Source organism: Notolabrus celidotus, chromosome 3, assembly GCF_009762535.1.
Source record: "Notolabrus celidotus isolate fNotCel1 chromosome 3, fNotCel1.pri, whole genome shotgun sequence".
Lineage (NCBI taxonomy): Eukaryota > Metazoa > Chordata > Actinopteri > Labriformes > Labridae > Notolabrus > Notolabrus celidotus.
In genome coordinates this window covers 29,458,792-29,581,184 of record NC_048274.1, presented here as the reverse complement: position 1 = coordinate 29,581,184, position 122,393 = coordinate 29,458,792, and the positions used below count along the sequence as shown (strand labels likewise).

Below are 122,393 nucleotides of genomic sequence, written 5' to 3'. Positions count from 1 at the left end.
TCATTCAGAAGCACATGTTGTTGAGTTATCTCAACAGTTATTCAGTGTGCTGTCATTAACACAACCTGCAATGGCCCGATATCATTCAAGTTTATGGGGGAATTATCAGTGGATTCAGTGGTGTGAAGGCGGTTAAGATGTTCTAATTCACAACTGTCTGTTGTTTGGTCAACACAAGATTTTGACCATATTTGAGGTATTTTACGTTGTTATTGTTCTACTTAGAGCATAACATCAAAGCCGTAATGAATCAGTTTGAGATGTAAATTTCAGCCTGAAAGAAATGACATTTGCCTGCCTTCTGGTGAACTGGTTTAATCCACTGGAATGTGTAATTTCATTACATGAAACACAGATATAGGCTTAAAACTGAAACATGGCTTTGAAGGTGGATGGAAGAGCTTGAAATGTGGTAAGAAAGCCAATACAGGCTGCGTAATCCTGAGTATGGTTTAAGTTAATATTCTTATGGTGTTTCTTCCCCCCGGGGAGTTCAATCAAGCTTGAGGGCTTTTCCAAATTGAGTTCCCACTAACACCTTCTTTTTAATCATACTTGGGGAACCATTTGATCTGTACAGTACTTATGTAAGCTAAGTTGTGACTAGAAGCTGATGGTTGACGTATACTTTGCACTTATTCGTGTTGTTTCAGTTAACCCCTGTGTATGTGTCCACGGAATCAAGTCCCCCCCTTCTGCAGTCTCAGATTACTCTTCAATAACGTTTAACATAAATACTGAGAGGAGGGTGTAATGGGATGGGTTTCATTACTAAGCACTTATCCTTTTCATTAGAGCACAAGTACCTTGTCAAAAGAGGTCAAAGTTGGGCATTGATCTTGATGAAAACTGTGTGTTTGTTGACTCCATCACCCCCAACAAATACCCAAAGTTGACTTTTGTGCACTTTACACAGCATCACCTGATGACTACACCAAACCAAAACTCTGATTTGGAAGTCGACCTCAAGAGATTATGCAGAAGAGTCACAAAGTACTCTATTTATGTGCTGGGCCACGAATCGAGCTGCTGTTTAGGGTGATTTGGGGGTGAGAACAAGCTGACATTCACAGCACAGCTATTGGGGTTTTTGTCAAGATTTGGCCTGTGATCCCCTCATAGACTTGATCCAATTACTATGGTTGCTTGGAAATAAATGATCTCAATGGAAACACAGGAGTCAGTCACTTTCCGTAAGACCCTTGTACTGTTATCGTCACAATGGCTTCTTTATTAGTCATTTTGCCCTGGGGTTGCCCTCTGTGAGTTCCCGCCAATCCTCCGCTCTCTAAATATATCCCCTGAATGTATCAGCCCCTCTCCCCAGTCATTTGCTTGATCGTCTAAAGTACTACCCAGTTTTAGCTTTCCAGCCTTCATCCTTCTATCTTTCCTGCCCCCTTGCTTGCTCAGTTCGCCCTCACTGACTGATTGCCTGTTGCCAAACTCTGCTTTGAACTCTCACCAAGTAAATGATTGATTGCTTTCAACTGCTCTGCCTCTGAGTCCTGCTTGTGAGTCCACATCTCTGTGCTCAGAACTGCAACACTCTCCAGTTTCTGCCTGTAGCTATCTCATACAAACAATTGCTGCTGTAGCCTTCTCCCTGTCTTCTCCCTTTAAATAACACCCGGTTCATTTTTTGTTCCATTTTACACTATTCATTATACATCACGGTTCCATTCCTTTGTTGTCATCCTGCTCCTCTTCTCTCTGACTCTCACTTTTCTTCCCTGCAGTCGCTCATCTCCCATTCCAGACAGGGCAGTGTCGGGTGATGTCAGGATAGGAAGGGACTGCTTCTGCTCCATAGCACAAGACGAGACAAAAAAAACCACACAATGCACATCTCAGAGTGCTGAGCATGTTGACTGGGCTTACACAGAGCTGAGGCACAGAGTCTTACAAATATTCCTGCCAAGCGGTTGAGGCATTGTTTCCCTCATTTTCAGCTTTGCAAACAGCCCAGCGAAATCAAATCTGTGTCGAACTGAGAGTGGACAAGATGTCTGCAAACATATTCTGGGGGAAATATCTCACTTCTCATGGATTACTTGGATCTCTTACATCTCATTGAATATTGATTTGATATCCTTGTTGACCTCAGCAATCTGGGGAAGCAAATCCAATGTGACATAAGTGGGAGCAGAGAGTATCATTGCCAGAAAATTAAAAAGAAACTGTGAGCCAATATAACGATATCCTAATTTCTCCAACCGTGGAGAAGTGCTGGAAACCCAGGCAGTATTGTTTCCAGAAAAATCTCATCATAGGATTGCCCCTCTCACTTAACTCAGCAGACTGAGCTCCACTCAACAGATATGAGTAATTTGTTGTATCTTTGGGATTTCGCAGACCAACTGTTTTTTCTTCTGCCTCTCTGACCAAGCAAACATGCGTGTTAATGCAAAATGAAAACGGATATTTGATATTATGACATAATTTCCAGGCCGATGCAACTCATTCCCAACTCCCTTTGATTAAAGAGTGACTTAATGTGATCTGAAAAGCTTGTCTTTTCTGATCTCAAGTGGCTTAGCTATACTGTGGCATTGCTGCTGGTTGATGTTACAGGCTCATCACACTGTTTTTTTACTGTTTCACAAAATTAATGCCTTTTGGATTTATAGTTCAAACATTCATAATGTTTTTTGAATATATATATAATGCTAAGACTGCAGGGATGGCAGTGTGAGCTATCCATCTGTCCATCATCAGTCCAAAATCCACAGTGATACATCTCAAAAATTAACATCACAGACTCGGTACAAAAAATGTGCATAAATAATTTAGCTGATTCCTCTTCTATTCTTTAAGCGCCACTCATCCAACTCCATGTCCCATAAAACCTGGATTAACAGATTTTATTTTGGCAAGTTGGGGGCCAAAGAAAACACTGACATATTACTGACATATACAGTTGTTGAGTTGAGTGTGGTATCAAACACTTTGCTACTTGATAACCAGCAGACAAGGGGTTAAATTATCTTTTATAATCTTTCCTTTAGAGGCTTGTTTTCAGCCGCCTGATAAATTGAGTTCAATGTTTACTCACTATATGTACATGAGATACTTTAACAGCTAGTTAAGTTAATCTGTTAATTACTTTGGGATTGAAAACTCCCTCTAACTCGATGGATCCTGTGCCCCTCTCTTAAAAATGACCAGGCATACTTTTTCATAATATCTGTATGTTTATACAAATATAGTATGTTCTTACCTCAATTGGTAAAAAAAATGAGATCCCAGATTCAGTCATATACATCCAGATGGTTGAGCATCTTCATCTTACTTTTTATAAACCAAGCATGGTCAGTTCATTGTGAGATACCATGGTGCACAAATATGGAACGCTAAAACACGTTAGGTTCTCGTTATTTTTTAGAGATTTTAAAAAGGACAGGACACTATATCTAATTTGTGAATATTAATTTATTTGTATGTTTTTCTTCTTTCTTTTCTTTCTCCTTTAAGTTTTTCCTTTTGTTAACTTGTTCTTGGATTTTTACAGTTTCAATACATCCTAAGTAATTTGATTGATTATTTGAGTTATTTGTGTGTTTTTGTCACTGTTCTGTGTTTTGATTGTATTTTCCTTCATAAGAAAGATGGGGTCCCCTTGAATAAGTCTATTGGCTTCTTTATCTCTCCTGACACTCCTTTTATAGTTTTTATAATCACATTGCCTTCAGTCTTTTAAATTAATGAATTAATGAATTAAAATGTTATAAAGGCTTTTTGATCTAGTTATTATGAAAATAAATGTTTTTCAGCCCAAGGACACCTTAAAACCATCACCAAATTGTAGTGTCATTGGAGAATCAGCCATACTCTAACTTAGAGTTCCCACAACAACCCAAATGCAGTCAAAAAGCCAAAACGCATGTATCCATCTCTATTACAGCTTATTAGACTCTCTTTTCACAGACAGGTGCAAGTTCTTTGTCCATCGTCACTCTGTTTTCTTTTGTCAAAAGCACTGCTGCCCACAGGAAGCTTTTGATCAAACTCACAGCCCAAAAAACACCCCAGCACTTACTGAGAAAAAGTACCAAAGATGGTTTGGGTAGCAGTCATGTGCATAACAATGTGTGACTTGAGAACACGCAATTCTGACACGCTGAATCAGTATGATGTGGTATAATGGCCACTGCACAGTCCATAAATTGTTTTATTTCAGTAACAACTCTATCAAATCGGCTAACTGGGCAAAGCCAGAGAACCCTTAATGTGACCATTTTACTTTTTAGACAGCGACATGCAAACCTTCACATTCTGCCCCTTTCAAGCCTGATTAATGCACTTGCTCACATTTAAGCCTTGACCAACAAACTGATAGTTCAATCCACTATCAGACCGTTCTATGGCTCACAAAGCTGACAATAATAACATTAGCTGTGTCCTTAAAAGACACTGACTGATGTTTTTATGTTATTTTAATCACGTTAATCTGAACTGCTCCCCAGAAAGTAGGTAATGCAACACTGATAATATTACTGATAATAACTGCTTGTTAGGTTCAGATTTAATTTAATATTTGACTGATCGCTGTTAATGCTTGAACCGATGGGCTTCTGCTTCTTCCATACAGCTTTCTTTTTCATCAGCTTCTAGACTTGACTGATCTGAGCTTGTGCAGCGCCTTATTTCCCCAGACAGAACTCTGTAATTGGCTATGACTCATTGCATAACACAACGTTGATCATGTTGTTGCATTGTAAGTGTTGCAATACTGTTTAGATTGTTATCTTGATGAAAACACACATAATTTTAAGCATTTCATAATACAGTGCACCAAAACTGAGATAAGTACGTGGACTGGTGGAGAGGAAGAGGAGGATGAAATCCAGCAGTAGAATGGACCATTTTGTTCTCTTAAATTGGGTAAAATACAAACGTGATGTCCTATTCTGTCAACGGCTATAGTTAAGTGCTGCCATGCAACCCTTTATATTCCTTCCTCCATGTCTTCCACAACATTTATTCAACATTCATATTGCACAAAACTGTATCTCAGAACACAAGGCCTAAGCTAAATATAGAGCTTGTTTGAGAAAAAGGAGAATGACAGTATTCTGTACTGCAGCTGTGAGCTATCATCATTACTGCAGGGAACCCGTTTTACAGTAGAGCCGATCAATGACAACAGAGGAGAAATTCTGCAGCTCTGTGAACACTCGCCTCTCCTGAGCTTTAAGGGTAGTCATATATGATATAATCCATTGTAATTCTTGAACCAAATTCTCCAATGAAATCTGGCGATTGATCTTTTCTTCTACAAACTATAAACGTATAAAGGAATCTTTGGGATTTTGTAGTCTAGAAGGAAGTACTACTGAGAAAATTCAGGGTTAGCCGAGGGGAAATCTGAAGTTTTAGAGACTGTCAAACAGAATAAGTAAATGGTAGAAATACTGCATGACTACAAAGCTCCTGAAGTTCCAAAAAAGTATGTTTTTTTATACGGCACAAGATATTAACTTACGTGCACAAGATAATAACTTGTGTGCACAATACAATTATCATGTGGGAACAAGTTAGAGTCTTGTGCATTAAAAGGAAAGTTTTATTGTCTTATGGAAAACACATGCACTTTCTAATCTGACGCCAGCAACATATTTAAAAAAAGGTTGGGACAAATTGAACATATTCACTCTGTAAACAGAAAGGGAACCAAGGAGACCAGCGTCTGGAGTTCTGAAAATGAAATGTCGTCCCATTCTTGCCTGATTCAAGATTTCAACTGCACAACAGTACAGGGTCTTCGTTGTAGTACTTTTCATTTCATGATATGCCAAATGTTTTCAGTTGATGGAAAGTCAGGACTAAAGCAGGCCAGTTTAACACCTCAACTCTTCCACTGTGGAGCTATACTGCTGTAATACGGGCAGAATGTGGTTTGGCGTTGACTTGCTGAACATGCAACATCCTTCTTAATTGATATATTATGGTTTACTCTGCCTTCAAAGTCCACAATTTGGAAAATGTCTTCGACTTTTAGACTAGCACGTTCTTGAACAGTCAAATATACACCCTGAACATTCAAAAGTAGTATACAGTATATTTTTGCATTTAAAACGTCTAAAACAATTTCCTAAAGCTTCTGGGCAGTAATGTGTTTGCAGTATATATGCATAAGGTTAGGGCTCTTGCTGAGGACTATTTTCATCTGTGGATGAATACATCATTTGTGCTCTAATGAGTTTTAACAACAGCATTATGGTACATCTAGAATTGAGTACAAATAAACTACTGGACTAATGCTTCATCCGAAAAGTGACATAACAACCAGTTCCAAAGTTTTGCAAAGTGTTGTAATTGAGATCTTTAGCAAGTAAGCAAAGTCTATTAAATGTTGTTTTTGGTCTTATCATGAGATTCGTTGATGATAAGGAAAATATTGAATCCTCACCATTTAAACTGAACTAAACTGTCACTGCCTCGGGATGTGTGTCAAAGTTCAGTCCCTTCCAATTGTTCATATCTGCCTCTCACTCGTACAGTACATGCCGTATTACACATAATAGAATCAGCTCAAACTATATGCCTCCACAGTTTACCGCCTCTCATGACACAAACTGAGGGTATCACAAGACCTAGCTGCCCTTGTTACTTCTCTGCAGGCTGCGCAGTCCAGGCCAGCATGAGGAGCACCAGCACCCTGAGGACACTACAACAGCAATTACACTTAACTTTTGGCATTTGAGTGACAAGGAAACTGATTCAAAAATAACCTGTAGCACAGAGTAGTGTTAAGTGCTAAAATCTTTGCCTGAGGGGGCTATCAGGGAGCAGGGTCAACACAACAAGCAAGTTGAGTTACTGTTTCAAAGAGCTACTCTCTTTTGTGCATTTTAGAGTGCTGGATGAGAAATATGGTAATCTGCTCTCTGAGACAAAGCATGCTAACTAGATGAGACAACATATCTGCATGGGCTTTGGTCTAAACATCACTAAGTCTCCAGCTGAAGAATAGATACAGGCTGCTTATAGGGTTTGATTTCAAGGGCAGAATGTTAAAATCTTCCTTTTTAAAATTTCACACGTTACAGCTTAGTCAGGTACAAGGTTGGGCATGTGGTGTTCAAAGCCTCTTGGATTCAGTAGATGTTTTTAATCAATACATCCCACTGCTTAAACATATTCAGTCCCTGTAAGGCTACATCCACAGGTATACAGATTTTTATAAGAACAAATTGTTTCACAATTTGGGTCAAAGGGGATTTGTGACACAGGCAGCACATCATGGTATTTGCTGTGCATAATTTTTTTCCTAATGCTTTTGATTTGGCAGATATGCAGTTTGAATTACTGTAAAGCTGGAATATAAGTCGTACTTTCTGAATTTGGGGGGGCCTAAGGCTCTTCCTGTGTGAAGACTTCCCTGCATTAAGCAATGTGCAGTGTCTAAACAGTTGTGTAGCTCTTTCTAGCATCTGTTATTCCCACCTTGTCAGCTATGCCCGTATAGTAATTGAGCAAAGCCTACCGAAGCACTGATAGATGTGAGGTACAGATAAACCCACTGCCCATGACCAATTCACTGAGACTGGTGCTGTACCCCTCTGCTGGTCACTTGTCCTAAACTGAAGAGTCAAACAAATCAGAACTCAACAAGATTTATTTTCTTAATGATACTCCATAATTTTCTTTAAATGCATGATTATAATGTAATGAGGGAGCAAGCATTAAATAATTATGCAGCTTAAGCCATACATTGAAGCAGTCACTTTCTTCTTGGAGCGCCTTCTTCTGGGTGAAAACCGTAACAGTATAGATTTCTGCATTTGTTTTTTGCTGGTACATTGGTGGCACAGGTGTGCAGGATGTGTACAGGATGTTCTAGATGACAAAAAAAGGTTTTAAAAGTAGTAGTAGTAGTAGTAGTAGTAGTAGTAGTAGTAGTAGTAGTAGTAGTAGTAGTAGTAGTAATGTGTTTTATTCAGTCACCATACATAACAATCATTTTTACAGTACAGACACTTTCAATAAAGCACCAGTAGTGCATCAAGTGATGACTGAAAAGGCCTAGGCAGAAGCATAATGCTTATTTAAGCCTAGCCTACATTTTCTCAAATAAAGCTATCAGCTTCCCAAAAGTAAAGAAACAAAACAAAACAAAACAGGTAAATCATGAACAGTTATAGCCTTCAAAAAGTGCCTCCTATACACCAATTGTACGGTTGTTACCAAAAAGCATGCATTCAAACTTTGTGAGAACTATCATTATAACAAATGATCTTTAAAAGGCTTTTCTCTACCTGTACTCTGTAGAGTCCAAACCCATTTGTGACATTCTGACTGTACAAGTAACATCTACATCAGTAAATTCATTTAAAGAGCTGCACTCAAAGAGCTCGTGAAGGCATACATAGAAAGTACTGCATTTGCCATAACAGAGATTGAAACAGATTAAAATGAGTTAAAGTTGAAATAATTTATTGAGGTTAATCATTCACTTTATAGTGTTACTGCAATGTTAAGCTCACTGTAAGCTCTAAACCTTGGCATAAAGAAAACAAATGTTTAAAACTGCCCACAATACATGCAGGCATGCCAAATGTCTTTATGCACACAAACTGCCTGAGGTAACACTAATCTCTTTAGTTCCCACAATTCAGTTACAAGTTTTATGTTGGTCACAGCTGTTCCTGTGTCGCTCACATCCCCTGCCTCTCTTTGTGTTTGTGTTTACGTCTCTTTTTCAGATGCTGACATTTCCCACCTGTCCACCAGTCAGACTCACTGTGTTTCCCCTGAGCCTGACTCCACACACAGCTGGTACTCCCCTACTGTGCTCTGTCTAAATAACACATTACATACTAATTCAAAATACAGAGGTTCTCACTGGATGAGGAAAAATAGATGTCTGCTGTGAAGTGACATTACAGGTAGAGATGATGAAGGGCTGTGAAACCAGGTTTGGATGTTTTGAGTCATTAAAGAAGAACAAAACATAAACGTGTTGTTGCTTTTTTTAACCTCTGGATATGATGTTCAGGTCAGAGTACAGGTGCGAAAAAGTCAAGCAATAATCCAAAGCTGAGTGATCAAAGAGACAACTTTAGGCTGTGTTTGATGATCTGAAACAATAACGTACATTGGAATTTTGATTATATCGGTGGGGCAATTTATGGTTACAAACTAAACAAAAAAGCTTCACATTGTTGCTAACTAGGAATCTCCCCTTGTGGCCACAGTTCACCTTTTTCTAAATGAATACATCTGTGATGAAAATGCAACTTGACAGTACCTTATACTTACTCCAGTGACCTCAACAGTTGCTGGATTAGAACCCAGCAGAAAACCTAAGGCATGAGTCACAACGGACAGGAGGATCTGCCGGACAGAGCAACATTTATTTATTTTAATATTTTAAATATTCACAGATCTTTGCCAAATCTGGAACTTGAAGTATCTTCCAAACCCCTGAGGGTGATAAATCACAATTATTGTCATCAGTGAGAAGACTATAGAAACATAAATCAGTTTCTGTTTGAATCTTATCTTAAACCTCACATAGAGCCTATTTCTCATTTGAAGAAAGTCATGCTTTTTATCCCAAACCAAACCAAGTGTGTCATATGTCACACTTCCTGCCATATTTGTGGCTATCTATTCATTGCTCATTGTTTCTCCTCAACATGTTTTTCCTCAACAAGTGAGATTTCATGGACTGCTAGGTTTGTGACAGTGCTAGCAAACAAGCTCATTATTTACAACAGTAACATCTGGCAGTCTCTGGTCATCCAAAATACCATACAGCAGTAAATAAAGTGCATCTGCTGTGTGTCTGGAAAAGTAGGTAGAATGCCATTCCACCAGAATAATACAAATGACTGTGACTCAGTGCCCCCAAAAACATTTTCATTAAGACTACAAACATGTAGCCGTGACAAAGTGAGTCACGTCAGGCATCAGACTCAGCTACGTCAAATTTTTTAACCGGAATTTATACCAGGTGCTCCAAGCCACACATAAAATGGGCTTAGCTGCACCCAGTCCTTTTCATGCGCTTTCATGTAAACATTCGCAGAGCGGCGAGTGTTGTCATTTCCACCTACTCTCATCTCCAATCAAAAATATCTGCAGGAAATACAGACAACACACAGCCTAGAAGACAAACAAAGTTTTTTAAAAATTAGATAGTGAAAAATTAAAACTTATAAAAGTTGTATGAAGAATAAAGAAATGTTTTCACTGCAAAAATAACAACACCATGCAACAAGACAGAAGCTTTGAACAGGGAAATTGGGGAGGTCTGTTACCCAAACTGTCATTATAAAACAGCTTAGTCACTGACATGAGCAAAAGAAAGAGAATTCTCCCTCTTTCAGAGGACTGGATGTTATTGACAGCTCACAGCAGACAGGCTCATTTACATAAAACCTGAGAGCATCAGCAGCTGCAGGGTGGGGACAGCTCTGCGTTTCTGTCCGACTCATGCCGTAGGTTGAAGGGAAAGCTTTTTGATTAATTCAAACAGGACTTAACGGACCAAACGAAACCTTAAAATCAGCTCTCTGTCTGAGTAATGTCCAATTACAGCTCAGTCTCTCTCATCTGAATACACATATCATCAATCATCATGTAAACAAGACACATTGGTAGCACCTTTTTATTTCTATGACTGCTACTTTTCCTGTATATGTTGCCTCTCCTTCTTCTTAGGCAAAAAAATTGCACTAAGTAACACAACCAAGGCTCACATCTAACTGGTGCACAGGTTTAACTTTAGGCCGGTCGTATCTTTAAGCTCTGAATCAGGCGTACGGTTACACCCAAGGGTATGTCCAACTGGTGGACTAGACCTCATTAACTCCACTGTCATTTTGTTAAAATGTACCCTAGCTTGTATAACCATACAGAACTTTCCCTGGTAGTGTATCAGCATTGTGTTACAGCTGTGAGTTTGTTTCAATCATTTTAATTAAGGCGATGCAAGTTTTAAAATAACACTTTAATTCTTTATTTCTTTACATACTTGCTTGTTTGTTCCTTCGTTCCTTTGCTGATCCCATCTGCTGCCAAGAAAAGCCAGCCCGGTATTTCCTGTGTTTTAAGGTGTTGGTGATGTAATCGATGACATCACTGGGTCATACCAAGTGAAGGGTTTTTTTTCTCTTAAGTATTTACTTTCTTGCTCAAACTTTCATCCTTTAGTATTTAATAGAAATGACTCACCTGATTTATGATTATTCAGGGCAGTACATGAGCTGGTGTCAAAATAAGAAGGAGTTATGATGCCTTTGTCTTCAGGTGGATTTATAAGTTCACCTTCTTGGTTTTGATACAGGAAGTTGCGATCTCTGTGGTAATTGAATGTCTTATAAAAGCGTCCTGTTTCAAAGGCTAATGTCCCATGTCTTTTGAGCTAAGTTAAGATTTTTTCCTTATAATCTATTTTAATTTTACTGAAGTTATTTCAAACACATAATAGATGCCGTTGTAAATAAATACCTGTGGAAAACCTTAGAGTCTATTGGGTTTGCCGACACATAATTCTTTGCCACTTGAGCTGGACTACTCCACAGTTATGGTATGTGAACTCTGACAACCTGGTTATAGTGTTTCCATGTTCAGCCATAACCCATGGGATGTTACTGATCTGTTTGTGCTTGTTTGGCTTTGTTTCATCTTTGATGAACTTTTTGTTGTGAGAGTATTATGGGCAGCATGTAGGGGCGTTCCAGGGATGTTGAAGTTAACTGTTAAGCCTCAAAGTGTTGTGGGCCTGACTCGACCACACACTGAAGAGAGGTGCCCACTCGAAAACTCTGATGATGTTGTGGCTCTTGCTGCCCATCTATTCCCTTCTGTCTTCATGTTTGGGTTTCAGAGCATATTAGGGGCCATATGGTAGGTTATGTAACTTGTCAGTGGAGCATGAATAATGGGGTGAGGGGGTAATGGACTGGGTTTCTTTACTGAGGGCATGTCCTTTTCCTTAGAACACAAGTACCGTGTGTTGCAAAGCACTTTTTATTACATATTGTTATTATTATCTATTTTTTTATTATCATTTTATCCATCATTCATTTAACAAACTAACTCCTGAAAAACTGTTTAGCCTCAGGCGTGGATTATTAGGGTTAGGGTGAGTGAGCCAGCCTCAGTGCTTGACAATAAGTAACATCAGCCTTGCACGCCTCTCCTCTCTGCAGACACTGAGTTTGGTGCAGATTTCAGGCATGTTCGCCTTGTGCAGATGGAAGTCTAAAAATCCCCGAGCTTCTCCAGTCTTTATCATTATACAACCAAACTAACCATTTCCCCTCACCCGCGGTTGTTTAGCAATAAGCTGTGTGTGATTCAGGAGGTTTCAACCTGGAAGTTATTGTCAACAATCATCAAGATTTGCTTCTTTAATGCTGTCCTCTGGTTAGGTTGCTGACAGGATTGTGTTTGGTTCATCCCTCACTGGTTGTTTTGTAAGTTGGTGATTTTTCAGTCTCTCATCAGCTTGTCAAGTTCAATAATCAAGCTACATGGGTATAGCACGTTGTTGGAATGCAAAGCAGTAAAATGGGTGACAGTTTTATTCAGCTTGTTGCAGTTCCAGCGACTGCTAATTACTCAGAGTTTACTGCTTTTATGTGCTTATTCCCTTACCTCTAATTTGTCTTGTTTATTGTGTGTTTCTTTTGTGGACGACATTAGTACTGGGGATTACTCTCTCACACACAGGCGGTACCCCTGCATTGTTGCAGACGGATACAATTGGAAGACTGTGAAGACTCATCGCTATGTATGTGATGTCTTAAATCATTTAGTAAAGGTTATATAAATCAAAGAGTAGTTACCTTTTTCAGACCAGACACCTCATATCAGTGAAAAACATCCGAGCTGGATAAATCACAGGTACCGCATAATTAGAGAGAACTACATTTGGTGTTCTCACATTCAAACAGCCTCATAAAGACCACCACACCATGGGCATTTTAGCCCAAATTTAAAGGTAAAGTGCGTAGAATTTAGCAGAACAGACTTGGTACAAATGGAATATAACCTGGATATAAAAGCCTTTAATGTTTAAATTAAAGCTGGAGTACGACATGTTATTTTTATACATGTTTGTCAATAAATGTTAAAAAGCGATTTATACATCAATAGGGAGTAATACACAAAGTGATCTAACACTGAGATGAGAAATCTCAGTTGTCTGTGTCAGCAGCTAGTCTGCATTATGTCAGCCCAATAATTCCACACACACCAAGTGCAGTCACCTGCCGGATGACCTGTGACCTGCCGAAAGTAAACCTACTGTTTACCGGAGTGCGTTTGACCTGAGATCGTCACACAGCCACAGCGGGCTGTTCACTAACAGAGAGAAAGAAATCGACGTTATTAGCCCCACTTCTGTCCTCAAGTTCTGCCGCTACGCAGAACAAGACTGTGATGGAAAAACCAACAAGTTAAAAACGCTGGATAAAGAGACAAACACAAGTCAATATTCGGGCTGCATTTCCGCGACAGCTGAAGGATTTGAAGGGTCTCAAAAGCGATGCCATGGTTGCTGATTTTGTACTGGACAGGTAATCATGTCATTTAATTTGTCTGTAAATTGTTTAGTTCATCTATGAGACAGCTAGCGATAACTTTGGCTAATGCTAGCGGCCGGTTAACGGCTTGTAACTATGTTTACACAGATCTGTATACAGTCTGTTAGCTGCTAGCTCTTTATCAGACCTGTATACAGTCTGTTAGCTGCTAGCTCTTTTGTTGCTCTGTATCAGCATGAATGAATGTTGTACAAAGTCTACATGCCGTCTTTTCTGTGTTTTCATAGCTACGAGAAAGAAACATCGACGTCCACAGAGTTAAAACGCGGGAAGCAGAGGCCTCCAGCCCCCGCTGCATCATGTGTTCGAGGTCCCCCTCTGACCGGTGGGTCCCCCTCTGACCGGTGGGTCCCCCTCTGACCGGTGAGTCCCCCTCTGACCGGTGAGTTTCAGGCTCAATAAGAACTCCATGAACATGAACGTTGCTTTGACCACTGCTTGCATGGAGGTGCAAATACTGCTCTGCTTTTTATTATGAGCTATTTTTGATTTACGTGCGCAGAGGGTCTTTTTTCAGTGTCCACACTGCCAGCTCCATACAAAATAAAATCTACTTGTTTTTAAAACCATTCTCTTTCACTTCACTTTCATCTGCATGCTAATTCACAATCTGAGACAACAGCAGGACAGGTACATACCATACAGACTAAAGAGATGAGAGACAAAAAGTTTGGCTGATTAAAAAAATCCTGTGAATGTTAGCTGCTTTTCTAAAAGCTTGATTTGGTGAAGGAAAGTATAAATAAAAGTGATCAACGAGGAATCAAATACACAGAATAATTGTAATAATAATTTGTGGGCACAGTCTCCAAAGAGGGAGAGAGCACATTTTGACATCACTTACTCAGAAAATATTAGATAATATTCAAGATAACAATAAGAAATATATGTACCATATGTTAGCCCTGTGATAGATTGGCGACCTGTCCAGGGTGTACCCTGCCTTCCGCCCGAAGCCAGCTGGGATAGGCTCCAGCCCCCCGTGACCCCTAACGGGATAAGCGGTCAAGATAATGGATGGATGGATGTACCACATGTGCACAATACACACTGCAGTGGGTACTAAGCACACACTAGTGATAGTGGCATTAACTCCTTGCATGGCTAGAATAAATAACTGTTTACATATGGGGCTGACGGAAGGGTTATTATGATTGAAAAACAAATGCACAGTGCTGTAAGATAATGAGAACCCTTGACTAAACTTCTGATCTTTTCTTCTATGTCAGGTATCGCAAAATATTTAACAAAAAGTCAAAAAAGTGGAGCCTGTACACAATGAAGGACAGTGGATAAGGACTACTAAGTACATCACAGACCTCCAGAGTGCAATCCTGCACAGAAGGCTGACAGCAACTGTGGGGATGCCAAAGAAGAGAACCAGGAGGCCGGATGATCCACGCCAACATGTTTACCTTCAACAGCCATTATTTTTATTTCTGTAATAAATACATTTTCTAATAAAAGTAAATGTAAAACAACACTCTTTGATATTGCAATTATTTGTGTTTAATGTTTTATGTTACTTGATATGGATTTAATTATTTTGCAATTTGAAGAGAGAAGGCCAGTGTAAATTTAAAGATTTATTTAACAAATGTAAACACAGCACACTCAAGTATTTCTTTACATGAAGATAAATATAATATATATTCAAAGGAACTAAAGGGTCACCATAAAAGTACTAAATGTGATCATGTCATAGTTTAATTCACTCCCAACTGAAACCTTTATACTGTCCATGTGGATCTGGGTAAGGGTCACGGATTTTCCAGATACAGCAACAAGGTATTACTACTCTATGACCTGCACCAAGTGCTCCATGCTGCCAGACAACAACCTGTCTGTGCAGCATGGCGGAACTTTCTGTTGCTGTCCCCAGGATCTGGAGCTCGTCCCCGGTTGTTGCTCTCCATCTTGCACGTCTGGCTCTGCCTTGCACTCGACCCTGGCATTGTCCTCTCCGACCTGATGAGGTGCTTGGCTCAGGATCGTAATCAGCAGTCATCATGAGAGCTCTAACAAGCACAACAAACAGTCAATATGTTGTCGTTCTAACACGAAAATGAAGACTGTCAACAATGGTGAACGGTAATAAATATATAGGCACTTTAGCTGTCAAGTAACTAAACATCATGAAATGCGATGCTAAATCAAAATAAACATTCAGAACCGACTTTAGTTGTAATGCTGACAATTCTGTTTCCACCTTTCTGGCTAGCCAGGAGTTATTAGCCCGGCAGCAACAGCTTACTCAAGCTGTATTCAGATGAGAAAAACAAATACAAGTAAAGCTAACATGCAGGCTATGCTGTGCATTCTCACAAAGGACTTTACTTTGGATGCTTGTCCCTCCCCCCCTCCCTACAGGCTGCCCTGAAGGGAGGGGGAGAGCTCTTTTCGGCTGTGTCCTTTCAAAACAAGCTTATTGCTGCGGCTTTCTCAGGATGTCCTACTCCAGCTTTAACTTAGATTGAGCTTTGTATATTGTGTCCACAAAGGAGCAGGGCCCCTTCCACGGAGGCCGCACTGCCATGTTTCCATGGTGACACAGAACAGACAACTAGTAACAATTGTGTTTTTCTATTTAGTGAGTGGTTGTGTATTGCACCAGTTGGAACAGTTGGAAGAAGAAGAAGAGAGTGGTGGTTGTGTGCATAGGAATTTGCAATGATAGAAGTTTGAGGACAAGAGCTTCTTGTCCTCGAAAGCCAAACAATCTGTGCCAGGATGTGATTGACTAGTTGATTGCAAACTAACACAATAGAATAAAAAAATGCCACATTTTTATTTTCCAGCCAACCCCGAGAAACAGAGAGGCAAAGTTGTGCAGACATAGCTGTTTTTTCTATTTCAGCCTCAGGTTTCAGAATGAGGCTCACGCAGATACACCAATTGCGTCGTTCAAGTTCAGGCATAAGTGGGACCCATTTCTCGGGCTGAATTCAAATGGGCCTTTGGAAGGGGACAGCCTTGTCATATTTGGTCTGGAAGCGCTGACTTCAAACGATGCAACCACAGCTGAATTGGGCCACTGTGAATACAACATCCTCAGCTCAGTGAAGCACATGCTGAAGACATTTCATCATTATTAATTGGGTTATACCCCAAAATAAGGAATGCTCATCCATCTTTGCGCGTTCCATGCCTTGGCTTGATCAGCCATGTCTTCACATGAATAGGCTCAGTCACTGATAATTTGTTTATATGACCATCGAGGGATAGCTTTTCCGGTCCCTTTATGTGTTTATGTTTCTCATAAATATGGAGGACAATCGAGCTGAGATGCCGTGACTAATTTTAACTGACTGGCCTGAACGCTTGGACAGAGCCTGTTTGGAGAGGCTGTCTTGGAGGTACCATGCAGAAACATTTCAACCTTATGTAACAGAATATGAGCTCAAAGCATGTATGACAGGAGCGATGAATCTTTTGGAGACTGTTGGTGCTCCAGCTGTGATTTTTAGGATGCTATGCTTGCATCTTCTCTGTCTGTCTTTTCCTCTCTGGTTTTCATTTCATCAGTTAATTACTATGAAATGTTGTTGTTTGTTCCCGCCTGCAAACTAAATCATGCCTTGTTGCTGGGGTGTCAGCTGCAGTTGGGAAAAGAATAGCTTAATCTCATCTGCATCAACCTGGGTAAATAACAGTTAATCATTGTATGCCCTTATAAGGGGGAGATGAGCTTCTACATTTCTTCAGCCTTACTGCAATGAATGACACCAGACTCCAAAAGCTCTCTGAATGCCCTCTGGCATCAGCACCAATAGGAGGGTTTTTTTTCCTGGTAGGGGAAAGTGAGCCTTCCAAATTACTTGTTGGACATGGGTTGAAATGCATAATATTATTTTCTCACAGGAGAATGAGTAACGATGATGCAACATACATGTTTCAGGTGATGTGTCGAGAGAGGTGTAAAATAGTCAAAGCAACATTAAACCTGTCCTCAATGATAAAAACATACAGCACATCATAATCAACATCCGTCTCTGGAGGCGTTTACTGCTAAGACCGAATGTGGATTCTAATTTGCATCCATGTTTTTGCCATTAATCTACGAATCAGTTAAGTATCTACAATGGTTGCTAATGTTTAAACTACTCAAACATACCCTGAAAAATCCTACATTTCATTTCCCTCAAACAATCAAATATGGCAGGATGGGTGACCTTCAAAATAAGTGCCCTCTCTGTGTTAATATCCAAACTTCAGCATGTTGAAGTGAACAGGAAGAAGCAGTGAGTGTTGTTTAATATCTACCTGGCAACAGATCCTGTCAACGGGAGGATGCCTCTCGATGCTTATTAAAGCCTGCTGCAGTGAACTTGTTTTCCTCCTCCTTGGACTCACTGAGCCAAGGTCAGAGCAGAAACAATCCACAGGGTAACCTTGTCAAAACTAAGCTGCATGTGTCCACACAGTTTCCTTGGATTACGCTAACACCTGAGCTGACGCCTTTACTCTCAAACTATAATAAATCACACATGAGTCATAGCACAGGCACAGTTTTCAGGGCATGTGGCATGCTGTATTACTGCAGCTGAAGCATGTAACAACAGAACTATGATCTATATTTATTTATTATTTCAAAAGAAGGGACATGAAAGTGTTCAGATAAAAATCGTCAAGACAAAAAAAGATCCACGTTGCCATAAGGAAGAGCTTTTCTCAGACAAATTAGCTCAATAAAGTACCTTTTATGATCTCAGAAGTGGTAGGTTTGGGAGCTGCATGTAGATGAGTTCTAAAGCGTCAAAACATTCCAGAGATTTCACACTGTGACCTCTAACCTCTTTCTACTGACTATTTAATGACAGGAAATGCCTCTCTGCTGTTCGAGACAACGAAGGCCATTCTATACACATCTGCAGAACACTTTCTTTCTTAGATCTTTATGCCTGAGGGTCACTGAGGCATCTACACATTCACATCAAACACTCTACAAAAAATGTAAATAAGAAATGTGATACTAGTGCATTGGTAATTTTGCTGGGCTCTTGTAAAAACTCAGATTAATGATGATACATAACAGATTTCAACATGACATGGGATTTGTGTGCAGTGCATTCAAGTACAACAATACATACAATACAGTGGACTACAAAACAAGTTTTATACTGCAAACAGGAGTGTCTCTCTATTACAACATGCTGAGATTTCAACCTTTAATTCCTGGTAAGGAACGTCTGCAAACACATTATTCACCAAATTAAAGGGAAAAAAAGAACACATCTTCAGATTTCACACTAAAAGCCCTATTGTCCTTATTTGACCATATACATAAAAAGGTGTAAACAGTTTTAAAGTGAACACATTATGTTCTCCTCTTAAAATAATGCTGCGATTTTCTGATTTGTATTAAGTCAACAAACCATTAGTCCTAGAAGAGCAATTGCATGAATTACTCATATGACACTAATATTAAATTGAGCATCGGGTACATAAATATAAGATCTGACAGCCGGTCCCATAATCTTTTTTTTCTTTCAGATTTAGGTTTGAGCTTTGCTGAAGTTACAACAAAGAAACGATATAAATCTTTCACAGTATTTCCTCACATTTCACTGTTGATATGGATACATGAAGTCTCCATGGACAGAATATATTATCAATCTTTCACCCAAAATATTTTCGATAATCTGTTAAAATGTCTATTGCACAGCTTTATCGTGTACAGGTTTGTAAACAGACTTTGTGATTGCATTTACTTTGAAACCTATATCAGTCGGAAAGTCAAAGGCTCTGTGTTTCTCAGCACATATTTGGGGATGGAGTTCATCAGTTCCAGATTGCCTCCATGCAGTTTTGCCAAACAGTTAAATGTCTGGGCAGCTGGCGACTCACTGCGCACCGCCTGGCGCCCACAGCTCTCCAGGCAGATAAGTGCTCTGACAGAGGTGGGGGATATTCATTCAGGGCTGAGACTTGCCATATTCTCAACAACCCAGAGAGCTGTTAAGTTGTATTAAAGAAGCATCATCCTAGTGATTCAGAGCAGCAGTAACTCAGTTTATGTTACACTTTGATGCGCCCCGGTGCGGTCAGGCGCACAACAGAAGGTGACCGCACATGGGCGAACATTTGTCCGTTTCAGTGAGTTATCGGGAAAAATAAGTGTGAAAAAGTTAAGAAAGCAGCAGAAGAGTAAGAGGAGGGAGCAATGTCTAATTACGGCTTCCACCAGGAGTACACACGGAGGTCCTCTGGCGGGGCACGTGGAAAGAGACCAACGGACTTGGAGCTGTCGGAAACCACGTTTGGCGCGTCTGATCCAGGAACACCTGCGGGTAACGATGCGTTTTCTCAAAGAGACAAAATGTCTGAGGAAGGTAGCACTCCCACGGAGGTGCCCCATATTCACCTCCACCCATACGTCTCTCATCCCCGAATGTCCATGCGGATGTCGGTGTACAGCACCGGGGCGCGTCCAGCTTTAACCCGCGCCTACATCCAAGGACGCGTGTATAACTTTCTGGAAAGGCCGTCTGGCTGGAAATGCTTCGTGTATCACTTCACAGTGTGAGTGTTTTTTATTTTCCTAATCATCCGCATCCATTGGGTATTCAAGGATATAATTGCAACTCTAAGATGCTAATTAAACAGGGAGTTAATTGCGCATGTAGAGCCTTGGAAGCCCTCACTACAAAGAACTGTTAATCCTGTGAATTTGAGAAAGATGCTGCACAGATATCATAGCACAACCCGAGGTCCCTGCAGGAATATTATAAAGATATTTAAGTGTAGCCACAGCAGATTAAAAACACCACATAATTCATCACAGAAAGAAAAGAATCAGAGTCAAAATACATCCTCCTGGGACTACTAAAGGAATATTATACATATCTTTCATTTGGGAGATTGTTTTCCTCAGCTCTATTGAACATTTAATTTGCCTGAACAGTCTGAGAGCAACAACACTGAAGTGTTTCTGCTCTGCATACAGAGAGACTAAGACAACAAAACTTTAAAAACAAGCAGACAGAAGGTGTTTAAATTTGACAGGCGTATAACAATAACTGGTTTTATGAAGTGAAATAGATATTAAAGACAGCAATGAACACAAATATACAGTGTAGGGTAAATATATCTGCTAAATCCTCTTAAATCATGAAGATGTCGCATTAAGATCACTAGCCAAATCTGATGTGACAGCTCTGTCAGTTAGCTTCAATCTCATTTTATTTGACAAATAGAATGTAACTGATGATAAATATCCGTTTTAACACCACTGATGTTAGGCCAAAAGATGCATTTCATTGTTTTCTTCTCTCAGTATAACCTTTGTCAGTCCAGTAGATCCAGGCTGAGAGTTCCTGCAGAGCTTTAGGAATGTAGGACATGATCCTCCATGCCTGCTGCCTGTCCCCACTTGCTGGCACTGATAGCAGGCAGCTAAACTTGGCAGCATGTGTGAGCTGTGCAGGAGGCAGCGGCCCTGTCTGGCACTGCCACCCTGTGACCCTGCGGTGTCAGAGGGGACGCAGGGGAATGCAGCCTGTCGGAGCAGGTTAGAGTCTCTGTGACTCAAAGGGAGCATGAGCCAACACAGTGCAACCCAAATAGGTTAAAGCATTACCAAGGATAACAGCACGATACACGCAAACAGGGATGCTGGTGGCTACTATGAGAGCTGCGGAATCTTTGAAGTATTATATCATCTTTGTGCACGTCCGGTATAAACCAGTAAGATAAGAAGCCTCCTTCTAAAAGCCACACTACATGCTGATTCTAAGAAAAAAAATCACACTGCAGGAAACAAGATGAAGCTCCTAAAGACTTGAATCAACAAGTGTCGGCTGTAGATTTCACTTCCTCAGTCATTAGCACATGAGATGATAAGTGAGTGTTGTTTCATCAGTATTTTAAGCATGAATCTTGATTGATTTTGCACTGACTGACAAGTTTCTCTATCATGCCCACTCTGCCAAGTTGGGACTTGTTTGCCACCATGTGAACTTTTTTAGTTAAGTAGAGGTTACTGTTGAACAAAATGCTCAAATAAGTTGGTTGCTGTTTGTAATATTAAGTGATCACAACTCATAAACAGTCTGTGAGGTCGATGCTGCAGTTTTGCTGTGATGTCTGCTTTGTTTATGTGTGATAATAGATCTGACTCATCATTTACAGCATAACCCCATACGACCTATACGTTGGGACGGGCAAACAATTTATCCACTAGTGTGCACCCCCAATAAACTGGCCATACGTGGACCTCCATTTCTCCCTCCCTGCCATCCAACAGGCGTTCAGTCCCCGTTTGATCCCTGCCGCAGATGTTCTGTGGTACTTTTCTGTGTTCCGTCAAGGCAACACCATATATTCATAAGTTCTCATCAATTCACACAATCTTTCCTCAAAAAGTTCCACACTTTTCCAAAGTATTCTTTGTTGTGCTTTGCTGGTCTCGCTTGAACTATTGGCTACACTGATTCCTGTGGCATTGTAATATTTGATTCACAAAAAGTGCAGATATTTGGATGATATGAACAGAGTACAGGCAGAAGGCTCCGTCTGTATCCTCACTGAGAGTGAGCGAGGCTTTAGACTGCAAACTTATCAAAACGTAAGATGCTACGTTCCAGATTCCTGACTTCCACATTTCTTTCAGTGTTTCTTTTGAGTGACTTTCACTCTAACATTTCCAAAGTTTAACAAAGGTGGTCTTAAAATCTTGAGCTTGAAGGTTGCACCAAATAGTAAAATGTAATCCCGACTTTGAAGTGAATGAGAGACAGACCTTGTGTTCGCATTTAAGTAGTTTAATTTAAGCCTTCCACTACTGATAAAGAACTGCCAAATAAAACATTTGATAACGAACCTTAAGAAACCAGCAGCCAATTTATTTAAAGGAAAATCGTCTCTGCTTAGTATAAACATTTTACTGAGGTTTCTTGTGTTGCTACACTGAACTAAGGGGACCTGTATTCTGAAGTTCTCTGGTCCTTCATTTCTCCAGAACTTTGACACAAGGAGAAGGAGGATTATACCCATTCTACAGCTTATGATTATAGGATATAGTCTGATTTGATTTATAAAACCTGCTCCTGAGAAAACCCAATACATATATCACAAAGATTGTAGATCATGCAAATGCGGCACATGATTTTAAGGCTTCACAAAATGAGAGAGTAAAAAAAAATCACTGCGTGTTTACAGTGCTGACTCTGCAGGTCGAATTCTGACACGGTGTCGGGTATGACACATTTCCACACAAAAGGGAAGCATGGCCTCTGATTTGTTAGGGATGCTTACATAGTGTGGCTGTACGCTTATATTTTCAAATGCAAAATTGCAAGGTCAGATAAAAGAGCTTCAGTGATCCATTTTAAGAATATTATGTGTGTATTTTAAAGCAGTTCAGGATTTGTGATTTTCAGGGTCAGTGTTTTCTGTTTACTGCAATAGATTTTGTTTCCTATCAGGTATAGTCCATATTTTGATAAATACAAACTTGTTATAACCTTGCATAGTGCTGTTTTGTTTGCAAGTGTTTTATTGGGTTTAATTTGATAGTATAGCACAATGTACTTCAGACCAAACCCTATCATTTCTAGAAAACAACCTGGTATTTGTTGTTAGAGCAGGATGTCAGGATGTGTAACTGTCCTGCAGGTCTTCTGAGGTCAGTTCAGTACCTTGTTTTTAAATGGCTGAGGTGGAGAAAAACAGTTGGGAACAAGCTCGGCTTTATCACTGACCCAGAACTTGATCGCCAGAGTGACCTCAGGCCTTATCAGATGAACCCTTTTGTGTGTGTGTTTGCACGTGCAAATGTTTGTCAGCTTGGATGTATGTGTGTAGTGATACAAGATGCTTACAGTGACAGGGGCTAAAAGGAAGCAACTGTTTACCCCTCTGGAAAAGAGCATGCTTTTCAATCAGCCTAATGCACAAGTAAAGTATACCTCTGCTCTCCCTGGGTGTCTATGCTACAGTCTAAGAGTAAATGGGGTGTTTTGGTGCGGAGCTGCATGGATCCATCCCACATGCTGGTTATAAATGAGTCGATCAGGAGAGTTTAGAGAAAACTCAAATCAGACTCGGCTCCATTAAACTGAACTAGATGTTCTGTCAAACAGTATCAATGTGGAGGAAGTCAATTCAGATACCATATTTCACAATATAACAAACATATTTGAGAGCTCATGCACTTTTATTCTTTTCAATTTGAGCAAGAACTTTTGACTGGAGCTGTTTGTATTCTACTTTATATTTCATCAACTGGGGTTAAGGCATCAGTTCGGTTGTTTTTCCCTCTCTGTGTAAAACGCAGGAGATAGGATTGGTAATAGAGTACTGAGATGAGGTCACTCATTGTTGACCACATTATACCGCTGAGCTTTTAACTCCATAGTAGCCAAAGTGTAGGCCTTAAGCTTTCTGAAATGCAGCCCGTGTGCTCAGCTCTAAAATATAAATCACAACATATTCGAGTTGTATCTTCCACTCGTATTTCAGTGAGCCTTGGCTGAATGCAGGAAAAAAGTCCATGTTGAGAGCAAAATAGGTGTAACTTAGAGGACATGACACATTTCTGGATCCCATCAGTCATTGGTCATCTATTTACAGTCTGGTTTGAATTAATCTATGTTAACAAATGTCTCCATGCAAGGTCCTGCTTCTCAAATTACTACCGGGAATGTAAACAATGACAACAGACAGGAAGAGAAAGAGGCCAGATGACCTTTATCCCTTTCTGCTGGCTCCCCTGGGACCCACAAAGAGTTGGACATAGCTCCCAGAGTCTGTTCCTTCAACGGATGATCGGTGATTGGTTCTGAGTTTAGTCAAAGTCAACACATTTGGACTCAAATACAGCAGCTTAGTCAGTGGCCCTGAGACTTTCAAGGAACCATTAAAGTGTCTGTTAAATGCAGGCCTCACGGTCAGGTTGGCTACAAATGCAATGTTCATTCTTACTGATTCTTGCTTCTTTATTTGGTTACCAGTTAGCTTTAGATTTCCTTTTAAGATTTTTAAATGCTTGTTTATAAAGCCTGACATGATCAGACACCACCTTATATTTAAGTCAAAATATGTTTTTTGTTTCACACAAGAATATAACACAGGTCTCCTCAATGAAAGTACGTTGTTGATTTGGCCTGTCTATCAACCCTGACCACTAGGGGTGCAACAGTTCATTGATCTGGATCAAATAGTTGAGCAATGATCCAATCAAATCGATGGAAAGTCTAAATATCGATCTGCATTGTCATCTGAAGGATACACTTATTTAGAAATTCTTAACACTTTCCTGTTTCACAGTTTGCACGTCATCCTAAACTTTTAAGCAATGCTAGCAGCTAGTAAAACATGGCAAGCAGCCGAGATGAAGAAGATGAGGAAGATATTGGGCAGTGGCTCTGGGCACCTAAAAATAAAGAAACATGGTTCATTTTTCAAGTGTTCAGATGCCACTGCCTGCTCAACACCTCTCACTTACTTTTTTCCACTAAAGCTGAACCACATCTCCAAACAAGGGATGAGAGTTACATGTATAGTTCTGTCTTTAAGTTAAAGATAATCAGGGGTCCTTGAAGTTTAATTATCAACATTAATTTTATGGAGATGTCAAGACAAAAAAAATATAAAAATCGGTTTGTTTTTTACCTGCAGGTGAAATGTAACTGATTGTGTTAAATGGGTAAATAATATTGTCTGGAATCAATCGTGGGCCCCTGATTTTAATGGAATCAGATTTGTATTGAGGCAGACTGTGTCATAGCAGCAAATCATTGTTGTCCAAAGAATCAATATAATATTGTATCCTGATGAAACTGGTGGTTTACACACCTCTTGACTAACAACCTAAGCAGACTTCTACAAAGCCACCTGACTACACAGCATGAAAACATGCTGTAGGACAACATATCAAATCATGTGAGAGGAACCTACTTCATCTTATTGTGATGTGATGAGCTGCTGACCAAGCAGTTGTATTTGAAGACTTTAGAGTGAGAACCAGCCGTCACACATTATTCAACCACACCTCTGTTTTGCTCTGTATTATCACTTTCAGGTTCAGTCACTGTGTTTGCTATTCCAAACAGGATATTTGATGGTAAGAGGCAATGACACGGTCAGCAAAGTCACTTTTAACTCTAACTCTGTCCCCTGTTTTGTCTCTACATGCAGCGCACACACCACAAAACAGACTACAAGAGAATGTGTCCATCAATAATAGATAGGAGCAACGCTTTGTTCAGAGTTCAGTGGTGCCTCTGTAGATGAGCCAGTGTGTTATTTTATGTGTTGCTCCACAGAGCCCACAGGAGGTAAAGGCAGTGAAATATGATGGTGCAGTTAGTATGGAGGGACAGACGAGTCAGATCGTCTCAGATGGATTAAAAGTGAAGCTGCAGTATACGCACAGCATACTGAGTGTGTGTATGTTTACTGGCATTTCAAACGCTCTGTAGTCATCTGAGCACAGCTTCTCTGACAAATTACAACCATTAGCATACCAGAGTGTTTGGTTTGGAAAGTTTGATGTTCATTTTTGTTTCTTTGATCCTCCTTTTAATTCCCTGTTTCATATTTGAACACAAGATTTTATATATTAGACTACATACTGACTTGTAAACATGTTTTGGTTGTGCCCTGCTTTTCTTTGAAGACAATTTTCTTCCTTTTATACTCTATGGAAGTCATTTTGACGAGGACTCAGACACTGCACTGAGACATTTTCTTCTGCTGTATTGTTTGCTTGTTCAGTTCTCTCAGACAGGAACTGTTGCTTTGCTAGCCGTGTTACAAACAAGTCCATTTTCCCTTAGAAGGTCTCTCTCTCTCCGCCTTTTATCTGTGTTGACGTGTGGCGTGCACGTTTAAGCCTGTGTGTGTATGAGTTAGTTTGGAGGGGGGTGTTTGAATTCCTGGCCGGTGTTCAATAAACTGAGGCTGTAGCATGTGGTGATAAGGGCCTCCATGGTGCAAACACTGACTGGAAACTAGAACTCCCTCCACACAGAGTTTCCATCAAGTGTGTTCATATAGAGAAGATGAGACAAGACAAGACAAGACAGTGATTTATGCAAGCTGTTTTTGAACAAAACTTTAAAAACACTATAAACCAGAGATCTGTGGAGCAAATATTTCCACCAGCACTGCCCAGTATTGTCAAACTATGACACTTTGACATATTCTGTGGTATCCTGATTAGGGAAGCAGCTAATTTTCTTAAAGTTATATTCTTGGGGCAATTTTGCATTTTATGTATAGGACAGCTGAAGAGAGACAGAAAATGTGGGGAGTAGAGAGTAGGGAAGGATATGCAGTAAATGGTCAAGGCTGGAATCGAACCTGCGTCGAGGGCTATGGCCTCTGTATATGGGGCGCACGCTTAGACCGATCGGCCAGCAGCGCCCCGGGAAGCAACTCATTTCATTGCCGATTAGAATGCAAGTTTTAATTCTGACTAACTTGCTAATCTAAAGGTAAGATGACACTCAGAGAAGAGTCAAAATAAAGCACAATTAACTGACTGGTTTGCAAAGTGTGGCTAACATTAGCAGAGCAAGCACCAACAGCCTTTAGCACTCCCTGCAGGTTTATATTCAAATGCCTGCACTGGTTATGCATTACTCTGGTTGAGTGGTTCTGTGCCAGTTTAACCCCACAAAGCCTACATACAGCTCTCTCTCCATTTTCTAGATCAAAATTAATCTCAGCTACAGCCCTGACAGGTGGAAGGTGGCTGTGTAACAGCAACACAACACATATCCATCATTAGGCAGGATAGTCGGTGCTTTGAATCTTTTAACCTGCTTTTTTCTACTGAAGCCCAGATGAGCCCTACCTGCAAAAAGATGTGCTAGTAATTTAATATTAAAAGTAAATTATTCAGATATCTTCAATAAATCAGCTATATCAAGTTAATTAAAGAAACAAAAGATTGCTCCTTCAATTCTATTTTATTTAAGTTTTTAGCAAAAGATCAGGAATAGCATGCTAGCTTATATTGCTAGCTTTCTTTGGCTGCTGTAATACAAGATCATGTGCTCAAATGTCATGACTGTAGAAAACAAAACACACATATATCCTTTGAATCATGGTTGAATGCACTTTTATACCACTTTTCTGTGGTGACATGAATGCTGAAGAGTCCCTGGATGGATGCGTCACCAGAATGTTGCATGTTGTTCTGAACATCAACCAGCACACTAATGTCACCATCAAAGAGCTGTACAGGGGGTTACCAAGGATGAGAGAGAAAAGAGCCTCCAGGAGGATTAGGCTAACCGGTTATTGCCAGAGACACTGGTGGCTCCCAGCCTGTAAACTGGTGCTGTGGGAGCCAACACATGGGCATCGACCAGAAGGACGTCCTGCGTTATCATTCGTGGATGTTCTCAAGAGAGATGCTGGCACAGAAAGCACCGGCGAGCTAGCCAGAGGCATGGAGGATCAGGATGACTGGAAACTTCACTGGGGGACTTGTCTGGAAATGACTGACTGAATCTGTTGTCCCTATACCACACAAAGAACTTTCGACAATATGTCACACTCACTCATTCTCACGCTGATGGCAGAGGATGCTTTACAAAGAGACCATCAGTATTAACTAATCCCATTTACACACCACAGCTTACACTCAAGAGTCATCCTGGGTTCAGCATCTTGCCCAAGGACACTTTGACTGCAGGAGCTGGGATCAAACCAGAATCAGAATCAGAATCAGAATCAGAATCAGAATCAGCTTTATTCGCCAAGTATGCTTGAACACACAAGGAATTTGACTTTGGTAAACTGTGCTCTCTTTGTACAAGGCATAAGAATAAGAATAAGAATAAGAACTACAATAAAAAATAAAATGAAAATATAATAACAATAACCTTAGCTATAAATACAAAGAAACAACAAATAGCTTGACTAATATGTACAGGCTAAAATAATATGATAAAGTGCAGTGGTGAGTTGCAGAGGTAGTTTTACATTATAAAATAGAAGTTAAATAATACAAAAAATAGAAATATGGAATTCTGCTTGAGAATTGTTGCATTGTATATCTACATGTATATTTACAGAGAGTATTTATCTGACAGGTATGACACTGTTATGGTTTAGTGTTCATCAGAGTGACAGCCTGGGGGAAGAAACTGTTCTTATGGCGGGTTGTTTTGGCGCACAGTGATCTGTAGCGCCTGCCGGAGGGGAGGAGTTTGAAGAATTTGTGTCCAGGGTGTGAGGGGTCAGCGGTAATGCTCCCTGCCCGTTTCCTGGCCCGGGACCGGTACAAGTCCTGGATGGGGGGCAGGTCGACACCGATGATTTTCTCTGCAGTCCTTATAGTCCGCTGCAGTCTGTGTTTGTCTAGTTTGGTTGCAGAGCCAAACCAGACAGTGATGGAGGTACACAGAACAGACTGGATGATGGAGGTGTAGAACATGATCAGCAGCTCCTGGGGCAGGTTGAACTTCCTGAGCTGACGCAGGAAGTACATCCTCTGCTGGGCCTTTTTTCTGATTGTGTCTATGTGGGAGGTCCACCTCAGGTCCCGGGAAATAGTGGATCCCAGGAACCTGAAAGAGTCCACAGTAGACACAGTGCTGTTCAGGATGGTGAGGGGGGGGAGTGGGGGGGGGCTTCTCCTGAAGTCCACTGTCATCTCTACCGTCTTGAGCGGGTTCAGCTCCAGATGGTTCTGACTACACCAGAGAGCCAGCTGTTCCACCTCCTGTCTGTAAGCAGACTCGTCTCCGTCCTGGATGAGACCGATGACGGTGGTGTCATCTGCAAACTTCAGGAGTTTCACCGAGGGGTCTCCTGAGGTGCAGTCATTGGTGTAGAGGGAGAAGAGCAGTGGGGAGAGAACACATCCCTGGGGGGCGCCAGTGCTGATGGTCCGGGTGCTGGATTTGATGCTCCCCAGCCTCACCTGCTGTCTCCTGTCCGTCAGGAAGTTGGTGATCCACTGACAGATGGAGGCCGGCACTGTGAGCTGGGTGAGTTTCTGGTGCAGGATGTCTGGTATGATGGTATTGAACGCAGAGCTGAAGTCCACAAACAGGATCCTAGCGTAGGTCCTGGGGGAGTCCAGGTGATGCAGGATGTAGTTCAGACCCATATTGACTGCATCCTCCACCGACCTGTTTGCCCGATAGGCAAACTGCAGGGGGTCCAGCAGGGGGCCTGTGATGTCTTTCAGGTGGCTCAACACTAGTCTCTCGAAGGACTTCATGACCACAGACGTCAGGGCGACGGGCCTGTAGTCATTGAGTCCTGTGATGGTGGGTTTCTTTGGGACTGGGATGATGGTGGAGCTTTTGAAGCATGAGGGCACTTCACACAGCTCCAGCGATGTGTTGAAGATCTTTGTGAAGATGGGGGCCAGCTGCTCAGCACAGACTCTCAGGCAGGAGGGGGACACGCCGTCTGGTCCTGGAGCCTTCTTGGTCTTTTGTCTCTGGAAGAGCTGGATTACCTCATCTTCACAGATCGTCAGCGCAGGTGGGGGGTCAGAGGGGGGTGGGGAGGGGCTTGTGGGGGGGCCAGGTAAATCAGAGTGTTCGGGTGTGGGGTGTGAAAACCTGCAGTAGAAGCTGTTCAGGTCGTCAGCTAGTCTTTTGTTACCTTCAGGGTGGGGGGAGGGTCTCCTGTAGCTTGTAACTTCACGCAGGCCTCTCCAAACTTCTGAGGGGTCGTTGGCAGAGAAGCTCTGTTTTAACTTCTCAGTGTAGCTCCTCTTAGCTACCTTGATCCCTCTCGTCAGTTTGTTTCTGGCCTGCTTGAACAGGTCCCGGTCCCCACTCCTGTAGGCCTCTTCTTTGGCCTGACGCAGCTTCCTCAGTTGAGGTGTGAACCAGGGCTTGTTGTTGTTGTATGTGCGGAAGGTCCTGGTCTGCACACACATGTCCTCACAGAAGTTGATGTATGAAGTCACAGTGTCAGTGAGTTCATTGAGGTTTCCTGATGCAGCTTCAAAAACACTCCAATCAGTGCAATCAAAGCAGGCTTGTAACTCCTGCTTTGACTCCTCCGTCCACTTCTTCACAGTCCTAACTACAGGCTTAGCCGTTTTTAACTTCTGCCTGTAGGTCGGGATGAGATGAATCAGACAGTGATCAGATAGTCCTAAAGCTGCACGGGGGACAGAGCGATATGAGTCCTTTATTACTGTGTAGCAGTGGTCCAGAGTGTTAGACTCCCTGGTGGGACACTTAATATGCTGTCTGTATTTAGGTAGTTCGTGGGTTAAATTTGCTCTGTTAAAATCCCCGAGAATGATGAGCAGAGAGTCAGGATGTTTTTTCTCCACGTCTGTAATCTGGTCAGCCAGGTGCTGTAACGCCTCCGTTACACAGGCCTGAGGTGGGATGTAGACGCCGACCAGAATAAAGGAGGAGAACTCCCGCGGCGAATAGAAGGGTTTGCAGTTTATGAAAAGAGTCTCCAGATTTGGACTGCATGACTTCTTCAACACTGTGGTATCTGTACACCAACCTTCGTTTATGTAGAAACAGATTCCGCCTCCTCTCGCCTTCCCAGAGAGTTCCTTTACGCGGTCCGCTCTGTGGAGCTGAAAGTCCGGTAAGTGCAGCGAGCTGTCTGGGATGTGTTCACTGAGCCAGGTTTCAGTGAAACACAGGGCGGCGGATCTGCAAAAGTCCGTGTTTCTTGAGTTGAGGAGCAGCAGTTCATCCATCTTGTTTGCCAGGGAGCGGACATTCGCCAGGTGAATGGACGGGAGCGCACTGCGTAACCCCCGCTGTCTCAGTCTGACGAGCACGCCTGCTCGCTTGCCCCGGCGCCGGCGTCTCCGGCAAAGACCATAGAGAGCTGCGGCTCCACCAGCAAGAATCTCTGTGTAACTTAAAGGTTCAATGAAAACCGGTGTAAAAAGTTCGGCAGAGGACTGTCCAATGTTAACAAGTTCTTCTCTGGTAAAAGAAACCAGAGAAGCGGAGCATAAAGATACAAGAAAAGAGAAAAACGCAACAAGTACGAGAGAGCGCAGTACCAGGGCGACCGTCCGTGGCGCCATCTTATCAACTCCACTGAGCCACAGCTGCTGTTCAGCTCAGATTTATCACTAACAGACATGACAGTGATCAGGAAATTTGTAATCAGATTTATTTGAAGGAACTAGACACTATTTTTCAAGTCTGGATAGTTTTCCTCTGATGTCTGAAAATAGGCTTTTTTGTCTCATTCTATTCTTTTTTTTATCTTCTCTGAAAAAAAAAAGAAGTATTTTTGTTCATGAGATGATAAAGAAAGGGTTTGTTATCTTAAGATTAAAGGAATGATTCATGATCATGAGATCAGAGAATCAACAAATATGATCTGAAGTTAGCTTATTCTTTCTCCTGTACATGTGAACCAGGTGTCAAGGTGTTAGAACATTTCCCACTACATATAACTCAAACTTGCATCATAGCATACCATGGTAATGAAATATACTCAACCAGCTCTTATGTAGATCAGTAAGGCATAAGAGCTGCTCCTCTGCTGTTATACCTAGATGTCAATATTTGTCAGCACTGTTCAATCTAAACAGAATCAAGCTTTCAGGGCCTCCATGTTTCCTTTTGATTGGGTCAGCCGTGGCAGTTTGTCCTTCTCTCAGAGTTTGCTCGGTAAATGAACTCAGACGTTCTTAACGTGATTTCATTCAGAAGTTGTGCCCTTCACCGCTACGTCTCTCGCCAGTGGAAATGAAAAGTTAATGAGTTTGTCCTTTCCACAATGCCAAGCTTTCTACAAGTCTAATGCACATCCATTCTTAATTTACTCAGATGTTCTGCTAACAGACAAACATAATGAAATGGGGTGAAACATTACTCCGACTAAATACTGATAGGAGTGATTCTACAATAACAAACATGAACAGAGGACGTTTCGTTGTCAGAATTAAGATTGCATAATGTTATGACTTTGAGAATGGATCATCATGTATATTGCAGCCATTTCTGCACACACATCTTCCTCCTCACCAATCAAATCAGACGGGATTTCGGCCTCTGAGTTTTATGGGCAGCTGTTAGAACTGATCATTAAAATTTATTTGGTGTCTTCACACACTACATGCAGTAAATACAAGCTTCTTGTTTTTAAGATAGCTAAACAAAGCCATAAAACAAGATCTCTCAAATCACTCTGGTCTTTTCATGTAAGATTTATGATCAAGAGTTTGTCTTTTGCCAAAATCTCAAGGCTACATCAGAGCTAAAAACAAAAAATCTGTCCTTTTGATTTGGTAGAAAAGTTACAGATGTCTCATTGTTTCTGCACTTTGAGTATTTGTGACCTTAGGTGGAAGTCAAGGAGCATTTATATTATCTTGATACCTTGTGTGGTCTGTGCGTGTGCGCGTGTGAGTCTATTTGTGCAAACTTGCATGCTCATTATTTGGCAAGTTAGTCATGCACTTTGCATTCACATGGTGGAGAGTAAAAGGTTCACAGAATTTCCTCCAGAGAGCTGTCCTTGAATGTTTGCTCAAATTCACTCAGATGCCTTTCATGACAGAAATATAAAGTAATGTTATGCTGTTTTGAATTTATTTTTTTCAAACTCGTTCAGAAACCCAGACTCTAACCAGATTTCAAAGTTGTCTGAGGTTTTGGTGTTTAAATCAAAGTCTGAGATGTTGACATAAATATGAGGTGAAACGTGTCTGCACGACTCCACTGATTATGAGTTGTGCTTGTCCAGCTTTGATTTTTGAGCAAAATGAGCTAGAGCTGGTCGGAAATCCTTATCAAACTGGATAGTATCAAAATGTGTTAGACAGGAATAAGAATGACAGCAACATAATGTAGACAATGATCACATTTTGATAATTCCTGATCTGCTTGTTTTCCTACAGGTTCCTCATAGTCCTCTCCTGTCTGATCCTCAGCGTTTTGTCTACTATCCATGAGCACGAGGCCCTGGCTTACACAACGCTCTTCTGGGTGGTGAGTGTTGCATTTGATGAAATTGAAAAGAGATTAACCATAAAAGCATTGTTTTGCCCCTAATTTGTATCATTGTCCAATTGGATCTGAGACTATGAGAGGATTTAGATTAAAACCCAAACATCCCACTGGGTGATTTCAATCCCTGTTGGACAGTCCTAACCCACAACTGAGCAGGGCTTAGGGTCAGATTCGTGGAGGTTACGCTGCAGAGGATGTGTGGAAAAACTGGAGACTTTAGAGTGCTGAAGCCTGCAGGACAGAGCAGGATTTAGTTTAGTGAGGTACCCCCTGGGTTTTTCAGTTAAAAGAAGGTGGTTCACTTCTGACCATGGTAACTTTCTCTTCACAACTTACCTTGCGGGGAAGGCAAGGTTAACACAAAGATAAGAAACCAGCTTGTACACAACATCGCCCACTAGCAAGTCAACTTTATGGAGCCAAGTAGGTCGCTGTGAGCTGAGAGAGGGAGGAGGGGAGTTCAGAGACCAGACGGTTTATAGTATTCATTCATTGTGAGCATCATACTTTACAGATACCATCCTACAGAAGAGTCCGATCAAAGTACTACTGCAATATACTTATACTAAAGATACATAAAAAGTAAGCAGATTTAATGCTTCATGTGATTTGAATATCAGTTTTACACTGTCAGGGCGGCAGCAGGAAGAATAATACATCTTAAATACATGCGTTACTTACTACACCGCGTTACCCCCAACACTGCATGTGAGCGATGAATTAAATCAGGGCTATTGTAGAGTCATCAAAGTAAGACCTATGTGAACTTATGATGGGGAACTAATACTATAAGCTTCATTTTGCACATTTTTGCAAGTTGTTCTTCCAGCATATGGTATCTGTCTCGATTTGAGTCTGAAATAAATGCTTCCTCATTTTTCTAATATGATAGTTTTCTTTGAGTGGAAAGTCGTTCCTGTCACTCCTGTCTGTGGCCATCAAACCTTTCAATACCTCTCAACGAGGGTCAGGCACCTTCATTGATCCAGCTGTGAAACTGCTTGTGCAATAACTTAATGCAATACTCTGCAGTAACACTACCTTTAAAGAGTTCATTCAACAGTGCTCTGTTTCACAAAGGTTCTTAATTAATCATATTTATACAATCCTGGCATTTATATCTAAAGTACCAGATCCCATTTCTCAACATTCAATCTTTGTTGGATGCACTTATCTGTGCTTAACTCATATTTTGCACTTATCTGTGCATCAGTTATTTTCACAAATAAGTTGTACCAGTTTTTATAAGGATTAGTTAATGTATGTGATTGGTCATACAATAGGAAAAATACCACTTTTATGTTATCACACTCATAGAAACCCTCAGTGGATTTATCGAGACAACCAGCTTCGCAGGACAGCTAAGCATGCTCTCTTTTGTTTGCGTTGGTAAATCATGAGAAGCAAAAGCCAGGTACAGGCCTGAGGGCAGGCAAGACATGATATCTGTGTTTGCTCATAAAGTCGCTGGCTCGGAAAAGTTGATACTGTGATGATTCAGGTTGGGGTTTGCAAGTTTGGTCAAAAACATGGTCAAAAGTTTGACCTAGCTCATCTAATCATTTAGTTCAATGTATTTGTATTGACCTCTCAACAGTCTGCATCTCCATGCACACGGAGGTTGCACGCTGTCTCTTTATAGAAACAGTTTTGACTCCAGCAGGAAAAAAGGTTATGAAAAGTTATATGGGGTAAAACAATAACAAAATAGCTTTCTACTATTTTAACTCCTGGGTGTATTTTTTCTGAAAGGTCAGAGCTACCATGCTATGGTTCTACAGGTTTGCTGAATGAATTTTCAAATCAGAGTTCAAAAGTTTTCCTCCATCAAATATCCATGTGGGTTTGTCTGCCTCAGAGAGTCAGTCCAGACGGGCATCTCTGAATTTATTTTTCAATTTTATTCAGTGGCTGTGCCCTTGTTTCAGAAAACAGTGTCTGCCCAAACACACAGAAACACAGACAAAGACTTTTCAATTTATAACCGGGTCAGCAGCTTTTCAGAAGTGTCCCAAACTGCACATTAGTGTGGAGGCGAAGCATAAATGTAGTTAAGAGTTCAAGACCTCTATGTGATATTTTCCATTTTGTTGAATTTGTTATGCCCAATCTTATATAGCGTGAAAAATAAAAGACAGAAAAGACTGAATTCAGAAATTGATCCTGGCAACAATAGCAAAGATTTTATTACAAGAGACAAACTGCTTGAGAACCAAATCCAAGATGTTTTGGATTAATTGTGCACAATTGAGCAGACAATACAACTTGTTTTCTTACATGTCAAGTTGCTTTTTGTTGCCTTACATGCCAAACATGCTCATATCCATCAAAGTGATAACAGCATCTGAATCCTGAACTTTCTTACATTAACACACACAGTATCAGTATATTGCACAAGTGTGAGAAAAGATAAGGAACACAGCAATGTCAGAGTAAATAATGTAGCTTTTAACCGTGAAATGATCACAGTGTTTGTTTACAATAAGACACCACAGTGTATCTTCAATGATCCTGATCAGAGGTCCATGAATCGCATGTGTCTGAAAGATAGGAGTCCAGTTATTGAGATTTGAAAGAAAGTGAATCTCAAGAGCAGGATACACCTTGTTTTTTTAATAACAGCTCTGTTTATGTTTGTTGATACAGCCTGCAGCCTTTTCTCCTGATCTGATCTTTTCTTTTGACTCTCACCATCTGCTCAGCCGCTCTGTTTTTCTCTGTTTTTGTTGGCTTACATCTGCACACAGGCCTAATTCTGATATATGAAGTAGTCAAAGGAGGAGTTTTGTTCCCATCCCTTGTCGGACAACTCATTTAAATAAATGATGATGCTCATAAAACAATGCAGCTAATAGACATTGAGTCATTGTGCTGTTCTTTCGGATGACACCTACTGTTTACTGTGGTAAGCTTGTTTAATAAAGCACTGAATGCATTTTAAAGTAAACAAAGATGTTAATCTCATTTCTATATGTTTTTTGATGGATTACATTCTTCAACAGTCATCGCCATGATTTGGAACATTCTGCTAAAACAACAAATATCACATTTCACTTTCTGTTACTTGAAAAGCAATTTCATGGGTTTATTGACCTACCTGCTGCCTCACAAAAAACAATTTAGGGACTCTTTAGCCGAAGAACAAAGCCTTTTTTTCTGCAAACTATTTCAGGGTGTCCTGCTGGCCTTAGAGGTCGAAGGCTCCTCCGCTGAAATCAATAGTAAATGGGATAAACTTAACCCCGAGACATCAGCTGCTGAGTGGAGGAACTGTTTGGGTGCTGGGTGAGTCACTCAAGCTCAAACAAAAGTAAAACCACCAAGAAAGGATAAAAAGGACTTGAGGAGTTTCTTTAGGGGGAGGACTAGATCGTGCCACGTGACATGTTCACCTTGGTCAAGGATAATAGGATGACACGGTCACGGTGTGTCATCAGCTGGCAGAGCAGAATGACAAATCCTACAGGTCTATTGTTGGATTAATAGAGATTTAAGGCTGCAAATTCACCCATATACAAGTCAGACCTGTGATTAAAAAATGAATAAAGTCGATAAATACCCAAATATTTGAAATATATGTTTTGTACTCTAGCTTTAAGTTCGCCCCCCATGGATATTTAATCTTCTTATTCTTCTCCTCAACCCAGATAATGAATAATTAATATTTGCTATGCTTCTAAACCCTCAAAAATCTCCAATATTCATCTTTTGCAGCCTTCATTCCCAAAGGGCCTGTTGTGTACTTTGTGCTCGCTGCTTTAGAGATTTGCTCTGACCCTGCAACTCTCTCATTCCCTCCTCCCCGTCACAGAAGCAGCTTCTTTGTTGTCTTTCTTTCTTCCTGCACACTCAAGGTTAACACAGACCACTCGCTTTTTGTGCTTGGAGATGCAGCACTGGCTGACAGGGTTTGTAGTAGTGGTGTGCTTGGCCAGATGTTGGCTGTTTGCCCAAAGGATCCTCGTTCCTCTCAAGAGTTTGTGCGCTTTTTTGGATCCAAGTTGGCCGTGAACTCTTAACAAGTATTGTATCATTTTCTGTCATTTTGCCAAATTCAGTATAAGGCGGTATAACGTGCTTTACCTTGTTCTTACCAAGCCCCTTTAACACATGAGCACACAGGTTGTGACATTTTCTTGACTTGCCCTTTACATGTGCACTTTAAAGAGGGAGAGATTGTTAGCGTGGGAAGTGCAATTACCACTCTTAACTTGGTGAGGAGGAGAGGCCTGGGAAAGTCTGTCATAATGGGGTCTTTCCAATGTAGAAGGACACTTCAGCAATACAAACACAACTGTAGAACACAAATGAACCATCTGGCTGCCCCCACCTAGACAGCCAAAGAGACATGTTACTTACTGGATGCCTACACACCTCTGTTTGTGATCGCTTTGAGGTCACTCATCTCATTTGACAGTCACTGACATTTGTGTTAAGTATGCTAAATATATCCTGTTACTTTACGGTACTTTATGGCCCCCAAATACAGCTCGCATGCAATTCTTGTCCATAGCCTGATGTCAGCACCACTACTTTTGCCATCCACTATGGTGAGTGACGTCATAGTGGACATGTGACTGCAAGTGGTGCATACTCAACTCAACTCAACTTTATTTATATAGCACCTTTCATACATACAAGCATGCAGCCCAAAGTGCTTCACAAAAGAACAGAGACAGAAAACAACATAAATGGTAAAATAATGAAAGACACAATCTTAAATAAAATTCTTAAAGATAGAATAAAACAAATTCATTAAAATTAATCAAATAAGTGAGAGTAGAAAGCAAAATTAAAAACCTGTTAAAGTTCAAAAAGATCAGATAAATACAATAAAGAAATAGATACATAAATTGATAAATAAGATGAATAACTGTTGTTAAAACAAGGATTATAATGATAGAAAAAATACAGCATCTGAAGTGAGCAGTGAAGAGTCTAAATCAGAAAAACTCTGCTTTATGTGAACAACATCATTACCTTACCTGCTGGCTTGTTATGACTGATTTAGACTTTCTGCATTCACACATCGACCTACTTTGCCTTAACAAAACCTTTCTTACTTAGGGGCCGACAGTACGGGGTCAGTTTAAATTGGACTTGAACACACTCACATGTATTAACACATGCAGCTGCTCAGACAGTGCTAGAGCTGTTCATGAGTGCAATGTATGTTTGAAAGGGTCGAGAGGGATGAAATGAGGGTTTAGAGCGAGGTTGATAAAGTGAGGGTCAAATGAGGATCGATAGCTTGAAGTGCAGAAAAATGTTGTGTAGAGAAGCACAGGGAGTGAGACTCAGTGTGGGGGTGATGACAAGATGAGGTATCCAGGTTTTAGTGTCCCCCTTGTGGTTCATGTAATGAGTAAGATGGAGGTGAGGAAGCACAGAGGAGAGGATTAGATGGCTGAGGGATGTGAGAAGGAAGGAATGTATCAGAGAAAGTGGTTAGGCCCTCGTTGAGTAAGACTGAGGCTTGGTCTTTTTTCTTTTCCTTGGATGACTCAATAATATAACCAGGTGTTTGAATGGCTAAGCTGTAACTGCCTCATTACAGTTGTCGTCAAACGTTATAAACATTGTACCGAATCCAGAGTGGACCCAAAAAAAACATACCAAAACGTGGTATTTATTCATAAAACAGATCAACAACACAAATAGGTCCAGGGATAATGACACTGGATCTAGATTTTCCTGACCACAGATGTGAATTAGCATTAACTGTAGCTCAGCAGTTGTGTTGTCCTTGTTCCCTGTCAATTAAACAATAAACTAAACTAGTTTATTTTATTTTAAGCTCAAATGCAAACAATCAGAGATAAATTAAATATTGTAGACAAATAAAAGTACCTCTGTGTCCACATTGACAATAAACTGAAGGACAGAATATGCACATTGTCCAACATAAAGGTAAGAAGTACTTGGAAGTCCTCATCTCATACAATTCAAGGCTTTTACTACCACTAAGTGTCTATACTTTTTCTGCTTGTCTTGTTTCAGATACATAACTCATTATACTTCTTGCTCTTCTATTATTAGCACTGTTTCTCTGCATTTAACCCTCAGACACTAAACAAGAATAGTGTCATTACATGTACACTCTGTACTGTAATATTGGAGCAATGTGGAACTAGAATTTGTTTTAAGACCAATTCAGTCCCTTTATATTGTATCACATGGTATTATATTTTACTTTATTGTGTTGTATTGTATCTTATTGTATTTTTTGGGATCATATTTTATTGCATATCATGTAAAATTTTTCATATTGCATTGTATCTTTTTATTTTGTATGGCATGATATGGTATTCTTTTGTATCATATCGTATAGAATCTTATCGTTTAGGGTGACTTGTCATGTCGTGGTGTATCATATCACATACACACCCTTAACTTGTAACCAGCTGAATATCTGTGTAATGGATCAGATTCCCCGAAATTCTTCTCCATTCAGAAATCTGACCACAGCTCTATCTGGAAGATCACAGATCCCTCTGTGATCAGAGCTGATACTATTATACCAATATGAGCCAGCAGCTAAATAGAACCCTACTTGATTAGATTAGATGATTATAATCTGGATGTGGTTCTTCTCTGGTCCTTGGCCTCATTTCTTTTGAACCCAGTTTGAACCCTCAAGCCTGTCACAAGATCTTCTCAGTGAACTGAATTTGTTCACATCATTCTGCTATTCCTCACACTTTCTGTTATTCTGAAGACTTCTTGGATTTCTCTTCAGCGCTGGTTCAAAAGTTAAGCTTGACAGATGATTCATGATTGTGGAAACAGTAGTTGACAACACAATTCTAAACTCAATCTTCATTCTTTGGATTGCTCTGGAGTATCTGAACCCATTCACACCATCCTCTGCTTAAGTTCCCTTCAGTCAGAAGCTCTGGACTGAGTAAGTAACTGGACAGTAGAGTCAACTCTGTGTCTGAGGTCATAATAATCTTTTTGAGCACAACCAAAAACACCAGTTGTGATTCTTCCCCACGCCCGTTCTTGGATCCCTCTTGTTTGTCAATGGATTGCGTTTTTGGATTGGTCGTTTGTTTTTCATCCTTGAAGAACAAATCCGCACTGAATAAATTAATGAAACACAACGCTTTGCATATTACCTTCCAAGAAAACAGTTTGATATTTTATTAATCCAATTTTTGTTTAAAACAACGTGCTGTTTCGCATTCACTGACGTTTTAATCCGTGGCGCTGATCAAGATAAACACCTCTGTCAAATCCAAGCTGAAAATGTCTCCTGCTGTACAACATGCAACACATTTTCTGCCTGAATCCCCCCGCTGTGTTCCTACCATCGTTTACAGCAAAAGGATGGTGTCACAATTAAAAATCCATGAAAGGCTATTGATTCATTCTCCGACAGCTTCATTTCCAAATGCTTGTCAATGATTAAGAGACGTGTGGAGGTAATTGCGTTCTCATTCACACCAGTTCATTTATTTCCACATGTTGGTGTAATTGTGTGCTGTAATTGATTTTTTGAATCTATCAGTCCTCGAGGAGTACTGGAGGGAACTTGTGTGGAATTGAAATGGTGAAGCTTTAATTGAGAAGCTTTGATTGTATGAGACTTGTGTTTAGTGTTGGCCACATGCTGTTTTGGTTCATGTCAGGTATTGTTTCATGAACTTGAATAAGAACAAAATACAAGGAGAAGAAACATGGGGACGACGTAATGTGATGAATATGAAGTGACTGCCAGCAGTAAAGATAGATTCATTACAAACACTGGGAACAATGAGTGTTAGCATAGCTCTCCCTCAACATGACAACAGGCCGCCAGCATCTCCAACACTCACAGATTATGACATCCTACAAAGACTTGATTGTTTAAAATATACTTAGTGGCTTCTTTTTATGATAACATCCTGGAGTCTTGATGTGACAGTAAGGACCTGTGTCCACTGACAAAGTATTTTACCCACAGCCTCGATTTCAGGGCACTTCTTGTCAGCGCTTAGTGCTGGGTTACAAAAGTTGTTTCCCTGCACTTCTACTTGCCCGACTCTTATATCTAACTTCAATTGTTCCGTTTGCTTGATATTTGTTTCCATTCAAGGAGGTTTTTCAAAGAAATTGTAGTTAAAATGGATCATGTCTTGGTGTTAGCAGCAGCTCTAGACCTGGAAATTGTTCTTTTGAAATTACAAGACTAGTTTCATTCTCTGCCAAAACAGCTGACACTGAAGGTCTTTTTGTACCTGAGCGCTGAAATAGCAGAGTAAAATGGTTTAGTACAGAAAATAGGCGCTGCCAGTGCAAAACAAATGCTGTTAGTTGACACAGGCTATAATTGCTGCCATGAAATCAACAAGGGCTCCAGGAAGTTCCTGTGCTGATTCAAGTTAAATCAACAAGGCAAAAATACCTTCAAAAAACACAAAATGCCATTTTTGTGTTGCTTTAACAAGCGAGATGACATGTATTGATTTGATTGATTTGAGTGTACTTTGGACATAACAAGGTGAGCTTCATCCTTGTTTAGTCCTCCTGCTAAGCTAAGCTCATTATCTGCTGCACAAGAGTGTCTGTGTTAACACTTTAAGAAGGAAAATAAGTGCATTTCTTTAAAATCCAGATTATTCCTTTAGATAAACTCAATAGAAGTTTCAGCTGCCCTGTGACGTTTGATTATTGAAGTGGAGAAGACCTCAAGTTGTGTTTTGATATATGAGTAAAATTGTAAGATACATTTATATTGTCCAAATGAAATTCATGTGACACTCACTGAGTAGATGACTCAAAATATTGTATTCTCTTGTGGCCCTGTGAAATGAAATTTATAGTTCTTAATCAAATGTTTTTCAGGTCAAGCAAATGTTGCAGCAGAAAGAAATAATGAATCAATGATACAGTACAAATTAAACAATGACAAATGGAGTACATGTTGAGTACTAATCAATAATCCTTAATGAACTGCTGTGACAGGTCTAACACTTAGGAAAATGTGACAGTATTTGCAGCTATAATTCAACAATGCCAGTTTAAAAACAGACCTTGCACAAGTCTGAGCAGATGTTTGGGTGTTGTTGCTATGAAAAATCTGCATGAACATCTGAGCTTTGATTTTTTCCCCCCTCCACCTGTTCTCCTTTCTCATTTGTCTGTTCCTCTTTTCTCTGACAGGAGATCTTCCTTGTGGTGTTTTTTGGCATGGAGTACTTAGTCCGCCTCTGGTCAGCAGGCTGCCGCAGTAAATATGTCGGGTTCTTGGGCCGGCTACGCTTTGCCAGAAAGCCAATATCTATAATAGGTAGGAATGCCTAACCCCCCCCCCACACACACACACACATCTGTATGCATGCAGACGAACAGACCTACTCCCCACCCACACACATTATTTGAACAATACCTGTAACATATCCTGAGCTTGATCCTGGAATTAAATATCTCAGACAAATTCAGTATGAAATTAAACCATCCCTGCGATATATTTTGTTCTACCTTCAGCTGTTTATTGTTAAAACTGGAACCTATATGTGATTTTTGTTATTCCACTAAATATGCAGGAATTAATGTTGGCATTCAATATTACTTGGAACCCCTCTCACCTCAATAGAATTAGAGATGAAAACCAACATTCAAATCCAGATAAGGCCCCAGCAATCCACTTTTTAATATCTGCACTGTTTGCTTTCACTTTTTCATAGCTCATAACGAGAACGGTACTTGCTCTTGTTCTGCCGCATATCCATATTGTGAACATCTGCATGATATGCAATATTTCAATCTCTGTTTCTACAGATCTGCTTGTGGTTGTTGGCTCAATTGTCGTGCTGTTAGTGGGCTCCAAAGGCCAGGTCTTCGCCACCTCTGCTGTAAGGTAAGAAACAGTGAGTGTGAAGGTGGCAACACTATCACAAAAAGTATGTGGGTGTGTTTCTGGGCCTGCTTTTTCATGGTTTGGGTAGGCAGCATAATATTATTTTGGAAAACAGTGCTCTCTTTTTTGGCAACTTTTTAAACCCTCAACTATTTCAAAGTAAGAGGCCTCCTCTGCACAAAGCTGGGTCCATGAAAACATGTTTTTCCCTCTTGCTGAAGAACTCGCCTGACATATACAGAGCCCTGACCTTAAACCTGTTTAACACCTTTCAGATGGATCGGCAAACTGTGATCCAGATCTTAACAAAGGGAGCACACCTCATTTACACTGTGAAGGTTGAATGAGAGCTGCAAGCAAGGCTACTTTTCTTTTTATGAAAGCCTGAAACTGAAAATGAGCAGACTGTAGCGGCAGCAGATGAATACCCTTGAGTTTGGAATGGACAGTGGTAATTTCTGAGTCCACTTAAGTTTGCTAAACTTCACATATTCTTTACTCAAGATGAGGTATAGATACTTTGTAGAGGTATATTTTTGGGTTAGACAATTTGAGCATCCTTTGTGAAGTTAAAGTAATAACGAACTGGCTCTGAAATGAACTCACAGAATACATAGAAAATCACTCTATGACAGACATTTCTATTGACTCTCTGTAAGGGTAACTGAACTCGAATGTTACATTTAGGAGTCTAGCTAACGTGATGTAGATAGACAGCAACATAAACATTGGCATATGTGCAGATGTTGGTGTTATGGTTTAACATTTTACCCAAGCGGCAACCTCCGGTCTCAAACTATGAAGCGGAAGTGTTATAAACTGCAATTTATCGAGAATCCGCTTGAGGCTGGCTGCAGAAACACCAGAAACCACATACAAACCAATTCAAAAAGACTATCTTTGCAACAGAAATAAACATGTTTACAGCCTTTTCAAAAAACGGCTTTCGCTCTACGTAGCTAATTTCTATAACGGCACACACTGTACGGGGGGTTAATTTTTTTCTAGAAGATATTAAGATTACAAGTTTTTGCCCAAATAAGGACATGACTGACATGACTGACTTGACTCCCAGACGGGAACACATAGCTGTTGGCTAGGAGGCTCAAACTCCGCCTCTTAACGTCACACTATGCCTGGTTGAGTTCTGCATTTCCAATATGACTTCCGCTGTCAATTGGCTTCAAAACAGCGCTCAGGAACAGATGGGTGACGTCACAGATACTACGTTAATTTTTTTTACAGTATGATTTTACCCTGTTAACTGTCAATTTTCAGCCTGATATAACAAGAACTACCTAAGTATTTAACTGAAAGTTGCAAGTAAGCAGGGTCACTACTTAAACCATAAGACTTGTGGTATAACCTTCATCATCAGGGATATAAGCCTCAATCTAGTAGTAGGATGAGAAATCTTACTTGTGTACGAGTAATTTATTTTGAACAAATAAACAGTTAATTTGATGAAAGAATACAGCAACTGGGTAGGGGAAAATATCCCAGATGTTGAAAGTAAGACCCCTGTACAGTAATAAAACATTGTGTCATTGGCTAACTAACGTGAAGTAGAAACAGACACAAACATAAACATTAGTGCTTCCAAAGAAGTCCTCTATAAAATCTCTATTTTGCTTGTGCAAATATTTCTCCTTTTCTTTTGTATTTCTGATTTTTAAACTTAACTGTTAACTAGGAAGTGACTGAATGCTAAGATTAGCCGTATTCTGATGTTAGCAAATGGGCTTTCAAGTATGTTTTTTTAACATACAAAACAGTACAAGTAGAAAGTTGCCAGAAAAACACTCCAGGAGAGTTAAGTTTGTTGCAAACCTTATCTGTGCTTCATTAGTGGTGCCCTTTTCTTTTTGCCTTTCCAGTGTATATGTTTTCTTAATACCTGCATGCATTTGCTCTGTATTTGCTGTCAGCCAAACCCTTTTGTTATTTTCCAGAGGGATTCGCTTCCTGCAGATCCTGAGAATGCTCCATGTGGATCGGCAGGGAGGAACCTGGCGTCTCCTGGGCTCTGTTGTCTTCAACCATCGGCAGGTATACATTCACTGCTTTTTAAAAACACATCACATATCAGGCCCAAAGCCTCTGATAATTATTATGAACAAGCTGCAGGCTTTCTGTCAGGGGACTTGTAGAGTCTCATTGTCATATAGTGTTTTTCATAACTACATGGTGCTGCCCCCACATGGGAATGTGCTTTACAGTTAGAAGAATACACTGCGGAGCCGGAAGAAAAGAGCCACTGAGCAGTTTTGTTAGGGTCATACACTGCTCTGCTAGAGATGACTGCAACCCCTCCAGAGTATCATTCAGCAGAGACACAGGGGTGGTTGAGATTATCCCCACTGGCCACTGTAATTCTCTTCCATGTCTGTGTAAAAACACAGAGTGATGAAGGTGAACAGAGCGTCTGGGCTGTTGCTCAGCCAGTACTGCCCGCTGTGCTTCCTTGTATCGGCCTTGGCTGATGATCATATTGCTCTTGGCTGAAGCTGGTCATCAGCAGCCATTGACCTCAGCAGTAAAGAGAGTGACTGTCAGTGCAGGGTGATAATGGAGCCTTTTCCACACCGATTCCATCCAGCCAGCTACGGGGTGTCACTCTGCATGAAGTCAGATTTGTGACTAAAGAGGGCAACTTCAGAATGAGGATGGAAAAAACAGGAAAAGTCTGTCACCATGGATACTGATAGGTCATGTTGCCTGTTATACTGTTGTTATGCTAAGTCTCCTTGCAAGTTCAACCTTCTACAAACATCTCCATGGGCGCTATAATGTTTGATTCATCAACTGTTAATGCATAGAGAGAAATGTGTTCATGGATGTGAGGCAGAACATGTTCATTTAGATGAGACAAGTTCATGGTTGTTTTTCAGTTTTGTAAAGTGAACTTTCTGTTGAATCATCCATGAAGAAGTATGTTGGTTAAGTTCTCCACCATTATTTTTCCTATGACCTCTTCAAGCAAAGCAATGCCTACTTGCTGCATGGATTATCGCCTGTGGTCAGTTGTTTGAGTATGTTTTGAGGAGTTTCTCTCTTAACATTTTAACCCAGGAGTTATAAGAGATAGATGGGTGGCCAGGATGGGCCCCACTGAAATCTGACTGGCCTAAAATCACAAACTATGATTGGCTATTTTGTATCACTTTTTAAAGTTATAGAATTATACCCAGAGACATAACTACTTTTAGATACTTGATATGATCAGTGAAGAAACATAAGGTAAATAAGTGCTTTTTGTATCAATGCCCCCATTGGGCCACCCCAATTCAAAGAAAGCTTCAATCCATCCCTGCATTAACCATCTCAGATTGCTATATGTATTGCTTTTAAGTGGCCCAAATGAATTCTATTATTTTATATTATAGGGCGAAACACAAATCAATAAGAAGACGAGTCACAATCACTAGTTATACCACTAATTATGAGATTCACGTAGGGGCATGGAGCTGATCCCAGTTGACACTGGATAAGACATGGGATACTGCCTGTGGTTGCCAGTCAGTCCCAGGGTTGATACCAGCAGACAACCATTTACTCTACATATTGGAACCAACATGCAATTTAGATCTGCCATTTAACCTGGCCTGCATGTCTTTAAACTGTGATACGGGCCCCCAGGAACTAGAGGAAACACTTTGGACACAAGAATAACATGTACAGAGAAAGGCCAAAAGGGGATGGATAGATCCAAGAACCTCTTTGCTTTGAGGTGACAGAGTGAACCACAACACCACTTTGCCCACCATCACAGAATCATGTATTCTTATCAGTCATCTTGTGAACCTCTTAGACAAACTATCCACAGGTTTGGAACTTTATGTTTAGGCTAAAATCAAAATAAGGTTTTATAAAGTGGTGTTAGAAAATGAAACATCTGCATTGTTGTAGACTCTTTGGAGATGAAATAGACAGCCCGACCAAACACCAGTCAGTTTAAGATGGAACTTTATGGCACAGCTTCACACAAATGCTGAAATTAAAGGTGAGATTCTGAGTGCGTGATGTGCGACAGAGTAAGATTGACATTGGCAGGGGCAGGGTTATACTTAGTTCTAATTGGGCTTTAAAGGCTTCACAGACTTAGACGTGTCAGGTAGAGATAGCTTTTCTGTGAGAGCTTGGTTCTTTTTGCCCTTTTTTTGTCCTTTTTGCACTTTAGACTGCTTTATGGGCTTTGAAGCATTGATATGCTAAACCCCCAACACTCCTGCACAGGGAGAATATAGTCTGCTATCACACATAAGGCATTACCGTAGAGGTCAAATAGCCATCAACCAGCTGGATGCCAGTGTGCACTACTTAAAATATTTGTTCCTTGGTGATTTTCTAGTGTTTTGCTTTAGTCAACACAGGGCTTGATTGTTCATGCAGCCGTTCTCCCACATAAACACACAGAGCTGCAGCTTTGCTGTGTTAGCAGCTGGAGTTTTTAAAGGCAGTGGAGTTTCATTTACTCCAATCAGTAGCCAGTCTTCGTGTTGCAACTGCATCTAAATACACACTGAGCAGCAGTCTAGTGCTTGTGGCCTGTAAACACAATTTGCACAGTTGCTCCTCTCTGGCGGATTGGAAGCATACGTCTCCTGAATGTATTTGCCTGGTCACAGCAGCATCTATATCTACTAAACCTCTGGTAGTGACTTTAGGAAGATGCACTTGAATGCATTTAAAGCCGCTATATCCAAGAAATTTGCACTTATAAGCTGCAAGCAAGGTGTTAGTTGTAGGTGCTGCATGATCTCGTGTTCACTGTCGGAGTTCGATGCTCAAACTTTTAAAAACTGTGTTATGATCTGAAGAATTACAGACAGAATCTGAGCATCAACGCAGGATGTAATGGTGTAAGGTAATGCAAGGATAGGTTTGTGATATTTTAAGAGAGATGAACTTTCCCCAGATCGTTTTTTTTTTTTTTTTTGCATTAATCTTGTGCTTCTGCTCTGAAAAATTTGGGAGTGACAGTTTTGGGCCAAGACACAAATGAGAATTTCACTCATCAGGAATTCAGTCCACACTAGTGCAGTGGGTGCTCTGACACTCTGAGTGGCTAAACTCAGTTTAAATCATAAAATGAGGTAAGAGCAGAGAGAACTTCACTTAGAGAGAGCCTCCACAAAGAAGTAGTCCAACCACACTGCGACAGGATTACAGCCGAGCCCAATTAGACCTCCTGAGCAAAGCAAATCACAGACAGTTCCTCATTCAATCTGCAATAAGATGCTCCATAAATATTTGATGTACATCGAGAGAGATCAGCTGTCTAGCTTTCAAACGGATTTATAATGATTTAGCATTCATCTGAATTCAATCCATGTCCCTCCAGTGATCAGAGCTCATTTCTGAGAATATTTTAAGCTTAAACTTAGATACACTTATGTTCCTTTGTAGCTGCATAAAGCACCAAGATACTTTTTATGTCATTCACATCAGCAAAGGAATAAATGTTTAAATAATTAAATTCAAGTTCTGTTAATAAAAGAAAACAATACACTTATCCATCTGATTTTAATTAATGGAAGCGTTTGGCGTTTTCAACACTGAATCATCAGAGGAGACGCTGTAAACATTTCCGTCTAATTTTAGCCAAGGACAAAAAGACTCACATTGTCTCCGAATTTGACTTAATGTGATTTATTTAAGGCTAAAAGAAGTCATACTGAGAGTGGCAGTGTGTATGATTAATGATGCAACTTTGCAGAGTGGGTGTTTGTTCTGATGTTGTTTACTAAAGCAACACATCCCAACATGAATAATGTTCTTGTTTGTTTTCAACACAGTTCAACAAAGGAGGCTCCCCTATGAATTCGGCATATGGTCTTTAAAAACAATTATAACAACGGTTAAAACAACGAGAACAAAACAGTCCATCAAGGAGAAGTTCATTCAATTCTACAATTTTTGAAGAGCTGAGTAGGTGTTTTTTAACACTGTGCTATGTGGTGTTGTATTAATAGTGTGGATAATAGTATAGGCACTGTGAAATACTTATGATCATGGGTGGTGGAGCCGGAGTACTTTTATTGTATGTTTTTTTGTGTTTTGATAGTTTGTCAATTCTGACTGGTTTGTGTGGTTTCATGTTGTTTTCTAACTGGATGTCATCTTGCTGCAAGACAAATCTACCTACGGTTATGAATAAAGTAGCCTAACCTAACCTAACCTAACCTAACCTAACCTACATTGGAGATTTCAAACATACTTTCATGCAACATGACACGTCACCACTGCTGGAGCATTGACCTAACATTGCATGTTAATTTGGTGCCCTCAGCGGACAAAGGTTCCTCATTTTCATTGTTTATTTAATCCTGTACATGTGTAAATCTAGTTTTTTCCTGCATATTAGATTAGGAGATGGCCACCTCCACCAAATTTTGTAACACCTCCGGCACCTCATCAGAGTCTGATGGGAACACTGTTAAGGGCTAAGGAGGGGCGCTACCAAAATTTTCAAATTCGATAGGATACAGATATTTTTTTATGCACTTTTACCAAAACTCACACCTGAACCGATACCAACATTTCATACGGTGAATAAAATATTTAAATCTATCACCCTTTTAAAAAAGTATATAAGTAAAGCAAATTGCATGACTCAAACAGGACATTAATAAATGTATTAAGAAAGTTAGTTTAATGAAATTGAATTTTTTGTGCAAATATAGAATAGTAGTCCAATCTGAAGCTGAAATACCTTATTTTTTTCTTTAAAAAAAGAAGAAAAAAAAGGTCATTACAACACACTGAACTTAAAAATAACTATCAAGTTAAAATGTTAACTCAGTAAGAGAGATGCATTATAATTAGGCATATTGAAGTTTGACAAATCCTCTTTGTGACTCTTACAAATGTATTTGTTTCGAAGCAGAATTTTACTATGTTTTCACAGTTGACACAATCCCAGCTCTTTTTTTAAAGAAACTCGTAACCAAAGCTTTCATATTAAACCATATTTTTCTCTGAACTATGATGGGCTTAGGTGTAGAAAGTGATATTGTAAGAAAAGTCTCTAGGAAATTATCTAAAGTATGCTGCTTGTAAAAAGTGTTTGGTTAAGCCAGCATGCTTGAGAATGTGTTACCTCTCAGTCTGATTTCAGCCAGGAATAAACCTGAAAGTTATTTCACTTGCAGAAGAACTCATTCTGTCTTGATTTTTTCCATGAAAAATGTAATAAAAAGGCTCTTTTTGAAGGAAATTGTAATTTGTCTTGTCTGACACCCAGCCCATTTCAAGTGTTTCAGGCATTAACATTAAGAAAATGTAAACAATCAGTCTTGTCCCTGACCCCTCTCACCAAAACCAAGCACCAAACCTGGGGGGACAGGGGACAGGGCCTTCTCTGTCGCTGCCCCCACCCTCTGGAACTCTCTCCCCCAACACCTCAGATTCTCTCCTTCACTCACCAAATTCAAATCCGGACTCAAAACACACCTATTTACAAAGGCTTTTAAACTATAATTGATTGATTTTTTTTTCTTGTTTTGTTTTATTTTGCTGCCTTGCTTTTCTTTTCTTTTTTTTTTTTTTGCACTGTTTTCCTTTGCTTTTCTATTGTATAATTTTATTTTCCTGTAAAGCGCTTGGAGAATCTTTTAAAGCGCTTTTATAAATAAAATGTATTATTATTATTATTATTATTATGGTCCCCTTAGTTTATGTAGGTCACAAACAGACATCAGTAGTAATTTAACTCTGTGTAAAACTCCTCAAAGAGTGCAGGATTTTTTTTGCAGGCTATAACATGGGGAGAGCGTGTTTGATCCTCATAATCAGAAAAAACAATTCAGCCATCCAGGCCTCGTGCTTATAAGTTTAACCAAGCCCCCATTTGCAGGATTGGTGCCATTGTTTTGAGATGCAAATATGCTGTCTTTTATTACTGCTTATCTTGATATAAAATCAAAAGCAGCTTAATACAACTTATGTCACTTCCCTGTACCAGTATGGGCACAGAACAAACCTTTTTTCATTTCTTGAATCAGGACATACAACAATAAATTAATGATAAATCATAAGACAAATTTCAGGCAGATTTTAAACCAGAGTGATAAAAATACAGGGACAATTCCACAGCAGAGATGCTCAACAAAATGCAGAGGAGAATCTGGCTGTGGAGAAGTGGAATGAATACTGCTGAAATAATCTGAGGGAATGGAAAAGCAGTGAGTGAGGTCTGCAACCATGTGAGAGTGAGAGCACGGTACATATTTGCAGATACAGGGGGTAAACCGTTACCCGCTGAGGCCAAATTTGTAACTTGTTTTGCTGAATGTGAACAGTGCCAAGTGAGGTCAACCACACAAACACTCTTTGGTGAAAGACGTGACTCTACTTTTAATCGTGAAAAACAAGTTGAGCTTGGTGCAAAGTGGAGATGTGACTAAGCAAATGTTTTATCTACTGACCATGCAATACTAAGGCAGAGTTAATGTTTGTAAGGATAAATTAAAGGAGGAAGAATCTGTGAAAGCATTTTTGTAGGAGTCTTATTTTTTTAGATATGTACATTTACATTTATGAAGTGTGAGCACAGGCCAGGGAGCCAGGGAGGAAGTCAGAAAGTATGAAGACCTAGACTAAAATATGATCGCTTTGGTCTTCACGGGAAGTTTTTTGACCCTTGAGAAAATGGAATAATTTGAAACCATATCCTTTAATATGATAATGGTTTCCAAAGTGATAAGTAGCTACTGGGCTCAAAGTGAGTGTGAATCCAGTTTTAGTTCATATTCAAGCAGAGACAGCAAAACACTAAGAGGAAAATTCAACCATCACATTCACAGCACAGTTGCATGAATATTCACATCCATATGTCATAGTGCTGAAAACACAGCCACACTCTTAAGGCAGTTCACTTATCATGGGACTATGAATAAGGATTGCACTATTCCAGAATAGAATACAGAGATAGATAGATTCACAGATATTCTATTATTTCCACTCTTTATAGTCATGATCTATGTATTGAATTTATCCCCTTGATGTTATTGCTTTAGAAATATATCTTGTGCTTCTTTGTGTGTATTTCAGGAGCTCATCACAACCTTGTACATTGGATTTCTGAGTCTGATCTTTGCCTCGTACTTTGTATATCTGGTAGAGCGAGACGCAGAAAACACCGGGTTTGGAAACTATGCTGATGCTCTGTGGTGGGGAGTGGTAAGTGATCATCTGAATGTTTTTACTTGTGCGTGTGGAAATATAGTATTTAGGATTGTGTATTTATGTCATCACTTTTAAACGAAGTCCTCATATTGATAGTTAAATTTAAATCTGGTTAACTCAGTAATCACGAGGACTGTGATTGTGTTATGTTGTCTGTAGTTATATTTCAAAATGTAAAATTGGTTAACCTGTTCAAATGATTTGTCTGAAAATACATGCGAGATAATGCTACATGTTTTACACTCTCATACATATCCCTCCTTAGTTATGTCACTGTTAGCATAAAGTCTGGAAGTGGGCAGTAAATGGGGAGGAAAGCAGAAACTGACAGCTACCAGTGAAGATAAAACTCAGTTATCGAAACTCAATGTCTTGTTTGCTGAGCAGGACAAAAACAGTAGCATAAGTAGCATTTTTGTCTCGAGGAGAGGCTGTTATGGCTTCTTCTTATTTCAGTCCTGCTAAGCTATGCTAACTACTTGCTGTGTTTAGGCCTGTAATGAACAAACATTGTAGTTTCATAGATTTAGTGGGACAAAAAGATAACAGTTTTTCTACATGGCTTACATTTGAATCAATATGCATAATGTGCACACCATATGTTCACATTTTCTGTTGACTGTTTTTAGTGATATGAACTCCAAACATAACAATAATCAACAGCACATGAAAGCAAAAGGCGGCTGTTACTTTGATAGATCCTTACCGCAGACTTTATCAACATAAGTCAGCACTTCATTGCATTTCCTGGGTACACAGATATTAACAGAGGCTTATATAGAGAAATATATCATAAACATGTGATAATCCCTAATCCCTCCTTCTCTGTAAGCAAGTCATGACTGTAATATTTGTCAATCAGGCACGTCGCTCTGGTTGTTGTAGCTGCTGATTTTGATACTGTTCACCGTCCAAACCTTTATTTGGTATCCAATATATACAGGAAAATCTCACTATGATCTTCCACCGTTGGAGATCTGGCCAATCAAAGGAAAGTGGGCTTGCAGAGAGGGCTTAAAGAGACAGAGGCTAAACTAAGAAAGAAACTTACGTGAGATAAAGACGGAGATATTTTGTTGTGTAAATCACGTAAAAGCCACTACAGAAGTATCACTGAGGGAAATGTTAAGCCTGAAAAGGAGCATGCCTTCCAAGTCTTATATACATCAAACAGAACTTTTCACTTCACTGCTTTCAGTTGTATTTATTTTTATGCATTTTAGACTATTTATTATTTCAATAAATGAAAGTAAATCTGCTTTGATTCTTACATTACATTTGATCAGACACAGCTCTGCTACACTTAAGCTCCACCACTGAGCATGATAGTAAATGTATTGAAAGTTGTAATGACTCATCCGCTAAATATTGTTTTACTGACTTCTCGGTTTTGCCACAAGTCAGATTTTACAGCAAACACTGACTCTTTACAAGCTGTTTTTTGAAAGTGAAAGATCAAATACAGACGCTGTTTTATCTGTACTACTGTTGTTACAGTAGGAGTAGTGTGAAAACCCTTGGGCACATCCAGTGGGCCGCTAATACAAACAGAAAAAAACAAGTAGTGTAGAGAGTACGGCATGAAATTGTATTTTCAGACAATAAGTCACTACCCACACTGCTTCTTGGAAACTTCAGGGACACTGATATTAAAAACCATACGCACACAGCAGAGTTATTACAACTCCTCTTTTATATATGAAGGTTTACCTACAATATTTGCACATTGTTTACCCTGAGTTTTGGTAGATCAGGGTCCAATCTTTGACACTTGCGGTTTGTATTGAAAATGTTCTGTGCAAAGACGAAAGTGAGAGTCAGGGGTTTGAAATAGTGAGAGGGAAATCACATTCCTATGTGCTACAGTAAAGACTCAAAGTTTGGTGGACTCAAGTCAAACACAACAGAATTTGATTTGACAGCTGTCCTCTGTCATTCACAACATAAGTGAATGCTTAAAAAAATAAAAAACACATGTTTAATCAAGAACATAAACATACAGATTGCAAATGTTAACAGTCTTAATACACTTGGAAGTGTTCAAAAAATATAAAAACAACTGATTGTAATTAAAATGCAGTTATTTCAATCGCAGCATCAGCAACAGTGCTTTCACAGTAAGTAGATGACGCTATCAGCACTGTCACTGTACCATTCAAAGCACTGGAAACACTGCATTCACCCTTTCACAAACACACATACACTGATGGCAGAGACCGCTACGCAAAGTGCCAGGCTGCCCATCAGGAACTAATTTAATCTCATTCACACACCGATGGTTACGCCTTCAGGGAGCAACTTGGGTTTCAGTGTGTCGCCCAAGGACACTTCCATTCCCGGACCGCAGGAGCTGAGTATGCTCCAGCTGGGGATTTGGTGCCGGGGGAGATGGGGTCTGTCATGATGTTAATGGCCTGTTTGTGTAGAATGAATTCCTCTCAGGTTTGGCGGTAGGAAGCTTTTTTAACTATCCAGTGATAAATAGCAAATGCAGGTCCTTTCCATCTGCCACTAGAGTACAAGACTCATGCTCTCTGAAGATCAAAGGTAGAAATCAATCAGTTTTTCGAGGTGTCTGTTGCAGAAGAGAAGTGTTCAGGTACTGGGTCAGGTCCTGAGAAATGTGAACTCAAAGGAAAACAAAACTGGAAACCTGATCCACCACCTCTCCATTGATTCAGAATCACGTGAGGTGCATGTTATTGTTTCTTTTGGAAGTCATTGTTCTTTGGGTATTTTGTGGTGAGGTTCAAGTTGTCTGTCAGTTCATATAAACTGTGTTTTAACTCTGGTGCTGACCCATGAGTGTGATGACATTACATCTGTAAGTGGACTAAGCACTGTTCGTAACCTGTCATGCAGAGTCATCAATAAGCTGAGGTGTTAGCTTGTGCAGCACTTATATAATTAGCTTCAGTAGTCCTTTGTGTTTAGTGCTATTCATTACAGGTGATGAACATGTTATCCGTCACACCAGGTTAACATTAGCCTTGTCAGTGTGAATTTTGCAGCTCTATGTTAAGGTTAGCATTCACAGCTGTGCACATAGAGCTGCCAGCAGCCTTGTGTGCTCCATACTAGCTTGAAATCAAATCAAGTCTCAGAGCCTCATTTTGTGTGAAGTCCCTCTCTGTGGCTGATGAAAATAAATATTTTTGTGCAGTTAGTATTTGCTCCTGCAGCAATAAGCTTAACCAAATGTTAACATATGTTGGACAATTCCTTACAGGAGTGTTGAAACTGTCCCTAAGCTTGATTTGATGCACTGAGCTTTAAAACTGCCAGATTTCATGCCAGCTGTATTTTTTTTCCCCATTATTTCAAAAGGTGTCAGTGACTACCATTGGATATGGAGACATAGTGCCAGTAACCTGGATGGGAAAGGCCATTGCATCCTGTTTCTCCGTTTTTGCAATTTCCTTCTTTGCTCTGCCTGCAGTAAGTGGAAAACAATGAACCAGGGCATCTTTCAGGCTGATGTGCCCTAAATGTGCTCACACTAAAGTTAACGGTAATCCTAACTATTGCCAATTGTTTTTTCATGTTCCCTGCAAATGTGACCAGTTTAAAAAATCTCTGATAGAAAAAGGCTTATACACGGTACTGTCTCCCTCAGATGAATTCCAACTGATCTATATTCCTCATTGGTGTGGTCTGTGAAGTGACAACATACCGTACCTGATTTCTGCTGAAGTGTATGATTTATGTTTAAACCAAAAACATTATCAAAGTTGTCTTTTTAACCAGCCACTGCAAAGATTCAAAAGGGTTGTAGATTAGAAAAAAGTGATGAGAGCTTTATATGTTCTTTTCATTATCTTGTGCATTGGGTGTTGTAAGAACCTTGGTGATATATTCAATTTTCAATTAGACACATGTTGCTTTTAGACATTGACACTAAACTTAGGGAGTAAAAATGTCAGAATAATGTATTTTTTTATTATTGAATGTTCAACTGAATATATTTAATATTTTTTGACCTTTTGTTTGTTTTTTTCAACAATATATGCTTCTATTAATTTATCATTTTCAGAACAAAACAACAAAATTCAAGGATCATTTTGTGTACAAAGCAGATTTCAGACAAAGATATGTACTGTCACCCCTTCCCACAAGCACCGAAAAGAAAAAAATAATAAATAGAGTAAATGATAATAATAATAACAGCAATAATTGATCTTCTATCTATATAGCACAGATAAATGACTAATGTTGTTATGTTGGATGTATTAATTTGAGTTAATTAACAGGCTGAGTAATAGACGTTAATGTCTCCGTATTAAACAGCAGATTATTCCATCATTTTTGGTTAACTTTGTGTTTATTCCTGTCTCTGCTGCCTCCAAGTGTGTCGTTAAAACTGAATTAATGAGCAGTAACTCTGCTCTGCTGTTTTTCACAGGGAATCTTGGGCTCAGGCTTTGCCCTGAAGGTGCAGCAGAAGCAAAGACAAAAACACTTCAATAGGCAGATCCCTGCAGCTGCCTGTCTCATTCAGGTATTCGTCCATAAAAATACACAAACAGAACCACAACACAGCCAGGGGACTGAACTGTCTGCGAGCCCCAGCCTTATTACTGAGACCATCCTTTCATGTAACACTTACTTTTTGACTTGCATGGCACACAAGCCGGCGTGAAATTTGTCCTGTCCAACCAATATATTGCTTTCTTCATGCCCCTCCAGACATCATGGCGATGTTTTGCTGCCGAGAACTTTGATTCTGCAACATTCAAGATGTTTTTGAAGAAGAAATCCAACATCCCCACCTCCTCTCTGTCCACACCCAAGCCCAAGAAATCGGTTAGTAATCACTCTAAAGCTTTGCCTGTAACGTCTTCTTGTATTCAGACTGCACATTATTGTGGACATCAAGTTAAAACTAATTCTGCATGAAGCAACAGTTCTGCAACACTACAAACTCTACCTTCATAAAGATTTCAATATTGCTTATTTTCATTTAAAAGAAGTATTGATTTCATTTGAAGTCAAACCTCTGTAAGGGTCGGTCTCTAACTCATAAATGAAATAAGTCACTGACAAAAGAACAGGAACTGTCTCCTCACAAGGACTTTTATTTTGATTAATACTTCTATCCACACTAAAAATCAAAATATTGAAGAAAAATGAAGACATGCAGCCAAGACAGCAGCCAGGAGCATAGAATATTGATATTGATTATTCAATATTTCTGCTACTTAAGCTTAATACTATGCCCTCACTATTTATATAATGTTAACATGTCAGAAAGGTTCCCCAAAGACTTTTCAGTGCCTCTTCTTTAAACTTAAGATTTTAAAATATAAAATCATTATCATCGACAGTAGGAGGAGAAATGGAGAAATGTTTGACCATGTTTATGAAGTGATGATAAATTAGCACGTTTATGTATGTCTGCTTTTTTTGACAAACACAACCCTCTTCAAGTTTTCCTTTAACAAACGGTGAGTGGGATTCTGCTGTTGTGTCACTCAGGCGTCAAATAAATATACAACTTTATCAACAGGTGCACTTTCTTCAGCTGACATGTTTTCATTTCTTGGGGCAGGTGAAGATAAAAAAGAAGATGAAGGGCTCCGACAAAGACAACGGTCCTAATTCCTCAACGATTCCCAGCATCACCTACGACTCTGTATATGATTGTGGGAGGGAGATGAGCTCATATGTTTACAGCACCGTTGGCACAGGTAACAAAACTAGCTGTATGGCATGTATACATTTTGATGCAGTATACTGTGCTCCAATTCACTTTAATCAGTGAAAAAAGTGCAAAAAGTATGTGGACTTATTCAGAAGCCAGGATGTTGCATTAAACGAGGCTCATATGTTTATCAAAATCTAACAAGTCTTCATATTAAAGCTCAAAGTTAAACCTGTTTGCCTCTGATGCAGTGAAATGGTTTCATAAAAGTCAGAATAAATGCTTCAAGAGTCATTCACGATGCACGCACCAGTAAGAATGGAAAAGAAATGTGTAATGCTGCCCTGCTGCAAACCACATATTGAGCAATGATACGGTACAAAGAAAATGTTTGATTTAAGCATCCGTTTAGGGCTGAGACCACATGAGGCGGAAAGGACGAAGTCCAAACATTAAAGATGGACCATTAAAGATGGGTGAGCACATTGCAGAGATAAAACGTGAGGTTGCATAGATGAGCATAGACTCCAGTGGTGCACTGCTGAACTCAAAAAACTCCACACATCATTTGTTGCTGCTGGATCAATAGTGGAGGGCTGAGAGTGATATACAGAAGCAATCCAAACCATATCCTTTGTATCCTTCCAGTTTTATTTGAGGCAGCCTGACGGTTGTGCAATTCCACATTTCTCCATCAATTCATTTTGAATTTTTTCACAGAATCTCGGTCGACTTTCATTTTGCAAATGTCTTTGCCTTCAATGCTGTCACGGTTCTGCACACAGAGAAGTGGGCTCAAAAGCAGGACTCGCAGGGAGTTGAAAGCAATCAGTCATTTACATGGTTAAAAGTTCAAGGCACAGTTTGGCAAAAGGCTATCAGTCAGCAACAAAGCAGGCAAGGGCAAATCAGGCAGAAGCAGCCTGTGATCAGAAAGAGGAAGGCAGGGGGAAATAAACCAATGCTGAACAAGTAAAGCCAGGCTCAGACTATAAGAGTTTGTCAGCCAATGTGTCCCTGATTCACCCCTTCTGACAATGAGAGGAGAAATCTGATCTAAGACCTTGGCCAGTTCTGGTGTTGGGCCCAGAATATGTTGTAATCTGAGGGGTTTAAAGATCCAGTATAAAACCCCTTGAACTGCCAATACAGTCATTGAGGACACCCAGATCATTCAAAAATGTTTCATATTTAAGATTTAATATCTGGATGATCAAGGAAGTTCTTTCCAAGCTGTGACAGAAAAGCTAACAACAAATAGAAGTCTGCGAGAAGAAGATGCAGCTGACAGTGTTGAGACTACAGTGCTGGCATATCACTGTTGGCAGACTAAAATAGCCAGATTTCCCCCAACAATTCCTGCTAATAAAAGTTTAAACATGATGGTTGCTTTTTGCCGAAAAACATTCTCTGCCAGACTCAAGTAAGCCTTCAAACTTGTGGAAAATGTTATGACTCCTGTAGTATGGGCCTTGGACTGAGAAAAGGATCTGACAAATCTCTATGGAGGGAGGTCTGGACTAGATGCAGAAGAGCTAATGAAGAAGTGGTGGACAAGTGTAATGGCAAGTGAGGGATTCTGACTGGGAAAACTGAAACTAGATGTTAAAGCTGGTGTCTAAAAAGGCTAAATCATGAATGTGTCATGGTCCCAATAGGTAGTATAAATTTTAATTTGTCAAACATTTGGGTTTGTGATTAAATGTCTGTAAAACCAATGACAAATGCTCACTTCAGTTTGTGTGGTGCTAATTAGCTTATGTAGCATGACACCCTCTATACCTGAATGATACAAATACCAAACTTTCTCTCTCAATTTTTTCTGAATTTCACTTCTATTGCTTAACTTTTGCATGATAGAATTTCAGCCCGAGAACTGTAACATGCTGATGTTAGCATTAGGATGCCAAAGTAGAGTTTTGTCTATGCACAGCACATCAGCAAGCATGGCTGTCTTATGTCAGCTGTCTTGATAAAAACATAAATACTCATAAATACACAGACATAAGATCTGTCTGTGAATCGGAAAAGTTTGAGCTTTTTTGCTTATCCATGAAAAAAGGTCAACAACAAAAAGAAGGTGACGTGTTTCTTTTGGCGCTGTTACATAATTCAAGGCATTGTACAGCATCAACAAGCCTTTATTTCTTACTTTCCTGTTTTGAATAGATTGACAGAGTAGTTTTCATTAAAAAGAAAACTTTCCAGAGTTGCAAACACTCACTCAATACTGTTTTTGAGATGCTGCGTTTATCAATTTATTTCATATTTCATGTTTATTCATTTCATCCTTGATTGCGCCTCTCTTTTTTTCCTTTTTTTTTTTTCAGCATTTAACATTTATCTGTGAACCCTAGCTTTTGAAAAGATTTATGAGTCATTATTTTTTATCATCACTGCTGCATGGAGGGCATTAATGGATGGATGTAGATGAACAAAATAGTGAGATAGTGGGAGCAGTCTGTTTACAGTCCTCTCCAAAAAGATAAATATGGATACTTTTAGCGTGTCCATATTATGTGAACCACTAATTGGATCGTTCCCTTTGTTGTGCTTAGTTATATAACCTTTTCTTTAACACCAGCTGGTTAACTGAAGCACTGCCTGGATGCGTGACTGCAGCGCTGCCCCCCACATGTAACTGGAGATGGTTTTGCTTTTCTCTCACTGTTCAGAGTAACAGCAGAATTTAATTTGCCCAGTTTGAAAGATTTATGAATGCCTGTTTGCTTCATGTTCGATGAGAACCAGTGTCTCAGAGTTTCAGCTAAATAAACTCTACAGGTCGTACTGCACATGTTACATTTATCTTGTGCTACTTTAAAGTGTGAATCATTTAAATTGATTGCCACATTGCCATCTGGTGTGTAATTGCATTGACTGAACACACTCTGGTGGTGGGTAAGGAGCTGAGCTGCTCACAGAGATGTCAACCAGAGTAACTGTCCTGAATGGATTTTCAGACCACAGAAACCAAGTCTTTTCGGGGCTAATTGAAGTATGCTCTGTTATCTAAACCTTACATTGGTTGGACTGGTAAAAGTTAGAATAAGTACATTATTAAACTACTTTCACAGCATGGCTCAAAGCAGGACAAAGAAGAGGAGACCACTTGAGTTGAACTTAAATATGTTCATTTTATATAAATAAATCGAGGAGAAACTCAACACAAGGCACTGAAGACAACACATCCAAACAATGAAAGAAATCTCCACCCTGAAGCCTGAACACTGAACCCTTAACAAATGTAATGATGCCAGGTGTGCACTATACAAGGCATGGGTGCTGGGATTTAGATTAGGGTTGCTGAAGCACCCCTACATTTCATCCCAGCACCCCTAAAACAAATTACAGGGGCATAAGCACAACCAGATTTTTTTTAATTCAGCAGGTATTTTTTAAACATGTTAATCTTATATTATAGATATCAATTTGATGCAAATATAGTAAATCAGTAATATCTAAGTTAAATCAATTACCAAATCCATCCAGCCAGTTGGTTTCATCCAAAAGTCACGATCAGACTGTATGCACAGATAAACACAAGAGCAACAGGAAGCAGTGGGTTTCAGAGGCATTCAGCAGGGCAGCAAGCCACTAAAATGTGAAAATATTACAGATCATAGGTTATACATACTTCTATACTTCTGCAGCAGCTAAAGTTATTAGCCTTCCCTTATTCAGCTGGTTCAGTCCTCTGGCTCGCTAGCTATAGTTAGTTATGACCTGTGATAATGCAGCATCTTTTCTTTGGGTTGCTATGGCATATCCTTTTAATCTTGAATATGCAGCCAACACACCATCAACCACTACGACATCAAGGAGGACTTCATACCCTGAGTAACCAGCTGAGTGAACTTTAAACCACAGAATAAAACCTTGCTGTTCACGGTGCTTGGTGAAAGAAATATGGCTTAGAGGGAGTTCAGAAAGAAGTCATAACAGATAGTCAGTCACATAGTTGCAGTAAACATTTTTGGAAATTAAACTAAAACTTCTGCTATTACTACTGTTTGGTAGTTTATAAAGTATAACAAAAATCAATGCAGGATGCTGTTTGTAATGTGAAAATAAGACAGCCACCACACAGCGGAGCCAGTGTTATCCTTACGTTATTACAGAAAGGCTTAACTCTATAAGGTAACTAAAGAATAGGTCCCATCTCATATAGGCCTACTACACAGCTTAAAATGAAATGTCAAACTCACCACTGCTAAAGAACTGCTTGTGTGAGTCGTAAAGCTGAGTGAGGTGCCCAGCAATCTCCAAAATATCCACTACTGCCAAAACTATTGAGCCCTGTGTCATCGTTGACCACAGATAGGTTTTCAAACGATGGAGGGACCTTTCGGCATCAGCAGTTTATATGGGGATGGTGTGGAACAGCTTTAACAGCTTGTGCAGCTCTGGCTGTAGAGTTTTTGTCACAGACTGTGCATTAATTGGCACTGAAACTGATGAGGCCTTCTTCAGTCACAGGTGTCTGAATTACACATGGACACATCTCAAGCTGTGTGTTAACTGTAAAAAGTCAAAATCGCTCTCATAAAGTGCCCCTGTGGAAGATGGGAAACTGACCATCATAGCTTTTGCTGCACACATTATCAGATGCTGGAAAAGGCATCCAGGGATCACGCCAACGTCTGTGTATCTCATGTTATGGAACTGCAGAGGTTTAGCATGTACATCCAACATTGTAACATTTTATTTATGTATTAAAATACAGATCAACACAATAGGTCTCCTATAACAGAGGAGCTTTTGCCGGGGAGCAGATGGCAGGTGCTTCAATAATAAAGACCGCTCAACAACTTTTTACACAGGCCTCTCCATCATCATCATCATCATCATCATCATCATCATCATCATCATCATCATCATCATCATCATTGCCACACCAAATAAGGGATTATCATTTGGAGTGTTTTATTCCTCCAGTAGATTATAGAGACATGTAGAGTCATTGTTAAAGCCTGTTGAAGCTGTTCTGGCAGGTTGTGTTGGACCAACATCTGTGTCTTAGAAACTTTACTCTTTCATTTTTCACATGTACACTTCTCAGCTTACACCCTTTTGGTCATTGTCTTAAAATCTGTTTTTCTCATCTAAGTTAACCGCCTCTCTCCTTTCCCTTGTCTGTTTTCCTCTCTTGGTGGTTTGTCTGTTCACCCGCTTTAGCAGGATCCCAACCTTTGGGAGGATGTGGTGAGCTGCTGTTAGTGTCCACGTCCTGCACTTGGTTTCAGTACACTGAATGTCCATTTTAACGACATAGTCTCTCTAACAACATGATTTTTAATCACTGCATGATCCTGTAGTGATGATTGTGTTTTGTTTTTAATAACTGCATCAAAGTTTTTGACTAACATTGTTGTCCTTTTTTGTCCAACGGTATCAATTGATCATTAAATGTCTCTTTTCTTCTTTTTTGTGTACGTCAGAACGCCAGCAGTCCTGGACGTCTTTGTCATCTCTCCAGTTCAGCTCACAGCCTCAAGGTAACATCATGTGATTATTGCAGTTTCAATAGGTTTCTTTGTCTCTCCATGCAGAAATGCATCACATCTGTCAGGGGAAGAGTCAAGTGTTTGGACTGGAGTGTAAAGGTTTGATAAGATTTGTGATCTGTGATGAAATGCGTCCTACGATAGGTCACTCATAACAGAGGTTAGTATGGAGGTGCAGTGGTTAACACAAGCAGCAACCTCAGATTGCTGCAGTTCTTTGAGTGTCCACTTAAGGCTGGCCCTAAAAGCCAATGAAATCCCTTTAGAGTCCATATTTAAAGCACCTGTGAGGAGTTTTCAGCTGGCAAAAAACAAATTGAAATTGATACTGAAGTCTCTTTATGACACGCTAAAACATACAAAAGTCCATCAGTGACGATTTTGTTTAATATAGACACTGTTGATACCTGAAACTGCTGCTGCAGGGTAGGTGTCAGACAAAGAGATTCACTGCATGCAGTTAAAACACACTAAGACTAAGATTATCATTTAATGATACATTTTTCTGTAAGAGAAAGCACAATGAGATTTTTAGAGAAATACACCAATAATACAAAAGCAGTGATGAGATTAAAAAAAAAATACCCGTTCTGTCCACAGGGGGTGCCAAAGACAACACAAACTGCAAGTTCTGCACGGGAGCTTTAAAATCTTAATTTCTACAGTAAAAAATAATAATATTTACCTCCTGGAACAAAGAGTGGTTTGGGTCTCTTAACCTAATTTCTTTAGATGCAACAAGTATACCAGAGCTACATTTTTTTTACAACACATCTGTTTTGATTTTATTAAGGCTAAGAGTTATGCAAAATTAGGCATAATTATTATTGATTTGTATTATCATAGGTGTGGTTGATTGGCTGACAGCTAGACCAGTTGAAGCTGTTTGCCAGGCAGTAAGGCTATGGCTCACCTCTTTGCCTGTTTATAGATTAGTAAGCATAAACCAATGGTTGATGTCACAGACACCAAGTGCATGTTATTTTATAGTCTATGTTAACCTCATGGTCAGAGGGTTACTTTAATAGCTTGTTTGAGAATGAGTTGATGTTGTTATTCATTCGTATGTGTCAGCCTTGGGATTGATTGACAGGCAGTCCAGGTGAACTGGTCTCTTGTTCAATGTAACAAGGATTGTTGCCAGCCCAGATCAACGCTGTAGGAGTAAGCAGTAAAGATAATGGATGGATGGATGGATGGATGGATGGATGGATGGATGGATGGATGGATGGATGGATGGATGGATGGATGGATGGATGGATGGATGGATGGATGGATGGATGGATGAATCAGGAAGTGATAATGTAGTCAACACATGTATACCTGGGTTGAAATATGGATGTATTCACTCATTCACTGATCTTTGTATGCAGAGTGCCACACAAACACACTAAGTGGACAATGCAGCTCTCTGTTTACAAGTAAATATCTGTCAGCTTTTTCTTGTTATGTCACATCTGTCCTGATTGACACCACCAATTAAATCAATTCCATTCAAAGTCCCACACATCAGATATCAATCATTAGAAGAGTTGCATCACACTACTCTGGCTGCTGCGGTTTCAAAACATTGCATTTGTGGATTCAAGTTGTTAACAGGTTTCCACACTGCAACAGCTCTACCTCCAAAGGTGGGAACACTCTGTAGTCGTTACTCAATCTCATTCTGAATGAAACTGACATCCATACCCAACTTATTCTGTGTTTTTAAGTCCTGACTAAACCCAGCCTGCGTTTCAACATATATGACTTACATTTAAACCCAGCTCTTATTAGAGTTTTAAGCTTTTTTCAGTATTTCCTCAACAGAAAGACATTGACTCACCCCACAGTAAGGTTTCTCAGTGGTACAATATTATTCTGGATGCCTCTGTGTTAAACATGGATATCCACAGAATAAGACAAGGCAGCAGAGCAGGAAAAACACAAGTAGCTCTGGGCAGGATGGGGTAGTGTGGGAAGATGGAAGGGGATTCTTACAGAATTATAATCGTATTAGTTATGCAGCTGTTCTATGCTTTTATAGATTCTTATTTTCAATATATGCTGCAGACAAAACTATGATGTGTTCAATTAAAAGTCAATAAAAACTGAAAAAGAAACATGGATATCCATTGAATATTTTCTCTTAAGTCATGTTTTGTGTGAACTATTGGCACGTGACATTTTAGAATCACACTGTATTACCTATGTGTCTAAATGAAATTACCTTTCTCCAGATGAATGTGCCTGTAAACTCAAATCTTTTCTACTCATCTGAAAAGGGCAGCTCTGCTAAGATCCAAAACAGAACAATTACTGGAATGGTCGATTGTCAAACGAGGTCACAATACTCTCACAATGAAAAAGCAGTCCCCAAAGCATACACAATATGGAGAAGCTAGGTTTTGTTGTCTAAATGTCAACCCTTCCGTCATCTGTGAATCTAGCTGAGCTGTACTAATGCAAGATATAGTCTTTAATTCCTTCTCATTTCTTTTGGGTATTAGTGGATACACAACATTACTGCTGCAGTGCTGCAACAGATTAAAGGAGAGCAGTTAACTACATTAGACTGTAATGATTAGTATTGATATAGGCCTTCATTATAGCCAAACATGCATTGATGGGTATCTGCAAGTATGCAAGTCCATGCATCAATCCAGTGCTGTGATTTATGAGCACTCCAAAACTCAAGAGAATTCAAGTGAGTTATCATGTGACCATAACAATCAACAGTGCAGTGCTGTTAGAGAGTGTGCTGTTTGCCAAAGCTGTCCATCTCTCAGCACTTAGTGCTTTCCACCAGTAATAATGAATCATTTTTAATTCTACTGGTATCACAGGGGTAGTATTGGCTGGCCCTCAACTATAGGTATTGGAATCATTATAGTCGGGCATAATTGGAAACCTCCGTGATGAACCTGACCTGAGTCCAAAGCTATTCCACAAGAGGACGCAGAGTAGAAGCAGCAAAACTCCCCCAGTAGCATCACTTCACACCCCGGATGCATGATCAGATGATAAGTGAAATGTGTTTGTTTTGTGTGTGTCTGTGTGTGATTCTGCAGTGAAAACAAACCCTAGCCTTTTGGTCCCCTCCCCCGGCCCCCTTCAGAGGAACAGCAGCTATGCCGATGACCTGGAGCTGGAACCAGAGCGATACAATCAACTGGCTCCTGCTGCCTCTGTGTCACAGTGAGTTCTCCACTATCATTGCAGCATCATTCTGAGGCTATGTTTCGGTGTCAGTGTATTTTAATGAGGATATCTGAGCACATTTGCATGTATTTTTCTGCTTTTTTGTAATTAACCTTTGCACAATTTTAAAACCCAGAGCTCTTTTGTTGCTGCTGTGCAATGATTCTTTGTTAGGCAAAAGTACTTGTGCCTACTGACACTTGCACAGCATGAGACTGAGAGTGATATGGGGAAATGAGTGTTAAGTAACTGCAGTTTAATGTAAGTGCACAGTAAGTGAAACAAATGGAGCGACAGTTCTGACCCGTGGGACTTCCTTTCTAAACGGTGGGGTAATGATGCAGAGTGGGAATTGCATGCTGCAGCATTGTTGGCAAAGATCACTCTGTGCTCTGCTGACTCCAAAATACGTAACCAGCTGTTCTCATAGAGCAATGCCACATCAAATCCCACGCTAAATGGAATCATTAGGAGAAACCATTGCTTCTTTTATCCACGATGAGTGAACACAAGGTTTAAAAGCTTGAACATGTTTTCTAACAGACTTGTCAAATTTCTGTTGAAATTCTGTGATTTTGAGCTAAATTTCAGATTTAATTTTCAATAATTCATATTCACAGCTGTGGAGAAAGCTCGGTTAGGTTATTGTTAGAATCTGAGGTGTAGCACAGACCCTCAATAAGAGATAGTTCACAGATTTCATATTTCTCTAGCTGCTGTGTTATTGACATTACAGTTTTAGAAAATTGAAGATAATTGAGAGTGTTTACAAAACTGCCAATGTGTTGTCACAAACAAACAAAATTGTACCTTTAGTAACACAGCGGATATGGCTGTTAGAGAGAAACTTAAAGGCTTGGGATTGCAGCAGTTAGGCAGGCAGGAGGTAAAAGTTTACTGCCTTCTTGAAGCAGTTTTTATTTGAACTGTTTGTGTTTACCTCATGAAACAGTCGGAGCAATCGAGGGAGAAACAAAAGCAGCAAAGTTGCGTTCTTTGAACAAAGGCCAAAGATGAGTCAAACTGTGACAGGTGTTTTATATGTTGAAGAACAATTGTGTTTAAAATGAATGATGTCATTGTTGTCACAGATCTAGCAGAAAACATCAGATCTACATTTTTTTACTTCAGGAATGAGCGGAGATATTCCTACACGACCTCACCATGATATAGTGATGCTTAGAGAAATGTCTCTTTTGCTCCGCTAACAGCAAAAACCAACATTTCAAACCAAAGTAGCAAATGAAAACTTCTAATAAATGTGCTCATGCTAAGAAGTAGTGGAACATATTAACAGCAGATGTGTGGTGCAACAACACAATCAATTATCACATAACACCTCTAACAGCATGCTTTCATCTCTCTGAGTTTGTGATCCGTAGAGTTTCAGTTATGATTTTGTGGAAAGTTGTGATAATAATTCATGTCACATCGTGTCATTTAAAGGTGTCATTATCATACAGTTTTTTTTCTACAAATTAAACAAATCACAGAGAGCGTGATGATTAGACTGAACAGACTGTCTCATCTGAGATTCAACCAGAAGCATGATATAAACATCATCTACCGTACCTGCTCCTTTCCACTGAATTTTTCCCAATGTTTTCCTGCTGTGTTCTCACAGCTCCCTGAACTTCATGCATACGTTTTACTACAGGCTGGCAGGAGTAATCTTTGGTAAAGTCAGGGTAGAAATTATGTCTGTTTGTGTTCATGTGCACAGAACATTTCAGAAAGTTTTTGAACTTGTGTGCAGGAGTACAGCTTTATTATCTCAAGATGTGTGATCGATCCTAATTGTGTGATATTTCTTAGCTGTAGGAAACAGGACTGGACAAGCTTAGTGTTTGATGATCACGGGTCATTCACTGGTCAAAAATCATTCTAAGATTCTTAGCGGTAGGTTTGATAAATGATAGTCCATCATCTATCATCTGATTCATGTTTCATGCTTCTGATGGAGCCAGGTACCCCTTAAATGAATTTCTTGGCCAGGTATTCCCCTTTAGTGAGCTGGTCATTGTTGAAAGTTTGACTAGTGTCTTCAAATAATGGAGTTTGAGTTGGGAAATGGTGTCTACAGCTTTTATCTTTAAACAGAAATTTGCATGTGAATACCTAATTTGACTTTGAAAGCATATAAAAATCTTAATCATGCAAAATAATGCTTTCAGCCATCTTTTCCTCTCAAGGTTTATGGCTTTCCTGCTTGCAACCAAGGACTGCTCAAACATGGCTGTCAATATCACTCAGACTACAAACTCTACCTCATACATTGCAAAAGAATTAAAACTGGCAAGATGTATTTTGTGTTATTTCTAGTCAAAATATCTCATTACACTACCTAAGCATACTGAAACAAGTATAACATATTGTTTCAAGAAACTAATCATGCAGCTCATATTAAGTGTAATAAGATATAATTAATAGTAATGAGACAAAGACACTGGCTTAAGGTTGGTTTATACTTCTGCGTCGCCCCAACCAGCAGTTGTCGACGCAGACATGAGCACCACGTACGTCTGCGTCGATGTGTCTGTGTCCCACAGCAAAACTCCTCTCAAACGCTTTGGCAGTGTGGTCTCTCTGACAGTCGGGTCACCTCTTTCCGGCCCCGCTACGATCTCTGTTTACTATTTTACAGCGATTCCAAGCATATTTTGTTAATTAAAACTGATTCATGTTGTTGTTTGTCGTACAGACAAGATTACAGGGAATAATAGCGAGGAGGCTTCGGAGGAGATGATATACACTGCTGACCATCACAAGGCTTGTGGTCCACGTCATTCCAATGCGTAGTTACATTTTGTGTCAACTGCTTCGGCCTCTGCGTAGGTACGGGAGCTACGCAGACCTCCAGTGTAGGCTACGCCATCAATTCGACACAGAAATATAAACCGGGCTTTAGGCTTGAGTTGTTACAGTGTAGATTCTGGGTTTGAATGCAGATATCTGCTCATAGTTCAATATTTGGTTAAGGATGAAAAAAAAAAACACTTTTTCTATTCAAGCTTCCTCTTTATTATATTTCAAATTCTGTCATTAGGGCTGAATGGAGCTGTGTCCTCATCTCGCCTGACTGCGTGTTCCTCTGTTCCATCACTACCATTAGTGTTGCTAAATGGATTTCTGTTATAGCTGACAGAGTATTTACATTTCATAATATGGTGATAATTTGACAAAATGTTATAAAAGCTTTATTTGAAAATTGAACCTCTGCTTTGCCTGTGAAAAAGCCCTTTATGGGACACATGCTGACCTTGTTCTTGTACACTAACACCCAACTGGTTAGATACCCCCCCCCCCCCCCCCACACACACACACACACACACACACACACACACACACACACACACACACACACACACACACACACACACAGACCCATTCACCACCTCTCTATGCTAATGAAACCTGATGAGTAATAGCTCCTTAATATTTCCTGCAACACAATAATGGAGGCTAAATACACCACAATTACTCTGGGCTTTTTATTAATGATTTTGAGAAAAACACATAGGCCCCCAAATCATCCATCCTTTGTTCTCACTGTAGCTCACCTTGATCACATTCAAAGGGAGAGAAGTCATGAGGGAGAGGCTTTTGACGTAGACTGAAAAATAATCATGAAACTGTGCTGCACTGAACATTCCCCACTAAACTGATAGCGCTAGGTTGTGAAGGCCGTGTCAACCATCTTTTTGTTTTTGATATTTTTTCTCAGGAAAACCTGTTTCGTATTTGAAAAATGAAACACAAGCCAAATGCAAAAGACCAACCAGATGTTAAAGTTTCTGAGGGGTTACTCTCTGTTTTCATATGCTCGTGTGATGTTGATGTTCCCTCAAAAGCACTTTTATTTCCCTCTCAAACACATTCATATGAACCTCTCTTACACAGATTGACTGAGTCACACCGAAAAGCAATCCGGGTCATCCAGAAAATGCGTTACTTGGTGGCTAAGAGAAAATTTCAGGTAAGTGTGGCATGTTTGAAGAAGATATTTATTTTAAGATAATAGATTTTAAGTGTCATTATGGCTTGACTTCAAAGCTCCTATGAGGAGCTTTTAGTTATTAAACTGACTGAGTTAATAAACATGCTTCTACATAACCCAAAAAAGCAAACTTCCATCTTCAACAAGTCTAAGTGAACTTTGCCCTGGGTAATGTAGTTTTATACCCTCAGGTTATAAAGGTGGAACGTATTCTTAAGCAGCAGCAGTGGTAATTGTAAGTGTTTGATGACTTTGCTCTGCTTTATTGTAAGCTAATTCTTAGTTTTGCATGGACTGATTTTAATATTGTTCAATGTTTTTTTTTTTAATTGGTTAAAGCACTGCCAACTTCAGACTAGGCGGGTAACTACCAAGTAGTATTGAAAAATTAAGCTATTGCAAAAAACTGTAGTTCTTCCAGTGTCCACTTGAGGCTGACTCCAAAAGTCAAGGAAAACCATTTATGCCCCATTTTAAAATGTTAAAAGCAGAATTAAACATTGTTGCAATGTGGTGCAAAAGAATGGATTTGGTCTCTATCATTGGCTGGATAAAGACAGAACAATAGGACTTAATTTCCGCCCACTGTGAGGTGTGAACCCTTAAGACTGCCTTTACAGGTGCTGACCAAGCGGCAACCTCCGGCCACGAGAATTGAAGCCAATGCGGAAGTTTTAAAAGCTGCAGTTCATCGAGGATCTGCTTGAGGCTGGCTCCGGAAGTCCCAGAAACCACATGCACACCAATTCAAAAAAGCCGATCTTTACAGCAGAAATAAACATGTTTACAGCCTGGTACAAAAAATGAGTCTTGATGGCTCATTTCTCAATCAGCACACACTGTACAGGGATGATTTTTTTCCTAACGCAGCAATTTCTTAGATATGAAAATCACAAGTTTTTCCATTACGAGAGGCACAGCTGACTTGATTGACATGCTGGAACACAGTAGCTGTTGGCTACGAGGCTCAAGGTCCGCCTCTTTACCTCACACTAGGTCAACAGAAGTTAGGTTGAGTTCAGTATTTCCAATATGGCTCCCGCCGACGATTGGCCTCAAAACAGCGCTTCAGAAACAGATGGATGACGTCACGGATACTACGTCCATTATTTATACAGTCTATGGTGCTGACATAATGCGCTAGTCGAGCCAAGGCGTGCTCAGAAGCGAACTGGCTCCACTAGCGCTTGTAGAGCTGCGGAACTGATGTCACATCCTTTCCGCTAACCAAGACATACATTGATAAAATATTGACAATCCCTCAGGTCGGTTCAGTCCACAGCAGAACAGATCCTTTTGATGATTTGAGGCGGAAACTCGTGGCTTTAGAAAATTCAATATCCAGCCTTTCATATACTTCTTGCATTTCTATAAATAATATATTGATAGCGGTATTCACTGTCCCATGGAAATAAACTGAATAATGTGATGAAATTAAATGATTTAGTGTTGCAGCAGAGTTTGGAACACAGCATTTCAGCATAACAAAACAAAAAAAGTAGAAAAGGCTTTGACACCTTTAATTTATTGTCTTATCGCAACTCGTCTTCTTAAACCTTTTTTTCAGACTTTGTTCCATTTCCACTCATCTGCTGACATGAAATTGTTACAGCATTAAATAAATAGGAGTCAGTGTTTGCACATAATAAATATTCGGTGTCATCGTAGACTAAGCTCAGCAGCAGAGATAATTGGAAGCAATGAAAGCAAAAACATAACCTTCTCAAGAGAATTAGTGTTCTGTAAGACACATTTTTCCAAAGCAAAGCTCAAACATGTAATATGGATAAGTAAAGGTTTTATGTCTTATAAACAGTAATACTACAAGTATTTTTTTCCCTGTATATTCAGCAAGCTCGTAAGCCGTATGATGTGCGAGATGTTATTGAGCAATACTCCCAGGGTCACCTCAACCTCATGGTGCGAATCAAGGAGCTGCAGAGGAGGTAAACTGAATAACAACATAACGCTTCATTACGAATCATTACGAGGAGGAATGCAGAGACAGTTTGAGCCTTTATTTGTCTGACTTGAGCTTACTGTTGTTTCAGACTGGACCAGTCTTTGGGCAAGATAACTTTGTTCCAGACGAGCTCAGGTAATCGATCCCTCCATCGCTCTCTCAGAGTATATTACAGTATCAATGCATTAAACCAAGGTTAAGGTCCCCTTCTTACACAACTCTATTACTCTACAACTGCCTCCCACACAAGACCGAGTCAGAGACAAAGGCACCAACTCCATGGGATCCAGACTCAACAGGATAGAGGACAAGGTGAGATTTCCTGCATTTTAAAAGAGTGAAGACAAATGTTTGTAATGTAGTTTGTGGTTGCTGCATTTCTGTTTTCTTCAATTTGGTTGACGTCTCTTTTATTCAGCTCCTTGTATGTTTTAACATTCCCCATTTTTCTCTTCTGGTCTTCTTTCTCTGCTGTCACTAATTTGCCATTAATTCCAATCCAAAGTTTTGTGCTCTCATAATAAACTAATATTTAAACTGTTGTTGACATTTGCTATGAAAACTAACAGTTTTGCCACAGTATCAACAGGAAGAGGGGAAATCAAAAACTTTCCAAATGTGTCAGACTCCTGTCTGTGGATTTATTTGACATGACATGTGAGATCAGGTTGTCTTGCTGTTCAGAATACATAACTTTCATTATGGGATTTTGACCAATCTGAATCAAGTATTTAACAAACAGGCTCATTAGTAAGAAAGCTGCATAATATTACATGTTCTCTATGCTGGTTATTCCCTACTTACTTAAACTATTGCATTTGTTTTATTTCCTTTAAACATCACAATAATGAATATCAAAAAGACTGAAACACAACCCCTATCAACACATGTCCTTACATCCCTGCATTGTAACCAACAGACAGATTTAATTTCATATTGTGCATGATAATCAGATTTTTCTTTTTCTGCTTCACTCAAAAACAGAACGATTTTGAAGGTATGACCTAAAGGGCGTAGAGTTTTCTTTGTTACAGCCTGTTAATCAAAATGATGTCCTTGAAATTAAATTGTGTTTTGTGCTCAACACAGCAGAAAATAATGTGGCACAGGTTAATAGTTATTACCATAATTCTTTTGACAAACACAAGTGAATTAGATTACCAGTACATTAAGGACATAATTGTTACAGTCTCCTTTTTTAAGCCTGACAAAATGACTCTCAGAATGATTTCATTTAATTTGAGTGAGTATAAAGCATCATACAAGTTGAGTCAAATTACAAGCCACTATATTTTTATTGCTTTTGTTCAATAATACTTGTTTCAACTCTCATAGATAACAAGCTTAGACCAGACGATGAACCGCATCGCAGAGTCCCTTTCCATTCTTCTGGACCAGAGGGATGGCGCTGAGGGCGAAGGTGGAGGCAGGCAGAGGCCATGACTTGGACAGACCTTAAATGTTCTCCCCAGCGAGGACAGTCTGCCAAGCTACGACCAGCTATCTTCATAACCTTCATCTTTCTCCAAAAACACAGCCAGCACAGCGGCTGGCCCAAATCCTCCCTTCAGCATCACCGCCAGTGCAAGTCAGGACGAAGTAACATTTCTACACCGTCTATCTGCCTATATCTCACCATCTGTCTGTGTGTCTGTCTGTAAACTTGTCTGGGGTCATTCTATCTGTGGTTTGCATGTTCTCCCCATGCATGTGTGGGTTCCCTCTGGGCACTCTGGCTTCCTCACACAGTTCAATGTTTGTTAGGTTAATAGATCATATTTCGGCCATCTTTTTGTGACGTCATGCTCAAGGAACCCAAATATTGTCATCACGTCTTACTGCTGTGTTCCAGGTAGTAAGTCATAATCATACATATGTCAATTATCTCACAAATTATGACCACTTTATGTTTGAACAAGAAAAATTATTATTTCAGAATTTATGTACCTTGCCTCTCGCCTAGTTACAGCTGGGATTGGCTGGTTAATACTAAGAAGAGATTTAATACAATCTTCATACATTATAGGTATTTTGCACTACCCCAAGGATAAAGACAACTTGAAAGCTAAAAAAAAAAACAGAGGTGTATCAAGCAAACCTAGCTAAGTGGTGAGATGGCAGTTGATACATTTCTTGATTTGCTCTCACCTTGGTGTTGTGTAACTTGATTAACTAATGTCTTGGCAATTAAAATGTATTGTTATATCACCGGCAGAGGCTGAATTGTTTCATGATCACTGAGCTCTAACCTCCTTTGTTGCCCTGCTGGCCACAACTTGCCAAAGCTAAGACTAAAAGCTTATTAACTTTATTATATTTTAACCCATTAGTGTAATTTGATTAAAATAAGATAATTTTAAAGAACTAATGTACTAGTAATTCTGTTAGACATTAAACATAGCTGACAGTGACTTAATAGAGTCATAAAAATGTGAAACTCTTGCTTAAACGCTTACTTTTGTGGAATTGATATACAGTATTCAACATATTTAATGGACTCACTCAATTCCTGATGTTGTATGTTGTGGACTGAGTGTATTTACAACAGAGTATTTTTAAACAAACTTGTTTAAATGAGTGATGATGCTTGAAAAACATAGTTTGTTGGTGGAAAGTTTCTTTACTATTCCTCCAAAGGTAGAAGGAAAACCATTTTTCACATTTGAGTCATTCGTTTTCTGAGATATTGATTTGAAATATCTTGTCATATGATAGGCACACTGAGTTTTTGTGTATTTTCATATGTGTTTTATAGCCCCATGCAGAGAGAAAGCCTCTAAGTCATGTTTTACATTGTAAGTTGCCTTATGAAGGATTTAAAGTCCACTCAGTTCAATGCTGAAGACTTGGCCAACTCCATGGCAGTATTCACTGTGATTCATTACCAACTTTTCCTTTGAAATGAAAGCAGTAGAGATATAGAAACACTTTAAGTGATGTATCAACTCTGATATTTCAGCATAATGTCACAGTATTAGTTTCATTACTTTAAGTGCCTTTTAAGTAATGTACTTGAAATATTGTATGATCAATGCAGAGTCATTTGCCTTGCCCCTCATTACTGTGATTCAATATGCTATAATCTTATGAAATCACACATTTGATTTCATTCATGTGGGGAGAGGACTTATATTTCCATCCTTCACTTGAAAAGTTGAATCAAATGATACTGTATGTTCACTGTTTTTACTCAATTCCACTTTTTGTAAATGCTAAAAGTATTCTTCTAGTAATAAAACTTTTTGGTAATTGTTTCCAAGTGTCTCTAAAATGTGTCTGGAGCCTAAAGGGGGAAATCTCTGACAAAAACAAATGAGCTGAATATCTTGCTTTAGTGAGTTGTTTTTTTTCTTTTGCCTGTGGTGGTTTGAAGAAGAACAGAAAGTTTAGTTTTTACATTAGAAATGTAATGTTTTTCAGTATTTTCAAGGGACTGTTTCTTAAACAACCGTGTGCTACTAATGGAGGAGGGCGTGCAATGTCGTCACAAATAGCCATAAGCATGGCTAAACCCTCGCTCTTTACCCGGGTGACCTTTGGGCAGCAGATGGTGACCTTCTCCTGCTGGCCATCAATGGGGTGTCCAGGCATTCCTTCACACAAGTGGCCATGTGGAGAAAGGCCCAAGTGACCATCTGCCTCTGGTTTCCACAACAATGGGCCCCACCCTCCTAAAGTGTGCTGAGGAGCGGATGGCCTTTGTGCTGGCCGGGGGTTGGGTGAAGGAAAGTAGTCTTTACAGGGGGGTGGGCAGGTTCAACTAGTGTTTGTTGAGGTATTGGTTGAAGAAGACGGTAATGAGTATTGCAGTCATAAACACTCAAACAATAGAATGGAAAAATCCATCTAACACAGAAAAACTAATTATCCCTCTGCATTGGATACTGTAAAAAAAGAAAGTATAATATATATGCACGTGAGGCTGGGGGCACAGCATGGATTTATAGACTGTCTACACAGGCTTTCTCTGCTGACCCCTCCTCCCATTCATAACAATTCACTCCAGTATGTTTGTGTTAAAGCTGCAACAATGAAGGGTTAGTTGACAAATAAGCGATGTGATGTAAATAATCATTATCTGTATCTGAATCTGTTTTGGGCCCTTCTTACTCAAGGGCCCTGTGCATCCAGCCCCTCATTCCCCTCTGCTGGACCCTCCATCTTATTGGCTATTTTCTGTTTACTGAATCATCATGCTTCTATGTTTTAAGACGTAAATTTTTACCAAGAAGCATTGGATCAAATCTTAACTTTTCAAATGTTCAACTTATGCATATCTAAATCATTTCACATAGCCATGTAATTATTATGAGTTTGTGAAGAAGTTGAACGTTTTGGACTGTAAATCCTAATGTCTCACTTCACTGTTATCATGTCATTTTGCTTCTTCTAATGTGGACCCATTCTGCTCTTGGGTTTTCAAATGTACCTCATTGATTTGAGGTTGGTGCTTTTCTGTGAGCTTGAAGGAACATTTTTAGTAAGCAGCTGTAATGAGTTGCACATCACAGCAGTGCTGCGAAAGCATTCTTCTACTGATGATGTTCTGATCAGCTTGTAGTGCACATAATGAAAGATGTTTAATTCACTAGTGGGTGTGTTAATTGGGAACTCATGGGACTGCCTGGACTCATGGGATTGTTTGATTATTGATTTTTCAACTGTTAATTTAGACACAAATCCATTAGAGTACAATAGAAGATCATCTGTTCCTCATGCAAAAATAACACACTTAACATTTGTCGTCCTTGAAAATAATGAGGCTTTAAAAATTGTAAATACTATGTGAGCTCTTTCTTTCTATGTTTTAACACTCTCTCTTTGCTCCCATACAAGTAAACACGGGCCAAAGTGAGAATAAACACTGGTAGGATTACTTTGGGCACGTCAGTGATAATAGCTTGCTTTGACTATGAAAAGAGACGGAGTGAAAAGAGAAAAGTCAAGGAAAGACCCGGGGGGTCGCGGAGCTCCAAAGGCTGATTTGCAGGTGAAATAGATGGCACACTCTGCGTCGTGGCCATTGTCCTGCCCTGTGTCCAGATGGCCAGTAGAAATCCTTTAGAGCTATAACTCCAACACTGTGGGGGTGAATATGCTTTCAGAGGGATTTGGCCTCTCTAATGGGATAATTTGGCAGTTCATAATAACGGGTGTAATTTTAAGCCTGACACTGCAGTCCTTACGATTATGGAACATCTTATAAAACAACACAAAAAATGCAATTACACTAAAACTTTCATCTTTTTTTTGTTTGCCAGTTATAAATCGATTTTTTCTCCAACTTATGAGGGGAAATCTTAATTAGCTTACTTGTTTGTGACCAGTACAAAGTCAGCATGCAACCAAAGATTTGCTTTCCCATATAACTGCAGTAAGACTGAAACCCTCTTGCTTGATATTCTGCTCAGAACAAGAATCATACAATCCAGTTTTGTACTTTTAATTCTTCAAGCTGCAGCGAGAAGTATGAGCATTTTTAGTAATAACTGCCACAGAGTTCAGGCAAGGCTGCCAGAGTGGGATTAGAAGTCTTTCTTTTCACTTCCGTCTGTGTTGACTGCATGGATTTTCGCTTCAGGCAATCTGCAGGAGAGACATGTTGTTGCACATAAACATAATTCATTTGTGTATTAGTGTTATGTATCCTGAAATGTCTCCAGTCTGCTGCAGGGCCAACTTTACTTAAAGCTTTAGACAAGCAAGTCCTGATTCATAGATTTGTGAGGCAGCGAATGGTAAAGTAATGAAGTTTTCTGAGCTATTTATCACTTTTTAATTTAGATAGGAACCACAAATAAAGATTCTGGGAATGTCCTAACAAAAATTAATCCAGTGTGGTGAATGCTAGTCCAAATTAATCTGCATATCAGCAGATTAATTTGGATTATTTTATTTTTTGTGCAAAATAAAAGGAAAAAGTCAACCAGTAGTTCAGTTAGCAAACAAAAAAGGGTTTATTGGCTTGTTATATTTGTAGACATACAAGCTTTTTGGTCTGCATCTCGTTTATTTTGGGCAAACATGACAAGGACAACATAGAGCTTTTCAGAAGAAGCTAAAATAGAAATGCAACAAGATTAAAAATAAAGATGAAACAGAGACAAAAATAAAATAAAATACTGAACAAATGCATGAACAACTACAGAGAAATTAAATAAAAGTTCATAAATTAAATAAATAAATATCACCAAGTGGTGTTGTTGCAGCACAGTTCATTGGGACTTCAATAACAACAAAATAAAATAACACAAAGTCACATGAAATAAAATAACAAAAATAAGATAAGATCAAATCAAATCAAATCCTTTGGTGCAGTGAGTAGGCTTTGGCTTAGTCCACTAAGGCCATTAAACATGAATTGTCCATTTTCCCGAGCACGTTCATCTTATTGTTTTGCACAGAGATGCTTCCCTGGAACTTGTGAGGAAAGGATTCAGGATGATCTTTGTTTCTGTGGACCTCCTCCTCTTTGTGAAGAAATCTACCAAGAAAGCAAAAAGAGAGAAGACGTTAGGACACTGATACACACTGACAAAACTCATTACTCATTAAACAAGCCGACAGTAGGGGTAGATATGTTAGACTCGTTCTTTACCTGTTATTTTTGTGTTGTTTCTGGGAATAGCTGCAGACTTTGAGTGCGTCCTCTTCCTCCTGATCGGCGTTACCTCAGCGGGACTCTTGCGCGTGTTGGAGATACTGGAGCAATTCTCCTGGTCGGTCTTTGCACTTTCTTCGCAGGCGCTCAACCTGTCATCCTCCTCAGTGCTGTGGGAGCAGACAGATTTCTCCTTCAGCTGTGCAGACTCATGGTAAACAGCAGCAGCGCAATCTGCGGGGATTTCCTCCCACTGAAACCTGCCACACATCGGCGTGTCAGTCTGGAAGTTAAAGTTCCAGCGGCGGCTGTCCTGGTCCATGATCTCTCTCAGCCTCTGCTTTAAGTCCCTGCGCAGCTGCTCCTGGTCCACCGAGCCGAACAGATTCCTGCAGACGGACTCTCTGCCCCTAATGGGATTCATCTTGAGGATGGTTCTTGTGGAGTTTTGGTGGAAAAGTATTTCTGTAATTTTAGGGGAAGCTGTAGTTGCTGTCTTCCTGAAGTGTGTGCTGGTCTTCTCAGAGCTTCAGGGGGATATAAAGGCTGCAGCGCGCACGGTGCTCTGTTTGTACACAATGAGCAGAGGCTGCTGATTGGCTGCAGCTCTTTGAATTGGAGGCTCACAGGAGGGGGCGAAATCCAGTCATTGTGCCTTGAAGACTCCTGAATAAAAGACCCCGGTTTCGTTCGGGATACTTTGAGTTGCAGCTCTTTGTCAATCAAAAACTGGAGCTTTACCTTTCCCGCGCTTTAGACATAGAACGTGCCTTTTATCCAAACATGGAACCCTCCATATGATGCGGATTTCATTGACTTTTACATCTATTCCCACTCACTTAATCATCTGTTAAACAGTGTGTCATACTCTTAATTAAAGCCCCTTTATGCGGAGCTGCTTTGATAGAAAGGCTCCTCTTTCCATGCCAACAAGATAAAGTGAGACAGGGTGGATGCTCAATGAAGCAAATCGTTCCCAAGCTCCACTGAACAGGTTGTGCTACCAGAGCGCCATGAGTTTATCCGACTTTTAATCCATGCATTTTGTGTATTTGCATATTTGCAAACTGTGAGCAAAAGATAAACTCCAAAGCTCACAGTGTTGCTGTCATTACATTTCTGTTGACTTTTTTTTCTTTGCCTCCAGGGATTTGTGATCAGTGGCAACTACAGGCCTCTCTGCCTGCAGGCCCTGGAGACCAAAGTTTCCCTGCCAAGATGTGATTGAAAGGAAGTATAGGATCCAAAATGAAAAGTAGTTCAAACGAGGATATGAAATGTAGTTTAAGTTACATATAGGTCAAGACGGCAGTAATTAAAAAGTGCTGTCATAGTTTTAATTGCTTTATTTCGAGAGTTTTCCCTACAGGTTGCAGAGAAATGTGCTAGTTTTTTCACTCTTGAATTAATTCAGCTGCTATATGTAAATTATTTTATAACTTCTGCTTGATTAAACCAATTTGATAAACTCTTGCAGCAAAACATGAGAAAAGGCTTCCTCTCATTCATTCATTGAAACACACTCTTTACATTAAAACCAGGGTCTGATTTACTGATCACTGAGCAGCTGAAGAGTCTGGGGGTTATGGGGCTTTGCGTGATGGCACCTTTGTGGCAGTTCGCTTTCATCACCAGATCAATTTAGCGACCTTCACGGCCCCTCTTCTTCTCGACTGGATTCACATCTCCACAGGCCTTTTATGTGAGAAATGCAAAAAGGTGAGAATTCTATTGAAAAAAAATCCATTCCCTTTTGGATCATTCTTTATTGCAGATAGAATATGATAAAGTGCTCTCTAGTGGCACAGTATGCAACAAATTGTGATGAAGTGTCATCTTGGGTGCCCTTCCAGAAGAGAAAACGTGATGCAGTGCCATATGCATGTCCCTACATGCTAGTAAAGGGTTTAGAACTTCTTTCTCATTAATGCATCACGACTTTCTTTGCACTGGTGCCTTCTTTTATTTTTATGTTCTAAAGTCCCCTGCTGGCTACAACCCTCATAAAGTGCTTGTCTATATATTCTTGATGCCATAAAGATGGCTGAGGAGAAAATCTAAGCATAACAATTACAAGGACACACTTAAACCAACATTTTATGAGTGAGCACAATAATAATCTGTGATTCAATGGGCAATGATTTGGATATTTATTACACATCTGCCTTCTTTCACCTTGTACTTAAGATTGAAAGGCTGTCACATTAAAGGAGTCAATGCTGGAGCGAGCAGGAAGAATTACACTCCTAATGTGTATCTATCTCCCTTAATGCTGCAACAACTTTTGGGCTTAATTTGAGTCTTCAGCTATAGATGGAATATGTAGAAACTAATGAAAAAGTTGATTGTAAAAGTGAAGTTGCTCTACATAAGTGTGTCATTAACTAGCAGGGGTAGGGGGTGCTGATGAGAGCGAAGTGCAGCAGCTGACCATCATGCAAATTGAAGGTGCACAGCAGTATCTGGGATTGGCTGGAGGGAGAGCCCCACCTTTGTCCCACCTCCTGATGGTCCAGGTGGATCACCTGAAGGGAGATCCCTGAGCTCTTACAGGTGTGGTTCAGCAAGAAGGAGAGCATTCATGCAGCCATGCAGGAGACGCAAGACACACCTCTGGTGAGTACGTACAGTAAGGCATCCACTTATTTACTGTATCATTAACTGCTTTCTAAATTTGTCAAAGGGAATTTATTCTATGGTTTATGTTTCATATAAAAGAGAAGTTTGTGTAGCATCATATCTGGAAGAGATGTTCTCATCAGTAGTTCTTAACGTGATACAAATATGCATATTTATTATATTCCTCTTTAAAAATAATGGAGAAATCTGAAAGTTTTGTACTAATAATAGAAGCAGGCACTTTTTACTGCACCTCTCGGGGTGAAGTGAAAGAGTTTTTTCTCTGTGATGAAAAGATCAGGGTCACAATAGAATTTCAAACCTTAGATTCTACACGTTTCCGTTTCTTGTTTTAAGGTTCCATCGCTGCATTTGGTAGCACTGCTTTATAATTGAAGTTTTTTTGATTCAAAACAGTTTAATTAACTAAACAAGTATCCATTTTTAAACACTGTACTGCTTTTTTCCTCAATAGTCTATGGTGAAGATTCAAACAGAGGTCACAACCAGTGATAAACTAGGTCTCGGGGCCCAGTTTGCAAGAACTCATTTACTGTAGCTGCTTATGTACAACAATAGATAAAAGAATCCTACATCACACTGCCCTCTGCTCAAGAAAATGGAGGTTTATTTTGCCAGACGTCGAGCAAGATGGAGAGTGTGTGCGTGTAAGAGTCTCTGTGTCTGTGAAATACTCACACACACACTCAGCTGGGCGTCCTCTCCTCTACCTTTGCATGCAAAGTGTCTTGTTTGCATGCTCAATAGTCCTTTCCTTCCCGACCCAGACCTGCAGTCAAATAAAGGCTGCCACAACAAGCTGCTCACTTACATTAAAACAGATGGCTAAACACAAATTGACTCTGAGTCTGTGCGTTAATTATTGCACCACAGTTCTATAAATACACTTTCCTTAGTCAAAGGTACCCAGGGAGACTGCAGCTTTCTTATGTCCAATAAGATATGCACTCGTGCTGCATTTCTGTTCTAATCATCTTTCACAGGCAGCTCAAGTGCCCACGCAAATCAGGCTGCTGATAAGAGTCTGTGTTTACTCAGGCAAATGGATAATCTTATCAATTATGAATAAGCTCTCTTTCTGAGCTTGGTGTCATTTATTTTATTCAGAGATAAACAGACTGTGTCTGTTTTCACTTGAAAACAATGATTACATACAAACCAACTCACAAGACTGCTTACAGTAAAGGAATCTCTACACATTATTGTCATTTGACCTGATATCAGAGGCGTTTAATGTTCAAAGGGTTCCAGTGGGAGCCCACAGCACGGTGGCCTAGTTTTGTTGGTTTCCTGAATATGATTGACAATCTGTTGTGTATATTCTTCTTTAAACATCATTCAGGAAGCGCTTTGCATATGAAGCGAGGATGAAAATTCTGCCGACTTTGCATTGACCACAAATACTTCTAAGAATCTTTCCTCTGAGTGAAAGGAGTGGTGAGCGAGTCATAATAGATTTAGAGGAAAATGGACTTAATATCTTTGTGTTCATTTGTTTACAGGCCACACTGCAGCCACAGACTCGATGCCTGCGATGTGGGGACGTTCTGGAGTGGTCAGAGGAGCACAGGTGTGTGTATGTGTGTGTGTTTAGAGGTCAGAGACAATAGGAACAGACAGGCCTAGTCCCCTCACATTGAGTTATAAATGCAGCACAATCATGGCAACTGGCAGAAGCCCTCATCCGAAACAAATTGCAGTGCCGCTCAGTTTTCAAGATTAAGAAGTCTTCATCAGATTCGCTGGAAATAGACATTTTTGAAGTATTCAGATGAGCACAGAGATTAGCAGGCTGTAAGTGGAAGAGGTGCTACAGGAAGCAAACATTTGCACTGGACTAACAAGCCTTAAATACTCCCAAGTATAGTTTTCGATTTGAATTATTCATGAGAGCTGCTCAGGACTTCTCTGCTGTTGAAGAAAAACTTTTTCCAGGGTTAAATACTGAGAACAAAAGTAGAAGTGTTACATTTTTGATGAGGCAGACTATGGACAGTAAGGAAGCACTCAAAACATCAGATGAGTTTCATTTTATTGAATGACATCAGCACGAGGGTAATTTTTTAAACCAGCTCTACATCTAATTCAATATGATGTGCATTATGATACGTAATAAAGCTTTAAACCATTAGAGCTTTGGCTCATCAAGGATGGTGTAGTTGTCTGAGTACGATTTGGGGCTCAAATCTCTTAGCATCATAATATTGGTGTGACGGTTCACAGTCTCTATGTTTTATATGATCCCTGTGTTCACAACATGTCTCCCCTGAATCCACATTACATCCAAAAAGTGTTTTTAACCACTTAATTGACACCAATTAATCTGAGGGTAGCTCATAGTTAGCTCAAAACAACAACAACAGCAAAAACGACAAAACAGCAAAAACAGAAAGGGGTCTATGAGACAAACTCTTATGTAACGGTAGCTGGTGGTCTAATTTGTGCCAGTTAAAGGTACAGTGTGTAGCATTCAGCAGCATTTAGCAGAACAGAACTTTGCATCGCCATGTTTCTTCAGTAACACAGAACAGAAAAACTAGTAAGGAACAGATGCTTTTTGTATATGGTGAGTGGCTGCATGAAATGCACCTATTGGAAGACCAAGAGATTCCTGCTGTGTGGAAAAAAAATGGTATTGATAGATGTTTTAATGATAAAAACTTGTCAAATAAAAGATCACACTTATCATGCGTCATGGGAGCGTCTTGTCCTTGAAGGCCAACATTGCCTCACCGATGGGAGAATCCTGATACAGCAGCTTTAAAGACGTATCAGATTCAAGAAACATCATGGTCAAAACTGAATCACATTTGTTTGAATCAATGTTTTTTTAAAAGGTTTCAAAGACATGCAAATGAGTATAAAGTTATTTAAGTCAAAAATCAGCTTTGCATTTCTTAAAACCTCCACGGGTGCTTTGCTTGCATTACTTTTCATGAGTTATGATCCAAAGTGCTTCATTTAAATTATTTATATTATTTATTCACGACCGCATTTTGGCATAACTCAGATTGTTCTTGTCACAAATCCCTGACTTTCCTAAAAAGTTCATCTGAATATTTTAAGAAGCTTGGGAAACCCACAGCAAATGACGACCAAAATAAAACAGCCACAACTACACAGTGAACTCCTTGGCAGTACAACAAAGTGAAAAGATTGCAGGAGGTTAAATAAAGCACTAAGTTGATGCTTTTAGGTAAGATTACGCCTTTCAATTTGGACTTCAGATTTGTAAGTATGGAGAGTTCAAGCACATTTAACAGTCCTACTTATATTCAGCAGATACATGAGAGGAGAGAGACAGAATCACAGGATGTTTGTGAGGTATTAGAGAGGTTTGTTTACAGTCACTGAACAAAGTGGACCTACATCAGGATAATGAAATGATACTCAAATTTAAAAATCTCTCAGAACATTTACAGAGAGGAAAAATGGATAGATAGAAAAATCTGATCTGTAGGGATGCTTTTAATGTTATCCTCCACATGTGATTGCTGAGCTGCATCAACTTGAATTCAGAGATATCACAAAGATCACAGATCTATCAGGAGGCTTCACTGAATTTCCAGGCACCTACATGCCGTAAGAAGTGCAAAAATCGGAGATTACATCATTCCACTGATATTCTTACAAGGATGGACATTTGTACTTTATATTTTTCGTGGCCTAATCTTGTTAGTTTTCAGAGATATCTTAATACGTAATCTCTAAAAGATTAAGCACAGGGTCTTTGGGATATTGCAGTATCTTTCACAAATGTTCTGAACACTTTGCATGGACCCTTATTTTTATTCAGTTATTCTGGTGTCAGGGTAAGAGGAAGGAACCATTTGATGCAATACACATCTCCATTCACTTCATGTTTCCCTCAGCGTCCTGCTGGGCTGCTCCTGCTGCTCCACGGTGGATGAGACACTGGAGAATGTAGCCAGAGGCCTTGCCAGCAGGATGAAGAGGGAGAGGAGTCACTGGGCAGCTGGAAGAGTGGGCGACGTTGACTTTGTTGGCACGACTAAAACCAGGGGAAAGGTGAAATGAGATAAAACTGAGGGTTCTGAAAGAAATATTTGATTTTACATGAACACTGATGTCATCTTGTGCCTTTATGTCCAGTTTTTGAGAGTGAGAAGCAACACAGACCCGGTCCTGATCTACCAGATGCTGACAGAGGAGTGGGGCCTTGCTCCTCCGCACCTTGTGGTGGCGCTGGTGGGAGGAGACGAGCTGGCCCAGATGAAGCCCTGGCTCAGGGACACTCTGAGGAAAGGCCTTGTGAAGGCTGCACAAAGCACAGGTTATAATCAGGGGCTTACAGTGGCTTTTTGAAAAAGGACAAGGTTGCCTTCATTTGGCTGGTAGCAGAATTACAAGAAACACACCATCAGGAGGAAGGCAGGTTTTTTTTACTGGATGAAAGGAATCCAAATGACTGTCATGAATTATTCATATTTTTTTCTATGTATGTTTTAATTGCATGAGAAGTAAAATATTTTCATGAATTTTAATGCATATAAGGATGACTAACACTAAATGCTTTATACAAGGCAATAACCTACTTAAGATAATCAACAGGCCAGCTGTTTATATAGAATCCAGAGTGAAACGGTCTTGCTTGATAGATACCATAGAGACTCTTCCCGGGTTGCCCTAGTTCCAGATACCTAGTGTTACACACAAACACTCTCACACACACACATATACTCACACACACATGAAACTGCCTCTCTGTTCCCTAGGGGCATGGATTTTGACTAATGGCTTTCGTTTTGGCATCACCAAGCACCTGGGCCAGGCAGTGAGAGATCACTCCTTGGCCAGCACCTCGTCTAAAGTTCGTGTAGTGGCCATTGGCATCACACCCTGGAACATGATCCACAACCGAGAGGCACTCCTGTCTGCCAAGGTTTCTGTCCATAAACACACAGTATAGAGCTAATAAAAACAGCAAAAGATCTTGGAGCACATCACAATAATGTACTCCTGCTGTCCTCCGTCCCTCTGCATCCCTATAGGTGGATGAGCCTGCTGTGTACAAGCCCCAGGACTTGCCTCATGGGTCCGTGTACTCCCTGGACAGCAATCACTCTCATTTTGTGCTGGTGGAGGAGGATCCTAACAGAGCAGGAGCCACCAGTGAGATGAGGGTGAAGCTGCTCAAACACATCTCTCTTCAGCGCACTGGTTACGGAGGTAAAGCCCTTTAGGACACCATCGGGAGCAGTAATGAAACTAGACTTACTTTTAGTTATTCAAAATTAACATAAGTATAAATAGAGACATGGATTTAATATTTAAAACCAGTACTCATCTTATAAATGGTCATGTTTATGGTGTTGAATTATTTATAAAGGATGTATTAAGCATCACTTTCTCATGGCACTGTTTGTGTCACAGAGGGTTGCTTCATATTTCATGATCTGTTATATGGCCTGCAGATGAATCAAATGCCTCAACATTGAACACAAGAGCCGAAGATGAGTAAATAGGTCTTCCTCAACCCTATGAAGAAAACAGAGAAGTGATGCATTTAGAAAAACACTGAAACATGGACACATTGTATCATGTCTCAATTTCTATAAAAGCCTGGCACATAGAATCCATCTATTAAAATGTAAGATCCCAAACACAGACTGTATAATTAATTCAGACATAGCCACTGAGGCATCATCCACTGGTGTGTGAATTCCCCTTTGGAGCCTTGATTCTGTGGATTTGGCTGTTGAAGTGTTTGTTTTTCGGAACCAGGAAGTACCCACATTTGGGAAACATGGTGGCTACATATTTTTACGCATCATCCTGTTTGACATGACACAGTTAGAGAGACTTGTCAATCACAGGTAGATGCTACCTGAAGATGGAGAGGAAGACATACTTTATTAATCCCCGGGGAGAGATTCTATTTTTACACTCTGAACATGCTACAAACACACACAGACTGGAAATGCATACTAATGCACAAACAGGATCCTACAAGCCTGTGGCATTTATAGAGTCTTTAGGGGCCCTATAGACCCTTTACATGTGACATCGGCATGTCCACCCACCCCCACCTGGACAGTAAAGGAACATGTTACTGGATGCCATTGCTAAATAAATATTCTCCTCCACAAATCCCAGAAACAGTAATCTACATATTCATCCATGATTAGCTCCTGTTGTGCGGAAGGTTGTACTAACAGGAAAGGCTATATATCCTTCAATCAGTTGCTAAAAAAGTGTAGAGAAGGCATACAAGTGATCACAGCCTTAATTACCACCCAACTGGTTCCCACACTAACTGGTTACCATAATCCAGCAGCTGCTGTGTTTATACAACAATACGAGTTGTCATCTGCTTCAGTCACAAGATTGGTCACACATTCACAAACATCAGAACAGTGATTTTCAGTTCTCATCTCATCTATTGCAGCAAAAATGGTTGTATAAGTGAGCAGTGCATCTAAGTCAACTAAAAAACTTAAATGTGAAAAAATAAAGTATTTGCAAATATGGGTAGAGTTGTATCTCATGAGTGTGTATGATGATCATGTGACTGCGGCAGATGGCATCTCATGCTGTTAGGTAAACATGGCCGCTGGATTACAGAAAGTAATCGGTCCTTATGAGTAGGGCGTTAATGCCGGTCTTGGCAAGTGTCTCTACATACCCCTGTTTGTGAGCGCCCTCGAGGTGACTCATCTCATTTGACAGAGTCGCTAACATTAGTGTGAAGTATGCTAATATTATTATGTTACTTGCTGTTAATGTTATGGCTCCTAAATACACCTCAAACGTAATTATCAACCAAATGTTAAATGCTACTTCCACCGTCCACTGTAGTGAGCAACGTCATAATAGACACAAGAGAGCACCCCTACAACCAACCTTCGTACTCTGCTAGCTAAGATAACAAGTGTTACACGTTAAAGAACATACACCATAATGCAATGCTAGCAGATACTCTGATATTAATGCATTTCTCCTCTATAGGAAAAACAAGCATTATGCAGTCATTTACTGTTACATTTAATCAGCAATTTCCGCTCAATTTACCATCGTCTAGCTGACTTTTTTTCCTCCTCTTCAGCTTTTACTGAGTCATTTTCATTGAGAAACATTTGTACAGGAATAACTCACATGCTACAGCACAGCAAGAGTGAGTGCTGTCAGATGGGGCCCCCTGAGGAAGGTGTCCTTGCAAACTTTGCACATTTCGAGCCACTGCTGTGGTGTAAAGTTTGTCAACCCCCTACCGGCTTGGGGCCTCGAACATTTGCTTGTCTCACCTGTCTCACCTGTTGATTAGCAGTGCCTCTGCTTATAGACATACATTTATGAAGAGATGCAAGAGTGAGAGTGCTAGAAATGAACTGGCTCTTCTCCAGCTACCAGCCCAATTTCCATACTTTGGTCCATACTGGGACTTGAACCAGAAACTGGTGTCCAAAAAAAGAGTTCATAAAAAATGAAGTAATTAAGAAAGTACTTACAGAGTTAATAAATGACTGAAGTAATAAAACAAAGGAGAGGTTGCATCATCTTATATGGTTTCATACAATTGGATTTCTTCTTGGATCAGGTCTATGGCACTTCAGCATTGGCTTCATTTCTGATGTAAGAGGCCACATCCACTTCTTACAGAACCAAGGTGTTAGGGCCTTTTGAAGGAAAACAAAATAAATATACCGTATATGGAGCTCTTAAAAATGAAAGCTGTTCTGTAATTTTTTTGTATTATTCCCTATTGTTTTGTTCGATGTTTTAATTGTCAAACTGTTCGATGGGTCGACTAAAGGCCTCTGAAAACAATACCAACAATCCAAGAAAGCTCTTTAGATTACCTGCTCTTAACCCAGTGACAAAAATAACCAGTGACAAAGATAATTGTCGGTAAAATATGAAAACCTGATGGGAGAATCTCATTCATCAGTCATATAACAGTGTAAGACAATACCATAGAGTGGTATTGATTTGAGGCAACCTGAGATGCAAGGGATATTAATATAAATGTATCTTCTGTTGCTTGCAGGCGCAGGCAGTTTTGAGATCCCTGTTCTGTCTCTCTTGGTCCATGGGGAACCCAGGATCCTGAAGGTAAGTTTCATTCCACTGTGATGTGTTAGTTACTCAAGAACTCCAGAGACGTGACCGTGAAGACACCTTTCTAAACCTGAGATATGAATGTGCAAAAACTGACTTAGGATTGAGAATTATACTCTGAATCAAATTCTGGTTGTGCTACCTCCTGAAGTTTTGGGCCAAAACAAGACTGAGAAACAAATTCTTTCTGTTCTCATAAATCAAATCTGCTTGGCCGGGAAGCTCGTCAGAGCTACCAATTGATTTGCATAAACAGAGCCATAACCATGATCATAGAATACAGCTCGCTCTGATCAATATAAATCTCTGTCTGTGTTTAGTTGCTGAGTTATTTAGTGAAAATAAGGAAGCACTGTATGTGAGTTTGCCTGCCGGTCTGAACACCATGTCCCCTCTCTGCAGAGGATGTATAAAGGCATTGGCAATTCGACACCATGGCTGATCCTGGCAGGCTCAGGAGGCGTGGCTGACATCCTCGTCACGCTGATGAATAGAGGCTGCTGGGATACGGACAGTGTTCATGAGCTGCTGCTGGACACCTTTCCAAATGCCCACCACAGCACAGACATCAGTAACTGGGTCAAGCTGGTGAGAACGATGCACAGCATGGCGTAAGGCGCACACACACACACAGATATGCATGTCACAAGACTTGAATGTTGCCAGTAAAATGGGGCATGCTGGGGAAGCTTGTGAGGGGAGCTAATGTGGGATTTTCATCCTTATCTTCAAATTTGTATTTGACCTAATTAAGAATTTGAAGGAGGAAGGAAAGATACCAATAATGTAAGATACTTTCAGGCTGACATTCACAGTTAAGGGATTGTAATTTTAGTAAACAATGCATTAGCGAGAGAGAAAAGAAGCTTATTACCACATGGAAAGGAGGTTTAAGTAATAACTGACTGCCAACCTGCCAATCAGATTCAGAGGATTCTTGATCACGGGCATCTACTCACAGTCCACGACCCGGAGCAGGAGAGCTCCGAGCTGGATACGGTCATCCTCAAAGCTCTAGTCAAGGGTAAAGTACCTTTTCTGAAGTATGTTATCAAGAAACTTACAATTTTCTCAGGCTGCACAATTACAGGTTTTAAAGCTTGACAGCTGCACAATGAGAGAGAGCCTTGACATTTTAAACACATAATAGGTTGTGAACCTTTTTGACAATTTGTATTTTTTGTGATTGTGTGTGTTTGTGTGTATTAATCAGCTTGTAAGAGCCAAAGTCAAGAAGCTCAAGACTTCCTGGATGAATTGAAACTGGCTGTGGCCTGGAACAGGGTGGATATTGCCAAGAGTGACATATTTAATGGAGACGTGGAGTGGAAGGTGAGACAAATAATAAAGGAGCAGGATAAGAAGTTTTTTAACACTATAAATTTTGATGTACAATCAAGTCAGTGTTCAGCAAAAGTGAAATACGACATGAATGCGAGACTTAAGAGTCTATCCGTGTACTAAAAGTTGTTTAGCATTTAACTCAAAGATCCAACACCTCTCTGTTGATCTGCATGTTTTATATCACACCTGTCTGTATAATGTCTCAGGCCATAACAAAAAGGCAGAAGCTTTTTCACATCAAAGTCTTCGTCACAGCAAATGTTTTCATGTCTCTCTTTTGTTTACCATTGCACAAGCTAACTCCACTTCACATCTAATTTGAGTGTAGCTCGCTGCTAGCTAGGGCTTACATTTTTTGGTTAATTAATTGAAAGTGCATGTTTTTTTGTATTTGCTCATCATTGCATCAGGACATCAAAGTGCATATATATATATTCTTAAATTTCATTAGGTTAGCATAGCATTTCTTCTCGTTTGTTTGCTAACTAACACAAATCCATGCAATAGTCATCAAGTCTACTCACTGAAACTGTTTAAATGATCAGGAGAATATCAGACACCATTAAAGTCAGTTGGATTCATTGTTTTGGGACCATGAATGTCTGTACAAGGCTGGTAACTCAGCCAGAGGCCATGGCCACCCTTGAGTCCTAAACGATGAATGGCTCTTTGCCTTGTCAGAGGCAGCACTTACATTGAAATCAAGTTTCAACAGGCTGCTCATAGCTGCTTTGCATTTCAATGTGGAACATTTTCTTTTGTAGCGAGTAGCAAGACCTGTACATTAGAGGCATTTTAGGATATATTGTGGGCTTTTTGACTTTTTATTATAAAGGTGAGCTTGTGAAAGAGACTGCAAATGTAAAGAGAGAGAGATGAGGATGATATGCACCAAAGACTGTCAGGGCCGGAAACTGATGTGTCCTGGACAATGAGGATAACAGCCTTCGTACATGGGGTGCTTGTTCAACCACCTGAACTAAATCAATGCCCCATTATGACAATTTTAACAAGGACATATATTTATTGCAGGCATGTGACCTCGAGGAGGTGATGATGGACGCACTGATTAACGACAAACCGGACTTTGTGCATCTCTTCGTGGACATTGGCGTGAACCTGGGCGAGTTCCTTACCTACGGTCGCCTACAGGAGCTCTACTGGTCAGTGTCTGAGAAGAGCCTCCTTCACAACCTGCTCCTCAAAAAGTACGAGGAGAAGCAGCTTCTGCTCGGGACTGCCAGGACGCCAGGTCTACCTGTACACCACCCACCTGAACAAGGGGAGCGTAAACCTCGCTTCACCCTCTTTGAGGTTGCCAAGGTGCTGAAAGACTTTCTTCATGACTCCTGCAAAGGTTTTTACCAGAAGATACCCACAGTGAGTAATAAACTTTGTCTCGCGGGCTTAAGTAGATTGATTAATTCAAATTCAAACTTGTCTTTTCTCATTAATTCACTCTTTGGCGTGTGACACTTTAAAATGTAGAAATGTCTGTCTATGACTCCCTGTCAGAGTTTTAATATTGGTTCTGACCTGAGAGTCATTTTTATCTCTAAAAGTCTTAGACTGTCATTCCAAACTCTTAGAGACCTGACAGATGCAATTAGATAGTTCATACCTGTTCAAATGAGAGGCCATGGGCCTAATGTGAACCCTTTGATGATCTTTGTGGCCCTTTGATCATTTAGTTCAGGAGTATTTTAGAAGGAATGTAGGTGTGAAATTAAAATGAATGTAAAAGGATGTCAAAAGCAGCAGAAAAAGGCCCTTTGGATTCCAGTTAATCATCATTCTATCAGGAGGTTATTGAGCCCATTCATTATAAAACCTCATAAAGAGATCTTGAATTAAACTGTTTATTAAGGTATCAACCACCTGTGTGTCTTTATGTGCCTGAAAAGGCACTACATCTAAATTCCATGCTTTACATTTTAGACAAAGGAGTTCTTATAGCACCTTCCGCAAGTACAAAAAAAGATCTGAGATATGTCGTCTTTAATGACAACCTCAATCTCAACTGGTGGGAATAAGTCCAACCTCACCACTGACAGCTTTGCCATGTATAGCAGATCTTTCCCATCTGGTGTACACCTTCAAAGAATGTCTGTTTGAGCTTTCAGTGAAGTTGGATGTTAAATGTTTTTCATTCTGTTATTTTGCTGCCACATGATATGAAGGATATGGCTGATGTAGCTTTTATTCACCATAAATATTAGTTTTATCCAATATGAGTTCTTGTTAATGCTTTTATTGTGAAGGTATCAGGCAGATTGGGTGTGCAAAATGAATTTACTGCGTGTAAGTAGAGGACAGGCAGGCTTTTATTCCAGTCATGGAAAAACAGGCACTGTTGTTTATTGTTTTCTTGCTCAACTGATAAAATAAACTAAAAGAAATGTCATACTTACCTTGACAGTTGAATTATTTTCCTTGTGCAAGACCTTAGGTGCCCTGGTGGCTGTTTGATTTTGAGGTTGCTTTGTTTTTATTTCTTGGTTTGAGGGCAAAGTACTTCTACCATCTGTTATATATACCTCAAAATGTACCATAAAATAAAAATCATAGGACTGATTCTAGATACCTATAGGGAGCTAAACTATTTACTATTTCTGTATGCTTTCAGTACTTACTAAATGCATATAGTGTACTGTCTCTGTGCTTTAGGAGAAGCCAGCAAAAGGGCGGCTGTTTCACACACAGAAGAACCTGGCCGAGTTGGAGGAGCGCTGCGAACATCCTTGGAGGGATCTCTTCCTCTGGGCCGTCTTGCAGAACCGACAGCAGATGGCTAACTACTTCTGGGCAATGGTCAGTCTTTTCGGCTTCTTTTGTCCGTTCAGTTCCTGCTCCTACAAGCTCCGCTCTCTGTGGTTCAATCAATAAAATTCTAAATGTGCCTGACATTGAGAAAAACTGGTCAAACCAAACTGAAGTGAGCTGCATTTATACTGGGAGTGTTTGTATTCTGGATCAGCTGTGAACGAGAACAATGTGGGCCAGGACAGTGCAGGTGCAGGTCAGTCCTGCCATATGAAAATGTTGCTCTAGATACAAAAAAATGCAAACAGCCTATTAATCAAGATCTGAGGTGAACTGAAAAGCCATTTTAACTGCAGGAAAATTATTCAAATGAAGGTTATGGCGGCTCACAGGGCAATAAAGTCAACCAGAATCGGAATAATGGGCCTTTTGAAAGTCAGGATGAAGTTAATATATGAAACATATCCTGTAATGACACTCTATGAACAATTTAAATGACACCAGTTGACGGTAATTACTCTTTGTTTTCAACATTTTCAACATTTCTTTATTGCTCTTCCCCAAACTAATAGCACCAATTATTGTAATCTCACAAGCAGTCACCCTGATGTGTCACCACAGCGTCTTATCCCAAACGTTATCTAAAATTATGCTAATTACATTCAATGTGTGTGCATCCTCCTCTGCAAATCCTTTTTACCACTCAGACACTGGCCGCTAGATCTGTGTTCATAATTTGATTGTTTGAAGCATCACTCACGTTGAAGGCCTCATCATAATTATCCTTGCAGGCTCTCTAAAGCTCAGGAAGCTCAGATTTGATATGTGCATACATATCAACCCAGGAATAATAATTTACAGTGCGATGTAAAACTTTCATCCCTCATCTAAATAAAGAGGCATCAAGTCCACAACACTGAGTGTCAAAAGAGAGTCCTAGGAATTAGCACGTAGCTCTTTATCAGCACAATTGTCATGTTAGTCTCATTAATGTTTGTTCAGTGGAGTAAAGGGTTTGTTAGTTAGATATGAATTTAATATGTCTCATACACACCATTATAGACTATGTTAATAACTTAGCACACCCTTAAAAATTATCTCCATAGTACCATGTATATATGTTCAACTTAGGTTGTGCATACATTATGCATATTGAAGTGGCTTCTGACCTAGTTTTTAAGTCACATGACTGATTTTAAAGTAAGGCCGAATTTCAGCTGGATCACTAATCATTTGCCGTGCAGTGTGCAGTGGTAATGAGGGCAGATCAGCTGCTTGTCTTGGGCTTGTCTTGGAAATTTGGCTGGGCTGACTGCATACTCTCGCTCAGTGAAAGCAGAGCCATGAGCTGATTCCCCAACTTCAGGGCTTTTATTTCCTGATTGCAGCTGAGCAAAATGACAGACAGCATCTGAAAGCACAAAGGGGACACGCTGAGTGACGTCGGCAAATGATGTAAACATAGATATACACCGATTAGCCATGACATTATGACCACCTGTGCAATCTAATGCAATCCAATACAGCAGTACAGTACAAACTATACTTCGACAAAATTACATTTTCAGGTTTTGTTGATACGTCAGAAAGATGATAATTGTACTTAGTAAATATTGCTGAAGTTGTATCCTCAAACTTTAACTTCCATCTGTGGGATTTTTTAAGAAAACTTAAAGCTAGGGTTGGTAATAACAGAAAACTAGCATGAATTTGAATGTAGCATTTCCTCAGGACTCTGTTTTAGTCATGTATATTTATGTGCAAGTGTTCCTTTTTTGTAGAGATTCAGTTTTTATAAATCATTTGATGTTAAAGCTCCTGTGAGGAACTTTCAATTTGCATCGTTTTTTTCCCCCTGTGAACAAAGTGGTACTTTTATCAATTTGCTGATCTCATCTTGTAGACAAAAACATATCATTATGGGGAATATTTGCTATGGAAAATGAAAGAAGGCTGCTTCTTTTGCATGCTCATCTGCTCATCAACTCCCTGGCAGTGCTTACAAGCATTAAACACATGCGTAGAGGGATCCCAAATTATCTCAGTCTGTTTCAAAACTCCTCACAGGAGCTTTACGAAGACAAATGTTAGTTCCTGCAGTGTTCTTTACCGGATTAGCAAAGTAGAGGACTCTTGTGTTACTGTTCCAAACACAAGAGTCCTCTACTTTGCTACACATCAAACTTTGAATAACTGTGAGTATCTGCTTCAAGTCAACACAAGAATCTCTTCTGCTGTGGTCTGCTCTGATCTGAGGGATCTTAAAAGTTTTATCCATGAGTTAAAGGTGTGTTGTGGTTCAAGGAAGAAACATGACATCAGTCCTGCAGCTCCAGCAGCCAGATTACTTCTGCGCATGTCTTGGCCCCCACAAGCACAATATATCAGCGCCCATAGAGGCAGTTATTTGGTTTCACATCTCACATGTCTATGTTCATATGTAGTCAATGGTTAGGAGTTTAATCTTTCTAGGAGCAGTGCTGGTTCAGACAGAGACTTTGAACCATGCTAATGCCACTTTTCTGTTATTATGCAAAGCTAAGCTAACCACCTACTTGCTCCACTATCATTCTGCATGTGTAGATAAGAGAGTGGTGTCTTTCTTTCCTCTCTCTGAAAGAAAACGCCACATTTTGTTATATTTTCATAACATCAAGGGGACCATATCGGTGGTTTTACATGCATTTTGTAATTAACTAAAAAGTGTGTGTTTGAATATAGGTCATTTTTTTAAGTTCAGACAATCACTGGCTTCCATCAGCTGAAATTGAAGTAATTGGAATCAACGAGCAGAAATGGTGGTTCATATTTTTAGATCAATCTGCACTTTCAATCATGTCACGTTAGTTAGAGTGAAGGAAATAAAGACTTGATGTTCCCTGTGAATCATTTCAACACAGAAAGGAGTTGATTTTCAAAGTGCACTGAAATGAACTGAAACCTTCCCCTGAAAGGAAGGAATGACGAAAGGAAAACACAGTGAAAAGACTTGAAGGCTGAGTGTACGTTTGGGAGAATTATGAGCAGAAAATAAAGTATGCAGGAGTTACAGTAAAGGAGAAAAGCATGCAAAAACATTGGTTCAACCTATAAGAACCAGGGTACTTTTTCTTTACCTCAGGTATATATAAAAAAAGACTACTCTGCCGAATCAAAAGAGAGGCTGCATTGAATCCTTACAAAATGGAACACCAAAATGCAGAATATATTGCTAGTACCTCCTATCACAGCCAAACTAATTGCTGGCAGTTTTTGGAGACATGACAACAACTACAACATCTAAGTCTTGAATAATTCATCACATGTAAATATAACTATGATTTACATGGTGAGAAAGTAACAAAGTGGGGCCTGTAGAGACAGTTGTTGGACTCTCAGGTGATAATAATTGTAGCCTGATGCTCACAATACTTCCCATTAAGAAGCAAAAAAATTCTCAGATCCCTCTGTCAGACCCATTTCTTGGATCCAGCTTTCTTTTAATTCTTCAGGGCCCTGAGGCAGTTGCGGCAGCGCTGGCAGGTTGTAAGATTCTGAAAGAGATGGCACGACTCGAATCTGAGGCTGAGTCTGCACGGAGTATGAAGGAGGCCAAGTATGAGCAGTTTGCCCTTGGTGAGTACAGAAACTGTTCAACGACAAAAGCTGACAGCGTAATCAGGAAAAATAAAGGTCAAACATTGCATGAGGTGCATTCAGGGACTTTGGCATCAGACAAAACAAACGCTAACAAATTCCACTGTAAGGAAGTCAAATATGAATCTGGATGTGCAAGTTTTACAGATGAAGCAGAGTGTCTGACAATGTACACCTACTGTTCTTATTGTGACAGATGTCTTTGGAGAATGTTACTCCAACAGTGAGGACAGGGCTTATGCACTGTTAGTGAGAAGAACACACTGCTGGAGCAAATCTACCGTCCTGAACTTGGCAACTGAGGCCGATGCTAAATCCTTCTTTGCCCACGATGGAGTTCAGGTAATGAGGAGACACATTCATAATATCCTTTACCTCCAATTTAACTTTTCTAGTAGCTGTTGTGAAATACTTTAACTTTTAACCAACAGTGTCAAAGTTTATGAATTAGATTAAGAGAGTAGAACATTTATTTTGCTGCCTTCAGTAAGAGAATACTGATTTACCCTGCGGTTATTTAAGTCTTTAGCCATTACCTCTTTCAAAGTCACTTCTTTTGCAGCTCACTGCATTCAATTCAGTGCACAGTTTTGCCTAAACATCTACCAGACGTCCTTGTCATCACAAAGTCATCATTGAAAGTTAATTGGTATTCAATGTCAGCGGGGAAAGTTTGCACGCAGAAAACTGAACAGGGAAGTAATATTTTATTTAAAGCACACGGTGGGAGTAATATATCTTCTTTTAATGGGAGGCTGTTAATTGAAATTCAGTGCATGTGCAGTGTTTGGAGAGATTGTGGATTTTACAGGCCTGTTTTACCCGAAAATTATGAATAAACCTATAACCAAGCATCAGGTGTCTTCTCATATCAGTGACCTTATACGTTACTGCAGGTAGACAGCTCAGGAGAAGGGATAAAACATGTCATATGAAATGGTTTGATAAGGACAGCAAATCTGCATTTTTTTTTCTGTGGGGCAAGTCAAATGACTTCCTTTGTGATGCTTTAATGGATAAAATCCCCAAACTAAAAGACAGAATTATTCCAAGACCTATTGTGCCCCCTTGTGGGGAACTGTATTCAAATGTTAGATTAGTTTGTCCCTGTTATGTAGCCCTTGTCTGATCATAACATAACTCAAACTTTTACTTTGGCAGGCTCTGCTCACAAAGATTTGGTGGGGGGCGATGACGACAGACACAGCCATCTCCAAACTTGTGGTGTCTTTCTTCTGTCCACCGCTCATCTGGACCAACCTCATAAAGTTCAGGTCATCCATCGTGTGTTGCTGCCCATCAATCATGTTGGCCCTGTAGCACAACTGTCTGTGTTTTTGTTTCGTGCCTGACACTCCTGTGTGCATTTCTTAGTGATGAGGAACTTGACAGTCGAAATAACCGTGAGCAGTTTGCAGAGCTGGACAGTCTGGACACAGAAAAGGCTTTACTGCTAACTGATGACGACAACGCTTTGTGAGTCAGAAGCTTCAATTCAATATCTTCAATATGATCTGAAAACAGTCTGTAAAATAATAGTTCAGTCCACTACGAAGTAACTAGAGTTGAAATCACAACTGTAAGCATTGTTTTAGTCTTTTATAGGGAACCTTCATCTACTTACTCCCAGTATTTCATTCTTACATCTGCCACATGGCATCTGTCTTCATTGACATTATAGCTGCTCGTGACTCAGAATAAATTTAAAACATAAAAGTCAGATGAACAGCACTGATTTACATTTTAATTTCAGCTTACAAGAATTTGTTTTGCAGCCAAATAAATAGATGATGCTTTCAGTCTTGAACAAAAACACAATAAAAATATTTTAAATGTACCTGAACTGAGAAGAAAACATGTAAAAATCTATCATATAAGTTCACAAAAATAAAGCATGTCCACGAAGTGACATAAGACTAGAATCATATGTGGTCATCTCATTTCAAAACAATGTAAACCATCCTTGTTCCGACTAACGGAAGAAACCTTATTGTACTAATAACCTGTAAATATTCATGTTATTTGTGTTTTGTCTGTAAAAGGAGGTCAGGGAGAACTCAGGGTATTTTCCACTCTCTATTTTGCAGGGATTCTACCCCGGGCGACCCAGCAGCTCAGAGCTGTGCTTCTGTCTGGTGGCGTTTCTTGCTGCGCCGCTGGCGTCGCTTCTGGAGCGCTCCTGTCACTGTCTTCCTCGGTAACGTCATCATGTACTTCGCCTTCCTCTGCCTCTTCACCTACGTGCTCTTGCTGGACTTCCGCCGACCACCTCCATATGGACCTGGACCTGCAGAGATAATGCTCTACTTCTGGGTCTTCACTTTGGTGCTTGAGGAACTTCGACAGGTAATAAATCATATTTTTTGGAAACATGCACACACTTTCAGTTCTCACAGAAGAAGTGATTTCAATCTAGTGTGAATCTTATTTGGAAGCTCTACCATTCCCAGTAAATATGTTTGCGTGACAGTGTCCAGCCAGACATCTCTGAGTAGGAGGTGATGTGAATCGCTTCAATGAGCTCAATCTCCCTGAGGTTTTAAGGATTCATGGGCCTTTCACCTCTGTGCCTGACTCTCTTCAATGTGAGCCCGGTCAGATGAGCATGATCCCTTATTGCACTGATCCCACTGAGCCTTCCTCCCTCGGGCACAAAAGCCCCAGATGAGACAGGCCTTCACCGCTGTTCCCTCTACTTGTTCTTTCAATGTGCATCTCAGAAAGACCCCAAGCTGAACAGAGCCATGGCACAGGTTTCCAAAAAAAGAACCTCTGTGCTACAAGCAGCCCTGACATGCTACCCAAGCCAAGGGGCGCATGCCTCCCCCTGAAGGAAGATGCTGCCACAGGGGGCCCTGTTCTTACCAAACTTGTCACGGAACAAGGTTAGAGTCTGTGACAGGTTGCGAGCTTTTTAAATCTGATACATGAGTTGATGTGAGGCTGCTAATCACAAATACATTTAAAAATCGGTTTACTGTTACATACAGGCTGGTTAACAATGTGTACATAATAGATATAAATGATGTCCCCTTACATCAACAGACCTCACTTTAAGTTTGCTCAGGGTGATTATTTCAGTGAATTCAGTGTCACTCTATGAGGGGCCGCTTCTTATTCCTTTATTCAGAAAATATGACAGCAGATAGTGCTGGAAACTGGAAAGAGAGAGTGGGGGATGATATGCAGCTGAGGGCTGCAGATGGGTTTGAACCCACGCTTTTAGGACTGAAGCGTTTGTACATGGGGTGTGTGAATTAACTGTCAAACTCCAGGCCAGCTCTTTGAGACTTTATAAATCAGGGATGATTCACAGAAATGTACACAGAATGTATCGCTTTTCTATGAGACACAAACTTTGATTAATACTTTTTAAGTATGAAATATTTCATCATTGAACTTAATGTCCCTGGCTTTAACTCATTTGTGTAGTTTTCAGGAACTTCTGGCGATATTTATGAATCAGTTTTACCCTAAATGAGCCAAACACCATCAGCAGAGCTTTAAAAAATTGCTAAGAAAAAGCTCTTCCTATCATTCTTGTATTCAATTTTGTCTCTTACACTGAAAAACTGCATGAGTAAAATGTCTATCTTCAAAGATTTAAGAGTTGTGTTTTTAATAGGTAAGCATGTGCTGTGGTGTAAGATTGACAAAAAGCAGTGAATTATATTTGGCCATTATCTGCTCTCATTGCCTGAAGAGATGTGAAGAAATGTGAAGATACCTCAAAACGAAAGTCTCAGGTTTGCACTTGTCAGTTGTGATCAAACTTTTAATGCATTTTCCTAACTCTAGTTAAGTGCGAAGTGTGAGGTTACATAGACCTAACATCATAGAAAAAGATATTTATAAATGCTGATTAAGACAATCTTGCAGAACACTTTTGGAGCAGTTTGTGATCTCAAATTGAGGTTGCATGAGTTGCCCTGCAAACTCTGTGATTCTGCTTCTCAGCCGTCCACCACTCTCTCTGTTCGGTTGATTCTACGGCCTTCAGATAGGAATTCATAGTTGAAAGTAAGTGGTTGTAATGTTGACCTTTGTGGCATGACAGTTGAAGCTTACACTCCAGTCCATCACTTTATGAAAGCAGCACACTGCCCTCAGGTTGTTCTCAAACCAATTATGCCATCCAGGGACCGAGCCCTGGTTCTTGATGCATTTAAAGGTTCCCTGTTCAACCCACAGGAGACAGCTCAACCTTATACACCAAGTGTGACAGACATTTTACAGGATTTAGAATTTGGGACAGTGCTGTTGCTTCTGAAGCAGAAAAGGCTGTGTGCCAAGCAGCTATTCCCTTTTGGCCTTGCAGGTGTGCCTGATTAGAGCTCCAGTATAAAAATTACCCAGATCTCATACAGAAGAAAAAAGAAAACAGTTCAAACATATCATTTTAATAGCTCATTAAAGCCTCATTTATCCATATGCACCCAGAACTACTCAGAGTGGAAACATTTACACATGAAACTGTCAAATTGTTGTGGCACACTTTCTATATTTAGAGAGATGTTTTATGCTCACAGTGTAAATTATATAACAAGCTCAATCTTTGAGTCTACTCTACAGAAGCATCTTTTCAAGAAGATATGGCAAGAATCTGACTTTTTCAATTCTGACTGTACAAAAGAAAACCGTTGCTTGTATCACTTCCTACAACAGAGACTAATGGTGCTAAAGCTCACAAAGAATATGGGTACAAAAGAAATGACAGCAATACTCAGACTCTTAACAACAACACGTGTCATGTTACAGTCTCTAAAGGAAAGTCAGAAAAGTGGCGTTACATTTTTAATGAATTATCTCTTTTAGGATGTTTCAATAAATGTACAAGTTGTTATATCTATGTGTCATCCTTTTTTTTATTCACAGAGCTTCTTCACAGATGAAGAGATGAGCATCTTGAAGAAGTTCAAACTCTACGTAGAGGACAACTGGAACAAGAGTGACATGGTCGCCATCTCACTATTTGTTATTGGAGTTTCATGCAGGTAACTTATGTCAACTAGCATTTAAGAAAAACACAACACTGATATTACAAAGATGAGTAACAAACCTTACAGACAGAATAAAGTTTGTTTTAGTCGGTCTACACACACAAGGACTTTATCTTGTCCGTGCAAACCTTCTTGGATATCTTGACCTCGTCTTGATGTCTATTCTCTCTGATGTTGCAGGATGGTGGATGACACCTACGAGGCAGGAAGGACAGTCCTGGCCATAGACTTCATGGTTTTCACTCTGCGTCTGATCCACATCTTCGCCATTAATAAGCAGCTTGGCCCCAAGATCATCATCGTGGAAAGAATGGTAAACCAAAACAGAAACACTTAGAGCTAAAAGGATTATTACTGAAAGGATGTTCAAGGTAACAGATGCAGACAATGTAGACTATGTGGAGGCCACTAAGAAAATTAACTTACTGTATGTATCTTTGTCTCTTTTTACAGATGAAGGATGTTTTCTTCTTCCTCTTCTTCCTTTGTGTTTGGCTCATTGCATACGGAGTTGCCACCCAGGCTCTCCTCCACCCCAATGACCCAAGGATTGACTGGGTGTTTCGCAGAGCTTTGTACCGTCCTTACCTTCACATTTTTGGGCAGATCCCCCTGGAGGAAATAGATGGTAACTTGCAGCAGGAGCAGATTTCTACATTTATGGCCACACACAATGAGTATTCAAGCATTAAAAACATTTGTTGTGTTATATTTGGATGATTTATGTAATCAGGGTGGGCTCTCTGTTGACCTGGATGTAACAGTATGTTTTCTGATCTGATGTTCTTTTGTCAAACGGAACACAGCTGCTCGCATGCCTGAAATAAACTGCACCAATGACTCAGATGAGATTATCTTGGGCCTCCGGCCACCATGTCCCAACATCTACGCCAACTGGCTGGTCATCCTGCTGCTGGTTATCTACCTTCTTGTCACCAATGTGCTGCTGCTAAACCTGCTCATCGCTATGTTCAGGTCAGGGACTGAAAATTCAGAAAACGTGTCCATGTCATATGCTTGTCTGACAAAGTGAGTTAGGTAGTGGCTTCTAAAATCAATAAATAAACCAATTTAACACCCTTTTGTTTTTCAGCTACACATTCCAGGTGGTTCAGGGAAACACAGACATCTTCTGGAAGTTCCAGAGGTACAACCTAATAGTGGAGTACCACAGCCGTCCAGCACTGGCCCCACCCTTCATCATCATCAGCCACCTCTCTCAGGTCCTCCTCAGCCTGATCAAACGGCCAGAGTCCAAGCAAGAGCATCTTGGTATGAATTTAATGCATATTTTCATCAAAAAGCAATTAAGCTCTTCTCCCTTACTCTGAGCAGATATTAAAAAAGTTTCTGTAGCGAATGTGGCTAAATTAAAACGAAATGAAATACTGGAAAACACTCTGTGTGCTTATCTCTGTCCTTCACCTGCTCTCTCCATGAAATTGCCTGCTGGTTAATTGGTAATTGGACTGCTTCCTTGTGTGTGTGTGTGTGTGTGTGTGTGTGTGTGTGTGTGTGTGTGTGTGTGTGTGTGTGTGTGTGTGTGTGTGTGTGTGTGTGTGTGTGTGTGTGTGTGTGTGTTATCAGAGAGGGAGCTGCCGGAAGGGCTCGACCAGAGGCTGATCACATGGGAGACGGTACAGAAAGAGAACTATCTGGCCAAACTGGAGCGCCAGCATTGGGAGAGCAGCGAGGAGAAACTGAAGAGCACCTCCTCCAAGTAAATTATGTTATCTTCTGGAATTTTGTGATATTTGATTCTTTTTTTTTAGAGTTGGATTATAACAAGAGGGAATCAGTGACTGAAAAAGCTCTGTAAAACAGCTGAACAATGTCTCTCCAGGACTTAACTGCAGCCTCTTGTAGACCTCTTCTGCCCCCTTGTGGTACAAAATTGGTAATGCATCACTTACAAGTTTTAATCAGATTTTTGTTTGTGAACAAGGGTTCAGAGCCTGCTGAGGATTGTTGGTGGGTTCAAGGACCAGGAGAAACGTCTGGTATCCGTGGAGGGTCAGGTAAACTTTGAAACTATGTGACACATAATTGAGTTTCAGTTTTTAAGCTGGTCAGACAGAAACCTTTAGCTTTTATGAAGTATGACATACAGTTTGTTGTGGCTTTGTCTGCAGGTCAGATACTGTGGAGAGGTGTTGTCCTGGATGGCAGAGTGTTTTGCTCAAAGCACACTCAAGTGTGGGAAAGAAGCTCCAAAAGCTCCACGTAAGACAAAAACATGCGAGGAGGAAGAGTGACTCCTAGTAAATAATCATAATTTCTAACACCATAGTGCACTCTCATCATACTTTTTAAATGCAGTGTGATTTTTGATCCTATGTGGTATTAATAATGCATGAAATGTTAGTGTCTCTGACAGGCTACGCAGCAAGCAGCAGCAGCAGCGATGCACCTCAGAGTCCACAAGAGAAAGAACCCAAACAGGAGGGAGAAGTCAGATCAGGTCACCCAGGATATGGAGCTAACAAAAAATTTCCTTACATTGATGAATAAAGGGAAAGTAGTGATAAACAGGAAGATAAATATTTAGGGTATGTGAGATATTTAGCATATTTTAGGGGATGGTGATGGTGTAATTGGGGACAATGTGGTAATGATTTGGTTTGATTTAAACACCAATTAATAAAATGATTTTGGATTTATTTGCACATTTTTTCATTGAGTTATTACTTTCATTCTTTCTACAAATAAAGCTGCAAATTTTAATATTTTTATAGTTTCAATAATCAAATTAACTTTGGTATTTCAGTACATGTAACTAACCCTCTGATGCAAAACATATCTTTAAATCTTTGTATTTTCCCCTCAAAGGGAAATCATATGTGGTCTTTGTAGATTGTAATACAGTATCTCACAAAAGTGAGTTCACAAATCACATTTCTTCTAAAGATGATGCACAAACAATTTGCTAAAGACAGCAGACTAAGGACATGGATTACTGGGGAGCTACAGTTCACTGAGGGAACCATGAATGCCAACATGTACTGCGACATACTGAAGCAGAGCATGACCCCCTCCCTTCAGAAACTGGGCCACAGGGCAGTATTCCAACATGATAACAACCCCAAACACACCTCCTTGACGGCCCCTGCCTTGCTAAAGAAGCTGAGGGTAAAGGTGATGGAGTGGCCTATCATGTCTCCAGACCTAAACCCTATTGAGCATCTGTGGGGCCTCCTCAAAAGGAAGGTGGAGGAGTGTAAGATTTCTAACATCCATTACCTCCGTGATGTCATCATAGAGTGGAAGAGGGTTACATTAGCAACCTGTGAAGCTTTGAGGGGACAATAAATTTACACTGTTATACAAGCTGTACACTGACAACTTTACATTGTATCAAAGTGTCATATATTCAGTGTTGTCCCATGAAAAGATATAATTAAATATTTGCAGAAATGTGAGGGGTGTACTCACTTTTGTGAGATACTGTACATGTTAGAAACCACGATGGCTGTAAGGTTCATATGTTTTAACATTGTTAGATGACTTAGGATGGTTCTATGACAACTTAATGTTAGAGAGAAAGCTGAAACCAAACACAGTTTATTTATACATTATTAATGTATCTTTACATCATGTGCTTCTCACATTAGACAAATCCGCGCAGCTGTAGTTTCCGGAAAAAGTCCATGGTGGTGATGAAACCCGAGAGAGAAGTGAAGAAAATCCTCCATGTCATAATTAAATGAGTAGGCACCAATACAGTGAAATGCTTCATTTGGCAAAACATTACATTAATGACCATGAGACCAGGTGAATTGAATGTAAACATGAGAACCTTGTCAGGCTGGGTAATAAAAAACAATCTGCACACATGAGAAGTGAAGAAATATCATACTATTAAATCACCATGTGCTTTACAGAAAGAGGGTTCCTGATTAGAATCCCTTGATCAACAGCAGCCTGTCTGTGTGCAGTTTGCATGTTCTCCCTGTGGTACTCAGGCTGCTTCCCACAGTCCAAAAATCATGCTTGTTAGGTAAATCAGTGACTCTAAATTGCCTGTAAGTTTGAGTGAATGGTTGTCTGTCTCTACATGTTGGCCCTGTGATAGGCTGTGACCTGTCCAGGGTTTACCTCGTCCAATGACAGCTGGGTTAGACTCTAGCCCCACTGCAACTCAGAATGGGAAAAGTGGAAAAGATGATGGATTGATGGATATATTACTTTACTTTTGTTGTTTCACAGTGACAAAATCGATCTGAAGGATCATACAGAGAGTTGAAGACATAATTTTATTAGGCATAAGGAAATGTCTATATGAACCCATATTTATCATCTGAATCGCAACTCTAACAAATAAAAGTAATCAAATCCCACACAGCTCATCACATTTTCTTAAGGCTCTTAAGGCTTTAATGCACGCATCCTCCTCTTTATCACCTTCTACAGTCCTTAATGATGAGTCTCTCAACACTTGCATGCCAGTGTGCAAACATGTGAATCTGATGTGTGAACTTGTAGAAGATAAAAGGCAAAAACTATAAGAGGCTATGTTTAAGTAAAAACACAGTTCTGTTTCCTATAACCACGAGAAATGATATAAAGTCAACAAGTGGACATCTTAAACTTGTTAAGCTGATTAAATATCGTTGACTACTTACACTATTTGAACTTGTGAGGCTAGTTAGTACCATGTAGGTGATTATATATATCTCGAAATTAATTTCAGAAAGAAGTACACTGTAGATTTATTGATCAAAAGAATCTCATTAACATTTCAAAGTTGGCATACGAATAAATAGATGGATAATTGCGTTGTCCAAGTTTTAAATGGGTCTGTTAGTAATGTTCCTCCTCATGTCCATCACTTGAAATTGATGATGTGGTATTTCAAACACTGTAGATTTCATGTACTGATGTCTTGGTGCACAATCAGGTAGAAAGAAGTTTGACTTGAGCTCCTCACACAGAGGCCTCAGGTCCTCTACGCTGCACTGCTGGTCCATCACGCTGCATATTGTCAAAACGTGGTGTCACCTCACAGCGGATGAGTAGAGTGTCATCTTTCACAAAGGCTCTCTGACTCAGCTGTTGAAGATGCATAAAGGTGACGTATCCGAATCCTTTCGGGTTGCGATGACTAGTAGGCTTCTGGAAGGCTTGCAGGTCTGGTTTAGTTTCCATCACCTCCATGTGGTGCTGACCTTCAGGGCCCTGGTCCAGAATGGTGAGACGGATGGTGCCTTGAAATGGCCAGGACAGCTGCCCATCATAAACTCCTTGCATGGTGTGGACAAAAAGTGAGATATAGCTGGAGCAGCGCGGGGCGTTGGGGGTCTGCAGGTGGAGGCGCAGGCACAGCTTGTAGCCCGGTCGGCCTGTGTAGAAGCCAGGGCTGTGCTCGACCACAGGCTGGCCGGCCTCTTGGCTGCGCAGGTGGGCGGAGAAACCTTTGAGGCGCCAGATGAAGATTCCATGACACTGTTGGGCCTCCAGGTCCTTCACTGTCTCCTCCAGCATTGACACTTTACGTTTGAGCTCTGTGAGCTGGCCAGCCTGGGGAGGAGACAGGACAGTATGCTTACACAACATCTTTTAATTAGGTGTATCCTCAAGAGCAAGGAAGCAGAGTAGCAGCTTGAACAGGTTACATTCAGGCACAGCAGTGAGGCCCCGTCACTTGTGTTTTGGTAATGCTCAGAGCCCAACATATCACTGTAGTCACATGTGTAAAAGACGAAAACAGACTTGAAGCTAGCCACACTACCAAGGGAACAGTGCTGTGTAAACATGAGCTGGCAGACCTGTGTACATAGAAGTGGATCTATTTAGTTAGAGATAAGATAAACAGACCATTGTGAAATGCCTAAGTGGACACACACCTGGAGACTATTGTGACAACATTGAGATCTTAGCTACATCTGCTCTGTAAAGGAATGGTTGAAGCACCATGCATTCCAAAACTATCCTTTTCTCATCAGAGCAAATTTTGTTTTCCTCTTTTCCTTCAGAGTTTAATGATAAGGTGAATAACTTATTTTACAGAATTCAGATATATTCCCTTAGGTGTGATTAATTGGTTTGTCTCTGAAAAGCAACAAGCTGCTCTGCGTTTCATTTTTTTTAATGTGAAGAAAGTCACAAAATGATAACTGTGATTTCAGGTCACTGATCTGTTGTAACTCAATATTAAGTTTCTGCTCTGTGTGACTCCCTCGACAGAGATCACAGACTTTACCGGGTGTGTAGCCAGGCACGTCTAAGACAAAAACTATGTTCACAGAAGTTCTTTAAAGTTCGTTTTCTGAAGCTCAAAGAAAAATCCCACCTGAGTTTCTTTTAAGATGGTAAGCTCCCGAAGCCGGTGGTCCTGCTTCACCAATCGTCTGTCCATGTCCATGATCCTCTGTGTCTCCTCGCTGGGCTGATTTTGGGAACTGTTGCTGCTGCAGCTTACTGCTCCTCTTGGGCCACTACAGGCTAGTACTGATGCAGCAGCTCCTTGATCCTCAGGGGAAACAGATGGTCCCAACGACCACAGGGATTTAGTCGAAGTACCATTGAGGGTCAGGCCACGAAGGAATTCAGCCATGTAACGCATATGCATCTGTGTGAACTCCTGCATGTGCTGAGCCAGGTTGTGGCGCTGCATCTGCAAAGGAAAAATGTTTCTCTTAGTGACATCTGGTCTGAAAGGGTGATAAGACTGTCACCCCCAATTTGGTGTTCAAACCCTAAAGGGTAAAGAGTGTGTAGGATATTTGTAACAAGAACATTTTGCATATGATCACCTACCCTTTCCTTACATCCAAAGATGCTGAAGGTACAGGCGATGGGTGCTTTTGGACAATCTGTATCACAATGAGATTCCAACTGAAACCAAAATGAGCAGAGGCTTAACTTCAGTCACATCCTCTAATTCAAATTAAGTTTCTTAAAAAGTATTTCATCAAGTTGTTATGGACACCACTGGGACTGCTTATTGAGAATCATGATATTGCTTTTCATTTTCTCAGTGTTCTGAATATCCCAAAACTTGATTAATCATAACCGGCTTTAAAACAAAAGGATTTAAGAGGCTCTATCATCTTTTGTGAAATATACATGTCAATTCTAAAATTAAACTGGCAAACACATAAAACCTATGTTGTGTGAAGCTACTTTTCCAACTGTGTTAGGAGTTAGAAGAAAATGAGAAGGAGAAATGTTTAATTAATCCCTGAGGGGAAATCAAATTTGTTTAGCTCTGTTAATAAATGGGCTACACACAGGCTGGAAATACACATACAAACAGAATCCTACGGCCATGCACCGTTGGAGATGCGTTCGAGTGAGGGAGGCCGCACAATGTCCTGAGCAGTTGGGGACTGGACCCCTTCAGTGAAGTGAACCAGCACCTCTCCAGCCCAATCTCAATATTTTGGTTCTTAACCAGTGTTTATTTAATTTGCATAATTTGAATTGTAATGGATGCTGCAGGAGAGACGTGTAACGTTGAGGGAGAGACAAAATGATTTGTTGTAGACTCTTAAATGTAGTTATAAACATATTTAGGGTGTTTTAGCCTCTAAGTCAAACATTGCATATTTCGACCATAACATTTTCAAGGTGTTTATTGTAAACAATCTACATTATCTATCTAAATGGACCAAAAAGAGACAGTAGGCATGTGTGATACATTTGCAATCTGGATGCAGAGGGGTGAACGCCTCCTGTTCTGAATGCAGCTAGGAGGGACTCACAGCAGCATCCACTGCTCGTTGAGTAGAGTAAGAATGATACATGCTTTCACGTCAGTCACCAAAAGTCTCCATTCAACACCAGAAAAAGTCGCTAGCCGCTTTTTTGAAAGAGAGTCGCTAGAGGGGTCTGAAAACTCTGTAAATATAGCAACAAAGTCGCTAAGTTGGCAACACTGTTCTTAACCTTACATTTTGGTTTGCTTACTTTTACTAAAGCAATAAAGTTGACTTGACGAGTAAACACTTGTTGACCTGCATTCACTTCCTGTCTCAGATATATTACATTTTAAAAATCACAATTTGCGCTGGCTACTGGATGGAGAGTGAACTCCCAAATGGAATGCGACATAGGCTGCCTGTGTGTGTGTGTGTGTGTGTGTGTGTGTGTGTGTGTGTGTGTGTGTGTGTGTGTGTGTGTGTGTGTGTGTGTTCCCCATTGTACAAAAAATGGGAAGTCCTTGTTGACAGAAGTTGGTTGAAATGACAATTCACTGCATTAGAAAACATTTTGATTTCCCATTTCATCTGACTCACCTGGTCCCTGATCAGGTCCATCTCACAGTACTGGCAACTCACATTGGCAAAGGGACACTGTTCTTCATGAAGCTGAAGGAGAAAGCAAAACAAGTTGGCCTTCACTACTCCAGAAAAAGCAAGACAAGAAATGACATATTGATGATGATTATGAGTCAACATTACCTCTCTATCCTCGTAACTAAAACTTGCAACACAGTCTGGACAGGACACAGCTCTCCTTAGGCACTCCACAGTTGTGTGCTCGTCTAAGTGGCTCTTTCTCACCATTTGCTTGCACTGTGGGCACGGCTCAGTGGCGAACTGACACTGCGCCACATGATTCTAAAAACGTTACATAGAGATAAATATGGTTAGTTTCTTGTGCAGTGCCAGGACAAAACTGTTACATTTGAACCAAAATATAACAATTCCATCATCCAAATCAACAATCACTACATACATGTCTGACATAGTTAACCGTCAGAAGGAAGAGTCTATGCTGATGCAAGTTTTCTGTCAAAGTCACTGACCTGAGAAAGTTCTTTATTTCCAAGTGCGATCACAGAAATACTTCATATAGAAATGTGATTAGGGTTGCAAAGGGTTGGAAAGTTTCCAATAATTTTCCATGGGAAGTTAAGCTGGGGAATTTTGGATATATTCCAAATCAGAAACTTTTCATGGGAATTAATGGCAATTTATGGGAATTATCTTGGAATTGAGGGTAATTTAATGGAAAGGTATCTAATCCAAGCATAAATATTTGTTTTGTTATAAGCAGATGTCCATCCAAAATAGAAATCATCTGTGCATGTGTTTGAGGAATGCACACTGCATGTAGGGGGCGTGGTCTCACTAGCCCTGCAGTAAGCAGTGTGCTATGTGCATGCGATTGAGGAATAGCAAAGATATTCAACTGTAGTTGCATGAAATCTGGTTCTTTTAATCAGGATTATGCTAAAATATATTTTCTCCAACTATATTTAAATTCCCTATTAAGAGCCAACCTTTAATTTAGTAAATTCCTGGTTTATTCCCGTTAGTTTGCATAAATTCCCGTTGATCTATCTATCTCAACCACATGTTCTTTGGTCGCTTATGGTCAGTATGAAAATATTAAATCTATGACTCATGTAATTAACATTTATATCTTATGGAACCCCAGGTCATTCTAAATGTCTCTTTACTCTACATTTCTCACCTCTAGATGTCTGAGCTCCATTTTCTCCTCACAGCCTGAGTTTGGACAGCGAACAATTAGAGAAAGAATCTCTCGTTTGGCAAAGTTATCAGGAAACAGCTGGTCTTCAGACAGCATTTCATTGTCGACAGGGCACCTCTGTCCTGTGTCGCTGTAAGGCATGAGGAAGAACAATCTTAAAAGTTGATCACACCAGTATCAGATTCTTCTTCATCTTAAAACATTTAAAGCAAAGGCATGCCTTAGTGATCTTTATTTCTTATTACTTATCAGTTACACCACTGCAACAATGTGCAATGAAACCGCTGCCTTGAGTTCAGTGTTATCCAGAGGGATCCACCATAGCTTACCGAATGGATTTCTCAATGCAGCTCTTGCAGAAACGATGACCACATGGTGTTTGTATGGCATTCCTCAAAGCCATGAGGCAGATAGGGCACTCATATTTGCTCTCAAGGGGCGGGTCAAACTCCACATCATATCCCTGGAGGGGAGCAGAAGCCTGCAGACTTGTAGAGTTGCTGCTGACTAATGTGCCAGAGCTTTCTGAAGGGCTGAGGAGGGACTCTCGTTCCTTTTCCATCATTGCCAGCGCACAGCTGGACAGCTCTCCACCAACAGCTCCTTCATAGCTGTCCTCCTCCAAACTCCCCTTACAACTGTCATAGCACGCCATCTGTAAAGAGTGAGACACAAACAGGCATACAGGGTTAGAGTAGTAAAAAATGATACTAATTAAAATGAAATAAACTAAAATAAAGCATTTTGTGAACAGTCATTGTTTCTTCAAGCTGGCATCCATGATGTTTCCTCACTTGAAGCAGCAGGTTAATACCAAAGAAAGCTCAACAAAGTGTTTGCTTTGTAAGAAAGCTGTTCATGTCTTTAAATGGTAAGATAATTAATTGCATCATGTTGGTATTAAAGGCATCCTCATTAGGGTTTCAAAATTCCGGGAATTTCCAAAGTTGGAAACTTTCCATGAGAATAAACAGGAATAAACCAGGAATTTACTAAATTGAAAGTTGGCTCTTAATAGGGAACTTAAATATAGTTGGGGAAAAGATATTGTTATTGCACTGTGCATTCCTCCATCACATGCACAGATGATTGGGGCCACACATTTGAGCCTGTGGACTACACAAAGGGAAGTAAGTTTTGATGATATCATGTGGTAATACATTTAACAAATTTGATGTATGGGAGTAATGTTTAACTTACAATTATCAAATGTAATTGGATTATTTTGTATGGATGAGTTTCCAATATGGAATATTTCCCAAAATTTCCCAGCTTAACTTCCGGATATTTACCAGAAATGTTCCACCCCTTTGCAACCCTAATCCTCGTTCTGCAATTACAGCTTGGAAAAACCTAAGCTCGAAGAAAAGGAAAAGGAAAGTGATGTCAGCCACACCACAATCAACAACCAGAACTACAATCCCCAGCTGGAGCGTACACATTTATGAAACAGAAAAAAAAACAGGAATCTACAGGACTCATGTCACGCAGTCAACTCTTTAACTTCCTCTCTACAGCCAAAAATGTTTTCAACTTCCTGTCATCCTCGTACAGACCTGAAATGAAGCAGCAAACTATCCAGGACTCCTTAACTCCTAAAACATCAGAGATATACCATAACCACAGCTGGGGAAGGCAGCAAATCCTTACAGCAAATATGTTCATCATAATTTAATAACAGTAACAGTAACAGTAACAGTAACAGTAAATAAGGTTTTGAGATTAAGTCTTTAAAATGTCTCAAATTGAAGGAAAAAACATCCTGAAGCCCAAAGTGAGGTTGTCCAATTGCTTCTTTTGACCAAACAACAAACAGTTACATGATGAATGAATGTAGAAAACGTTTCTCTTTATCCCCTAAATGTTTGACATGGTAAGTTTACAATAAACCAGCTTCTATTTTCAGCTTTAGGATACATATGTAATTTAATAGAAGGTAGTTTTTATGGAGGTTTTTTCACCACTTGTTGTATTTATCAGTAGGATAGAGAGTTCTTTGATTTTCAATTTTTATGAGGTAGTGTTACAGTACATCCTTCCAATGATAAATAAACGTAAAGCTTTTATAAGGAGTTTATATTTGGGTATGAAACAGATTGAAATTGACTCTAATGCCTCTTTATGACCTTCAAAAGCAGATGAACCCCCCAATATGAAACACAATTCCTCTTTTGTAATTGTAAATGCCTGAAACTGCTTTCTCGGTGTCAGAACAGACAGCATACTACAGAAACAACCAGTCTTTTACAATTTAAAAACAAATAAGTGACACATTGGACTGTTTATAATAAGCGGAATAAGATGATTGGCATGTACAGCACAAGATCAGTAAAGTGATAAGATGCACATCCTGGCCCAACACAATACAAGTCGAAAGTTCCTCACAGCAGCTTTAACAGACCTCAATAAAATAAATACTGAGTAATATTCATTAGATAGCTGTATGACTACATGTGTGTGCATAAACCACATACAACTCGAGCTTGTATCAGTGGTGGACTGGAAAAATTCTGATGAGGTCTCGGTGCAGCAATGTCCAAGTCTTTCGTTTTCAATATCAGCTTGACTAAACAAGATAAAAACACCAGTGATACATTGACTAATACTGAAACTGTTGTATGATTTTGATTTAAAGCTTCAAATAAGACGTATAGAGCTGTCACTTGATGAAGCAGTCATGCCCCTTCTTTATGCGGAACTGCAACTTTGCAACCTGACTGTGTTAAAAAAGAAGATGAAAAGAAACATACTAACCAACCCAACAGGCAGAGAACACGCGTCTTCATCAATGGTGTTGCGATGTGAACTGTAAAGTGGGGACGCTTATAATGTTTATGTCATTCTTGCCTTCGCTTTGTAAACGTCTCCAACTTTTCGTTTCCACAGAATTTCCTGTTTTAGTTTTCAAACGTCATCCAGCGTGACCTGCTGCTGAGAGTCGCTCCGTGCAGCCCGTGAGCGCCGCCCCGTGGCCGGAGGCTGGTACCGGTCAGAGATGGGATCTATGGCTCTTTGAAGGGAACCGGATCTTGAGGAGCCGTTCCTTTCAAAGAGCCGTTCAAAAGACTGGCTCTTTGGCTCATTGTTATATTCATTTATTTTTAGAAGTCATTATATATACTCTATTGGTGGGACTTATTCTGAAATATTGATTATAATTTCATTTGGCATTGTAAACATTCCTTAAGATGGTACCATATCCCCATGCTTCGACAGTGAAATCACTATTTGAATTTTCCCACACCTAAAAACTTTGTGGCACTATAAAAACTACGCAGGCTACAGCTAAGTTCCATGCAAAACAACTTTACTGTAAATTTTTCCACACAAGAGCATTTTAACAATTCAGAAAAAATATATACAAATAATAACTAAGAAAAAATATACATGAATATAAAAAATACAAATACAACTAGAATAAAGGACATTCTAAAAATGTGAATGCAAAATTGTACTACCCCACCTGGTGTTTCTACACCTGAACTACTTACAAACAGGAGCTCAGCTCCTTGACTCGAATGCACATCAAAACAATGTAAACAATAACAAAGTGTAGACAATAAGTGTGAACAAAAGACTCATGGGGCACCAAGGTGACATGTGAAGGCAGCGTGGGCAATCTGCATATAAAAACCATTGACTGTATAAAATATGGACGTAGTATCCGTGACGTCACCCATCTGTTTCTGAAGCGCTGTTTTGAGGCCAATCATTGGCGGCAGCAGCCATATTGCTGCTGTCGAGCGATTATGACGTAAAGAGGCGGGCTTTGAACCTCCTAGCCAACAGCTAGTGTTCCCACCTGTCAATCAAGTCAGCTGTGCCTCTCATTGGAAGACTCATAATCTTAATATCTTCAAAATTGCCGCGTTAGAAAAAAAAATTCACCCCCCCTACAGTGTGTGCCGATCGAGAAATGAGCAATCCAGACTACACTCTCACGATACTCACTGTAAACATTTTTATTTCTGCTGTAAATATCGTCTTTTTTGAATTGGTGTGTATGTGGTTTCCGGTACTTCCGGAGCCAACCTCAAGCGGATCCTCGATGAACTGCAGTTTTTAGCACTTCTGCATTGGACTCATATTTTTAGGACCTGCCGTTTGATGTAAAAACAGCTCCCAAATGAACGGCTCGCAACTGTGAATAGGTTCTCATCAAGGGTTCAGCTCGCCTGGCTGGAGGTGAAGCTTTCAGCAAAGCGTCTGCCCCCTGGTGGCTGGCTGCAGTATAGGTCAAAAAATCCCATTCAGTCAAACTTTAAAAAATAAATACACATCGTACGAATGTTCTTACATCCGTATGCTGTGGTGATATGTAGTTATTATTTGACTGTTTTGTGTTCAAGGCCTCTTTTTTCTGAAAAGTTTCTTTTTCGTTAGTTATTAGAGTTTAAAAAACGGGGTTTTACTTCCAGGTTTGTTTTGATTCCCAGCCGCCGTAGAGGGAAACTTCAAAGGACACGCAGCGTCTTGTGACGCTATGCTGTAGGGCAGAGCTCGTTACAGTGGCTTCCCAGGCTCTGGCTGCACAATGGCGGCGCCCGGGAGAGGGATTTTTCGGCTTCAGAACCGTACAACGGGAAGAGGCGGAGCAACGCTGTCCATTTTTATTCACAGTCTATGGTTCTCATCGTTCACTTAAAAGAGCCGTTCAAAAGACCGACTCGTTCGCGAACGTCACATCTCTGAACGGTTGCCACAGAGCAAACTGAGACAGAAAAAAAATGGCGGACCTCAGGAGAATCTGTCCTGAGTTTGAGCCCTGCCGTGTCAACTATTCGAGAAAAACGTCATGTCAGGGGAAGCTTTTCATCCTTCTTTGCTTTCTAATCGTGGATTCCGGAGGAGCTACGACACATTGGGTTGTCACAGAGGATGGAAAGATTCAACAACAAGTAATGACAGTTCACGTTAGCTCAGTGACCTGCTAGCGCTGACGTTAGGTGGCTAGCATCTGTAGATATTATTCAGCTTTAACGCGTGGTTTACGTACATGATTTAAACAGTATATTTGGATTAATCATGACCCATTTGTCAGCTTGAGTTATGTTGCGTACTGCGGGGAGGACGCGTATACATATTGTTGTTTGGCTAAGTCTGTTAGCATACACTAGCTACATTTTAACTGGCGATATCGTTTGGAATTTAAGGTCAAGATGACCAAAGTAAAGCAGGCCTATGTCTGAAAATGTTCATTAATTTGTCAGAGGTAAATTTAGTGTTGCTTGTGCCGACTGCGACTGAACTTCTTCTTAAATACAGAAGGAGAAGCTGTGTTTATGTTAAAGTGTCAGGCTTTAGTACTCGAATAAGCTGAGTTTGCACATCTGATGGAAGAGTTAGACGGACTGCATTTCTGAAAACACTGTACACCCCTTAATATACTGTCATTTATTTGATTCATCTTCTAATTAGAGCTGTTCGCACTCACTGAGACTGATGAGGATGTTTAACTGTCCTGAATGTTGTTTGTATCACTGTTTTTGTTTCAGGTTGACTCTCCATTGAATCTGAAGCATCCACATGATGTTGTGATATTCATGAGACAAGAGACTCGTGTTAACTACCTCAAGACACTTGAGGTGAGTGTGTATCACTTTGATCAGTAACGTTATGATCGACTGCTAATCTTGTGAAGATATGTGTCTACCCCGCCCAGGTACAGTATAGAAAACTGTGTTCAATGAGCCTTAGCTGCCTCTGTCGCAGCTCTAATACTCTGCTCCCTTGGACAACTATTGGTTGGAAGTGAGTGATCTAATGTAAACCAGGAACAACCAACAAGAGTTGGAGTTTTGGATACCGTCTGACACAGTCCTCCAGCCATCACAATAGGCCAAATTCACTCACATTCTTACACTTTTACATTTTTCCTGCTTTCCTGGACTTTGACGCTGAAATGATGACTGTAAAGAGATTAACAGTTGTATTGACTTCACCCGTCAACCTTTAATGTTATGGCTCATCAGTTTTCTCATAATTTTTAGTTTATTATAGGTCTCATTCAGTGTAATCTTGGTAACAGTATAATTCTTGGTCCTGGATTAATTTTAATTCAGGCAGAAAATAGTTTCAGACATCTTTGTTTGATGATTTGTTTCCCCTTGTTACATAAATACCTTTGATCCTTACCTAGTCCATTTATTCTCTTCAACTTGTCACTAATTATTGGTCTTTGTTTGTGGTTGAGCAGAAGCAGCTTGTGGCACAGAAGATTCATATAGAGGAAAATGAAGACAGAGACACAGGGCTGGAGCAAAGACACTACAAGGAGGATGCGGATTGTGTTATGGCTAAGGTACCCCTGGGAGACCTCGACCTGTATGATGGGACTTATATTTCCTTGGAAAGCAAAGACATCAGGTACACCCTCCTCAGTGTCACAGCATTTCTAAATGATCATGTCATCTCTGTGTTTTGTTAATTGTCTAAGGCACCATTCAGACCTAGCATTGTCACATTATGGCGGCATTATGTATCACCCTTAAACTACCCGGCTCTTTATGATAACGATGAAATTACCAGCTTAAATGTTATTTTGTTCTTTGCTCTAATAGCCCTGAGGACTTTGTGGATTCCCGCTCAACCCTGCCCCCAGATTTAGAAAAGCCAGACTGTTCAAAAGTGTTTGAACTACCTTATAGTATCCATGCTTTCCAGCATCTAAGGGTGAGTAAAGGACAAACTTTTCAGTATGTTGCTAAGAAAAGGACTAAAAGTAAGCTGATATAAATCTCTGTTGGAGAGAGGGGAGAAGCTGAGGTTTGATATAATCTCCTTGTGTAGTTATGTTTTCATATTCAAATTTTGATACTTTAAAACGAATAAAATTGTTATAGTCTCAATCAGATTCAAACATACATCACACATCCTGTCATGCAGATATGCTTTCCAGAATCAGAATCAGAAATACTTTATTTATCCTTCAGTCATTACAGTTGCTCTATACACAATAAGTTATACAAATACAATATTAAGCTATGTAGAAAATAAATGGTTGAAGTCCCAGAGATCAGGAAGACGGCACTCTGGTGGTCTGTCTGGAGTCTGGGTATGGAAGCATTGAGAACATTGGACGCCGTAGTTGGTTTGGCAGAGGGGCGATGTAAACAGCTACCAGTGTGACATGTGAGATCTCCCTGTGCAGATAATTGGTCGGAGGCCCACAGCGTTCTCGCTGCTATCACGGTCAGGAAGCCGTCAATGGAGACGTTGTGGTCGGGACTATCTGGATGCAGCCACATTTCCGTGAAGCACACAATGCTACATTCCTAAAAACTCCGTCTGACCCCTGGCTAGTCCTGTTAGCTCATCCATCTTATTATCCAGCAATCTCACATTGCCAATGATGAGAGAGGAGAGACACGGCTTTTATCTCCTCTCCATAAACCTCCGTCTTCTTAGACCAGCTCTCCTCTTCGTAGCTCTATGCCTCCTAAAAACATGCAAGTTAGTTTAGTTTTACATTATTTAATGATGTAAGATATAACAGATATAGTACATACAGAAGAGAATATATGAGTTGGAGTTAAATATAGAGTTATGGAAGCTGTTATAAACACTCTTGACGTATAGAAAGCGGTTACTGTCTTAATTAGTTTGTCGTCTTGCCAATTGGTGCTCAAGCCTAGCTTATCACTTCAGATAAAATGCAGTGTTGAGTATTGAAATTACCTCTAATGATGACCCTTAGAACTCAATGGGAAATGTAATCTCAACCGTAGAGGAGGCCGCAGCTGCGTGTTGATGAACAGCATCCCGATGTTGCGATTCTCTGAACACGTGGCTGATTTCAATATAATCTGAGGGAAACCGGCCAAGAACTCTGAACTTCTGTACTAATTACACCCAGAAGAGTCACACCACAACTGTAGTTTATATTCACTGATTCTGACTCTTTGGCGCTGTTGTGCCAACATTGGGCCTAGTTGAATCTGTTTTTTTAGGATTGTTATGTTTATGTCAATCAATTGAAGGGGAGCTGAACTGGTTGGTTATACTAAAGTTCCATATCAGAGATTTTAAGTTAACCATATTTCATTGTATAAACAAGAGTGAAGATGTATGGGAAAGCACCAACACACAGAGTTGATATATGATCCAAACAGAGTGTAAAAGTCTGGATCACTGCCCCATTTTCTTTCAGTCTTTCAGTCATTGGCTTCGTTGCTTAAGAGGTTGGGGATAACAAACACATAATATTACTTGTACAGAATAACATTCATACTGTTTACACTGAGGGTCGCATGCTTTTTTACCTTGTACACTTGTAACCAGAGCAGATCATTTGTACACTGCCCATTGTGTAAACAACAGACATGTGGTATTTGTGTTTGACTAATTGGCAGCTTAGATATCTTAAAACTGACTCATCCCTTCCATCTGTTCCAGGGCGTGCAGGAGAGAGCTAACTTGACCTCTCCACTGCTTTCTAAGGAGGATCCCATTTTTGGTTCATTGTCACATAAACTGGGCCGTAGTGTTGATGAAGTGGGCCATCGCATCCATCAAGGGTTACTGAGGGTAAGGTCTACTTTTACAGCTTTGCACCACTAAGATGTATACATATTCAATACTATCATTTCCCTAGTTGCAGATATCGGAGTAGAGCATTGAACGTTTGCGTAAAGAAAATATCTCATTCAGCCTTTTGTATGGAAATGGAAAATGCGTATCTGCTAATGAGGAGCAGGCTTTCATTGTCAGAATTTTGTGGATGTGTAATTATCTGGCTTCCTTTCGGTCAGCATCACACAATCAGTGTAGTTTTATGATGAGTTATTAACACCAAGATTTGAAAGAAGTGGACATTGTCAGTATCAGTTCAGAGACATTCAGGTTATGAACCTGTCACACCTTGATGATTTAGCCAGCGTTTTCCTGGCGTATCAAAATGCCTCTAAAATGCTGACATACAATTTTGGGTGTATACATGGCATATTCATAACTTATTCGCAACTATAGTCCACTTGTGCAAAGCGCGGCAGTGTAATAACGCCGACAAAGTATGCCGCTCGTTAATGACGATGTATACGTTTTGATATGAGATGCATTGGTGATTGAAAAACCTGTGTTATTAAAAACTCTGCAGTCTCTCTTTGTAAAAACATGAGGAGCCGTGGAGAGTGTCAGAGGAGTGAAACCAGCAGGAACACAGCCTCTGGTCTTTACAAGAAGTTACACTTATTGACTACGCTTTCAAAAACGTAACATTTTGAACTTCATTTAATTCAACAATAGCAGCTTTATCTTTGAACACCACCAGACTCCGACATGTGACTCTGTACTACGACGTATACCAGCGTGCTTCAGCGTGCTCTTAACTTATACAAAACTTACCAATGACTTATGCAACGTACTCCGGCGTACTCACCAACCCGCCAGCATACGCTGGATAATCTTCAAGGTGTGACAGGGCCATTATGAACAGTCTGATTAGAGGTGTAGGACAAATGGTTGCAGATTTAGTCAAGCTCCGTCTGGAATAAACAACACCAACAAAGAACCATCAAAGAACCCTAACATGATTATATTAACATTATCCTTCAGTCCTTTGAGGAGGCTGAAATAAGTGTGTGCATCTTTATAATCCTGTGCTTCAGAACTCATCATCCTGGGTGCTGTACAACATGGCATCATTTTACTGGCGTATGAAGAATGAGCCTCAGAGGGCAGTGGACTGCGTGGTGCGTGCTCTGCATTTCTCCCCAAGGTACTGTCAGGCTTATCCAAAGTCAATACTTGTATTATTTATTGTAAGAGACTGCCCACAGGTGTTGACATTCTCATTCTGTGTATTTGTTTTTTGACTCGTAGGCAGCAAAAGGATGTAGCCCTGGTCAACATGGCCAACATCCTGCACCGTGCCCACTTCTCAGCCGATGCTGCTATTCTTGCCCACGCTGCCCTGGACCTTACCTCAGATCTGTTTACCAGCCACTACACCTTAGGCAACATTTACGCTGTAAGCCAAACAGAAACTATTACCTCACCACACTGCACTGTTCACACTTTACACTTGTTTGCATTTGGTCAGGGCTTTTGTGACTGAGATAAAAAAAAAAACAACCTTATAAAA

General features: G+C 40.0%; 5 protein-coding genes and 1 long non-coding RNA gene across 10 annotated transcripts; 3 read left to right on the top strand and 3 right to left on the bottom strand.

The window, feature by feature from the left end:
* Positions 1-7,603: 7,603 nt before the first annotated feature.
* Positions 7,604-11,052, bottom strand: LOC117810707. Of its 3 annotated transcripts, none has more exons than XR_004630836.1 (3): positions 10,985-11,045; positions 9,254-9,339; positions 7,604-7,842 (listed from the first exon to the last, which is right to left on the bottom strand). It is a non-coding gene; the product is annotated as an uncharacterized LOC117810707 (long non-coding RNA). The 3 variants fall into 3 exon arrangements; XR_004630834.1 differs by having other exon boundaries at positions 9,265-9,339; XR_004630835.1 differs by lacking the exon at positions 9,254-9,339 and having other exon boundaries at positions 10,985-11,052.
* Positions 11,053-19,391: 8,339 nt separating this feature from the next.
* kcnq1.1 (potassium voltage-gated channel, KQT-like subfamily, member 1.1) lies at positions 19,392-74,926 on the top strand. Its single transcript, XM_034679179.1, has 17 exons — positions 19,392-20,084; positions 33,376-33,466; positions 42,635-42,761; positions 43,253-43,331; positions 45,284-45,380; positions 52,386-52,514; positions 55,848-55,958; positions 56,923-57,018; positions 57,207-57,323; positions 58,069-58,207; positions 63,603-63,659; positions 66,719-66,845; positions 70,749-70,824; positions 72,697-72,791; positions 72,897-72,943; positions 73,059-73,120; positions 74,144-74,926. Exons 1-17 carry the CDS (start codon positions 19,726-19,728, stop codon positions 74,249-74,251), a joined length of 1,917 nt encoding a protein of 638 aa, XP_034535070.1. The 5' UTR covers positions 19,392-19,725; the 3' UTR covers positions 74,252-74,926.
* Positions 74,927-78,741: 3,815 nt separating this feature from the next.
* On the bottom strand, positions 78,742-80,411 carry cdkn1ca (cyclin-dependent kinase inhibitor 1Ca). Its single transcript, XM_034680550.1, has 2 exons — positions 79,407-80,411; positions 78,742-79,292 (listed from the first exon to the last, which is right to left on the bottom strand). The coding sequence occupies exons 1-2, from the start codon at positions 79,831-79,833 to the stop codon at positions 79,192-79,194; spliced, it is 528 nt and encodes a 175-aa protein (XP_034536441.1). The 5' UTR covers positions 79,834-80,411; the 3' UTR covers positions 78,742-79,191.
* Positions 80,412-81,923: 1,512 nt separating this feature from the next.
* trpm5 (transient receptor potential cation channel, subfamily M, member 5) lies at positions 81,924-105,535 on the top strand. The gene is made up of 26 exons (XM_034679545.1): positions 81,924-82,025; positions 83,552-83,619; positions 85,922-86,078; positions 86,163-86,343; positions 86,786-86,952; positions 87,062-87,239; positions 90,058-90,122; positions 90,531-90,716; positions 91,053-91,152; positions 91,342-91,460; positions 92,505-92,852; positions 94,140-94,283; positions 97,727-97,850; positions 98,068-98,213; positions 99,033-99,145; positions 99,246-99,347; positions 99,959-100,217; positions 102,747-102,865; positions 103,052-103,184; positions 103,325-103,499; positions 103,678-103,846; positions 103,965-104,143; positions 104,459-104,591; positions 104,817-104,889; positions 105,004-105,094; positions 105,237-105,535. Exons 1-26 carry the CDS (start codon positions 81,999-82,001, stop codon positions 105,380-105,382), a joined length of 3,702 nt encoding a protein of 1,233 aa, XP_034535436.1. The 5' UTR covers positions 81,924-81,998; the 3' UTR covers positions 105,383-105,535.
* Positions 105,536-106,416: 881 nt separating this feature from the next.
* On the bottom strand, positions 106,417-115,274 carry traf6 (TNF receptor-associated factor 6). Of its 3 annotated transcripts, none has more exons than XM_034680488.1 (8): positions 115,160-115,274; positions 112,642-112,967; positions 112,292-112,442; positions 111,274-111,432; positions 111,109-111,180; positions 109,628-109,705; positions 109,161-109,484; positions 106,417-108,388 (listed from the first exon to the last, which is right to left on the bottom strand). In XM_034680488.1, exons 2-8 carry the CDS (start codon positions 112,965-112,967, stop codon positions 107,795-107,797), a joined length of 1,704 nt encoding a protein of 567 aa, XP_034536379.1. In that variant the 5' UTR covers positions 115,160-115,274; the 3' UTR covers positions 106,417-107,794. The 3 variants fall into 3 exon arrangements, with proteins under 3 accessions (XP_034536379.1, XP_034536378.1, XP_034536377.1); XM_034680487.1 differs by having other exon boundaries at positions 115,067-115,218; XM_034680486.1 differs by lacking the exon at positions 115,160-115,274 and adding an exon at positions 113,605-113,769.
* A 1,633-nt stretch (positions 115,275-116,907) lies between these two features.
* On the top strand, positions 116,908-122,366 carry ttc17 (tetratricopeptide repeat domain 17). The gene is made up of 7 exons (XM_034680356.1): positions 116,908-117,210; positions 117,808-117,897; positions 118,509-118,678; positions 118,873-118,984; positions 120,707-120,838; positions 121,918-122,027; positions 122,132-122,366. The coding sequence occupies exons 1-7, from the start codon at positions 117,040-117,042 to the stop codon at positions 122,364-122,366; spliced, it is 1,020 nt and encodes a 339-aa protein (XP_034536247.1). The 5' UTR covers positions 116,908-117,039.
* Positions 122,367-122,393: the final 27 nt, after the last annotated feature.

What these genes read in the sequence shown, in the direction of transcription:
- kcnq1.1 (XM_034679179.1), top strand. Translation starts at nt 19,726, where the DNA reads ATGTCTAATTACGGCTTCCACCAGGAGTACACACGGAGGTCCTCTGGC. An exon ending in CAGCTGCCTGTCTCATTCAG is followed by an intron (nt 57,019 to 57,206) that starts GTATTCGTCCAT and finishes ATGCCCCTCCAG; the next exon opens with ACATCATGGCGATGTTTTGC. An exon ending in TCAACAGGATAGAGGACAAG is followed by an intron (nt 73,121 to 74,143) that starts GTGAGATTTCCT and finishes CAACTCTCATAG; the next exon opens with ATAACAAGCTTAGACCAGAC.
- cdkn1ca (XM_034680550.1), bottom strand. Translation starts at nt 79,833, where the DNA reads ATGAATCCCATTAGGGGCAGAGAGTCCGTCTGCAGGAATCTGTTCGGC. An exon ending in AAACAACACAAAAATAACAG is followed by an intron (nt 79,293 to 79,406) that starts GTAAAGAACGAG and finishes CTTTCTTGGTAG; the next exon opens with ATTTCTTCACAAAGAGGAGG.
- trpm5 (XM_034679545.1), top strand. Translation starts at nt 81,999, where the DNA reads ATGCAGGAGACGCAAGACACACCTCTG. An exon ending in CCTCAAAGCTCTAGTCAAGG is followed by an intron (nt 91,153 to 91,341) that starts GTAAAGTACCTT and finishes TGTATTAATCAG; the next exon opens with CTTGTAAGAGCCAAAGTCAA. An exon ending in TGGTATCCGTGGAGGGTCAG is followed by an intron (nt 104,890 to 105,003) that starts GTAAACTTTGAA and finishes CTTTGTCTGCAG; the next exon opens with GTCAGATACTGTGGAGAGGT.
- traf6 (XM_034680486.1), bottom strand. Translation starts at nt 113,754, where the DNA reads ATGTGTACGCTCCAGCTGGGGATTGTAGTTCTGGTTGTTGATTGTGGT. An exon ending in TCTTTGGATGTAAGGAAAGG is followed by an intron (nt 109,485 to 109,627) that starts GTAGGTGATCAT and finishes TTTCCTTTGCAG; the next exon opens with ATGCAGCGCCACAACCTGGC. An exon ending in CCATCTTAAAAGAAACTCAG is followed by an intron (nt 108,389 to 109,160) that starts GTGGGATTTTTC and finishes TCTCCTCCCCAG; the next exon opens with GCTGGCCAGCTCACAGAGCT.
- ttc17 (XM_034680356.1), top strand. Translation starts at nt 117,040, where the DNA reads ATGGCGGACCTCAGGAGAATCTGTCCTGAGTTTGAGCCCTGCCGTGTC. An exon ending in ACTACCTCAAGACACTTGAG is followed by an intron (nt 117,898 to 118,508) that starts GTGAGTGTGTAT and finishes GTGGTTGAGCAG; the next exon opens with AAGCAGCTTGTGGCACAGAA. An exon ending in ATGCTTTCCAGCATCTAAGG is followed by an intron (nt 118,985 to 120,706) that starts GTGAGTAAAGGA and finishes CATCTGTTCCAG; the next exon opens with GGCGTGCAGGAGAGAGCTAA.